Source organism: Trachypithecus francoisi, unplaced genomic scaffold, assembly GCF_009764315.1.
Source record: "Trachypithecus francoisi isolate TF-2019V2 unplaced genomic scaffold, Tfra_2.0 Lachesis_group1, whole genome shotgun sequence".
NCBI lineage: Eukaryota > Metazoa > Chordata > Mammalia > Primates > Cercopithecidae > Trachypithecus > Trachypithecus francoisi.
Window position 1 is genome coordinate 168,511,935 of NW_022681454.1, and position 144,179 is coordinate 168,656,113.

The following is a 144,179-nucleotide window of genomic DNA, read 5'->3' on the forward strand; positions in this document are numbered from 1 at the left end:
AAATAATCAAATAAATTAATTGATGAAGAAAGGAAAAAGCTTCTTTACAAATAGTGAACATAGAAGAATGGCAGAAATAAGTCAACAGGATTTTTTCAGAGCCTGAAAATATCTCCCCAAAATATTTATTAAATACTATGATGGTTGAAACATATGCCTGTAAATTCTTTGATACTCTTCTCTCCATGGTGGAGCTTGAGGGTGGACTAGACTTATCAAGAAGTTTCTAAGGAACAGTGCAGGAAAAGAGACAAAAGGCAGCTTTCTAGTGGAGAAATCAATCAGTCGCTAACTTAACCATGGTGTCAAAAAAAGCAAGCCATCTCTAATAACAAATCATGTTGATACCAAGTTTCCTTGACATATTAAAAAAAAGCTTTAAATGATATTCTTCACAAAATCCATACCTCAGTTGCATTAAGAGAAACCATAGAAACCCGTATCGAGGGTCATTCTGCAAAATGCCTTCCAAAGTGTATTGGTAATGAACAACAAGGAAAAACTGAGAAACTGTCACAAACTGGAGGAAACTAAAGGGACAAGATGACTTAGTAATGTGATTAACCTGGACTGGATCCTGGAAATGAAAAATCAAACAAAAACAATAGTGGAAAATACAGGGAGATCCTAATGAAGTCTGTAACTTAGTTAATAGTATTATACCGATGGTAATTTTTTACTTTTAATAAATGTATCACGGTTATTCAAAATGTTAACATTAGGGGAAGCTAGATAAAGCATATATGAAAATGCTACAATCTTTGCAACTATTCTTTAAAGATTTAATCATTAAAAAATTAAAAATAGATGAAAAAAACAGCTGCAACAATGGTCTATATGTTGAGAATTTCTAAAGATGCTGTTTACTTTGGGATTCCAGTAAAAACACGATCGTTGTTAAACCCTAGATTACTCTTGAAAAAGTTTTATACACTTTAAACTGAAAGAGTATAGGAAAAATAATTTCACTCTTTCAGCTAGGAAACCAAAGGGAACAAATACAAATAGGGGTAATTAATGAAGTTTCTGCAAGGGGTAATGAAGCGCTCAATGTCCCTTCATTGAATAAAGGAAACGTTCTCTAATTATTAAAGAAAAAAATGTTAACATTTTGGTTGATAGGCCCTGTGACGTCTGTCATACATCTTGACATTGTTACTCAACTTCTCCTTGGGACTGAATAACTATCAGGTGCCAGGTAACTCTAAATAACCCTCAAACACTTTGCGTGCCCCCAGCACATAACTGTCGCCCTCACACTCTTAATTGAGAAACATTCTTTCCTCCTTTGTGACATCACATCCACTAACCAAATGGGGTGGTGTGAGTATCTCCTGTAAAATAAAAGCTCTCCTGATGGCCTGTTCCTGCACATTTCCTGAGGATGCCCTCGATCACAAGCAGGTTATAGCTACTTAAACTTTGCCTTACCTGTATTCTTTACACAAATTGAAGGTCAAAGAAGTAGTCATACTTCTGGGCATAGATAAAGCTGGTTTTGTAATACTATTTAGGCTGAACCTGTCTGTTTCAGACTAAACCCTCCAAATATCTGCCCAAACTTGCACCATATCCTCTAAAACCAAGGCCTACCAAAGCACTAAAATCAATAGATGAAAACCAAATTGAGAAATGAAAATGAAACTTTGTACTATTCCTTGTAGTACTTCTCTAAGTTAAAAAAAAAAAAAAGAAAAAGAAAAAGAAAAAAAAACACAGGGCAGTGATATAAATTTGTTCAGAATCTCAGGAGTATACATGTAATAATAATCTCCCACTTCTCTGGAGTAACAAATTCAAATATTCTTTTATCTTTGGTTGATAATGAAGTTGCATATTTTACAGCTGTAAATCTGTTTTCTGTTCCTTTAGCATCTGTTTAATTTACAGTCATCTGTTTGCTTTCTCCTGAGAATATCAATAATGTATACTGGTAGTTATGACTTAGGGTTTATTGAGACATTGTCTTAATTTGTAAAAGTCTTTAACCAGGGCCTCAAGGAACTTACATTTCCTTATATTCTGCCATAATTTGTGGTATTCTGAAGTTTAGCTGAGCTCTAGAACTGATTCCATCTATCTAATTACTTGTTTTATCTCTAATAGTCTATAAACTTTCTGATGGGAACCAAATTTTTTTTCTCAAAGTAAAGTGTATCATCTACAGCATAATATATCCCAAGGAGGTAAATTTCTCTCTCCTGAAAGATCATAACCATTCAGAATTTTTCCAGTTAGTAACTAAGAAATTTTAGAGATGATTCTTTGGGTCTCATACACTATAGCCAACAATGGGTTTCCAAATGTATTCATTTTCTCTTGCTAGATATTAAATTAGCACAGAGTTAGATGCATAAACCAACATGCAGTTATCACACCACAGTTTCTGAGGATGAGGAGTTTGGGTAAGGCTTAACTAGGTCCTTTGTTCATGGTCTCACAAGCTGAAATCAAGGTATTAGCCATGTTGCAGTTCTCTTCTGGAGCTCAAATTCCTCTTCCAAGCTCATTAACGTTGTTGGTAGAATTTAGTTACTTGTGGTTGTAGCATTGAGATCATCTCCTTTTAGAGGCTCCCCATCTTTACTGGAAGCTTTCAATACAGCTCTTTCTCTTTAAGGCTAGCTAGAGAGTCTTTTGCTTTTATGGCTTTCACCTGATTAAATCAGTTCCCATTCAGAATAATGTCCCTTTTGAATCAAAGTCAACTAATCAGAGATCTCAGCTACAGCAGCAAAACCCTTTCACCTTTGCTGTGTTACATAATCCAATCACTCAAGTGACATTTATCATATTCAAAGATCCTACTTACATTCAAGGGAGGAGGATTATACAAGTACATGCACACCTGGGCATTTTAGGAGTCACTTTCTTATTCTGTCTGCCACGTTGATTTTCAGAAATTGACACAATACTGTATAACTTGACCAAATCTTTGTTAACCAAATCTCTTATCTGAGAATTTACGGATATATAGGCATTTAATGCTTTAAAAATTAGCCCTTCAACAACCTCTGCGTCATTGTGAATCATGTTACCTATTCATACATAAAAGATCAGAACAAGTCAAATATCTCTTCCAACTCAACTTCATGGAATCATCACAAACCAGTATCATGCAACTATTTTTCTACTAACCCAATGTCAAAATCCTACTTTCTTAAACTGAAAGCAGGAGTTGAAACTTGATGGAGGCTTCTACTAGCATAGTTTTATTTTCTACCTTAAAATTAATGGTTCCTTATTTTGCCAGTCTTTGCTGCCCTTTAAAAATATGAAGTATTTCCTAACAAAGTAGGCTTGCTTTCTAAAATTGTATTGTTTTCTTCTTTCCACATTTCTGTTCATCACTGTAATACCTTAAATACTATTACTCTTCTTCCATTAGAAGAGGGAAGCTCATGTCCCCCTAACCACTGCTTCCTAAATATCCAATAGATTTATTAAAATACCCTAATAAATTTATTAAAGCATGCCCAGAAATCCAGATTTAATCTTGATTTGTTTGTAAGTCATATTCTAAGAATGAAACCAGAAAATATCAGGCAGGATACACTGGAACAAATTTTAACTCACCATTTTGACCCCTTTCCAGAGATAAAAATATGCCTAGATGACAGAATTGCTTTATTCCCATAGCTTTCTGGATGAATAAAGGGAAGAAGGTTTATAGACTAACAGTAGAAATGTTTTGGGATAGCTCATGATTTTGAAAAGCTTCAGAGAAAATAAAGATGTTTAACGTAAGTAGAAACCCTAATTTAGAATGATTAGCAGATTAAAGGTATTTTCATAACTCTAATGGTTCCTATGAAGCTGATTATTATCAAGGTGGATATCAATTCAAAAAGGGACATCATCAAAGCAAAATAAAATGTCGATTGATCATTACACCAACAGGCAGTTCTCACCAAGATCCCTAACCCACAACACTCAGAGACCACATCTTTGAAGAAGTTCAAAGAGAATGTTATACTATGCCAGTCTTTGGTTCCAGAGTAAGAAAAATAGAATAATAAGCACAATGGAATTGTCACCAGAAAGTATAAACAAGATGAGTATAAACAAGATTAAGAAACAAGATGTAAACAAAACACATTTTTAAAAACCTGTATTTATGAAAACAGACAATCAACCCAAACGTTACATATAATTTTTCAACAACAGAAATAAAAGCTATAATATGAAAATCACCTCTGGTCCACTTAAAGTGGTTTCTGGTGGCCCCAAGTGAAATCTTTTTTAAAAGGTATGTGACATTACCCACACATGTAGGACAAACTGGCCTCTGTACTCAACCAACATTAGTGAGAAAATGAATTTCATTTCCTGTTGGTGGACTACTCTTGGTGCATGGTGCCAAAGAATTATAATATTATCTGATAAACCCATAAGGGCATTTTGGCTAAAACCAGATCGTTGAATGGTCCCCAACAACCAATTTCCAGATGGATGCACAAAAGCCTACTGCCTATTATCCAAAAAGTGGACAGGGATATGTTACCAGGTCAGACTGATGTACACCTTAAGGATAGTGGCTAATAATGTCAACTCGCATACATTTTGATTCATCAGTTTCCCATCTCAGTAAAAGGTTTATATGCTTTCCGTGTATATTTTACATAAATTGAATCATTTTTAAAAGCTTTACTAAATATGTAATATATGAAAGGTGTATTATTAACTGCTACAGGAAATACCTGTGGGAATAAGTTGTGTGTGTGTGCACATGTATGCACACATACATGTGTGGTTAAATTTTACAATTTCTTCCAAGCTATAGGTAAATTTTCAAGTGATTTTCATTTTTGCATGCAGTTCAAAATATGGAATGATAAGATAAAGAAATGAGACATTAGGAAGTCAGACTCATCAGGTATTATAACAATTAATTTAGTGTTCAGACTCAATTGAAATCGCTCTATTGAGTCTCCAACTACTAAATTAGTTGATGATTCTTTTTAACCTTTGAGATCTTGGTTTTATGGAAGTGAATATAAGTATCAAAATTCCTTAAACATTTCCAATATGAAGACAAATTTAAATCATATATAAAATTGAAATAAAGGTCTGTCAGCAGGAACATTAAGAAGCATAATGTAACTGTCACTATAAACTCTTAATAAACAAGTTGTAAACAAAATACATTTTTTAAAAATTGTGTCGATGAGGATATCTTATCAACTTGAATGTTATACACACTCTTTCAACAAGAGAAAAAAAAGCTGAACAAACTGAAATCAATGAATTTTCTTGGACCCATTAGAGAACTGAAGTCATAAAGCAAATCATCATCTTGAAATCTGGGGACAGGCAAATACAGAGGGTCATAACTGGAGTCTGCTTATTTGGAGCAGAAGTTTCTGAAGCCATAAACTGGTCATAACATTTATAAGGTAATTCTTCTAAACTGCTGAAGCTTTTTGATGAGGCTGAGTTTCAATAAGCACGAGCATAAGAGACTCAGAGGTGCCATTTATGGAGGCTTCCATACTTTTGTGGGTTTTTACTTCTGGGAACCCCACCAAGTTATCACTTGGTGAAGAGGTAAGAGAGAGACTCTCATGGCTGTGACAGTGGGTAGAGAAAGTTACCATTTGAAATATTTGAAACCATTTTAATTTTATTTTTATAAAATAAATATTTTTCATCTTGAAAATATTTATTCTCTTAGTTATTTTATCCCCCCCCACTATCACATTCTTGTGATAACCACATCTTTTAAATCTGTAAGCAATGTTATCTTTGAATATAATCTTTGAAATATAACCTTTGAAATCTCACAAAAATCTATATTTTATAATTCACCCTGAATAGCAAGGCCAAAAGAATAACCAACTATTTCCTCAAATATACTCAAATATGCTACAGATCAACCCAAAAGAAAAAAGAAGCAAAACCAAAACCAAAAAACCACATATACTTGGTGAGGAGCTAAAGTTACTCAAACTCCCCAAATAAAACATTCAGATTGTCAGCATTCATTAATTAATTCTTATTATTATTATTATTTTTGAGATGTAGTCTCGCTCTGTTGCCTAGGCTGGAGTGCAGTGGCGTGATCTGGGCTCACTGCAACGTCTGCCTCCCGAGTTCAAGTGATTCTCCTGGCTCAGCCACCCATTGTAACTGGGATTACAGGCCTGCGCCACCACACCCAACTAATTTTTGTATTTTTAGTACAGATAGGATTTCACCATGTTGGCCAGGTTGATCTTGAACTCTTGACCTCGTGATCCACCCACCCCGGCCTCCCAAAGTGCTGGGATTACAGGCATGAGCCACCGTGCTCGGCCTAATTTAATACAATTATAACTTAAATGGCCGCTTTGTCAATGACGATGATTGCTTGAGCACAGGGTGAGTGCCCCAAAAGCTGTTAGGAGCTGTTTCTTCAGACCAATGTCTCCTGTCTGCACTGCCAGCTCCTACCTTTGCATCACTCCCTATATACTGTGCATGAGATATATGTATCTCTCTCTCTCTCTTTAAAAAATATTTTCCAACACACATACTTCCTTTTATTAATCAGATAACAGGGAAGAACAGCAACAAAATCTGAACAAACCAATCACTCTCTCTTTGGCATATGATTTTTGTTTTCCCTTGTGCATGAAGTATTCAGCAACATAAGAAAGAGAAAAGAAGAACCATTTCTTGTGTATACTTGCTAAACACACAAGCCCAGTCCACTGGGTCGGATGCAACTGTGAATATTTATATGCCTACTTCCAGGCATGGTCATCTGATGTTTCACTACTACTGGTTTCTGTGTCTAAGTTCTCACACTCTGCTTGACAAGTGCTTCTTCAGGGGGCTAACAGGCTAGAAGAGCAGCTCTGCAAGAAGTCATTCTTCCCAAGACCACTTCTTCTCAGCTTCTCTGTCTTCATGAATTCTTTGAGCTCCATCTTCTGTGAGAAGAAGGCAATTTTCTTCATTTTCAGGATAGAAGACACCGTTAAGAGAATGAACAAAGTAGTCACAGACTGAGAGAAATATGCAACACACAAAATAAATGACTTTACTGTAAATCATACTTAACATTCGACATATAATAGTACAGACAACTCAATTAAAAAATGAGCAAAATACCTGACCGATATGTCATCAAAGAACATGTACAGATGGCAAATAAGCACAGGAAAATATTATCAAGACATTTATCATTAGGAAATTGCAAATTAAGACAAGATGCTGCTACACACTTGTTAAAGAGGTTAACATTTAAAAAATTGGACAATACCAATATCTGGTAAAGATGCAGTGCAACAGGAACTCTCATTCATCGCTAGTTTTGGAAGATAACTTAGGAGTTTCTTCCAAAGTTAGACATAGTCTTACCTCAATATCCAGAAATTATACTCTTGGATATGAATGGAACTGATATGAAACCTTATGTCTAAACAAAAACCTGCATGTTAATGTATATAGCAGCTTTATTCATAATCATCAGAAAGTGTAAGTCACAAGATGGCCTTCAGTATGCTAATGAATAAACAAACTATGACATATCAATACAATGGATCCTGTTTAGTGATAAAAAGAAATGAACCATTAAGCAATGAAAAGACATGGATGAAACTTAAGTGCATAATAGTAGGTGAAAAAAGCCAGTCTGAAAAGGCTACTTGGTATATCATTTCAATTATATGAAATTTTAGAAAGGCAGTTAAAAGACCATTGAAAGACTGTTGTATGTTAGGAGTCTGGAGAAGCATAATTCTCCACTTCTTCCATGTGGGCTATGCAAGGTAACAACCTTTCAAAGGCTACAATGTGGAAAACGGAAAGCGTAACTTTACATTAGAGAAATGGACAAATACTACCTAAGCCGGATAATGAAGGCCAACATTAATTGTGACTAGGAATGTCGATAGCAGTTGCCTTGATATGATAAAAGGCACTTTACCTTTGTGGCCTTCCAAATATGTGTAAATTATTCTAACCATAAAAAATCCCAAAAAGGCAACCTCAAACACTAATTGAGGAACATTCTACAAAACACCTTCCCAATACTCCTCAAGATTGTCAAGGTCATTAAAAACAAGGAAAGGGCAAAACTGCCGTAGCCAAAGAAACTGAAAATTCAAGACATGAATAATTGTAATGTGGTGTCCTGGATGGGACATTGGAACCACAAACAGACATTAGGAAAAAATTAAGGAAATCTGACAAGTCATGCATTTAATAACGAGTTGTGAATATTGGCTCTTTCATTGTGAAACATGTATTATATAACGTAAGATGTTTCTAATAGGAGAAACTGGGTATGGAGATATATGGAAACGCTGTGCTATCTTTGCATTTTTTTCTGTAAATTAAAACGGTTTTAGAAAACAAAGTTTATATTAAAAATATTTAAAATGTCATGACCATCTGCCTCTTTTGTCATATAGCCACGCCTCCATGGCTAAGACATAGAGGAGTAATTAAATGGTTCTTTTATTAAAGAAAGGAAGAAAGGAAATACCTTACAATATGATAGAGGAAGTCACTTTAAACTATGCAGTTTTCCCTTTCAGAACCATCCAATTCAAATGTTGTCTGACAGATTTTGTTTTACATTATTAAATCTGAGAGTCTTCATAACTCTTATACTTGTGCCAAAATTAAGATGCCAGGAGAAGGATCCATTTCAAAGGAAAAAGGAAGTGGCTACCCACGTCGTTACGTAAAGACTTGTGCTCCTGAGAAACAAAGAAGTGGACCAGACAGAAGATAAAATGCTAGATGAAAATTGATGATAATAATTGTTTGAGAAGGCTTAGAAAAATAACTAGAAAATCACAGTGGGTGCTTTCTGTTTTCCTTGCTTGCTGAAAGACAAATAGAAACAAAGTCTCAGGTACAGATGCTTCTGATATGGGATCACACAATAACAACACTGCTTCAGACACACTCTAATGAAAGACAGCTTTCCTTCAAATCATTTTTTTAAATTATATCCTTTATTTCCTATTTGTTGTAAAAAAAAGGAGTATGAATCTTTATCCAGATAGAGTGAAGTGGAGATTTGCAAAACCATTGAAGTATTTTAAAGTATTGTAAAATAATCATAATAACAATTATGTATTAAATAAGTAAAAAATGGTAGTCATTGCCCTAAGTATTTAACCTGATTTATCGTACTTAACTTCCCAAACCACCATATGAGGTAGACATTACGATTATCATTCCCATTTTACCAAAGAAGAAACCATGTCGATGATGCTTCAGACTGATGCTCAGACCACTTCCCTGCCTTCTAGTCATAAGTACACAAGTTTACTCAGCCTAAAGAAACTTCTCCTAATTGTCAATATGATTAAATTATATAAATATTATTTAATTATCTCAAGTTCTAAAAATAACATATATATCTAACCATGAAGATTTAATAAGGTAAAAGTATAAGGACAGATGAGTTATGTTTTCCATTAAAATACTAGTTTTTAAACTCAGAGTATTGACACTCTAAAACAGTATTAAAAACAACATTTGGGAGGCTGACAGGGGAGGATTGCTTGAGGCTAGGAGTTCGAGACCAGGTTGGGCAACATAGTGAGACTCCATCTTACCAAATAAATTAAAAACCATTAGCGAGTGTCATGGTGCAAGCCTATAATCCCTGCTACTCAGGAGGCTGTGGTATGATGACACCACTGCTCTCTGGCCAAGGTGACAAAGCAAGACCATGTCCAAAAAAAAAAAAAAAAAAGCAACATAACAACCAAAGATAATACTGTTTCCCCAGTTTCAATTTGTATTATGTAAAAATCCTCATTCGCAGTTTTACAATGCTATCTACATGGCTATCACCTTTTTATTAAATAGTTCTATTACCTTTATGAATTCTCTCTGACTTGTATTTGGCATATATTGAGAACTCTTAAAATTCAGTAAAAAATACAAAAAACAATACAAACTAGGCAAAATATTTCAGCAGACATTCCACCGAAGAATATACATAAATGTCAAATATGCTTATCAAAGATATTCAATATTATTAGTCATTAGTGAAAAGCAAATTAAACTCAACTAGATACCACAACAAATCTCTTAGAGTGGCTAAAAACTACTCAAAATACCAAGTGCTGGCAAGAATGCAGACAAACTGCAACATTCAAATACAGGTGTTAGGAAACAGTACAGCCCATGTGGACTATTTGGCATTTCATTATACACTCACTATCGACCCAGCCACTCTACTTTTAAGTGTTTGCACAACTAAAAACTTATGTTTATGCAAAAAACTGCATATCAATATTTATAGTAGCTTACACCTGTTGGTGCAAAAGTAATTGCGTTTTATTTTTTAATGGCATTACTTTTAATGGTAAAAACTGCAAAGACTTTTGCAACGAACTAATATAAAACAATTTGGGGAGAATTGGCACCTTTACTATGTTGAATGTTTTTATCTATCAGTATTTGATTTTTAAAAATTTATCTTATTAACATTTTGTAGTTTTCACCATGCCAATTCTGTACATGTTTTGTTATATTAGTATCTAAGTAGTAAATTTTCTTTGGAATGATTGTAAATGGTAGCTGAGTTTTAATTTCAATTTCTAAATATTCCTTGTTAGCATACAAATTGTGATTAAGTTTTGTTTGTTGATCTTGTAACCTACAGCCTTGGTGAACTTACTTACTGGTTCTAGGAGTATTTTGTAATATATTTCTTGGTCTAGTCTACATCCTGAAACCCCACCCTCACATCCAGAAATACTCAGGTAGCTGTGCACCTGTTATGGCGAGGTCCCCTTGCTGGTTGGTGCACAGCTACCTGGGTATCCCTGGATGTGGGAGTAGGGTTTCAGGATGAGCCTGGTGGGAGAGCACTTCTACTGGCCCCTCTGTTTGCTGGGTCCTGATTGATTCCTCTTGCTGGTGGATTCTTGCTTGGTATTGTCGGAGGGACTTGCATTTGATCCAAGGGAGGCTTAATCCTTTCTGAGCCACCTTCTTTTGCTAGATTATGGGCTGGGAAACACTTGGCCTGTGTGGCCTTCCTCTGTTCGGTGGGGGCATATAAGACAAACTGCCATTATAATTTGGTTATCTTCCAGTCCTAGGATTCCAGATCACTTTGTCTTCCTCTTCCCTGCTTAAAACGTTTCCCCTAAGGGTATACAAAAACTTTCATTTTCTGGATTTTACCTGTAAGGGATAATTGGAAGGAGAGCCGAGTTCAGGCAAGCTGATTTATTGTCAGTCCTGCCGGGCTACCTCCTGACAAAAGCAGAGGAGGCAGCCCAGCTTACAGACTATTGCAGGGCTTTATACGGCGAGGAACAGGGTCAGGGTGGGGGAGCTGAGTTGGGTGTGCAGGTGACTTGACCGCATCCTGGAGTTTTTTGCCAGCTTTGTTTTGCGAGGTGAACAGACATGTTAACCGCATCCTGTAACTGGACAAACAGTTACTGGAGGGGTCAATGAATGGCGGTTTGTCTTTAGCCCTGGGAGAGCGGTGTGGATGTCACAAAGGACTGCATTGTAAGACCCACGGGAAGGGAGAGGGAACAGTCTGGGTGGGGTGACCCTAACGTTACAGTCTCTACAAATTCCCTGTCATGTGCTCTAGTCATACTGCCAAAAAAAGAAAAAAAAAAAAAGACACCAGTCAGAGTTAGGCTAGCAGATGATTTGAGGAATGAGAAAAATGGGATTTATTGGGAAAAAAAAAGTAAAAAGGGGGGGAAACATAGACTCTCCACAAAGCCAGAGTCCCTGCTGGTGCAATTCCCGCCTCGCAGTTTGAATCCCAGCTTCCACACAGGAAGAGGAGGGGCCAGGCTCCTCCCTGCTGCAAAATCCACAGGAACTTGCGGAGTCTCCACCCCGGTGCGCAGGTCAGCTGGAGTTTTTCCAAGGAGTCCTTCCTACCTGCCTCATTTTCCCATAGGATTTACGTAATTTCATTGTTTATACATCTCTCCTTCACTCTCTCGCACATCTCTTTCTCTTTTTTATTTTTTATTTTGTTGTTGTTGTTGAGACAGAGTCTCACTCTGTTGCCTGGGCAACAGAAATGGAGTGCAGTGGCACGATCTCAGTTCACTGCAATCTCTGTCTCCTGGTTTCAAGCGATTCTTCTGTCTCACCCTCCCAAGGAACTGGAATTACAGGCGCATGCTACCACATCTGGCTAATTTTTTTATTTTTATAGAGATGGGGTTTCACTATATTGGCCAGGCTGGCCTCGAACTCCTGAACTCAAGTAATCGGCCCACTTCGCCCTCCCGAAGTGCTGGGATTACAGGTGTGAGCCACTGCTCCCGGCCTCTCTCATACATATCTATATATCAAACTCTATCCCCACTCATGATATAAAGCTTGAAGCTAAATAAGCACTCAAAAATACTTTAAATTGAATAATTAAAGCAATTTACACATTGTGTTAAAATTTTAATGATATATCTGTCTTCATTCTTGTCTCTGAATAATTTGAGTTCATTCATCTTGTGAAAAAGGCCCTAGCACCTTGCCTGGCAGCTGCTTACTGATAATTCAATGAACAAGTGGATGAGTAATAATATTTTATAAAGCAAAGTTATTTTTCCAGAAAAGTAGCAATTTTTAATCAAAACTTGGAATAACATATTAAAGTCTTTAAAAATTAAATTTACGTAAGAATTAAAAGCCTCAGTTTTTATGTTTAAAAGGTAACCATGTCTGTTTTCCTTCAACTATTAATTTTGGTTTTCACAAATGGCCAATTCTTTTTTTTAAATGATTCCTTTTCTCCTAGAATCAGAAAATGTACTTTAAAAATGTACTCTAGATTTAACAATTCAAGTAGCCCACTAACACACTGACAATTTTGTTGTAAAAAACCGATTTTCTTCTGGGAAATTTTATATTTATGCATTCACATTTCTCTTGACTATTTTTTCATGTTCTTCAGAAAGTGATGGATTTTTTTTTTCAGACTTCCCTTTTTGTGTGTAGTTATCAAGTGTTAGCTCTTCAAACTGCTGAATTTAAGCTTTATCTGTCTAATTTCCTCCTCCAATATTCTTCAGCAGTTCACAGTCTTCATTTCTCATTTCAGGTAGAGTACAAAACATGTTCTCCCTGCAGTCTCACGAACTGTGAACAAAAACTGAAGTGAAAACCCCCAGTGCATAACTCATCAATAGTCCTGTGATCGTATAACCATCAGTAAGAAAACAAATTTGATCAAGCCCCCATCCAGTCCTCTTTGCGTGGAATCAGACCTCTTTCACTGTGGCAAGGAGCAGGTAAAACAAGCAGAGGCACAAAATCATCACCAAACCAGATTCACTGAAATGCCAACATTGGCATGTGCGCAGACATGTTCTACTCTAGACTTACTTCTAAACGGCAATGCCAACAAGCATGAGAGGTGAAAAAGGTGGATAAATACATGTTTGGTTTATTGAACTAGGTCTTATCATATTCAAATTAAAAACAAAAGGCACATCTCAATTTAAAAATAAGGTTCTGAATTTTAATTTTCAGATTCATTGAATTTCTTTGTGATTCAAAATTCAAACTCTTATATTGAATATATCCTTTAGATAAATGTCTCCCAAACTCAGCACCAGATTCTCCCTTTTTCTTGTAGCCACATGAATCTATATATTTTCCATTCCAAAGTCTCCAAATATCTTGTTGATAGAAACATAACTTTCTATTAACAAAAATTGTTTGTGCATATCTACTAATTTCTTACACTGTATTTCCACCGACCAAACATAATCAAGATCACACACATATTCAATGTTACACTGAGAATACCTTAAAAGCTAATTTTTTAAACTTTGTAATTAATTCTGTCTCTATTTTCATTAATAAAAAAACTTTCTGGTTAGTACCTACCATAATTTATACCCAGTCTCCGTCTCTCTCTCTCTCTCTCTCTCTCTCTCTCTCTCTCTGTCACACACACACACACACACGCATACATACGCACACACACACACACACACACACACGCATACATACGCATAGTGAGAGGAAGAGTAGGAGAGACTGTTTTGAATGTTTTGGTTAATTAACTGTAATGTATTTTTCTCATTTGTATTTTATTTAAATTTTCATACTTTCATTGAAATGAAATATTTTTCCACGTTTATTTTTATTGGAATGACAATATATGAGGCTAGGCATGGTGGCTAATGCCTATAATACCAGCACTTTGGGAGGGCAAGGCTGGTAGATCATTTGAAGTCAGGAGTTCGAGACCAGCCTGATCAACATGGTGAAACCCATCTCTACTAAAAATGGAAAATTAGCTAGGTGTGCTGGTGCATACCTGTAATCCCAGCTCCTCTAGAGGCTGAGGCAGGAGAATCACTTGAACCCGGGAGGTGGAGGTTGCAGTGAGCCAAGATCATGCCATTGCACTCCAGCCTGGGTGACAAGAGTGAAACTCTGTCTTAAAAAAGAAAAAAAATAAAAGAGAAATGACAATATATGTTTTCCTGAATGGGGAGAAAGTAGAATCAGAGATTAAAGATGTAACAATCATCGGTTTATAACTTCAAATATTAAGATCTAGTGGTAAGCTACCTCAAGTCTATTTGGGCTGCTGTAACCAAGTCTGTATCCTCACATGGTAGAAAGGAAGGCCTTACAAGCTCCCTCAGGCCTCTTTTACAAAGACATTAATCCCATTCATGGGGCCACAGCCCACAGGACCCAATCACTCCCAAAGGTCACACCTCTTAATATTATCACATTGGGGTTTAAGTTTCAATATACAAATTTTGGGGGGACACATACATTCAGACCAGAGCATAAACCAAGTAAAGATTTTGAATGATCTTTTAGGAAGTGGGACTATTTTTTCCCATCCTTCTTTTCCCCTTTGTCCAAACTAAATGAAAGTTTTGCAGTGAAACATGGAGAAAGTCTGAAGAGGAAACCAAAGGGCTAGACACTAATGAGATCTGGCAAAGTAGCTCTTTCGTCTCAAAATTAGCCATAGTGTGGAGCAATGAAAAGAAAGGATGTCAGGAACCAAAGAATAGCTAAGACTTATTGTGTGTTCATACCTGATCATCTAGGAAACCTAAAAATCTCCCCAAATCTCCTAGGGCAAGGAACATAGATTTGGAACATCCTCACAGGTAGGTCAGATAAGAGGAGCACTCTCCTATTTCCTTAGCTGGCAGAGAGTGGAAGTTAAGGAACAGAAAGCAAATGGCTCTGAGGATGTTTTGTAATTGTGATTAGAAGAATCTAGAGAAGAAATTAGATTGGACCATAAAGCTCGTGACCAGAATGGGGTTTGGGATAACAAGAAGCTCTCTGCCTGAAAGTTTGGAGAACAGGATCCCAGCAGAGGACAGAGCATATCCACAGGCCAGGGGCTTTGCTCCTTCCTCCTTATACATAGAGGTCATACAACCTCTTAGAAAAGAAAATTCTATAGAGAAGTGAAAGGCAAGCTTCCTGAGCTCCCTAAGCATAAACTTGAAGTGATAAAGAATACTGAAATAATTGAGTTTAGCTTGAATTGCTTATGACTATCTAACATGAGGTGGAAAAGGAGCTTTTGTGATATGTTAAATCATAGAAAAATCAAGAGGTTACATGCCTACCAAGCTCTATTTAAAAAAAAAAAAAAACTGTCATGTTCAGGGGTACATGAGCAGGTATGCTACATAGGTAAATTCATGTCACAAGAGTTTGTTGTACAGAATATTTCATCACCCCGGTATTAAGCCTCTTCCCCAATAGTTCTCCTAATCCTCTCCCTCCTTCCTTCCTCCATCCTTAAGGAGGCCCCAATGTTTGTTGTTCCCTCTTGTGTCTGTATGTTCTCACCCTTAAGCTCCAACTTATAATTGCAAACATGCAGTATTTGGTTTTCTGTTTCTGTGTTAATTTGCTAAGGATGATGGCCTCCTGCTCCATCCGTGTTCCTGCAAAAGACATGATCTCTGTCTTTGTTATGGCTGCACAGTATTCCATGGTGCATAGCTACCATATTTTCTTTATCAAGTTCACCACTGATGGGCATCTAGGTTAATTCTGTGTCTCTACTATTGTGAATAGTGCTGCAGTGAACATAGGTGTGTATGTGTCTTTATGGGAGAATGATTTATGTTCCTCTGGGGATATACCCAGTAATGCGATCGCTAGATTGAATGGTGCTTCTGTTTTTAGCTCTTTGAGGAGTTGCCACACTGCTTTCCACAATAGTTGAACTAATTTCTATTCCCACCAACAATGTTCCTTTTTCTCCACACCATCACCAGCATCTGTTATTTTTTGGCTTTTTAATAGTAGCCATTCTCACTGGTGTGAGATGGTATCTCATTGCGGTTTTGATTTGCATTTCTCTAATGATCAGTAATTTTGAGCTTTTTTTCATATGCCAAGTCTATCTTTAAATATCATTAGTGAATTAATTATGAAGTTTATTACCTTATATTCTCTTTGATATACCAGCATTATCATGATATAATTCATATATCATAAAGTTTATAGTTTCTCATTTTCTGATAATTTCAATATCAAAACTCTCAAATAGTTTTAATTTTAATCTCTATTTCCTCCATATTTACCATTTTCTTTCTTTGTATTTTTATTTCTATTTTTTAATGTATAATCTTATAGTTCAAAACACTTACTTGGGTGTTTCTGGTGTCGATTACAATCATAATCTTACCTGATACAAATTTTAACGCTGATACTGCAGTTTAATTTTCCATAACCAAAACTCTTCTTTTTAAATTTATCTTATTATTTTTTCACTATGAACCACATGTGTGTTGTGATATTTAAAGGTAATATATCAGAGCTTCATCCCAGAGATTCTGGCTCAGGTCTGGGGTTTCCCATCTTCTGCAGGAGATGCTGATGCACAGATGGAATTGAAAACCACTGTTGTAGTTAACTTTTCAAGGTCTGTCAGTCTTTTGCCTAGTGAGTCTGTTAATCTGAAATGGGACTTTCAATTTGGCCCACAGCTACATTTTCTGATATTATAATTAGACGCAAAAAGTAGGTTAAAAGAGATATAAACAATTCTCTAGTCCCTTAGAGAGCTGTGAACTAAAGCAAAATTAATACTTTTAGTTCATGTTGTATTACCTGAATGACTAGATAGAGAGAAAGAAAAATGGATACACAGATGATAGATAGATAGATAGATAGATAGATAGATAGATAGATAATCAATAGAGATAAAGACATAGTGCATATTGTTGTAACTGTGTTCATATATTATAGGCATCATAGCTATCAGGAGCGTGAGCTGCCAGTGTTACAGATTTTTTACTGAAATACCTTAGTTTTACAATTGAGGAGTCCTTGTCTGGAAAACCAGTCAACCTCCTTAGATAACATCTCTATGTTGTCAGTTCTCAAATAAAATGAAGTTATATAACAATAGAAGGGTTTACATATAATACAGGATATGTCATTAGAATTGCATTGAATGCTTATTAAATCTCAAGATACCTTCCCATGTGGAATTCAGAATTTATTGTTAGATTAAAATATGTAAATAAGAAAAACAACATAAACTCAATAAGCCCACGTATACAGAGGACACTTTTGGGACACTATGAGGTTGGGGAACATGGAACCATTCTTGAATATCTTCATCGAGTTAAAATGTTCTATCTTAAAATAAACCTACTACCCCATTCATAGTGAACATCTAGAAAGATTTTTTTGTTTGTTTATTTTGTTTGTTTTTTTGTTTTGCCTTTTGCTGCTTTCTGATATAGTTGAGGCTTAGGTATTCAGGAAGCAATACAAAAATTATCCATATTTATGAAATAAGCAAGTTAATCTGGTTGACTTAATTTATTTAGAAGTTTTGATTCAATAGATCCACAGTGCTGCAGTCCTACCATTTACTCTTTCATTCAAATATCTAATGCAGTATTTCACCTCATTATTCATTTAGCAATTACTGAAAAGGCTGTGTGGCTCTGTAAATAGAAAGATGTAGACTTCTGAGTCAGCAATTTGGGGTTTGCTCCTGGATTCCATGAATCACTTATTGATGTGAAGGCTTAGTTTCTTCGTTTGAAAAATGGGCACTTCTTTTATAAGTTTGCTTACAAGAATTATGTTTGCACTGGTAGAAACATAAAAAGTATGCCTCAAATATTAACTAAATAGAGTGACCATATAATTTATTGTCCAATCTGGATACTTTTGAGAATAAAACGAGGTCAGTATTAATAAGTACACTGGGACAACTGGTACAAATCACAACAGCCCAGGGCAAAATTAGGATGCAGGTCAATTTAATAAATAATGACATTGCAGACCCTGAATAACAGCAGCTCAGTCTCTTTCACTGTGTTCCTCTGAGAGTAGATATTCTAAGTCCAGAAATCAGTTTGCATTGTGGAAATTCTGTCTCTACAACACTAATGTAATTTCGACTTGAATTCCCAAATAAAATTAAAAAAGTGAGAGAAAGTTTTGAGTAGTTTTTTAACATGTAGAACAAACTGCCTAAATAAGATTTTGAAATGTCCAAAGATAAATTTGTTACTTATTTGACAGTTTTCTGGTTTTTTTTGGAACAACATTTTACGAAGTTTACTACTTTAGCAGAATATACCATTTCCTAAATTTACTTAGTTTATGTTCCACTGTGAACTTCACCCTCACTCCTCCTCTGCCCTGGCAATTCATTATAACTTTAAAAAGTTATTTTATTTTATTGAGAAAACATTGCAGTTAAAAACTACCTATGTATTTATTCTAAGTTGCTCCCACTTGTATTTGAATGGCAAGGATAAAATAAAGCCTCCTAGACAGCACCATTTTTTTCATTGTTATTCCACATTGCAACTAAAATTGACCTTCTGATGAAGCATAAAGTTCATGTCATATCACCAAAAAGACACGGGCATGATATCCTTATATTTTTTTTCAATTACGCTCATATCACTAAATGCTATCCTAGGAGGAAAAAATGATTTGAAGAGTGATTTTTTTCAGTTTAAAAGAATATTTTTATGCCAATATGGAACAATGAGAATTTATCATCTATGATAATATTTTAAATATGAGTTCCTCTTATTCCAGAGAATGTGACTTTCCTGAACAACAGGAACAAGAATGATGCCAGGTTCTTTCCTCTGAAAATAATCAATCTGTTACTACAGGTAAATTAATTTCACTTCTTAGTGCAAGGGAGTCTTAATTTCTATTTTAATAAAACACACATTTTAAATAGATGTCATGCAGTACACATTGATACTTACTTGTTGCATTATGTGGAGAACCAGTAAAATCTTTACTCACAATTTGCAAGTAATTTCCATAGAGCCTTCTTCCTCAGTGAAAGAGGTCACTAATTCCTTCACTTCACATCCTAAAGCTAGAATGAATTGTGTCAAGCCATTAGCCATCATGAAGGCCACCAAAGACAGTTATGCAAATGATGATGTATTCATTTATAAACACTCCTATTTTCTCAGCTATCGTCAATTTTCCATTCTATTTTAAAAAATCGTATTACTTTGATATATTTGTAAAGATTCTTTCTGTCGAATCCTAAGTTATTTTACTCTTTTTCAGTTGTCGAAATTCAAAAACATCTGACTTTTATATTGTGAAAAATAACCTTTTATAAACCTAATCCTCTGTAGTCAGACCAGGTCATCTCTCTCATTTTATCAGGTGATTTCTCACCAGAATTTCTATACCAAAAACTGCAATATTCTTTAAGGTTCTCAAACAGATCATATTTCCTTTCCTCTTAATGTGTTCATACATGCTGCTACCTCATTTCTTTATGTACCCTATTCACATGGCTAATTCCTAAGCATTTCAAATTTCAGAGTATTTTTTTTTCTCAGAAAGCATTTTCTGAGCCTCAGATTGAAGCAGTTCCTATTCTTCATCCAAATCACATTTTATACTTTTTCACATAAGAAAGATCTCAGAATAGCAATTAATTAGTGCCTGCCACACCACTTGAATAAGGTATTAAAACATTATGACAAATTGCAATGTTAAAAGCCAGGAGTGAAAGAAGCAGGTGATACAGGTTAGGGCAAGTTTTTCAGAAATTAATGATATTTCATTGTTTGTAGTCCAACAAAAGTGTGGTAGCAGCTGCATGGTCTTGTGACGATAAAAGGTATTAGAGATGATGAAAGATTTTCATGATTGCAACTGAAGAATATGAGGAAATAGCTATATCTGAAAAGACATTGGGGACAATAGATTATTTGAAGGGTCTCTAAATATAAATGAACATTTCAGCATGTGGATGTAGCCACAAGGAAAATTCAAAGTGGAGATAACAAATAAGAAGGAAGATTTAAATATTAAAAAAACAAGAAATCTTGTGGCGGGGCAAGAAGTCTACTAGGTAGAATGAATTATGTGTAAGATATAAAACTACAGAATTTGGGAAAGTTAACTAAGGATGAAACAGAGGGAAATGGAATGGAATGTGAAAATACTGTTCTTAAGTCCAGTAATGCTAACGTAAACCAAAATATTAGAGAAGTAGATGAGCAATTAAGAAGAATTGAGAGTGAAGGGATGCATGGTGGATTTCTTAAGGTTTTATTTGTAATAATCTCATTTTTATGAAAGAGGAGGAAAAAATTCTGTATATACAACAGTGCTATATGTTTTTTCCTTTTTTAAACATTCAGACTTTGCTTAGGTTTCATAAAATAATGTTTTCATAAAATACACAGCAAAACAAAGATAAACTTATGCTACTCAGATGACCTTGTTTTAAGAGGTGTTTGTACCAAATATGAATTACAAGATGATCATGAGATCATCTGAATACCTTGACTGGGTTCAGGATAAGAAAACAGGGGATCGTTATTATAATGTTTTATTAGGACTCCCATGACAATCACCACAAATTGGTGGCTTGAAACAACAGAATTTCATCCTCCCAAAATGTTGGACTCAAAGAGTCCAAAATTCAAGTTTCGGCAGGGAAAAGCTCCCTCTGAAGAGACTCTGGGGCAGAATCCTTCTTTGAATCTTTGAGGTTTTGGTAGCTCAAGGAATTCCTTGGCTTGTGGCAGCATTACTGCAGTCTTTGTCTCCATGGTTATGTGGGTCTCCACATGGCCTTCTCTATTACGTGACTGTGTCTTCTCTCCTTCTCCTTTCTGATAAAGATGCTTGTCATTAGATTTAGGGCACACCATAATCCAAGAAGATCTCATCTCAAGTCCTTAACTTATTTATCTGCAAAGAGTCTTTCTTCTAAATAAGAGTACATTCACAAGTTCTTGGGGTTAGGACATGGGACATATCTTTTTGGGAGCCACCATCCAATCCACCACAGATATGACACTTTTTTAAATTTATTTTATTTTTTTATTTTGTATTATTATACTTTAAGTTCTAGGGTACATGTGCATAACCTGCAGGTTTGTTACATATGTATACTTGTGCCATGTTGGTGTGCTGCACCCATCAACTCATCAGCACCCATCAATTCGTCATTTATATCAGGTGTAACTCCCAATGCAATCCCTCCCCCCTCCTCCCTCCCCATGATAGACCCCAGTGTGTGATGTTCCCCTTCCCGAGTCCAAGTGATCTCATTGTTCAGTTCCCACCTATGAGTGAGAACATGTGGTGTTTGGTTTTCTGTTCTTGTGATAGTTTGCTAAGAATGATGGTTTCCAGCTGCATCCATGTCCCTACAAAGGATGCAAACTCATCCTTTTTTATGGCTGCATAGTATTCCATGGTGTATATGTCACTTCTTTTTTTGATCATAGTACTCATAAATATATGCTTCCTTTTCCATTTCCTTTTCTAAGAGCCCACCTCAAAACACCGTCCAATTCATGAAGTACTGATGTTGGCTAAGAAGAGACTTTAATTACCTACTCCAGAAATCATCTAGAATAAAGAATAGTCAAAGTTTTATTATTATGATTTTGATATTCTGAAAATAGGACAGAAAAATGAATCATCAAATGACTGGATATTTTCCCCTTTGATATTTCAAGTATAGATTTCACTCCAAGGCAACATTTGCAAATAAATGTCATTTTCATTTTTAAATAATTTATAAAATATTTTTATCACATACCTTTGAATGAAAATAATAAAATAAACGGGTTTGACAGTTGTTCATTAGAATTGAGAGATATAAAATAATTTATCATATTTCATTTTGAGTTATGTTCATCAGTTGTTTACATTTCCTAAAATCAGGACCTCATGGAAAAAATAAAGTTTACCTACAAAAGCTTGAAAGGCAGATCAAATTTCACAAGGATGGATTATCCAAATAAAAGACACAATACGCATTTAGATGGAAAGAAAAAAACAAGCCTGAGGCTACCAAGTTTATAGTTAACTAGTGGAAAAATAGCCATTTTGTCACGTGATTATCAGAAACACAAGTCTGATCACAAGTCAGTGTTGCAAATTTTATGAATACAGTCTTTCCTTTTTCTCCCTCTTTTCCTTCTTTCCTCCCTCCCTTCCTCTCTCCTTCCTTCCTTCCCTCCTTACCTCCTTACCTTTCTCCCTCCATTCTTGCTTCCTTCCCTCCTTCTTTTATTGAGGAGTCAGAAACACATATAAAGCGTAGATTTCATATGGTTAGAGAGTGTATTTCAAGGTACACTGTTTTTGCTCTTGTTTTTAATATCTCAGGGTAAGGTGGTTAGTTTTCTTCCAGGGCTGTGGGAAGTGAAGTAAGTGCATGATCACACCTCATGGTGGAAGAACAAGATATTAGTTTTGCTTTCTCAGTACCTCCTCTGGTCAAGGATTTTTCACATCAGCTTATTTAGCTACTTTTAAACTTGGTATCATTAACATGAAATTTTGCTTATTTAGAGTTTATTTACATAGATATAACATGAGATAGTAATAGACAAAGATGCAATGTTAGCATGATGACAACCATATGATATTAAAACTGGAGGGTTAACATATGCCTGTAGGGTCCATAAAGTCCCTAATGTTATAATTAAACTACTTGTGTGAGTCAGAATTTTTTTTACAGCCTTTATCTGCTTTTTTATAAAGATCAGAAAAAAAGAGCCATACAAAATATTTTTCTCAGATTTCTTTGAAGCTTCTCTGACTTTTTTTCATACTAGGATCTTCTATTTTGCCAACATTCCTTGCCTATTTAAAATTGATATTAATTAGTGACATTAATTGAATATTCTAGAAGCACTTAATAGACATCACTTCACATGTGGAGTCTTTTTGCTTAAAACAGGGCTTATAAGACCTATTTAAGTAATATTTGACTTTAAATGTGACATTTTCAGCATGGTCATGATTATACATTCCATTTATCCAAATAAAGCCAAATAAAAAAGACAAATCTATTGACCTATGAAAATGATTATGCATTCATAACTAGTAAAGGGAATCAATCAAGCCTTTTTGCATGGTGTATAACCATTGTTTTAAGTGGTATCATACTCAAGAACAATAAATATATACCATTAGTTAGAAAATCATCATTAAGTTTTTATGATTAAGTTTCTATGATTTTAATCTGTAGTACAAACTTTTATATGGTTATTATTTATAAATTCAAGGGTCAATTGAAATAAGATTCTATTTACCATGAATTAAATTTCCATTTTTACAAATACAGCCTGTTAAATTAGGGATTATAGATGGTATAAGAAAAAATAAATTTCAAATTATTTTAGTTTCATTCTGGTCTACCTAAGAATTCTTGTTTTCTTGATCTTGGGGTAAAGATAGCAATGTTTTTAAAAATTGACCTGCTTCTGGATTAAATGAATCATGGAAATCCTGATGCAATCACCTGATGTGTTTGATAAATGTCAGGTTATTGTGGTGATGTTGTCTAATACAGTGAAGCCTGTCCCTATGGGTCAGTTCCCTATGTCAAATTTAAAAATACTATATTAATCTGTTTTTACACTGCTATAAAGAATTATGTGAGACTGACTAATTTATAAAGAAACAGGTTTAATTGACTCACGGCTTCACATAGATGGGGAGGCCTCAGGAAACTTACAGTGATGGCAGAAGGGGAAGCAAGGCACGTCTCACATGGCAGCGAGGAGCAGGGAGAGTGCCACACTTTCAACCATCAGACCTCCTGCAAACTCACTCACTGTCATGGGAACACCATGGGGGAAGTTTACCCCCATGATCAAATCACCATCAGGTCCCTCTCCTGAAAAATGAGGATTGCAATTTGAGATGAGGTTGGGGGAACACAGAACCAAACCATATAACTCTACCCCTGGCCCCTCACAAATCTCATGTCCTTCTTACATGTCAAAACCAATGATACCTTCCCAATAGTCCCTCAAAGTCTTAACTCATTCCAGCATAACTCAAAAGTCCAAATTCAAAGACTCACCTGTGACCAAAAAAAGAAAGAAAAAAAAAGTCCCTCTTGGATATGAGACTGCAGAGCAAAAAAGTTAGTTAGTTTCAAGATAAAAAGGAGGTAGAGGAACTGGGTATATTCTTCCATTCTGAAAGGGAGAAATTGGCCAAAACAAAGAGGCTACAGGCCCTATGCAATTCCAAAACCCAGCAGGGTAGTCATTAAATCTTAAACGTTTGAAATGATCTCCTTTGACTTCATGTCTCACATCAAGGGCATGCTGATGCAAGAGGTGGGATCCCATGGCCTTGAGAAGCTCCACCCTTGTGGCTCTGTAGGGTACAGTCCCCATGACTGCTGTCATGAGCTGGCATTGAGTGCCTGCAGCTTTTCCAAATGCATAGTGAAAGCTATTGGTCGATCTACCATTCTGGGGTCTGGAGGATGGTGACCCTCTTCTTATTGCTTCACTAGGCATTGCTCCAGTGGGAACTCTTTGTGGGGCTCCAACCCCACATTTCCCCTCTGCATTGCCTTAGTAGAGGTTCTCCATGCAGGCTTCAGTCCTGCAGCAGACTTCTGCCTGGACATCGGGGCATTTCCATACATCATTTGAAATCTACACAGAGGCTCCCAAAGTTCAACTCTTGTCTTCTGCATACCCACAGGCCCAATACCATGTGGAAGCTGCCAAGGCTTAGGGCTTGTCCCCTCTGAAGCAATGGTCAGAGCTGTATCTTGACCCCTTTTAGCCACAACTGGAGTTGGAGTGGCTGGGGTGCAGGACACCATCTCATGAAGCTTCACAGAGCAGTTGGGCCCTGAGTCTGACCCATAGAACCATTTTTCTCTCCTAGGCTTCCAGGACTGTGATGGGAGGGACTGCTGTGAGGATCTCTGAAATGCCCTGAAGACATTTTCCTCATTGCCTTGGCTATTAACATTCAGCTTCTCTTTGCTTATGAAAATTTCTGCAGCGAGTGGCTTGAATTTCTCCCCAGAAAATGGGTTTTTATTTTCTACCACATGGTCAGGCTGCAAATTTTCCAAACTTTTATACTCTGCTTCCCTTTTAAAAAATAAGTTCCAACTTCAGACCGTCTCTTTGTGAATGCATGACTTTACACTTTTAGAAAAAGCCAGGTCACATCTTGAGTACTTTGCTACTTAGAAATTTCTTCTGTCAGATACTTTAAATCATCTCTCTGAAGTTAAAAGTTCCACAGATCTCTAGGCCAGGGAAAAATGTTGCCAGTCACTTTGCTAAAGTATAGCAAGAGTGACCTTTGCTCCATTTCCCAATAAATACCTCACCTCCATCTGAAACCACCTCAACTGGGACTTCATTGTCCATACCACTATTAACATGTTGATCAAATGCATTCAGCAAGTATTCTGGAAGTTCCAAGCTTTCCCACATCTTCCTGTCCTTTTCTAAGCCCTCCAAACTGTTCTAACCTCTCCCCATTACCCAGTTCCAAAGTCATTTTCACATTTTCAAGTATCTTTGTATCAGCACCCCACTTCCAGTACCAATTCTCTGTATTGGTCTATTTTCACATTGCTATAAAGAACTACCTGAGACTGAGTAATTTATTTTTAAAAAGAGGCTTAATTGAGTTATGGTTCCACATAGCTTTGGAGGCCTCAGGAAAATGATAACTATGGTGGAAGACAAAGGGGAAGCAAGTAATATCTTACATAGCAGCCAGAAAGAGAGAGAGCAAGGGAGGATTATCGCTCTCCATCAGCCATCAGATCTCATGAGAACCCACTATCATGAGAACAGTATGGGGAAAATCCAACCCCATGATCCAATCACCTCCCACCAGGTCCCTCCCCTGACACATGGGAATTACAATTCAAGATGAGGTTTGGGTGGGGACATAGAGTCAAACCATATCAAGGACCTTCTACAGTCCTGAATTGGTATGTTATTCTTTTGATATTTCTTCCAGAAGAGTCAACTTCTGATCTTTGACTTGTAGCATGATTCTTACCACAAATGTGCAGAAAAAAAAAGAAATCATTCAGTGATTATAAAACTGAATAGTTTTATTATAATAATACACACTCATTTTATGAGAAAGTATTCAATGGTTACATTAAAAGTAAGCATGTCAATTTATTGTCCATAATTGCCCCCATCTTTTACATCTTCGTGTAAAAGTACACGAAGGTACTTTTACTTATACTGAAAGGTATACCACTGAAACACACTTATATACTAATATTTTATTGCATACAAATAATTATAAATACAATTATAAATTACATATTGCTTAATATAAAATTATAATTGACTTAGTTATAAATAATGCTGAATCAAAAAGTAATAGCAAAACTTTGAAAGATTTTGAAATATAAGATACCACATAGAAATCATGACATACAGCTAAAGTTGAACTTAAAACAAAATGTGTATAATGGCATACAATAGAAAAAAAAAAGAAATCACCCATCTCAAGAAGTAAACACATTCATTTCAAGAAATAAAACCTAAGAACAAAAATCTGAATTGGAAGAAAGGAAAGATAGTTTAAAAAAATTAAATTGTTTTTGTAAACTAATAAAATCAGCACTCTGCCATCTCACTCCCCACGTTGTTGATGTCCTTTCATTTCTTTCCATGCATGGGTGGAATGTTATTTTTTTCTTTTTGTTTTATTTTCATTTCATATGCAAAACATGGTTAGGAAATGTCAGCATTCTAGTCTCCTTATTTCTATTTTTGTAAATTAAACTTTTCTTTAGCTTCAGGGACCCACATGTAAGTTTGTTATATATGCAAACTGTGTGTTATGGGAGTTTGATGTACCAATTATTTAGTCACTCAAGTAGTAAGCATAGTACCTGATAGGTAGTTTTTCAATCCTTATCCTTCTCCCACCCTTCATCCTCAAGTAGGCCCTCACGTCTGTTGTTCTATCCTTTGTGTCCATGTGTACTCAATGTTTAGCTCCCACTTATAAGTGAGAATATGCAGTATTTTGTTTTCTGTTTCTGTGTTAGTTTGCTAAGGATAATAGCCTCCAGCTCTGCCTATGTGTTCTCAAAGGACATAATCTCGCTCTTTTTAATGGCTGCATAGTATTCCATGGTGTATATGTACCACATTTTCTTTATCCAGTCTGTCATTAATGGGTATTTGAGTTGATTTACTAAGGATAATAGCCTCCAGCTCTGCCTATGTGTTCTCAAAGGACATAATCTCGTTCTTTTTAATGGTTGCATAGTATTCCATGGTTTATATGTACCACATTTTCTTTATCCAGTCTGTCATTGATGGGTGCTTGAGTTGATTCTTTGCTACTGTGAACAGTGCTGTGATTAACATACATGTACATGTGTTTCTATGGTGGAATAATTTATATTCCTATGAGTATGTACCCAATAGGATTGCTGGATTAAGTGGTAGTTTGGCAAAACTGCTTTCCACAATGCCAGAATTAATTTACAATCCAATGAGACATGTATAAGCATTCCCTTTTCTTCACAACCTTGACAGCATCTGTCATTATTATTGTTTTACTTTCTAATAATAGCCATTCTGAACATAGTATCTCATTGTGGTTTTGATTTGCATTTTTCTAATTAGTGTTGTTGAACTGTTTCATATGCTTGTTATCCACACGTATCGGTTTTCTTTTGAAAGGTGTCTGCTCTTGTCATTTGCACACTTTTAAATGGGTTGTTTGTTTTTACTTGCTAATTTGCTTACTTTCCATATAGATTCTGTATGTTAGACCTTTGTCAGATGCATAGTTTGCAAATATCTTCTCCCCTTCTGTAGGTTGTCTTAAAAATTTACTTTGTTGGTAGTTTCTTTCGCTGTGCAGACGTCTGTTGTTACATAGGTCCCAATTGTCAATTTTTGTTGCGATTTCTTTTGGCATCTTCATCATGAAATCTTTGTCCATTCTTATATCTGGAACTGTGTTTTCTAGGTTATCTTCCAGGGTTTTTATAGTTTTAGGTTTTACATTTAAGTATTTAGTCTATCTTGAGTTGATTTTTGTATATGGTGTAAGGAAGGGGAGCAGTTTCAATATTCTGCATATGACTAGCCAGAATTCCAGCACCATTTATTGAATAGAGAGTAATTTATCTATTGCTTGTTTTTGCCAGCTTTGTTGAAGATCAGATAGTCCTACATGTGTGGCTTTATTTCTGAGTGCTCTGTTCTAAAGTGGTTCTTTAATCTATGTGTCAGTTTTTGCACCAGTACCATGCCATTTTTGTTACTGTAGTCTTGTAGTATATTTGGAAGTCAGGTAGTATGATGCCTCAGCTTTATTCTTTTTGCTTAGAATTGCCTTTACTATTTGAGCCTTTTTTGATTCCATATGAATTTTTCAAAACCTTTTTTCTAATTATGTAAAGAATGTCATTGGTGGTTTGATTGGAATAGCATTGAATCTGAACATTGCTTTGGGTAGTATGACCATTTTAAGAATATCAATTCTTTCTCTCCATGAGCACAGAAAATTTTTCCATCTGTTTGTGTCATTTTTTACTTCTTTCAGCAGTGTTATGTAATTCTCATCGAGGAGATATTTTACCTCCCTCATTATCTGTATCACTAGGTATTTTATACTTTATACTTTTTGTGGCTATTATGAATGGGATTATGTTCTTGATTTGGCTCTCAGCTAGGACACTGTTGTTGTATAGAAATAATATTGATTTTTGTACTCCGTTTTGTATCCTGAAACTTTGCTTAAGTACTGTATTAGATCTAGGAGCTTTGGGGCAGAAACTATGGGGCTTTCTGGTTATAGAATTATATTGCCTGTAAATTGAGATAATTTCACTTCCGTTTTTGCTATTTAGATGCCCTTTATTTCTTTCCCTTGCCAGATTGCTCTAGCTAGGACTTCCAGTACCTTGTTGGAATGAAATTGGTGAGAGAGGGTATGCTTGTCTTTTTCTGATTTTCAAGGGGAATGCTTCCAGATTTTGCCCATTCACTGTGATATTGGCTATGGGTTTTTAAAGATGGCTCTTAGTATTTTGTTGAGAATTTTTGCATCCTGTGTTCATCAAGGATATTGGCCTGAAGTTTTCTTTTTTTGTGGTATATCTTCCAGGTTTTGGTATCAGGAAGATGCTGGCCTCATAGAATGAGTTAGGGTGGAGTCCCTCCTCAGTTTTTTGGAATAGTTTCATTAGAAATGGTACCAGCTCTTCATTATACATCTGGTAGCATTTGTCCATAATTCTTTCTGGTCCTGAGCTTTTTCTGGTTGGTAGGCTTTTTATTACTGATTCAATTTTGGAACTTATTATTGATTGGTTCAGGGATTCCATTTCTTCCTGGTTCAGTCTTGGGATGTTGAATGTTTTCAGCAGTTTATACATTTCTTCTGGGTTTTCTATCTTGTATGCATAGAGATGTTTTTAATGGTCTCTGAGGGTTTTATGTATTTCTTTTTTTTTTTTTTTTTTTTTTTTTTTTTTTTTTTTTGAGGCGGAGTCTCGCTCTGTCGCCCGGACTGGAGTGCAGTGGCCAGATCTCAGCTCACTGCAAGCTCCGCCTCCTGGGTTTCCGCCATTCTCCTGCCTCAGCCTCCCAAGTAGCTGGGACTACAGGCGCCCGCCACCTCGCCCGGCTAGTTTTTGTATTTTTAGTAGAGACGGGTTTCACCATATAGCCAGGATGGTCTCGATCTCCTGACCTCGTGATCCGCCCGTCTCGGCCTCCCAAAGTGCTGGGATTACAGGCTTGAGCCACCGCGCCCGGCCTTATGTATTTCTATGGGGTCAATGTAATTTCCCTTTTGTCATTTCTCATTGGGCTTATTAGGATCTCTCTCTCTCTCTCTCTCTCTCTTTTTAGTCTATCTAGCAGTTTATCAATCTTATTTATTTTTTCAAAAAGCCAACTCTTGCTGGATTTGTTGATCTTTTTATGGTTTTATGAATGTGTCAATTTCACTCAGTTCAACTCTGATTTTGATTATTTCTTGTCTTCTGCTAGCTTTGAGGTTGGTTTGCTGTTATTTTCCTAGTTCCTCTAGATAACATGTTGGTTGCTAATTTGAGATCTTTCTAACTTTTAGGTGTGGGCATGTAGCACTAAAAACTTTTCCCTTAACACTGCTTTAGCTGTGTCCAGAGATTCTGGTATGTTGTATCATAGTTTTCACTCGTTTCAAGTAATTTCTGCCTTAATTTCATTGTTTACTCAAAAGCCATTCAGAAACAGGTTGTTTAAATCGCTTGTAATTGTATGGTTTTGAGCAATCTGCTTACTATTGATTTCTATTTTTATTGTGTTGTGATTTGAGAGTATAGTTAGTATGGTATTCTTTTTAATTTTCTGAGAATTATTTTATGGCTGATTGTATGATCAATATTAGAGTGTGTGCTATATGCAGATGAGAATAATGTACACTGTATTATACTTAGGTAGAGAGTTCTCCAGATGTCTGTTAGGTCCATTTGGTCATGTACCAAGATCATATCCTGAATAACTTTGTTAGTTTTCTGCCTCTATGGTCTGTCTAATATTGTAAGTTGGGGTGTGAAGTTTCCCACTGTTATTGTGCAGTTGTCTAAGTCTCTTCGTATTTTTGTCTGATGGAGCCAATTTGGAGAACTAGTCTTTGAGCTCTGGGATTCTTTCCTCAGTTTATATATCTTGATGTTAATATATATGACCATGTTATGACATTCTTGAAGTGAGTTTTCCAGCTGTATCAGATCAGTTTAGTTAACTCTTAAGATGGACATTTCATCTTTTACTTCCTGTGTAGTTTGTTTTTATTCCTGTGGTTCCTTGTCTTGGGCTTGCACTTCCTCCTAAATCTTGATGATCCATCTACCTTCTGAATTCCATATCTGTCATTTCAGCCATTTCAGCTTGGACAAGAACCATTGCTGGGGAACTACTGCAATTAACTGAAGGTAAGAAGACACACTGGCTTTTTTAGTTCACAGGGTTCTCATGCTGGTTCTTTCTTATCTGTCTGGGCTGATGACCCTTCCATCTTTGAAGCTACTGGCCTCTGGATAGGGTATTTTGTGAAGTCAGTGGAGTTAGATTGTGGCAGAAGGTGGGTTCAGTCCACTGACTTCACTTCTGGAAGATTTTAGGAGTCCAAAGCTCAAGTTGGCACTCCTGGGATGGATGCTCTAACTCTGATCAGCTGGTATTGAGCCCTCCAGCTTGATTTTTGGCCCCTTGAGGTAATGAATCTGGTGCACTGAAGGGGCTGAAGTTTTCCCGGTACATTAGCCACAACACTCCAATTTTCAGGAGCTGCCAGCCAAAGTGCTTTGTTGGAACAGAGGCAGTGGGGTCTGTGCTTGTTCACATGTGCTAGCAGCTGCAGCAGCATGGTGGGGTGCATGCATGTTGATTGGACAAGGACATCTAGAGTGGCAGGGTTGTCAGCCTCTTTGCAGCACTTGTGCTGGTGGTGGCAGTGGTGATGGGGGCACTGACAGAGCTGAGGTTGTTGGCACCTGTGCACAGTTTGTACCAGCAGTGGTGACGGCACTGTGGGGGTGAATTTTCTGGCAACTCTGCATGAGTTCACATTGGCGACAGCAAAGCAGCATCACAAGGAGGGTGTGGCTGGGTGAGCTTGTGCTGCCAAAGTGATAAGGGGGCCATGAGTGAGTGCATGCTGGAAAATCAGCATAGGGAGTCTTCAGCGAGAGGAAACCGGGTGGGCTGGTGTGCATTGGTAAGGGTCAGTCTGCTGGAGCTTTCCAACAGTCAGGCATGGTCTTCTGGCAAAGGAGCTATAACGTGAGCCCCCAGGAACTGCCCTGGTTGGGCAACCGAGGCTGCACTGCAAGTGGATGTGGTCAGTCTGGGACCCCATGAGATGCCAGTAGATGGAGGGGCACTCAGTCATGCCCTCATCTCATGGGCATGACTGCTCTGCTGTGTCCAGGTCCTACAGTCACCCTGAGGCTAAAGTCTCCTAGAGTTCCTAGAGGAGCATGGCAAGCATTGGGGGATAAGCCTCACTAGCCATGCTCCACTGAAGCCATTCCCATGCCTATCCTCTGAACTACACAGGCTAGAGCCCTGCCCTGTCATTTCTCTAAGCCGATCTTTCTGCCAGCTCAAGTGTCTGTGGGGGTCATGAGGTCTTCTTCTGCTAGGATTCCAGAGGTCCATGATAAGTGTAGGCCACTCCTCACCTGTTCGAATTACTCCTTTCCCAGGAGTCACTGGGGGCCAGGAATGAGTCCTGGTGCTTATTCACCCCATGCATGGTTCTCAGCTTTCTCCCCATTCAGCCCAGCATTTGTGCCCCACCACCCTGTCCACTCTCAATTCCTTCCCTCTGAAGATCCGCTTGTAGGATGCCAGTCTGCCCCATATCACAGTCCCTTGGTGGGAGATGTTCCTCCTGGCTGCAACTACTCAGCCATCTTGAATCCCTTCCTATTTCTGTTTCTGAACCAACATTATCCTTGCACCTCATGTAAAAATCCATCCATCCCCATTTAAAATAATTGAATTAAAACAATTAATCCTTTCCCCCTCACTTTCCTGTCCTTTTCCCTCAATTTCCCATCTTTATTATAGTCTTTTATTATCACTCCCCATATTTGTTAAAATCCTTATCCATGGATTATTAACATTTCCTATATATAAACCCCAAATTTTTCTTGAGAGTTTAAAAAAACACAAAATAACTGTGGATGACTAAACCAATAACCTATCTTGGATATATTCAACTTCAAAACTTAAAAGCGTCAGTATCTCATTCTGTGACCATAGCCTTTAATAAGTAACAAATAAGCAAACAAATAAAATAAGTATTGATTTTACCAGGATTTTCTTCAAACTTCTTCTTTTCTTTACCTATCCTTCCATTGATTTCCCCCCTCCATGCCCATGATTTAAATATCATTTGTATGTTCATGTCTCTCAATTCCATTCTTTATAGGTAAGCACCAAAATAGAATGTTTCACAACTTAGTGGAAGTCTCCAGTATGAGAAACTCATAGGACTTCCAACTAAAACATTCAACACTAAACTCATCTTCTCCCTGGCAAGGTTCCCTTCAGACCTAGAATCCTATATATTGTTAGTGGCATAACTAACAACCTGGTCTCCAAATATAAGCCTAGGAACTTTTGAATTCTCTGACTTCTCTGTTAGACATAAGTAAATTCATTTTTACCCTAATCTTTTCCATTCTTATAACTATTGCTATATATCACTTCTAATGTGAATTTCTGAAAAAGCTTCCATACACATTGCTTACAAGTAATGATTTAAAGTGCATAACTTAAAAGACTATAAACATAGATTTCATAAGCTATAAAAAGTCCTTCTAGAATTATAAATCATACACACATGCATGTGTATATATACATACTTGATGTGGTTTATCTCTGTTCCCACCCAAATCTGATGCTGAATTGCAGTCCTCAGTGTTGAAGGAGGGGCCTAGTGGGAAGTGAGTGATCACATCATGGGGGCAGACATCCGCCTTCTGTTCCTGTGATAAGAGTTCTCATGAGATCTGATTGTTGGAAAGTGTGTAGCACTTCCGCCTTCTCTTCCCTCTTTCTCTCTTTGTCTCCCTCTCCTGCCCCACCATGGTAAGACATGCTTGCTTCCCCTTTGCCTTTCACCATGATTGTAAGTTTCCTGAGGCCGCCCAGCCATGCTTCCTGTATAGCCTGAAGAACTGTGAGTTGATTAAACTTCTTTTCTTCATAATTTACCCAGTCTCAGGTAGTTCTTTATAGTAGTGTGAAAATGGAGTAATACAATACTCCACACACAAACATACGTACCTGTGGTGGTAAATGTATTACAGATTTCCTTAGAGTTTTGAAAAATACCTGATACCCAAAATGTTTCTATCCACTGGTCAATGTCTCCACTCAGGACATTTTGTATGAAGAGATGGGCTGTCCTGACTCTAATCTATTTCCCAGACAGTATTTCCTACCATTCTTTTCTTCAAAACATATGCCAATTCTAAATAGCATTGATTATTATTCTTTAAAGATACTTCTTATTTCACACTTCTTTGCATTTGAGCATTTTATTATCTCACCTTTAGAAATAAACTTCTCTGATTATTTAACTAGGAAATTCCTATGTACATTTCAAAGCGAAGAATGAATATGTTATTTCTTAGGAAGTCTTTTGAATAATGGTTTATTTGTTTGAAATTATGTTTCACAACTTGAGGTGAGTTGTACATTATTCCTGTTTAGGCATGAAATTATATTTGCAACTATGTTTAAAATCTGTTCAATAGTATGTGTTAATGTCACTTACTTTATATATCAAGAGCACAGGTAATACCAGGCACACAATAAGCTTTGAATGAGCAGAGAAAGTGGATGATTAGCTGAGGGGTTCTGAAACAGGCAGTATCATATTGTTGAGGGGCCTTGTGCTCTCAACCATCAGCAGTGTTTCAGTGATGTTCATGCCTTTTGAGTAGCCTTTTCCCTGCTTATAGAATCCCAGAAGTCTGAAAGTCTTTCTTCATTTCATCCCACATTTGTCCCCTTTATTTCAAGGGGCTTGGAGAGATGTTGGTTAAAGGATGCAAAATTTCGGCTAGATAAGAGCAATAGGTTCAAGAAATCTATTGTGCATCATGGTGACTATAATTAATAACAACATATTGTATGCTTGAAAATTTCTAAGAGAGTAGATTTTAAGTGTTTTTACTACACAAATATGATAAATATGTGAGGTAATGCATATGCTAATTAGCTTGATTTAGCCATTCCATGGTATATACATGTATTAAAACATCATACTGTACAACAAAAATATATGCATTTTAATTTATTAATTAAAAGAAAACAACCTTGTTGACTTCTTTTGGAATGTCAAGAGAACCAACATTTGACATGAGGGCTCTCCACAGATTCTTCCTGGATAACTTTATCTCTATTCCTAGCTTCTGCGATGATGGCTGTTACGATCCACAAGTCACACATGTCTCTCCCCTCATGAAGGTCAAAATTTAGTATGACAGTGCAACAACCACACACACACACACACACACACACCTTAATTACAGCAGTTTAAAATGGATAACTGAGACCTTTCCCAAAGTAAAGGGAATATCAGTATATACTAACATGTGAGAATATATTTGAAACAGTACTCTTAGTCAGGACCAGAAGATTTCAGATATCCAGTTAATATCATTTTTAAATAACACCTTTAGGATCATATCCAACTATATCTTCCACAGGAATAGTCTAGATGGGCAATGGAAACTACACTTCATTCCGAGTTTCAGAAAATTTTAAAGAGAAAAAAAGAGTGGGAGGTGAGATGAAAATGAGAATATGTAAACTGAGTATCTGTACATGCGTTTCTGGTATCCTGTCATTCATCTCCAGTGTGAATGGGAAACAGAGGCTTCAGATTAGAACTAAGAAGCAGTGTGTAAAGACTGTCTGCAGATGGAGTCAGGACAACTACCCTGGGTATAGTACCTGGGGGTAAATATTAATATAATCTTAATATAATCTGAGTGATTAGCTGAATATTTTCTAGTTCTGTTAAACATATGATTCAAAAACTTCACTTGAATGCTATTTTAAAGAGTGAAAACTAGTTTCAGTGCTAAATTTGTAACAGTAATTGCAAATAACTGAACAATTTTATCATTAAGAATGCTAGGCTGGGCATGGTGGCTCAGGTCTGTAATCCCAGCACTTTGGGAGGCCAAGGAGGGTGGATCACAAGGTCAGGAGATTGAGACAATCCTGACTAACATGGTGAAATGCTGTTTATATTAAAAATACAAAAGATTAGCTGGGCATGGTGGCTGACGCTACTTGGAAGGCTGAGACAGGAGAATGGCATGAACCCAGGTGGAAGAGCTTGCAGTGAGCCTAGATCACACCACTGCACTCCAGCCTGGGCAACAGAGTGAGACTCTGTCTAAAAAAAAAAAAAAGCTAATATGTTAATTGATATCTTAGTGAATAGACATTTACTCTTACTTATTTTTCAATAAATTATTCTTTACTAAAGTATACTGTTTTCTTTAATACTCACTGGGTTCATTGAATGAAAGGGCCTGGAATAAAATAAGCAAAAATAGCAGATATTTGTTCAATTTTCATGTCCTACAGATTTCAAAAGATTTTCTAACAACACAAAGCATGACACTCATAGCTAAAAGTCACATAATATAAAGACACAAAACTGGCCCAGATATACAGCATTCAAAGAACAAAACTTTAGACTTATCCCCTAGTACATTATTGTTTTGGGAGATTACTTAGAATATATTTTAAAATACACAGTACAAATATTTATTTTAATAATGTTTATATGCAGGGAAAATTGGTACATTATGACCCATCCTTTTTTTTTTATTATATCTTTTTCTGAGATGAGGTCTTGCTCTGTCTCCCAGGCTGGAGTGCCGTGGCACAGTCTAGACTGACTGCAACCTCCACTCCTGGGTTCAAGCTATTCTCCTGCCTCAGCCTCCTGAGTAGCTGGGACTATAGGCATGCACCACCATGCCCCGCTAATTTTATTGTATTTTTAGTAGAGACAGGGTTGCACCATGTTTTTCAGGCCAAACTCAAGCTTCTGACCGCCAGTGATCCTCCTGCCTCGACCTCCCAAAGTGCTGGGATTACAGGCATGAGCCACCATACCTGGCCCCCATCTTTATTATATCATGTCATTTCAGCTGTCATTTCCTTTCTGCCATTATATAACTTTCCCTCATTTTCAAAATCCATCTTAAAATATAAAAGTCTCACCACGGGTTTCAAAATATGGCCTCAATATACCCTTAAACGCATTATTTGAAATACCTCTGTATTTATCTTGAGATGATCATTGCTTCTTCGTTTCATATTAGATCTTGCCATTCCCTAAAGTCTTGTCATCAATCTCTTTCCCTCTCATTTCCTGTATTGTCTCAAATCCCATTGAAGATGCCAAATGATTTTTATCTTCAAACCAGACACGTTTGAATCCATTAATTTTATTTACACTGTGATCTCTCTCCACTGAAGTTTTCCAGGTGTACTTTATTCTCATTAAGGCTAAAATTGAGGGGTTTTTTTTTCTCAATATTTCTCCAAATTTTCAATATTCTATTCCAGCAAGTGACCACCAAATCTTTCTAATTATCCATAAGACAGAAACATGGTCTTGTATATATTTATAATTCCTTTTGCCTTCATATTGAAACAGTTATTGAAATTGTAAGCATTCATGTTCCTGTTAATTTATCAAGCTTGTGCTGCCTTTCATTTAACACCTGAGTCACTGCATTAGCCTTTTACACATATCTCTGTTCCAGGCTTCAGTATCCCCAGTCTATTCTTTACTACGGCTAGAGTCATACATTGTAAAAGTATAAACCTGCTCATGTAACTCGTCTCCCCTTAATATCCCTCAACTTTTTCTCATAGGCTTTGAAATAAAATGTAAACTTTCTAACAAATAGAAGCTATATTCTGGCTTTATATTTTCCCACTTCTATACAAACGCTAACATAAACTCAATGCAGAATGTGGCACATTTTCATATATCTCTTGGATTTTCTACACCATGCTGTCCCTGCATGACTCAATCTTCTATTTCTCCCTCACTCATCAAACCAATCAACATATAATGTTGGCACTCCATGTGCCAAGCCCATTGAGGCACCATGGTTCTTGTGAGTCACTTCTGCACATACTTTAGGACACAAGTCACCTTTATATCTTTTGAAGTTCTCTATAATTCTCTTTGATAAAGTTTATTTTCATGATGGTATGTTTCCTATTTTGATGCAGAATTGTGGCTTGTTGATGGTCGGGCAGTCAGTGAATCTTAATAAATTCTCTCAGCATCCAAAAATATTCCAAAGTAAATGCAATCTACAAAAAGGTGCAGAATGACTAGGGAAATGCCACTTAAAAGGAGTCTCCTAGCTCCCCACCACCACCTCTTTCCAACCTAAGTTTCTCCTATATAGAAAATCTGGGCCAGGCTCTGCGCCTTGGTGGGAGGATTTTTGTTTAAGGCCAAGAGGTCAAGACCAGCATGGGCAACATAGTGAAACCCCATCTTTAAAAAAAAAAAAAAGAAAGAAAGAAAGAAAAAAATTAACTGGGACATGCAAGTGTAGTTCAAGCTACTCAGGAGGCTGAATCAGGAGGATCCCTTGAGCCCAGGAGACTGAGGCTGCCGTGAGTTATGACCATGCCACTGAGTGACAGAGAGAGACCTTGAATTTAAACAAATAATAATAAAGTAAAATAAAATACATAATTTAGGGAAAAAATCTGGAGGCACCACATCACTAATTACATTGCATTTTGATTGTTAGTTTACTTTTTAGCCCTATTATCACTTGTGTTCTTAAAAGAATACGGATCGTAGAGCTCTTTTCTATCTCTAGATTATAGTTCACCATCTAACCTATAGTTAATACTCTATTTTGCATTTACTAAGTTCTTCAGGCATCTGTAAGCTTCTTGACTACGGTGACTATGTATTTCTTATATATGAAAATAAATATAAAGTTGTGTGAAAACTGAAGAACATCTAGTCCATTACCCTAACTATATGAGAGAGAAGTTCTGTAACTTGTACAAAACAACAACAAAAACACCCAAAAGCCTCCACAAAAATCTCTGTGGATTTGGATTATAAAATTAAAAAATACTTCTTGGGCCAGGCGCGGTGGCTCACGCCTATAATCCCAGCACTTTGGGAGGCCGAGGTGGGCAGATCACGAGGTCAGGAGATCGAGACCATCCTGGCTAACACGGGGAAACCCCGTCTCTACTAAAAATACAAAAAATTAGCCGGGCGAGGTGGTGGGCTCCTGTAGTCCCAGCTACTCCGGAGGCTGAGGCAGGAGAATGGCGGGAACCTGGGAGGCGGAGCTTGCAGTGAACTGAGATCGCGCCACTGCACTCCAGCCTGGGCGACAGAGCGAGACTCCGTCAATAAAATAAAATAAAATAAAATAAAATACTTCTTATACACACTCTTTACATATAGAAGAGTGTTTTAATTTGGAGAACAGGCACAAAACTGCTATGAATTCATTTTTATCTGAGTAACCGCATGTAGAATAGACACTGGATTTTTAAATAATCTGTATATTAAAAAGTTTTAAAATATAATAGCAAATGTTTAAAAAATTCCAAATAAAGCATTTTCTGAACATCATACAGTAACTTATCATGAGTAAAATTAGAAGTATCCTAGACATTTTCTTGTTGGTAAACCTTATCTATGCCTGAATTTCATTTAATCAAATCAAAAGTTATTAGTACATAATATATTTAAAGCACAGTCTACTTATTCAGTTTCCTTAACATACATATGTCCTTCTAGAATACACATAGTTAATTAGACTTTTTCTTTTCCACACTCCCTGTTACACTTGTAAATTCACACTCCTGGCACTACAGGAGTGATTACTAAGTGCCAGGCACTGTGCTTCACATTTTACATATACTATTGGTCTTATTTCCATTTTTACTTGCCCGTGAAAGCACTAGGAGTACTATGGACTGACTGAATTACTGTGTCCCCCTAAATTCGTATGTTGTAGCCTAATTCCCGATATGATGGTATTGAGAGGTAGGATCTTTGGAAGGCAAATAGAGTTAAATGAAGTCACAGATGTGATACCCACACCGTGGAATTCATGCCCTTATAATGAAATGAAGAAACCAGGGGTCACTTTATCTGCCATGTGACTGGACAATGAACGGGAAACTGTCTGCAAACTAAGAAGAGGGTCCCCACAAGGAACCATATCTACTTGTGCTTTTGCTTTCTCTGTGTGTCACGTGAGGACACAGAGAGAAAGGGGCCATCTGTAAACCAACAAGAGAGACCCTGATCTTGGACTTTTCTATTTACACAGCTATGAGAAGTATGTTTTTGTTGTTTAGCCAATCCATTCAATGGTATTTTGTTATGGCAGCCCAAGATGAATAACACAGCTGTTTAAAATTACTTTGGTTGAAGATTAAAATTAATTTGGGAAGATAACACTCTAGTATCAAGAGAAACAAATTTCCCCATTTACACATAAAACTGTAAAAACTCTTACGGGAGTATAACACACATACAGATATGTTTATATATGTGTTCAACTGAATACATTTTCACAAACTGAATATATCATGGTAACCAGTACTCCCATCAAGGAACTGAACTTTACCAGAATCCTAGAAGTCTCTGCCCTTCATTCTAGTTACTGCTCAACTATGAGTAACCAGTTTCCTGACATTTAACAGCATAGATAGTTTTATCTAGTTTGTATTTTATGTAAATATAATCTTACAGTATGCACTGTTTTGTATCTGGCTTCTTTCGATATTTAATGTATTGTTCTACATAGTAGCAAATGATTAATTTTCATTATTTGTATAGTATTAATTACATTTTGTGACTATACCGCAGTTTATTGTTATTAATTCTACCACTGATGGACATTTAAGGAATTTTCTTTTGTGGAGTTATTAAGAATGGTGCAGGTCTGAGCATATTAGTACACTGGTGAACATATATACTTATTTCTGTTGGGTATAAATCTAGGAATGCAACTGATTACTCATGCTTTTACTTAGCTTTATTAGATATTGCCAGTTTTCCAAAGTGTTTGCAGCAATTAAAGAAGAATCAAGCTTTTATGAAAATTTTAAAATTATAAATTAAAAAAACTGTACTTTGTGGTTTACAGATGTCTACATGAAAATGGAGCTCATTTGAAAAATATAATGTTGAAATTTCAAATATTCTGTAACAATTAAATACATAATCATAGCATATTTCTCATTTGTGTAGGGTTAAAATAGTAAAGTTCTGCAGGTCAGAATGTCAGAACTGCTTTTTTTTTTTTTTCAGCCAGAGCCTCACTCTGTTGCCCAGGCTGGAGTGCAGTTGTGTGATCTTGGCTCACTGTAAACTCTGCCTCTTGGGTTCAAGCAATTCTCCTGCCTCAGTCTCCCAAATAGCTGGGATTACAGGCACGCACCACCGTACACTAGCTAATTTTTTTTTTTTTTTGAGACAGAGTCTCATTCTGTTGCCTAGGCTGGAGTGCAGTGGCGAGATCTCGGCTCACTGCAAGCTCCGCCTCCCGGATTCCCGCCATTCTCCCGCCTCAGCCTCCCGAGTAGCTGGGACCACAGGCGCCGCCACTACGCCCGGCTAATTTTTTTGTATTTTTAATAGAGACGGGGTTTCACCATGTTCACCAGGATGGTCTCAATCTCCTGACCTCGTGATCCACCCGCCTCGGTCTCCCAAAGTCCTGGGACTACAGGCGTGACCCACCACACCTGGCCAGAATTTACTTTAGAAACAGATGTTTATTCTTGACAATTCAATCTAAATGTCAAATATAAATATATAAATTCTCCAGTAAACCTGACACTGTTTTGTTTTGTGTTGGGACTTAGATTCTCTCTCTCTTTTTTTTTTTTTGAGACAGAGTCTCTCTCTGTCGCCCAGGCTGGAGTGCAGTGGCGCAATCTCGGCTCACTGCAAGCTCCGCCTCCCGAGTTTACGTCATTCTCCTGCTTCAGCCTCCTGAGTAGCTGGGACTACAGGCGCCCGCCATCTCGCCCAGCTAGTTTGTTGTATTTTTAGTAGACACGGGATTTCACCCTGTTAGCCAGGATGGTATCGATCTCCTGACCTCGTGATACACCCGCCTCGGCCTCCCAAAGTGCTGGGATTACAGGTATGAGCCACCGCGCCCGGCAGGGGCTTAGATTCTTATGTTTGCTCATTGTTTGACAAAGCCCCCTGTACATTTGAATAACTATTTCGTTTCACTAGGCTGTTAGAAAGTGGTCTTTAGTTCGGAGAATAGCTGTCAAGGCAAGTTGTAGACTCTGTCACTGAAGACATTTACTTAGGGCATGCTAAAAACACGTAATACTAAAACAAATACCCATTTATTGTATATCATTATGGATTTGTTACATACTTAATGTGTCCACACAAAACATTAAATAACTGGGTAGGGGGAAGATGCCATTAGTAGACCGAATTTAAATTTTAAAAAATGTCTTCAGAGAAGAAAGCTTATTGAAAACGATCAATGGTTGACAAAGAAAAGTTAAAGAACCAGTGCTCATAGCAGGTAGAAGAAAGTATTGCAATATAAAAGTGGTTATCTCTAAGAATAAAACATACATACATACGTGTATGTCCAGTTGACGCCAAACTCAGAGTCTACTAATTTGTAGAACAGGTTGAAACCTCAGGCAGTCAGAAAGGTAAGTAACTAAGATTGGATCTATAGTGGCTGTAAAAACTGAAATGATCATCCATCTCAGGTAGGTTACGTATTTATATTTATGAATGAATGAATGGGCTTGGATTGAATGTAATCATTTTGCTCCTATGTCTATTTTTAAATGCTCTATTTCTAGTATATTCTGAAATTTTCCTCTTATTTGCAAACTTAAAGTAAAAGTAAGTTATTTCTTATAATCACATAATATATGACAGTAGAGATGCATTTTCTATTTCATTCATATGTTTTAGATTACTTTCATAAAGATTTCAAATGAAAAAATAAAAGGCAGAAAATAAAACTAAGAAAATGTATGTTAGTAATAGTATTAAATACATTTTTTTTTTCAAAATGTAGTATCAGAGATATCTTAAATAATAGAACTAAGTTGTCTTGCTTATCTGGCAAACAACTGCTATTGTAAACATGAATCCAAGAACAAGGTATGAAATCATATGATATATTTTGGAGCTGAATTATCAAATATCTGGCTTATTGAATCAAGAATTGTCTGATCAGGAAAGGAGAAGAAAACAACCCCTACTCCTGACCTAAAATAATTCATATCCTGTGTTATTAGGAAGATTTTAAAAAGAAGAAGAAGACATGAATAATAATAATAAAAAAAAACTAGACTCTGATATTTGAATATGAGAGGATACTCTCACACACAGTTATTATATAGCTGGAAAGAGGATTTGGGGAGATAAATATTGTAGCTTTCATCAGCTTATTATTGCTGTCAAAAAACAATTGTTCTGCTTTATTGAGATGTTTAAGTATTCTTAAATTATTAGGCACAATAAAGACAAGCAAATGTAAAGCTAAACAGAAAAATAGATACTCAAAATTTCAACCATATAAGATCTCAAAATTTGAAATGCATTGTAAATTGTCCTATTTTGTAATTATACTTATTTTAAGATCCCAGATCAATTTTATTCTGCACGTACTTTATGAAAAGAGAAAAAATCAAATATGTATATCAAGTATAAATTTGCAAAAGCTAAAGGTTAAACTTAATTCATTATAAGCCTTTACTAGCCCTTTATTTTCTACACTTCCATATACAATTTCCTTGGAAACTGCCAAAAGGAGGAAGCTTTGACTTCAGGAATTGATTATTCTACCATCATTTTTATTGGTTTCCTTCCTTCAATTTTCAAATCAACAGTTGAAGTTAGACGTAATTGCCTAACTGAACTTCCGTAAGATACATTTTGATTATGATATCCTCTTCTTAGAAGCATTACATTCTTTCCTATTGTGCTCAGGACAGACTATATGTTTTTGACTATATGTTTTGTCTAAATGTATTAAGACACATAATAATCTAGCCTCATGCTAAATGGCCAGTTACCTCTAAAATAGCCTTAGCGTTCTCTTCATTATCCCTTTGGTAGTTGAAGTCATATCTCTTACTGAGACATTTTCTTCCATCTCCCCCCTCATCCATATTTGGTAATTCATTCCTTAAAATGTGTTCCATCTGTCAAACTTAAGCACATACCTTTCCCATTCCCTGAATGTATTTGGGATGTATTTGCAGCTACATTGTTTGATTGTCCCTTCCTCAACATCTGTACAAATTCCATTCAATAATCAATTTAATTTCATTAGTGTATATATACTTGTGTTTCTGTTTAATTTTTTAGTAAATATTTATTCAAAATTTCTAGAGATAATTTCGTTCATTGTGGCTGTGGCATATAAGCCCTAACTATGAAAAATGTTGATATCTATATCTTCAAATTCCTGTTTTAAAAAAAGGTGTGTGTGTGTGTGTGTGTGTGTGAGAGAGAGAGAGAGAGAGAGAAAAAAAAAAAAAACGTAACGAATAAGAGCTATAGAATCACTCCTCTTATACCATGGCTTTGTGCTCAGTATAGTCAGTGCTTTGCAAATAATCATTGTGGTGGTAGTATTAGTAGTTTTGGCAACAGAAAACACTTATTTATTCTGGCCATTGCACTGAGCATGCTTCATGTGTTAACTTTGAATTCTCATGCCGTCTCTGTTACACAGATGAAAACTCTGCTGCATACAGATCCTCAGTAATTAGCCTAGGATATCAGGCTATAGAGTATATACTTATCACACTATACACTCTCCATAAATAGTTGATTTTATTAATTACTTATTTAAGCTTCTATAAGCAAATTTTTCAGGAAATAACCTGTACGATTCCTAAAAGTCATTGTTCTATACATGTAACATAATGCTTTGTAAATCAACATAGTCAAATATGAAAGACTGATCCACTTTTCAGTGTTTATTTCCTAAAGTTATTTTTATCGTTCTTTGCATACATCCAAACATGCAAATAATACTTAAGCCATTTTCTTTTATAAATCAGTAACAATGAAACATAAAAGCAACAATTGCTTCATATATGACAGTTAAAATTAGCACCAGATTAATTGCATTTACACGATAGGAAAGGCAAGGACCCTCTCAACGTCTGGACAAACAGTTCAATGAAAGAACTTTCCTCACTTCAGTTCTGTGTATTCTTTTGTGTTATGAATACCTTCAAAATATAGGTTAATCAACATTTATTGAATATTCACTCTGTAATGAGCTTAATGCTAAGTATTATATTATTGCAAATGACATTGTTTTATTTCACTGCCTCCTGTTACTCTTATCTGGGTACCTTAGCTTTTACCTCTTCACCTACTGACCTGTACCCAGTTGGCTAAAATATCACACAAATTTTAATGGCCAAACTGATTCCTCCTTCTGCTTTAAGATGTGTTGTTCATCTGCCCTAAAACTTACCATTTCAGGGGCAAACTGTTAATACATTAGTTGTTGCACCAGTTTCTGTCTATCTAGGAATAAGAAATAAAGCAACCCTAACAAGTTCCTACTCTTGGTCTGCTCTCTGCTTTATCTAAACTGAAACTCAGCGAAAAGAAAATACCTACACTGAAGATTCAGGCAGCTAATTAATATTTTTAATAGGTAGAGGACTGTTTGGGTACCCACAACATTTATTTTCTTACACTTCTTATTTTTAGTCTCTCTGTATTATATGAATCTGCCTTTCTACAACTATAATTAGATCAGAATGAGTTTAAATTAACCTGAATTTAAATTGACAAGATTTAAAATGTGAGATATTTGTTTCTGTATAATATTTTGAAAAGGCATTTGGTGATGATGCCTGGATATGATTTTATGAGCTTTTGATTTTACAAGATTCACTGCTGGTGGATTACAGCTTTGCCAGTATTCTAAATATTTGAAGATTTTCTAGTTATGTTTCTGTTATAGTTTAATTCTATTGCCATCTGAGAAAATATATTGTATGATTTATATTCTTTTAAATTTGTTAAACTAGATCCAAGATGTGATCTACCTTAGTAAATATTCTATGTAAGCTTAAATATGTGTTTCGCTATTTTAAATAGAGTGTTCTATAAATGTCAATTTGATAAAATGGATCAGTACTGCTCTTTGTTTCAACCATATCCTTATTGATTTTTTGCCTGCTCAGTGTCAATTACTGATGAGGGAGGTGGGGAATTATCCAACTATAATAGCAAATTTGTCCCTTTTTTCTTTTCAGTTCTATCACGTTTTCCCTCAAATATGTTGATACTGTGTTGCTAGGTACATACAAGTTAGGGTTGTCTTCTTGGAGAATTGACCTTTTTTATCATTATGTAGTTACCCTTTTTATGTCCTCTTTCCTGACGTCTTCTTGTCTGAAATATACTTTGGCTTTCTATTAGTGATAGTATACTCTCTTCCTCCATCCCTTTAATTTGTCATAATCTTTACATTTAAAATGAATTTCTTGCTGGCAGCATATAGGTGGGGCTTGTAATTTATCTAAGCTAATAATCATTGCTATTTTACCAATGTCATTAGACATATCTAAAGTGATTACTCATATATTTGTGTTAAAATGTAATACATTTGTAACTGCTTTCTTTCATATGTTCTTTGTTACTAGTCTCTATCTCTGTTTCTACCTTTTTTGTTTTAATTACTTTATATTCCATTTTATGTGGCACAATAGTTACACTTTGTTTTTTACATATCTGTAGGTGAACTGGATTTTATAATATGTATTGTTAAATAAAGTTAGTTCAGCTTCAAATAACACACTATATTTTATTTGTAGTATAGGTACCATGTAACACAGTGTTCCACATTCTCCCATCTGTTGCTTCTGATGCTGTTGTCATTATTTTACTCACTTATATTCTTGAATTACCTAAATATATTGTTATTACTTTTGCTTTAAACAATTAACTGTTATATCAGTTAAAAATAAGACAAAATATTTTACTTTATTCCTTTTGTGATGCCCTTTTAAAAATGTAGATTCAAGATTCTGACTTATATAATGTTTTCTTCTTCCAGGAACACTTCTTTTAAGTTTTCCTGTGTGCTAGTTCTGCTGTGAATGCCATTAGTTTTGGTTTGAGAATATCACTTCTCCTTTATTTTTGAAGAATAATTTTTCTGGATATAGAATTCTAGGTTGGTAGGGATTTTTTATTCTCCCTCAATACATTAGAGATTTGATAATCTTTTTGTTTTCATAATTTTAGGGAAGAAGTCAACTGTAATTCTAAACCTAAGTCTTCTGTAAGTAAGGTGCCCCTTACTAGCTTCCTTCAAGGCCTTTTTTTTTTTTTTGCTTTACTGAAATTGAAATAAAATATTCTTATTGTGGTTTGTGTGTATGAGAAAGACTGTGTGTGTGTGTGTGTGTGTGTGTGTGTGTGTGTGTGTGTGTCTGAATGTAATATTTACCCTGCTTGCTGTTTTCTGAGCTTCTTGGTTTGTGGATTAGTGGCTGTTATTAATTTTGTAAAGTTCATGGCCATTTCAGTTCTTGTTTACTTTTTTCTCTAGTGTTTTCTTATAAATTTTCAATATTTCTCCACAGTTCCTGAATATTTGTTTTTTAAAATTTTTTTCTTCTCTTTTGTACTTCAATCAGCAAATTTCTATCTTCAAGATTCCCCCTAACTTTGTTTATTATTTTCTTAATAGTGTTGAGTTTATCGATAAGTTCATTAAATACATTCATTTCTGTTACTTTAAGAAAATTTTCTGCATTTTATTTTTTACTGTTTCTTAATGTATCCATGTCAGTGCATCCTGAAGTAGTTGGTGTAAGATTCAGTTTATATAGTTCTTATGTGATTTTATAGAATTCAGTGTGAAAACTACCTGGGGCTGAGTTTTCTTTGTAACAATGATTTTTACAATGAATCCAATAAAAGACTATTAACATTTTCTGTTTTTTATTTTGTGAGTTTGGTGATGTGTGTTTTTTTTTTAATTATCATTTCACCTAAGTATTCATAAAGGTGTTATTAAGTTGTTTATAATATTTTCTTATTAACATTCAAGTGTCTGTATGATTTATAGTGATAATCCTATCCTTGATATTGATAATTTTTTGCTCACTAAGTGTTTTCTTGAATAATATACCTAGGCTACTATCACTTTTCCTGGTGCTGGAAATAATAAACTTTGGTCTGTTAATTTTTTCATCACTTTTTAGTATGAAATAATTACTAATTTTCTTTGTGATTCTTCCAATCATTATGGATTATTTAGAAGCTGTTTAATCTCCAAATTTTAAGTCTCATAATATCTTATTTATGACAAATTTAATTTAATTATTATCAAAGTATATTCACTGTATAATTTCAGTTTAAAAAAAATACTTAGATTTGTTTGATTTTTTTATGTGGACTCTGTGTATATATCATGTGCATTGAGTTTTCTGTATTTTTTAGGTATATCGTTCCACAATTCTCAATTAAATCATTCTGGACGAGAAGGGACCTAAGCATACCTACATCTTTAGTAGTTTTTTCTCTGATTGCTCTATCAGATGCTTCGTGAGAAGTGCTAAAATCTCCACGTCTGCTGTTTTGGACTGCTTCTTTGATTCTATCAATATCTTTCTTGTGCATTTTGAAGCTCTGTTATTAAGTGTAAACATATTTGTTAAACAAGGTTTACAGGAGGGCATTGTTTTGTGCTAACTTCCTGAACTAAGTCCCAGCAAACCAGGCCGAACCAAAATGGTATAACTTATACTATGTTCAAGGAAATAGGTAGATCCCCAAATAGTCCAGTTTTCCCTGAAGACAGGAGATTCATAGCAACCAATCAAAAAGAGCCCAGTCTGCCTGAGTCAGTGTGATAAGAAATGCCTCCTTTGCTTCAACCTCACAAGAAAAGTTACCTGTAGTAACTTGATGTTAACCAATCTACTTTTTAAAATTGTTCTGCCTTCTTGCTCCTACCTTACAAAAACCAACCATTCTGGCATGCCCTGTGGAATATTCATTCTGTTTTATAAAATGAGGTGTGCCAGATTCCAGAATTAAAAGTAAAAAATAATTATATATGTATGTTAAATTAGTTGTGGTTTTGTCTTTTGACACATTTGTTATGGTTTTTTTTATAATCTTCTCATTATATTGCTAGAAAATATCCCTTTTTACATCTAGTAATACATTTTACTCTGAAGCTAATCTTATTTGATATTATCATATATTTACCTGTAATATATATTATATGTTATATAGTTGATATATTATTGATAATATTAAATACGAGAGTTCTCTCATATTTCACCTTTAGGCAATGAACCTTTATACTGCAGGTTTAGTTAATGACTCATTTTAAGGAAGTAAGAAGTAAGTCTAAAATTATAATGACCCACATTAGTTACATTTGACTATCTTGTGATTCTAATGCTTTTAGTAATCATTTCGTGCTCATTAGTATAAATGAGAAAGATTCCATACTAAGCTAAAAATTTAAGAACGAAGTTTTAGGTTAAAAGAAATATTTAAAAATCATTTTTCATTATTACTACATTAGACACATTCCAAATTTATGACAAACATACCAAAGAAAAAAAGACCTAAACCATTTCATAATAAGAAATAAAACAAGAATTAGAAAAATATTTTTTTATCACTGGTTTTCAAATAAGTTATATGCTAACAACAATTCTATCTTGTTTTAATTATCATAATGAATTTGGGATTACTGTATTACCATACAGCCTATCCAGTCAGAGCACACACTTTGCTTAAACCTTATCAACTCCATAAAGATTTCACTGGCTTCTTCATCTTTCCTTCAGACACTTTCTCTCTTTAAAAACTATTGTGACCTTCTGCAATTAAGAATTATATAGTGTTCTGTATTTTTTTCTATTAATTATTGTATTTTAGCTGGTGCCATTTTTATAGAAACATTCATAGCAAGTAGTACGTGTGTTGTAATAGAAAGACAAAGAAATAAAATAAAAATAATAATTTGATATGTAAACTTTTAAAGTAAATACTGATTAGCTTCATATGCAAAATTTTCATAAACTTTTAAAGTAAATACTGATTATTAACTTCATATGTAAAGTTTGCATCTGAAATTATCAATTCATGTTTTCTATAGCTATCATGTTAAAAAGATTTACAGTTAGAGGCCAGGCGCGGTGGCTCACGCCTGTAATCCCAGCACTTTGGGAGGCCGAGGCCGGCAGATCATGACGTCGGGAGATCCAGACCATCCTGGCTAACACGGTGAAACCCCGTCTCTACTAAAAATACCAAAAAAAAATTAGCCGGGCATGGTGACTGGCATCTGTAGTACCAACTACTCGGGAGGCTGCAGAGGGAGAATGGCATGAACCAGCAGGCGGAGTTTGCAGTGAGCCGAGGTCGCACCACTGCGCTCTAGCCTGGGAGACAGAGCAAGACTGTCTCAAAAAAAAAAAAAAAAAAAAAGAAAGAAAAAGATTTGCAGTTAGAGAGTAGGAGTACTTTCAAGATATTGTGCATCAGGGTGACGACTATAATTAATGACAATATGTTGTAATCTCGGAAAATGCTAGAGTGGATTTTAAGTGTTTTTACCACAAACATGATAACTATGTTAGTTTATACATTTGTTAAATAGCTAGATTTAACCATCCCACAATATATATGTACTTCAGAACATCATGCTGTACACAGTAAATACATACAATTGTATGTGTCAGTGAAAAAAAATGAATTTGAAAGTAAAAGAAAAACTTTGAATTACTGGATTCAACATTTGTTTGTATTAATTAATCATGATTTCCAAGTATAGTGAAAAGTAATTTAGTGTTGATACTTGAGTCAAGCATGAATTATCAATGACATAGCATGAAAAATTTTTAGAAAACTCTACAAATGAAAAAATGAAGCTGTTACCACCCGAATCCACTGAAAAACTTTAGCATCTCAAAAAGTAAGACAATTAGTGTTTTGTGCTTCCAGATGAAATTCAGTATGAAGTACATAGGACAATCTATGAGATAGTCTCATTAAAATACTTGGCCTGAATCTAATCAAAATTCTAGAATTAACTTCCATTTACATGGGAAAACACGTAACAAAGGAAAAAATATAAATGCAACTAAAAAAGTAGACAGACACGTTAGGCTATGGTGCATTCAAATGGACCGCTAACAGGGTGAGGGGGACAAATCTAGACTGCAAGAAACTTAAGAGACACGCTCGAATACAAATGCAATAGGTGGTCTTTATGGATTCTGATTCACATAAACAAGTGGTGTAATTTTTATGATATCAGACAAATTTGATTCTTGATGAGGTATAAATTTACATAAGGGAAACACTCGATAATTTTACTTGAAAAATACTGTATTTACTATTAAGTAAGACTGTGTCCTCTGTTCAGAGATTCAGTGGTAAAATGACATGTGGAATTTGCTTTAAAGGCCTTAGCAAAAAAACGATGAAGGGAGGCATATAAACCACATGTAGCAAAAGCCTGATAAGTTGGGAAATAAAGAGATTCACTGTACTTTCCTCACTGCTTTAAATACGTATTTTAAGTTTTATTAAAATTCTGTAAAGTATAATATTTTCACTGACAGAAGCAGAATGAAAAAGTTGAAGGACAAATAGTAAAGGTTGTTTATTTTTATTTTTTTTCTGAGATGGAATCTTGCTCTGTCACCCAGGCTGGAGTGCAATGGCAGAATCTCGGCTCATTGCAACTTCTGCCTCCTGGGTTCAAGCAATTCTCCTGCCTCAGCCTTCGAGTAGCTGGGATTACAGGTGCCCACCACCACGCCCAGCTAAGTTTTGCATTTTTAGTAGAGACGGGTTTTCCAGGCTGGTCTCGAACATCTGATCTCATGATCTGCCCACCTTGGCCTCCCAAAGTGCTGGGATTACAGGCATGAGCCACTGTGCCTGGTCTAGTAAATGTTAATTTAAACATAGTTTGATCTTATTTGTACTTCCTCTTAAGCTATCTTTTCCAACTCCATTAATGGATCATTTGTTGATTAAATACAGTATCATCTAGGATAATATCTTTTCTATAAATTATGTATGTTTTGAAGGCCCAACCCCCAGTACTTGAGAATGTGACTGCATTTGGAGATAGGTTCTATAAAGAGATGATTAAGATTAAATGAAGTACTTAGGGTGGGCGCAAATCCAATTTGACCAGTGTCCTTGTAAAAAGAGAAAATTAGTATACACAAGAGGCATCAAAGATTGTATGTACAGAGAGAAAAACATGTAAGGCCCCAGTCAGAAGACAGCCATCTACAAGCCAAGTGAGAAGGTTCCAAGAGAAACCAGACCTGCCAACATTTTGATCTCAGATTTCTAGATACCATAACTGAGAAAATAAATTGTTTAAGCCACTCAGTCTGTGGTAATATACTTTCGTTTTGGCAGCCCTTCTAAACTAATACAGCATTGCAGACAATACAGAATCGTAAAGATAAGAAACCCCAAAATAATTAAGAAAATATAGGCCGGGCGCGGTGGCTCACACCTATAATCCCAGCACTTTGGGAGGCCGAGGCGAGCGGATCACAAGGTCAGGAGATCGAGACCACGGTGAAACCCCGTCTCTACTAAAAACACAAAAAACTAGCCGGGCGCAGTGGCGGGCGCCTGTAGTCCCAGCTACTCGGGAGGCTGAGGCAGGAGAATGGCGTGAACCCAGGAGGCGGAGCTTGCAGTGAGCCAAGATCGCGCCACTGCACTCCAGCCAGGAGGACAGAGCGAGACTCCGTCTCAAAAAAAAAAAAAAAAAAAAAGAAAATATGAAACATGAAGGAAATTAGTACCATAATCTATGTATTTTACTAAAAATATTTTACTATGTAACTAATATTTTTTGGACTAGATCTTACTTTCTCAAGGACAAACTTTAAATGCATTAATATATTTTTTGGACTAGATCTTACATTCTCAAGGACAAACTTTAAATGCATTAATACAGTATCGTGCCTTGTTAAAATTGAGTTTATGGAATGCAGGGGGTCAGATAAATTAAGAAATTTAATTAAAAATTAAATATAAACATGTACAAGTAAAACTCTTAACATAGAAAGTTGAATTTAACCACAAGATTATGGGTACCTTATTTTTTAAAAGATGATTTATGAAATGTTTCTTGCATTTGCAAAATTATTTATGTACATGTTCATAAGTGTTTGGCCAGGTGAGTAGACAAAAAATAAAATAAAAAACACAGAAAATCAATGAACAGGAGGTGGTGGTTAATGAAAATCAAAGAGAACCAGATTCTAGAGCCAACTCCGGCAATTATTAGCTACTGACTCACACCCCCAAAATATTTAATAATCATTTTACAGAGAAAAAGAGGACTATATATATATTAGTCCATTTAGTGTTGCTATAACAGAATACTTGAGGCTGGATAATCTATAAAGAAAAAGGTTTATTTGGCTCATGATTCTAGGTCTTGTGAGGGACTCCCTCATGCTGCTTCCTCTCGTGGCAGAAAACAAAAGGGTGCCAAAAGATCAGAGGGTAAGGGAGGAAGCAACAGAGAGAGAAACCAAGGAAGCCAGACTCTTTTTGAGCAACCAGCTCTCATGAGAAATAACCCATTCTCTCAAGAGTGAGAACTCACTCCCCCAAATAAGTGCATGAATATATTCATAAGAGGTCTACCCCCATGACCTAAACATCACATACCAGGCCTCACTTTCCAATACTACTACATCGGGGATCAAATTTTAATATGAGTTTTCATGGGGAGAAACCACATCAAGCTCCATCTATCTATCTATCCATCTATCTATCTACCTACCTACCTACCTACCTACCTACCTACCTATATATGATTATAAGAAGCATGAGGTTAATTATAAGAAACTGGCTCATGTGATTATGGAGCCTTGAAATACCAAGATAGAGGCAGCAGCAGATTTGATGTCTATTGAGAGCCCTCTTTGGCTCTTAAAAAAATGGTTTGCCTACCACTGCCTTCTTTCTGTGTCCATATTTCAGAGGAAGAGAGAGGTGGTGTCTTCATACTCTTATAAAGGCGTGAATCTCATCGTGGAGGCCTTGCTCTCATGACTTCATTTAAACCTGATTAACATCCACAGACTCCACTTCCAAATAATGTTACACTGAAGATTAGGGCTTCAACATATGAATGGGTGGATACACAATTCGGTCCACAGCATTGGGCCCTAGTACAACAAATTCATGTCTTACTCAAAAGCAAAATACGGTCATCCCTTGATATCCAAGGAGGTCCCAGGACCTCTTGCAGATACTAAAATCCAGATGTTCAAGTTTCTAAAATGGTGTAATATTTGCATATAACTTATGCAGGTCCTTTCATATCATCTCTAGATTACTTATAATACCTAATGCAATGTAACTACTGTGTAAATATTTGCTGTCCTGTATTGTTTAGGGAGTAAATGACAAGAAAACCGAATCTGCCCATGTTCAGTACAGACGCAATTTTTTTTCCAAATGTGTTTGATTCACAGTTGGTTGAATCTATGGATGTGGAACTCACAGATAGGGAAGGCTGACTGTATATTCATTCCATTTTAACAGCCCCAAGAGCCTTATTTCATTTCATCATCAACTCTGAAGTCTAAAATTCAAAGCCTCTTCTAAGCATTTTTTTCAATCAGATATGAGTGAGACTCCAAGTAAAAATCCACCCTGAAACTAAATATCCCTCCAGCTATGAAACTGTGAAGCTAGATAAGGTATGCAATTTCAAAATACAGATATGGGACAGGAGTAGGATACACATCCTATTCCAAAGGTAAAAATCTGAAGAAAGGAATGGATAATTTATCTCAAGATAGTCCAAAACTTAGCAAGGCAAATATCATTAAATATTAACATGTTAATCCTGTCTGGTTTGATGCTCTGCCTTTCAGAAGCACTGGGGCAGCACTTCTGCCTCCACGGCTCTGCTGGTCATGGGCCATACCCTCAAGGATTTATGGGGCCTAGTACCTGGTCTGGGTTAGTCAAGGTCATGTCCCTCACTCTTTGAGACCAAAGAGGCATCCCCAATGATCTTTGAATCGCCTTTGGGATAATTCTTCCATTCTCTTGAAGAGCAGCATATATTTGTAGCAGAATAGCAAAATAATTCAGTCCTAAAAAAGAGAAATCCAAGAGCCTTCCTTCATTTCATGCAATCACTTTATCTTTCAGTTCAAACTGGCAGTGTGCCTGCTCATGTAATCCTGTGTGTATGTTTTCCAGTATATATTGCCCATCTAAACACTTTGTGTATATATTTGCATAGAAAATTTAATTGTTCTAGCTTTCATTTGTATGAGTTTGCTAGTGCCTCCGTTATTAAAACATATTGCAGCTTCACCTCTTTCTAAGATAATTCAATAAAGCCATAGAACTTCTAACACTTTTGAGTTTGTTTTCAATCAGAAACACATATCTGAAGTTTTGAAATAGTGAATCAAAGGGGCTTCAAACTGTTAATTTATTTTTCTTATTTTATTCTCTCAACATTCTAATTAAATGTATATGTAAATTTGTTCATCTCAATCATTGTGGTAACAAGATTTTTCTTTTATTATCTCTTCTTTTCATTTTATTATTATTATTACTTTAATAATAATAAGTAATGCCTGAATTAGCTTTGGTACTTGGTGGTTACCTGAATTAGCTTTAGTACTTGGAGTTTCTAAGAAGCATATCTGAATACTTCATTTATATCCTGTCTATCCTCTTTTGCTATTTTTCAAAATTTGTTAAGTTGTTCACAAAGAGGCTGTCATATATTGCTTCATTTAATTCACATCCTTTAAAAATCTGTAATATTTCAAAATGTGCTAATTTCCTTCAAAAGCTTTTGACTCGCCTTAATGGATTTGATGATGAAAAGGGAAACATTGCATACAGCAAGAAATGGTATGAAAGGAAAAGCACTGGATATTTCCTGAGTTTGGTAGCAACTAGTGCAATTTATATGCAATCCCTATGTATTAAAACAGTTTGGCTCATCCAAGAAGGTAATGCAGTTCTCTAGAATTAAGTCCTATCATGAAACTGCTTGGACTCATTTAATGCTTATTGATTTTCATAAACCAGCATTGAATTGTTGGGTGGTTAAGATGAAACAATCACGTAAACTGATATGCTTTCTCCAGTACAGATATGGTTTCTCCAGTACAGGCACCCACTACTTGGAATGTCTTCATTTCATGGCCTTTCCTTCTGATTTAATACTCACAAGTTATTTCTTCCTAGAAGAATTTTGCTATCAAATACCTAAAATCTTAACAGAAACTGAAATATTTTGTTTATTATACTTGCTTTATTGTCAATTCCTCTATAAAACCATGATTTTTTCTTTCGTGTTTCTTTCTAAGTACATTGCAGATGTCAGTACACTTGCCTTTAGATACTTCATCATGAACACCATGAGCTAGATCTGAATTTTGTTTAGCTTTTTCTTTTGAGTTAAAATATACATACAATGAATTACACTAGACAAAGTATGCATTCACTGTCATTTGACCAATTGCACACACCTGTATCATCTAAAGACCTATCAAGCAGGAGGGCTTAAGCAAGTGCATCAGTGGCCCTCTGGAACAGCTCTAACTTCCTGTGTTTCAGTCTACATCGGGGAAGGATTAAGGCTCTTGCAGTGCAGCAGGAAGTTAAATGTCTGCAGTCACATTGCCCATGCCAACTGTGGATCAGATCCTCTGGCTGTGGCGACCAATGCACTGGAAAGGACTAGATCTTGTACACAGTGTCTTTCTCCACTTTTTGTACTTAAGCACTTTACACGTGAATTTAGTGTGCATGTTGTTTGTTTTCAGTAATCTTGAATCAAGTGCTGATTTCTTCTCTGGGTGGCAATTACCTGCCTTTTAACTTTGGCCACATCATGTCATGTTCTATTCTGCAGCACATTCTGACTCTCCAGTGAACAGGAAAATAGGTAGTGTAAATAATCAACTTTTTACTTCTTTATCAATACTCTTGTGGATATTCCTAGGTACTTTGAACATTCATATAAACTTTAAAATCAGTTTGCCACTTTCCACACACACACACACACGCAGCTTAATGTAATTTAAATTATGTTTGTCTTAAATCTGTAAGTCAATTAGGAAAACAAAATTGCCACTCTCATAGATTGTCTTCAAGTATTAGTACCTTGAATTTTATGAAATTAATTTCCCACATTTACACTCACATAAATCCTCTCTACATCATTGTTGCTACTCGTATTTTTGCATAAGGGGATTAGTTCTAGAAAAAAAAGATGAGAGCACCTTCACCCTGGAAAAGTCAATGTTCCAACAGTCTTTCCATCATGTAGTCAGATCTGTCATTAGAAAACTTCGTCTCTTATTTTCCACTAGTTGGAAAAATAACATCATCATCCTCTTCATTTTTTTCTTTTCTTTAATTATTTATTTTTTAAAACTTTTTTATTATTATACTCTAATTCTAGGGTACATGTGCACATTGTGGAAGACAGTGTGGCAATTCATCTTCTTCATTTTTCTTCATCATCATCATTATCATTGTCTTCTTTATATCTTAGTATATTTTAAATAAAATTATGGAACCAAAAACAAAGTAAAAATTTAAAAAAAAATTATACATAGGATGTCAGAATCCTATCTACTAAAACGAATTAAAATTGAACCTATTTTCTAGGAACACTTTTACACTGTTGGTGGGATTGTAAACTAGTTCAACCATTATGGAAAACAGTATGGCAATTCCTCAAGGATCTAGAACTAGATGTACCATATGACCCAGCCATCCCACTACTGGGTATATACCCAAAGGATTATAAATTATTCTACTACAAAGACACATGCACATGTATGTTTATTGCGGCACTATTCACAATAGCAAAGACTTGGAATCAACCCAAATGTCCATCTGTGACAGACTGGATTAAGAAAATGTGGCACATATACACCATGGAATACTATGCAGCCATAAAAAAGGATGAGTTTGCATCCTTTGTAGGGACATGGATGCAGCTGGAAACCATCATTCTTAGCAAACTATCACAAGAAGAGAAAACCAAACACCACATGTTCTCACTCATAGGTGGGAACTGAACAATGAGATCACTTGGACTCGGGAAGGGGAACATCACACACCAGGGCCTATCATGGGGAGGGGGGAGGGGGGAGGGGGGAGGGATTGCATTGGGAGTTATACATGATATAAATGATGAATTGATGGGTGCTGATGAGTTGATGGGTGCAGCACACCAACATGGCACAAGTATACATATGTAACAAACCTGCACGTTATGCACATGTACCCTAGAACTTAAAGTATAAAAAAAAATAAAAATAAAATAAAAACACTTTTTAATTGAAAAAAAAATAAAAATAAATAAATAAATAAAATTGAACCTATTTTCAATGTCTTCACTTTAAAAATATCTTTTTTTCTGATTATAAATTGAATTTATATGTATTTGAAAAAAATGTGTAGAGAAAGGCCTTACAAAGAAAATACAAGTAACAAACTCACAATTCCAGGGAAAACCAGTGTTAATATTTATGTGTACTTCACAATAAACTATACTAAATAAATGGATAAAAGTATAGAAATATTTATAGTAATGTGCATACATAAAACAATGCTATGCAAACATTATTGTTTAAAGTTAAAAGTGGGTTAGTTATTTTATCATGCTTTTACATTTCAAAATAAACACCAAGTATTTTGATGTATCAGTTAATATCCTTTGAAAATATAATTTATACTAATTACTCTTCCATGTAAAAATGAAATATGATTAATTTATTTAACCAAAGTTGAGAATTGTTCACATATTTTTACTATTATAAGTAATGCTATGATATTTTTTCCCATAAATGTTTGATTAAATTACTTAGTATTACTCTTGATTAATTTCTTAAAAGGAAACTCTGGATCTTGACCATTTTGCCACATTTTCTCTGCAGCCGGGGGCTTGATTTATCATTCTATATTCTATGTTAGAAGGCACCTGTCTCCTCACATCCTCACTGACTATAAATGATACCATGTTTATATTACAACACTTTGATAGGTACAAGAGAAAAATACATGGACTCTACATTCCTGGAAGAAAACTTCACAAAAAAAGAATATACACAGATTAAAAGACAATAGGATTAGTTATTAGGAAGATGAATACAATAAAGAGGATGAAGTGGGTGGAATAACTGTCTCCCAGAAATGTTCCTGTCGTAATCCCTGAAACCAACAAGAATTCCAATTTACATGGTAAAGGTAATCAAGGTTGCAGATGGAATCAAGGTTGCTAATCAGATGACCTTAACATAGGGAGATTTCCCTGTATTATACTGTGAGTCCAATGCAATTCCAAGGGTTCTTATAAGTGAAGGAGGGAAGCAGAAGAGGCAGAGTCAAAATGAAGTGATATGAGTATGATTTGACCTGCTACCTCTAAACACCCTTGAAAATTGAAGGAGTAAGTCTATGAGCCATTAATGTGGGTGGCTTCTAGAAGATGGAAGGGAATGAGAAACAGATTTTTCCCTTTTAACCTCCAAAAAGAAACTCAGTCCTGCTGACACTTTCGTTTTGGCCAATGAAACTCATTTTAGCCTTCAGAACTGCAGAACTACAAGGTAATACATTTGTGTTGCTTTAAGACACTGAGATTGTGGTAATTTGTTACAGCAGCCATAGGAAACTAACAGAAAAGCTAAAATAAAAATAAGCATGCTATGGTAGTATTAAAATCTATATTGTTGCCAAAACATTCCATGAAAATCCCTTCCATAGTGTTATCTTATGATCCATTTTATTTCTGTGGCATCTGTATTGATGTTGCCTCTTTCATTTCTGATATTCAGTCTTCTCTTTTTCTTTGTCTAGCTAACATTTATTAATTTTGCTTCTCTTTATTTTAAAAACTACTTAATAGTCTATTTTAAGCTGATAAGTTCAATAGCACACAGAAACTCTAGAATAATCTCTGCAGTCACACACACAGGAGCTCTAACACCCTACCCCACACTTTGTTTTATTGTTGCTGCAATTTACATCTATTCATATTGTGTATCTTTTAACATATTTTATTTAGTTTTTTAATATTTTTGTCTTTTGACTTTTATACTAGAATTAAAAGTCATTATTACTGTAGTAATCACTTCATTATGTATATGTATATGAAAACATCATGTTGTATATCTTAAATATATACAATAACATATTTGTAATGAATAAAAAATAATAGTCATTTATACATCACTTTTGCAGTAATACAATATCTGTATCTGTCCCTATGCTTACTTTTATTATCAAGTTTCATACTTTCTTATGCTATGATGTTGCTATTTAGTATCCTATCATTTCAACTTGAAGAACTCCTTTTAACATTTTTTCTAAGGCAGGTAATATACTATTGGTGATGATCTCTCTCAGCTTTTGTTTATTTTAAACAGTCTTTATCTCTTCTCCACTATTAAAGGCTAGGTATAGTGTTCTTGGTTGACAGTTTCTTTTCTTTTAGAACTTTGAATGTATCATCCCACTCCCTGTGGCCTGCAAAGTTTATGCTGAAAAATTCACAAATAGTTTCATGGACATTTTCTTTTATGTGACAAGTCACTTTTCTCTTTATCTCAAAATACACTTTGTTTTTGACTTTTTACAATTTGATTACAATGTGTCTCAATGTTGATTTATTTGAGTTCATCTTATTTGGGAACCTTTGGGCTTCATGGATCTGAAAGTCTATTGCCTTCCTCAGATTTGGGAAGTGTTCAGCCATTATTTCTTTAAATAGGCTTTCTGGCCCCTTCTTTTTTCTCCTCTGACACTTCCTTAATGCTTATATTGGTGTCCTTGAAGAGGTCCTATCAGTTTCTTAAGTTTTCTCCTCTCTTTTTTGTTCTTTCTACTCTACTGACTGAATCCTTTCCAATGATATGTTTTCAAGTTCACTGATTGTTTCTTCTGCTTCTCCTAGTCCATTGTTGAAGCTCTCTATTAAATAATTTAATTCAGTTATTGCATTCCTCAGCTTCAAGATTTCTGTTTTGGTACTTTAAAAATATTTTCTATTGCTTTGTTGAAATTCTAACTTTGTTTCTGTGTTGTTCTCTTGACCTCCATAAGCATCTGTGTATCATATTTTGCATTCTAAATCAGGTAAATCGTATAATGATGCTTCATTAGGGTTGGTTTCTGAAGATTTATCTCTTCTTTGTTTGGAACATCTTTGCCTGCTTCTACATTTTCCTTAGTTATCTGTGTTGATATTTGCACATTAGACGCAGAAAGCCCTCTCTCAGTCTTTACATACTAGCCTTGTATAGGAGGAGACCTCCACCAACCAGCAAAGCCAGAGATTCTAGACCTTCTAATAACTCTCTCTCTCTCTCCATGAAAAGAAACAGGTGTGATTTTTGTCTACTCCTCTGTGCTGACCTGGGCTGGGAAACTATTGTATCAACCAGTTCAAACTACCATTTCTATTAATATTTTATCCCAGGTGTCTAGACTGTACCAGACTCATCAGAAATCCAAGAGTGGCAAGTCTCATACCAGTTCTTTCTGTAGTCCTGGAGAGGTTGGATGCTGGGCACATGATCAATTCTTTTCTTCTCTAGAAGAAAGCTGACACTTGGGATGTTCTTTCTGCTTGCTCTGTGCTGAGTAGGAGGGAGGATCTATGGTGTCCACCAGCACTAGCCTCCATCTATTTTCCTCCCTGGGGGCTAGACTGTGATAGGCCTCTCAGAGCCCTAAGACTAGTTAGTAAGATGCCAGTTCTTTGGAGAGTCCTGGAGAAATTTGGGCATTGGATGCACTAATCAAGTCTTCCACACCCTCCCCAGTCCCAGGAGAAAGTTGAAAGCTGGAATTTTTTGCCTGCTCTCTATGTACTGAGGAGTAGGGAGGATCTATGCTGTCTACTGGCTCAAGCTGCATCTCCATTCTCCACAGGTGTCTAGACTGTGCCAGACCCATTTGAGCTCTAAAACTAGTTAGATAGCTGTAGATCTTTAGGCAGCCATTAAAAAGTTGTAGTGCCAGATACAAAGATCAGTGCTCTTCCTCCATAGCAGGAAGCTGAAAGCTGGGATTTCTTATTTGCTTACTCAATGCCAAGAAATTGGGTTGGGGGCAGGGGTCTGTGGCATCCACCAGATGAAACCATCATCTCCATCCTCTGCAGAAAGCTAGATTGTAGTAGACCAGTCAGAGCTCCAACTGACATAAGTAATTCGTGTATAAAGGCTCTTCAAAAAGTTTGGAGTACTGGACACAAATCAATCTTTTCCAATGACTGGGTGAAGCTGGGAACTAGGGGTTCTCTTTCTGATTGTATGGCAGTACATTGAGGACAGGGACTCCACTGAGAGGGTTTTCTGAATCTGCCTGCCAACTTTGGTAACTCTGATTTTTCATTTTCCCAGGGTGTGGTAGTCATTCAATTAGCTTCAGAATTTCTTACAAAGATAATGTGTTCAAAAATTGTTGTTGAAATATATTCTGGGGAGTAGGACGGTGCAGAACTTCCCACTCTGCCATTTTGCTGATGTCACTCTGTAGGAGATGCTTGATCTATTTAAATTTTCTATTTTAGAAGATAGTTGCCTTTCTATGTTTAGAGTGTATATTCTGGTGTGCTTTTGTGGGCTGAGTTCCAGAAATGTTTGATTTTGATAGCTCTCTCAATATTATTACACTTTACTTTGCTTTTTTGGTTCTGAAGGAGTTTCAGCTCAATCATTGCTGGTGCTATCTGGGACAAAAGGCCCTTTCTAGGCCATTCATGTCACTGGGCCACTTTCACTCCTGAAGATGGAAGGAGCAGAAACAACCAGGCTTTGGTCTTCCTATGTCATTTGATAGAGGGCTAGGAAATATCAGGCTTTATGGATAATACTTTTGTGGCTCATTCAGGCTCCATTTCACTGGCCTAATTCTACAGCAGTGTTATATCAGCTAGGTAGGGCTTCACTGATGCTTCTGAAGGCAGATCAGTTAGCTAGTTACCTGGTTACTGAATGAGGGTTAAGTTAGTCATCCAGTGCTGTGATGTTGCCAATATGGGTGGAATGGACACCCCACCAGTGCACTGAATGTGGAGTATGTTTTTGCTGGGTCTGCCAAGTCTGAAACAGCCACTGTGGGTGAATCAACACACACATGTGTCCCGACTCCCTGACTCTAACGAAGGGGCTGGAGCACCTCACCATGTCTTTACTGAGCTTTTCCATTCTTAGTCATTTGGCCAGAAAGGGAAACCTCTTATTGATTGATTGATTGATTGATTGATTGATTGTCTATGCCTGTTGGAGGTTTGGAGTTAAAGATCTGTCCAGAATCCAGTTTGGGATATACATGAAAGATAAGAAGAAACTCAGATAACTGACCTTCCTCAAGTCCAAAGGTCACTAGTCAGAGTTTTTCTTTTTATTAACCATCCTTCTATTCTCTATATCCATGAGTTTTCAGAATCTTTTTGTTGTTTTCCATTGACTTGTTTCAGAGTATTAAATTGTATTTAGAAGGAAAGATCAGGAAAAACTGAAACTATACAACTTTGTTCCAGAGCATGCATTTACCATAGATGTTGAATAATGTTCTTCTTTAAAAAACATAATAAAGTGTAAACATATTTTGGGTAATATTTATTTCACTCCAAGAATAATCAGCTTCAAGTCAACCATTATTTATTACCTAAAGAATTAAGCCAGGCATTATATGAGATACTAATATTTGTGAAAGACTCAAATGATGCTGTTGAGGATCTTTCTGCTGACTAGTCTAGTGAGAAGAGGAAGTTAGGGAAGAAACAGAAAATTAAATAAATATCGTGCCACAGAAAGGTATCCAGTAAGTACAAAAAAATTTAAAATAACATAAGAATGGTTTTTTAAAAATGTCTCTTAGATAACGTTTTCAACTAATTTATCATCTGAAATCTAATAGAAAAGCTATTAATGTTTATGACAATTTAACATATGTAAATTGAAACTGTCTCAGAAATTTAACATATAAGTTCAACTTACTCTTAAAACTTTTTGTTTTAATTGTTGTGGAAATATTTGCAAATAATTACATATTTAAAGAAATGTATAGTGGATCAATTTCCCATCACTGATATTCAATAACTATCTGTGTATGGCCAAGTTTTATTTTCTGTACACTCCCTATTCCCTTTTCCCTGTCAGTATTTAAGAGGAAATTCTAGGCAATTTCTTGAGTCATTCCTTGATCAAAGCACTAATCACTTTTATCTCATGTTTTTTTCTGTTTCTCCTCTTCCCCACTGGATTCTCTTATAAGAAAAATTTCTGTACACTCATCCACATGCTGCTTTTCATTTTATTTATAGTGCTGCAGCTCTGATGGTTCAGTTCTCCCAGAAGATGGATCTTTAATGATTAGCACTACACACTGACCAACTCGGAAGAAGGAGCCACACCAACTGTGACTCCAGCCCTGACTTCTGCTCTGGACCAGTGTTTCCATAACAGTGACTTCAAAATCACTGTGATTTGAAACCTTGTTGAACATGAAGGTGTTACTCCTGCTGCATTGGCTTGGGGTGTTTCTGTCCTGTTCTGGACACATCCAGGTTGAGCACCCCCAATATCACAGCCCTCCGGATGTGGTGATTCCTGTGAGGGTAACTGGCACTGCCAGAGGCATGAAACCTCCAGGCTGGCTCTCCTATATCCTTCCTGTTGGAGGTCAGAAACACATTATCCACATAAAGGTCAAGAAGTTTTTGTTCTCCAAACACCTCCCTGTGTTCACTTACACAGACCAGGGTGCTATCCTTGAGGACCAGCCTTTTGTCCAGAATAACTGCTACTATCATGGTTATGTGGAAGGGGACCCAGAATCCCTGGTTTCCCTCAGTACCTGTTTTGGGGGCTTTCAAGGAATATTACAGATAAATGACATTGCTTATGAAATCAAGCCCCTAGCATTTTCTACCACATTTGAACATCTGGTATATAAGATGGACAGTAAGGAGAAACAATTTTCAACCATGAGATCCGGATTTATGCAAAATGAAATAACATGCCGAATGGAATTTGAAGAAATTGATAATTCCACTCTGAAGCAAAGTTCTTATGTGGGCTGGTGGATTCATTTTAGAATTATTGAAATGGTAGTTGTCATTGATAATTATCTTTACATTCATTATAAAAGGAATGACTCAAAGTTGCTGGAGGATCTATATGTTATTTTTAATATAGTGGATTCCATTTTTGATGTAATTGGTGTTAAGGTGTTATTATTTGGTTTGGAGATCTGGACTAATAAAAACTTCATTGTAATAGATGACGTAAGGAAGTCTTTGCACCTATATTGCCAGTGGAAGTTGGACAACATTACTCCCCGGTTACGACATGACACCTCACATATTTTCACAAGTCTAGGATTAAGAGGGTTAAGTGGCATAGGAGCTGTTAATGGAATGTGTACACTAGACCGCAGTTGTGCAATTGTTACTTTCATGAACAAAACTTTGGGCACTTTTTCAATTGCAGTGGCTCATCATCTAGGTCATAATTTGGGCATGAACCATGATTATGGTACATGTCGTTGTTCACAATATCTATGCATAATGCATGAAGGTAACCCACCAATAACTAAATTTAGCAATTGTAGTTATGGTGATTTTTGGGCATACACTGTAGAGAAGACAAAGTGTTTGCTTGAAAATCTACACACAAAGGACATCTTTAATAGGAAGCGCTGTGGGAATGGTGTTGTTGAGGAAGGAGAGGAGTGTGACTGTGGGCCTTTAAAGCGTTGTGCAAAAGATCCCTGCTGTCTGTCAAACTGCACTCTGACCGATGGTTCTACTTGTGCTTTTGGGCTTTGTTGCAAAGACTGCAAGTTCCTACCATCAGGGGAAGTGTGTAGAAAAGAGGCCAACGAATGTGATCTTCCAGAGTGGTGCAATGGTACTTCCCATAAGTGCCCAGATGACGTTTATGTGGAAGATGGAATTCCCTGTAAGGAGAGGTCCTACTGCTATGAAAAGAACTGTCATGACCGCAATGAACAGTGTAGGAGGATTTTTGGTGCAGGGGCAAATACCGCGAGTCACACTTGCTACAAACAATTGAACACCTTAGGTGAACGTGTTGGTCACTGTGGTATCAAAAATGCTTCATATATCAAATGTAATATCTCAGATGTCCAGTGTGGAAGAATTCAGTGTGAGAATGTGACAGAGATTCCCAGTTTGAGTGATCATACTACTGTTCATTGGGCTCGCTTCAATGACATAATGTGCTGGGGTACTGATTACCATTTGGGGATGAAGGGACCTGATATTGGTGAAGTGAAAGATGGAACAGAGTGTGGGATAGATCATATATGCATCCACAGGCACTGTGTCCATATTACCATCTTGAATAGTAATTGCTCACCTGCATTTTGTAACAAGAGGGGCATCTGCAACAATAAACATCATTGCCATTGCAATTATTTGTGGGACCCTCCCAACTGCCTGATACAAGGCTATGGAGGTAGTGTTGACAGTGGCCCACCTCCTAAGAGGAAGAAGAAAAAGAAGTTTTGTTATCTGTGTTTATTGTTGCTTATTGTTTTGTTTATTTTATTATGTTGTCTTTATCGACTTTGTAAAAAAAATAAGCCAATAAAAAAGCAGCAAGATGTTCAAACTCCATCTGCAAAAGAAGAGGAAAAAATTCAGCATCAGCCTCATGAGTTACCTTCCCAGAGTCAACCTCGGGTGATGCCTTCCCAGAGTCAACCTCCTGTGACGCCTTCCCAGAGTCAACCTCGGGTGATGCCTTCCCAGAGTCAACCTCCTGTAACACCCTCCCAGAGTCAACCTCGGGTGATGCCTTCTCAGAGTCAACCTCCTGTGATACCCTCCCAGAGGCAACCTCAGTTGACACCTTCCCAGAGTCAGCGTCCTGTGACACCCTCCCGGAGCCAACCTTGGATGACACCCTCCCAGAGTCAACCTCATGTGACACCTTCCCGGAGTCAAAGTGGGAAACCAAAGCAATCAGTACCATTTCCAAAACCTGTATCTGGAAAAGGTACATTAAAAAAATAATTCCTAGTATGTTTCCACTTACTCTTCATTGTTTTAAATAATTTGAAAGTTTATTTTTCTGAAAACCTTGCCACTTTATATTTCCTAAAAAAGCCATGGCATATGTGTGGCATACCAATTTTTAACTTGTTGTTTTTCAGCTTCCAAATCCTTTCTTCTTTTTCGTTCTACTTTGCAGGAACCATATTTCTGCTAAACCAGCCCTCATCCTATAGGGATTTGCAACAGGGAGAAAGAATAGGAAATTAGAAATCTGGGAGATCTATTTTCTTCCTGTTTATCAGTGTTTCCTGAATAATAGATTTTACACTGGTAACAATACCTTGTTTTAATATTCTCCTACTTTTTAAAACACACTCCAGAAAAACTTCATTGTCTGCTGTCTGGTGTGTTACACTCAGGGTTCTGGATTCCAGTTCTTTGAGCTCTATACAAATGTCCCAAACTTCTAGCACCAGCTGAGAAATACCTATTGTTAGAATTCTGAGTGTGAGATCCACTGGGCCAGTCCTACCATCTTCTAGGTTCAACTAACCCCAGTCTTTTCCATTTGCTACTTAGCTTCATGAATGTAACCATTTTTTTGCAATTAGTAGTTCGTATTTAATAGCCAATTAGTAGAGTGGTGTCTACCTTAACTTGCTCTGTTCTTCAACTGCTGTTTACCCAATTACTTATATTTAATTATATCCCTCCAAAATCACTCATATGGTTTCCCTTTTTCTTACTGAGCTCTGTTATAGTACTAATCTTGATGTAATGGATGAAGCAGAAGTGAGGAGGCATCATATGCTTTATTTTTTTAATTTACTTTTAATTTTCAGGGGGTTTGTTTGTTTTTTACCATTGCGTTTCACTGTCTCTGGAAAATTACTTAAACTTATGGACAGTTTACTTCAGAATAAGGTGGGATAATAATAATAGTTCTCTTTCAACATCTGGGTTCCTCTGGTCATAAAATGAGATGAAGCACAGCACTATTCACAGCAGCAAAGACATGGAATCAACCTAGGTGCCCATCAATGGTGAAATGGTGCATTAGGATTCTCTAGAGGGACAGAACTAATGGAATACACACACACACACACACACGCATACACACACACACACACACACACCACAGAGAGAGAGCGAAAGGGGAGTTTATTAAGTATTAACTTACACAATCACAAGGTTCCACAATAGGCCATCTACAGGTTGTGGAGCAAAGAAAGCCATTCCGAGTTCCAAAACTGAAGAACTTGGAGTCTGTTGTTTGAAGGCAGGAAGCATCCAGCATAGGAGAAAGATGTAGACTGGGAGGCTAGGCCCGTCTCTTTTTTCACATTTTTCTGCCTGCATATATTCTAGCTATGCTGGCAGCTGATTAGATTGTGGCAACCCAGTTTAAGGGTGGGTGTACCTTTCCCAGCCCACTGACTCAAATGTTAATCTCCTTTGGCAACACCCACACAGACACACCCAGAATCAATACTTTGTATCCTTCAATCCAATCAAGCTGACACTCAATATTAACCATCGCAAGTCCACCCCCTGTCAACTTGAACCCATACGCCTCTCTTGAGATCATACATAATCTAAAATAAAGACAATAATACGGTCATGATTATGCTTAAAATAATACAACTGTCCTTCGTACAACTGGAAACTCACCAATCTCCAACCCAAATACTATTACATAAAATTAACAATACTTAAATGCTGATGTGAAGTCAATAAATCTAGTTACATGATAAATGAGAAAGGAGATAAAATGAAGATATTTTCTTAGTGCAAGTGTATACATGCACAAAAATGTTTTTATCAAAAGAAGGAGGAAATACTGATGACAATTTCAGTCCTCGTTTCTGCAGCTGGTCACGTGGTCATGGCTGGTATTGATGACTACCTGCTACTACCCATTCTGTATTCCCTTTGTCTTCAGCAAGCACCTCGGCAGGTCCTTTTTTTTTTTTTTTTTCCTCCTGGTGGAGTGACCCAAAGCTTCATTCCTGAAGGGTCTGGATCATTTGTAGTCTCGCCTGGATTGGGCTATTGTAGTTTCCCATTTACCTTAATCACAGGGCATGGCAATACTAAGAGATGCCCTGTATTCCATGCATACTCTTCCTTACCTCGATTGTGGAGTAATAGACTGATTTCATCTTAATAGTCTGGGTAAATCACCCCAGCAAATGCTGTAACTCCCTTCTTAGCCTGTTGACTTAAAGGTATGAGGAGCACAAAGTGCTCAGGTGGCAATCTTAACTTCCAGTTTCATGGAATCATTGTTGTGTACCCTGGTGCCAGCATTCCTCCCTCTGGAACTAAGACCTCTAGGCCAGCAGAACATAATGTCATGTGAGTCCACAGATGGTAGTCTGGCAGAAGCATTGCATGCAGGATAGGCAAACCCATATCCAGATTAAGTGTCTATTCCAGTGAGGGCAAACCTCTACTATTCCCATGATGGAATTGGTCCAATATAATCAACATGCCACCAGGTCACTGACTGATTACCCTGAAGAATGGTGCCAAATCAAGGGCTCAGTTTTGGTCTCTGCTGCTGGCAAACTGGGCACCCAGCAGTGGCCTTAGCCAAATCAGCCTTGGTGAATGGAAGTCCATGTTGCTGAGCCCATGCATAACCTCTGTCCCTGCCACCATGGCCATTTATTCATAGGCCCATTGGGTGATGATGGGGTGGCTGGGGAAAGAGGCTGAGTGGTATCCACAGAAAAGATCATCTTATCCACTTGATTATTAAAATCTTCCTCTGCTGAGGTCACCTATTGGTGAGCACTCACATGGAATACAAATATCTTCACAATTTTTGACCACTCAGTGAGTTCCATCCACATACCTCTTCCCCAAAATTCTTTGTCACTGATTTTTCAATCATACTTCTACCAAGTCCCAGACCATCTAGCCAAACCATTGGCTACAGCTGTGAATTAGTATATAATTGCACATCTGGCCATTTCTCCGTCTATGCAAAGTGCACAACCAGGTGCATTGCTCAAAGTTCTGTGCACTGGGAATGAAAATTTCCCTTCACGCCTGTCCTTCAGTGATGTCCTAGAAAGGGTTTGTAGTGCTGCAGCTGTCCACTTTCTGGTGATGCCTGCATATCGTAAAGAGCCATCTGTGAATCAGGCCCTAGTCTTCTCTTCCTCTGTCAACTGATCATAGATAACTCCCCATGAGGCCATTGGTTCAGGCTGGTTAAGAGAAGGCAGAGTTGCAGGAGTGGAGACCATGGGCATTTTAGCCACTTCCTCTTGCAACTTACTTGCACCTTCAGGACCTGCTTGAGCCTGATCACGTAAATACCACTTTCATTTGACAATGGAGTGCTGCTGTGCATGACCTAATTTATGGCTAAATGGGTCAGGAAACACCCAGTTCATGAAAGGCAGTTCAGGTCACATGGTGACTTGATGACCCATAGTCAAACATTCAATTTCCACCAAAGCCCAGTAACAGGCCAAGAGCTGTCTCTCAAAAGAAGAGTAGTTAAGGCCGGGCACGGTGGCTCAAGCCTGTAATCCCAGCACTTTGGGAGGCCGAGATGGGTGGATCACGAGGTCAGGAGATTGAGACCATCCTGGCTAACACGGTGAAACCCCGTCTCTACTAAAAATACAAAAAAACTAGCCAGGCTAGGTGGCGGGCGCCTGTAGTCCCAGCTACTCGGGAGGCTGAGGCGAGAGGATGGCGTAAACCCGGGAGGCGGAGCTTGCAGTGAGCTGAGATCCGGCCACTGCACTCTAGCCCGGGCAACAGAGCAAGACTCCGTCTCAAAAAAAAAAAAAAAAAAAAAAAAAAGAAGAGTAGTTATCTGTAGAAGATGGCAGGGCCTTGTTCCAAAATCCTAGGGGCCTCTGCTCTGATTCACCCATGGGCGCCTGCCAAAGGCTGCGAACAGCATCCCGATCAGCCACTGACACCTCAAGCACCATTGGATCTCTGGGGTCATATGGCCCAAGTGGCAGAGCAGCTTTCATCATTTTTCAAGGATCTCTTGCAGAACCTTCTCCTGTTCTGGAACCCACTTAAAACATGCAGCTTTTCGGGTCACTTGATAAATGCGCTGGAGTAACACACCCAAATGAGGAATGCGATGCCTCCAAAATTCAAATAGGCCCACTAGGTGTGGTGCCTCTTTTTTGATAGCAGGAGGGGCCAAATACAGCAACCTATCCTTCACCTTGGAAGGATTATCTCGACAGTTCCAACACCACAGGACCACTAGAAATTTTACTGAGGTAGAAAGTCCCTGAATTTTAGTTAGATTAATTTCCCATTCTCTGGCATGCAAATGTCTCAGTAATAAGTCCAGTGTGTTTGCTGCTTCCTGCTCACTGGCTCCAATCAGCATAATGTCACCAATGTAATTTTCCAGTGCAATATCTTGTGGAAGTGAAAAGTGATCAAGGTCTCTCCGAATAAGATTATGACATAAAGCTGTAGAGTTGATATACCCCTCAGGTATAATAGTAAGGGTATATTGTGAGCCTTACCAACTGAAGTCAAATTGCTTCTCGTGGGGCTTTGGACAGGAATGGAGAAAACAATTTTGCCAATTCAATGGCTGCATATCAGGTACCAGGAGACACCAAGACCAGCTCAGCCATGGAGACCCCAACCCAGCAATGCTAGAGGAATTGAAGACAAAAACACAGATATAGAGTCCAAAGTGGGAATCGGAGGCTAATGGCCTTCAGAGCTGAGAGCCACGAACAGACTTTGACCCACATATTTATTGACAGCAAGACAGTGATAAGCATTGCTTCTGTAGATTATAGATTAACTGAAAGCATTCCTTATGGGAAACAAAGCATTCTCAGTGAGGAGCAGAGAAACAAGCCCTGGCAGATTATCTACAGCAAAAATATATTGTTAAGGTGCAGGCCACTCCTGCTATTGTTTGTGATTTGAGCAGTTTTCAACTCCTGGCAGGCCAGATGTTCCTTGTCCTGCTCCAGTAAACCAACAACTTCTAGTAGTGTGCATGATAGCCACCATGAGCATGTCACATTGCTGCAGAAATCCTGTTTATGGCCAGTTTCTTTAAGACCTGTTTATGGCAGGCTTAGGGATTGTTCCCTGCATGTCTCCCATTCTGTTTTTGCAAAGCAATAAAGGCAAAGGCAGCTCTTTTACAGTGGGCTACTTCTCACAGAATTCGGGATGTGCATCTGCAGACTACACAAAGACAACACCGATTAAAAGCACAATCATCATTGAAATCACAGAGCCTCCAAGTGTCTTGATCCATTTTAAAAGGAGGTGATCCATCTGAAGCTTCTTCAAGCACTTCAGTTCCTGGCATTAGTGTCAGATGTGCCTGAGAGGCTTGCAATACTTGTTCCTTCAGTTTTGCAATATCCAAAGATAAACTTCCAGTATGACCCTTTAAATGTCTCAACTCTGTCTCACTCATGCTCTGTTTCATTATACAAATGAGGAGTAATGCAAAAATCAGAAGTATTCCAGTCACATTGTAACAGCATTCTAAATTCTAAACTAGTTACTTGATCTCCTAGCCACATTACAATTTGTCGGAGATCATTGATTTGATTAGCTAATTTCTGGTCTATATTAGTTTGGGAATTCCACAGCAGAGTAGAATTTTTCTGCCAATTATTTACATAGTCTGCTGTTTGTACTGTAGAATGCAAAGAAACTCCAGCTACCGTGGCAGTAGCTGTGACAGCAATCAATCACATAATGATTAAAATTAAAGTAGCAATGAAACACCGAGAGTGCCTCAAAATCTTTTGAAGAATTTCAGTAATAATATGCACAGAAGGAGAGGCTTCCCAAGCATGGGAAAGCTTTACAGGTATCCATACTCCTTCTAGGGCTCTTACCACTAAAATAGAATGATCAGTATTATACAAGGAAGAATTCAAACAAGAAGATAATATACATTATTGACAAGTAACATGATGATTAGGGAGATCAAGTTTTGCATTACCCACTACAAGCAGGAAAGGGGACTTATTGTCAGTCTCGACACTGCTGCAACCGGGGAGTCTTCGGGTGCCTCCCAAAATCTCTTCCTCAGCATCTGGCTCATGATAAAGTTTCAGGTGTCTTGATGGTATCCAAATTGGCCGCTGGTTTTGGCCTGGAGAAACACAAGCATAGCCTCTACCTCATGTTATTATTTTACCTATTTCCCAAGTTTTAGTTATTGGATCTCTCCACCAAACCAGTTGTTCTGCTTCTGTCTTTGCACTGGTTTCTGTAGATGCCGTTCAGCATCTTGCCTATAGGCAGGCTCAAAAAATTTAAAGTCAATAATGCTAGATTCAATTGCATATGTGGAATCCCATAGTCACTGTTTCCCCCTTTTTGTTTTTGTAACTGCTGTTTTAGGGAGAGATTCATTCTTTCCACAATGGCTTATCCTTGTGAATTATATGGGATGCCAGTAATGTGTCTAATATTCCATACAGAGAAAAATGTAGCTAGAGCTTGGCTACTATAGCCTGGGGCATTGTCCATTCTAACTGAATCTGGAATGGCCATGACTGTGAAGCATTGCAGAAGATGCCGTGTAACATAGGCAGAAGATTCCCATTTGACAGGAGCCCAAAGTGAGAAAATGTATGTATACATATATGTACATAAGCCAATTTACCAAAAGAAGGAACATGAGTGACATCCATTTGCCAAAGAGAATTAGGTTCCAATCCTCGAGGATTAATTCCTCCTGTAAAAGATGAGGAATGCACCATTTGGCAAGTTGGGCATCATTAGATAATAGCTTTAGCTTATTTCCAGGTTATACTGTATCTGCATTTGAGACCAGAGATGTTAACATGAGTTAAATTGTGAAAGTATTTAGCATTAGATAATGCAATAGTAACTAAGTGGTCAGCTACTTGATTCCCTGCAGTCAAAGTTCCTGGAAGGCGTGTATGAGCCCTAATGTGAGTGATGTAAAAAGGGTGCATTCTTCTCCTAACTGCTGTTTGAAATTGGGTAAATAAAATCATCAGTTGCTCGTCTGTGTCGAATTGTGGCTGAGCATTTTCAACTAACTTGTAGAATGAACCACATATGAAGAATCAGAAATTACATTGACAGACATCTCAAAAGCAGTCAGCACCTCAATTACAACTACAAGCTCTGCTTTTTGAGCTGAAGTTTAGAGTGTCTGGAAAACTTTACTTTTTGACCCAGAATAACAAGCTTTACCATTACTAGACCCATCTGTAAAAACATTTTCAGCACCTTCAATTGGTTTAAATGTAATTATTCTAGGGAGAATCCAATTAGTTAATTTCAAAAATTGAAATAATTTTGTTTTCGGAAAGTGATTATCAAGAACACCTAAGAAATCAGCTAGATGGGTTTGCCAAGTAAGACTATTTATAAAGGCCTGTTGTAGATGTGTGCCTTCATAAGAGGGACATAATTTTTCCATGGTCATATTCATGTAATTTAACAATTCGAGTACTCCCATTTCCTACCAGAGTAGCAAATTGATCCAAATAAGGAGTTAGAGTCTGTGAATTAGTATGTGGAAGAAAAAGCCATTCTACCAAGTCCTGCTCTTGGACAATAACACCAGTAGGTGAATGCTGAGTTGGAAAAATCAATAAGTCTGAAGTCTTTTCTGGATCTATTCTGTTTATTTGAGCTTTATGCACTCACATCTCAATCAGCTGTAACTCTGCCTGAGCCTCCTTTAATTGCCAAGGGCTAGTGAGATGAAGATCTCCTCTAAGGACAGAAAATAGATTACTTATGGCCTAGGTAGGAATGCCTAGAGCAGATTGTATCCAATTAATGTCCCCTAGTAATTTTTGAAAGTCATTTAATGTTTTCAATTGATCCCTATGTATGGTTACTTTCTGTGGCACAATGGTAGTGCCATTTACTAAGGTCCCCAAGTAGGAGTAAGGGGTAGTAGTCTGAATTTTGTCAACAGCTATAATTAAACCATCATGGGAAATAGAGTTTTGCAAGTGGTTTTAATATTGGAGTAATACTTCCCGAGTGGAGGCAGCACAAAGAATATTGTCTATATAATGAATAATGTAACACTGAAAATTTTTTATGAGTAGGTTCAATTGCTTGTCCTACATAAGTCTGACAAATTGTTGGACTGTTTAACAAGCCTTGTGGCAACACTTTCCAATGAAAATGCTTATCAGACTGCAAGTTGTTTACTGCAGGAATTGTAAATGCAAACCATTCACAGTTTTGCTCAGCTAAGGGATAGTAAGGAAACAGTCTTTTAAATCTATAACCATTAAAGGCCAATTTTTTGGAATAATAGCAGGAGAAGGCAATCCTGGCTGCAATGCGCCTGTAGGTTGTATCATTAAATTAATGGCGCTAAGATTTGTCAACATTCTCCATTTACCTGATTTTTTTTTTTTTTAATAACAAAGACTGGAGAATTCCAGGGGCAGAATGTTGGAGCTATGTGTCCTTTTTTTAACTGTTCAGTAACTAAGTCCTCTAAAGCCTCCAGTTTCTCTTTACTCAGTGGCCATTGTTTCATTCAAATTGACTTATCTGTTAACCATTTTAAAGGTATAGGTTCTGGAGGCTTAACAATGGCTGCCATCAAAAATGATATCCTAAACCTTGATGAGAATTCTGCCCTTCTGCTTGAAGTGGTTTCTTTAACCCTTGTAAATTTTTTCCTAATCGCCTACTGGGGACATACCCCATTTCATGCATCATATGTTGACTTTGAGGGCTATATAGTTGTTCTGGAATTAACACTTGTGCTCCCCATTGCTGTAATAAATCTCTTCCCCATTCATTTATAGGTACAGAAATTACAATTGGTTGTATAGTCCCAGATTGTCCATTGGGTCCTTTACAATGCAAAGTATAACTGCTTTGATATACTCCAGGGACTTTACCAACTCCAACTATGTTAAATCAAGTGGATTGAATTGGCCACGCGGACGGCCAGTGCTGTAGAGAAATGACTGAAATGTCTGCTCTTGTATCTACCAATCCTTTAATTTTTTTCCCTGAATAGTTATTTCACAGGTAGGATGTTTATCAGTAATTTGATTTACCCAATAAGCTGCTTTGCCTTGTTTATTAGTGCTTCCAAATCCTCCTGTTCATTTAGTTTCCCTTTTCCCCATTTCAACATATGGCACAATCTGGAGCTGTGTTATATGCTCTCCTGGCTCTGCTTTCCAGGGAACAGAAGTAGATATAACAATCTAAATTTCCCCATTGTAATCTGAATCAGTGACTCCTGTTTGTACTTGTACCCCTTTTAAATTTAAACTAGACCTGCCTAGAAGTAATCCTACTGTCCCTGCTGGCAAGGGTCCGCAGACTCCTGTTGGCACATTTTGATGAGATTCCCCAGGCAGAAGGCTCACAGTTTTTGCACAGCATAACGCTACTGCAGCACTACTGGTAGTGACGGGGGACAGGCATCGTACCGGGTGAGGGAATGGCCTGAGTTGGGAATCCCCGGGTTTGAAACGGGGCCCAGATGGGCCCCTCATGGCGTTTCCTGAAATTGGGTTCCCTTCTTTATCAAACTTAGAGTGACACTGATTAGTCTAGTGTTTTCCTTTTCTACATTTTGGACATATTTCAGACTCAGCAGTTTTCTTTTTTCCCCCAGTTGGCGGCCTCACTTGCTGATTTTTTTCTACTTTCATTTTTAGTATGACCATGCTTCCCACAGTTAAAACAAGCTTCAGGAAACAGAGTATTTCCTTTACCCATTGTCAGTCCTTCCATTGCCTAGGCTAGCAGAGTAGCCTTAATGCAAATTACCTCCAATATCATCACAAACTTTAATGCAGTGAACTAAATGTAGCTTTTCCTCTAATAGGTTGCAGAGTGGCTTGGCACTCAGGATTGGCATTGTCGAAAGCTAATAACCGCAACACTATATCCTGAGCAGCTGAATCTGGAATCACCTTTTTAAGAGACTCCTGTAACCTGGCTATAAAATCTGCATATGGTTATTTTGGTCTCTGTTTGACAGCACTAAAGGAAGGGTATTGTTCTCCTCCTGAAGTGATTTTTTCCAAGCTCTAATGCACACTATTCTAAGCTGCTCTGTGGCATCATCCTGCATGACCACTTGTGCATCTAAACCAGCCCAACTACCGACCCCCAAAAGTTGGTCTGCAGTTACATTAATCTGAGGTTGGGCCTGTGCATTGTGAGCAGCCTGAGTGGAATCTTCATCTGCCAACCAAGTTTTAAATTGTAAGAACTGAGCAGGACTTAGACAAGCTCGAGTAAGAGCACCCCAGTGTGTAGGAATCATCTGACTGGAGACAGCAGCGTTCTTCAACAGTCTCATTACAAAAGGAGAACCTGGTCCATATAGATTAATAGCTTGTTTAAATTGTTTAAGTATCTTAAAAGGAAAAGGCTTAAACGTAGCTATAATATTCCCCTGTTGATCAGGTCTGTGTATTCTAACAGGGAACTGTCAAACATCCATATAACCCTCTTGTCTAACTTGCTGGATTCCTACCTGAATAGAATTGAGAGCGGTCACTCAAGGCACTGCTCAAACAGTCACTAGGACAATTACTTGTTGTCCAGTGTCCTCTGGAACAGAAAGATCTGGAGGGTCAGACCACTCCTTTTCTTCAAAATAACGAGGGTGTGCAGAGGGGTAGGGACAAACCTCTCCCTCCTTTGCCGCTTTGGCTGGCAAGCAAACCTGCTCTCGTACTTCGTTATACTCTCCTTCTTCCTCTGATTCCTTCCTTGTCATCTGTGTGGAAAGGCTCCAAGGTGGAATGAACCAGAGCCCACACTGACCAGACAGTTATAGGAATATCCTCAGCACCATCCTTACATGCCTTTTTCAGTGTGCTACCTACATTTTCCCAGACCTCTACATTCATAGTTCCTCAGTTTGGGAAACCAGGGGCAATATTTCTCTACTGCACTAAAAAGCTGCATAAGTCAGCTAGTGCTAACCTTCACTTCCCCTTTTCTGAGGAGCTGCTGAAGCAGACTCAAGTAAGCCTTGTGTCTGCTCAACCCTTGTCCCATTGTTACCCTGATGCTTCCAAGCTCCCCTTCTTACTCACCATGGGGATTGCTTAAGAGTACTTGGGTGTCCTCCAGAATAGTTCCACGTTCTCCAACCATTGCTCTAGCGATGCTTCAACCCAGGTTCAAGCCCCCACGTTGGATGCCACTTACCGAGACCAGTTCAGTTGTGGAGACCCCAAACCAGTGGTGCTAAAGGAATTAAAGACAAAGATGCAGAAATAGAGTGCAAAGTGGAATCGGGGCTGACAGCCTTCAGAGCTGAGAGCCATGAACAGAGTTTGACCCACAGATTTATTGACAGCAAGGCAGTGATAAGCATTGCTTGTATAGATTATAGATTAACTAAAAGCATTCTTTACTGGAAACAAAGCATTCTTAGCGAGGAGTAGAGAAACGGGCTCTGGCTGATCATCTGCAGCAAAAATACATTTTTAAGGCACAGGCTGCTCCTGCTATTGTTTGTAATTTGAGCAGTTTTCTGTTTTGGGCGGGCCGGGTGTTCCTTGCCCTGCTCCAGTAAACCAACCACTTGTAGCAGTGTGCGTGGTAGCCACCATGAGCATGTCACATTGCTGCAGAAATCCTGTTTTTGGCCAGTTTCTTTAAGGCCTGTTTATGACAGACTTAGGGCTTGTTTCCAGCAAGGAGATGTTTTTAATTTTCTCAAGCAATGAAACCACATCTGGCACAGCAGCTGCAGTTGGAATCACGACTTGGTTAAGCTTACCATAATCCACTCTCATTCTCCAACATCCATCTGTCTTCTGCACGGGCCAAATAGGAGAGTTGAATGGGGATGTGTTGAGAATCACCACCCCTGCAACTTTCAAGTCCTTGATGGTGGCGCTAATCTCCACAATCCCTACAGGGATGCGTTATTGTTTTTGATTTACTATTTTTCTAGGTAGAAACTCTAATGGCCTTTCCAACTATAATAGAATTTACTTTACCATTCAGGGAGTCAATGTGGGGGTTCTGCCAGCTGCTAAGTATATCTATGCCAGTTATGCATTCTGGCACTCGGGAAATGACCACAGGATGAGTCTGGGGACCCACTGGACCCACTGTAAGTTGGACCTGAGCTAAAACTCCATTAATTACCTGACTTCCATGAGCCCTTACTTTAACTAGAGGACCACAATGACGTTTGCGGACCCCTCAGAATCAACATCAACTCAGAGCCAGTGTCCAGTAGTCCTCAAAATGTCTGAACACTTCCCATTCTCCAGTGCACAGTTACCCTGGTAAATGGTTGAAGGTCTCCTTGGGAAATGATTGGAGAAAGATTCACTGCAATAATTGTCAGTAATGTAGTGGGATCTTTTCTCAAGGGGACCCAGCCTCCCCTTCATTCAAGGGGTTCTGGGTCTGTAAACAGGAACCCCGAGTCTGGAAATTGATTGGGGCCGTGATTCTCTGTTTTTATAAATCAAATTGCTCTTTCATCCTTCTACCTAGAAATTTTCTGCTTATATAAATTAACTAGGAATGCAGTAAGTTTCCTATCAATTTCACTTCTAGGAATACCATGATTAATTAGCCAAAGCTAGAGCTCTACACAAGTCAGACTATTCTGATTGCTGTTTTGTCTCTGCTGTCCATTATGGTAGCTATGCCCACCTTGCCTATGATGGTTGAGTGCCACATTTTGGCCCCTGGCACCTCGGGATCCATTTATTCCCATTGTATTTAAATTCTGTGGTTGAGTGACTGCAGTTCCCACTGTTAGATCTGACATACAGAAAAGAGCAATTACAGAGCACTTCAAAGATGCAGGTGCTGTCCTTACAAATCTATATCACAAGGCATCAGTTAAGGGTATGTCTCCTGGATCCTCCCAGCTGGGATGAGTAGATCTAAAGTGACTAATCCGCTCCACCATTTCAATCTCCATAAGTCTTTGGATCCTTTCCTCCACATTAAACCAAGGGAGATCAGGCATTTCCAGCTTGCTCACAGTGGGCCATCTTTTAATCCCTATTTCAGCTCACCAAGCAAATAAGCTATTAGAATTTTTTTAACTCCCCAAGCTGCAGCATTGAATGCAGAGTCCCAGCTTAGTGGGTCCAAATTAATAAATAAATTCAGCCTAATCCAACTCTATGTTCCTTCCACCATTATTTCACACCCTTGATATCCATTCCCATGCCCGTTCTCCAGGTTTCTGTTTATATAAATTAGAGAACTCAAGTGGGTCTTTTCAAGTATAGCACACCTCCTCATGGGTCACACTCTAACCTCACCTCTAGGGGTCTTTCAGGAATTTAGTCTAGTTATAGGTCTAGAAGCAAACAGGAGTGTTGGGAGTGGCTCCTGAGGAGAATCAACATTATCTTGCCTGGCAACTGCCTCAGAGGAGGCCACCACTGTTGCCTCAGGCAGCACAGAGTTTATCTCCTCAGACAAAGGTGTAAAAGCTGATGCCAGCACAGGTTGGAGAGGGGATGTTGCCACTACTGAGGATGGGGAAGCTGTTTCTTATGACAAAAAGTGTTCATCAGAGTTTACACTCAGTGTTCCCAGCTTCCACGTGGTCCTCCTACACATTCTTATTCCAAGTTGCAGGGTCCCATTCTTTTCTAATAAATTATCTCACTTTAACAGTAGACACCTGGTGAGGCTGTGCATGCACCTTTCATTGCAGGTCAGTCACATACATGATAAGAACTTGTGTTCTTTCCCTACTGAAGCTGGGAGATAGAATCTCTGAGTTCATCATTTTCTTTCATCAGTTTGTCCACTGAACTTAGGAGCAACCAGCCAACATCATTATGTTCCTTGGTGCTCCACATATGGTCAAAGTTATTGTGTCACTAATTCCTCGCCTCTCACAATTGATGAATCAAGAGTGCCACATCATTTATTTTCCATAATTCTCTAAACAGTTCATGCCAAGGACTACCAGTGTTCTCCCTACTATTACAAGTAGAGTCCTTAGCATTTTTGGATCTAATCATATTAAGCGGTGAAGTCCAGAAACCCCTAAACCAATGAAAGAACTCCATCCATAATATTATGTTCTTCTAGAACCCCTTCCTCTCTTTAGGTCTTTCAAGAATCGCCACACTGCCTTCCACAATAGCTGAACTAACTTACACTCCCACCAACAGTGTATAAGCATTCCTTTTTCTCCATAACCTTGTCAGTATCTGTTATTTTCTGACCTTTCAAATAGTAACCACTCTGACTGGCATGAGATGGTAATTTATTGTGTGTGTGTGTGTGTGTGTGTTTTTTTTTTTTTTTTTTTTTTTTTTTTGAGTCTCTCTCTGTCGCCCAGGCTGGAGTGCAGTGGCTGGATCTCAGCTCACTGCAAGCTCCGTCTCCCGGGTTTACGCCATTCTCCTGTGTAGCTGGTACTACAGGCGCCCGCCACCTCACCCGACTAGTTTTTTTTGTATTTTTTAGTAGAGACGGAGTTTCACCGTGTTAGCCAGGATGATTTCGATCTCCTGACCTCGTGATCTGGCCGTCTCGGCCTCCCAAAGTGCTGGGATTACATTTCTGTAATGATCGGTGACATTGAGCTTTTTTTCATATGCTTATCAGCCACATATATGTCATCTTTTGAAGTATCTGTTCATGTCCTTTGCCCACTTTTTTATTGTTTTTTTTTCTTGTAAATTTATTTCAGTTCCTTATAGGTGCTGTATAGCAGACCTTCATTGGGTGCATAGTTTGCAAAACATTTCTCCCATTCTGTCGGGTGTCTGTTTGTTCTGTTGATAGTTTATTTTGCTGTGCAGAAGCTCTTTAGTTTAATTAGATCCCATTTGTCAATTTTTACTTTTGTTGCAATTGCTATTGGCATCTTTGTCATGAAATCTTTGCCTGTGCCTATGTGCTGAATGGTATTGATTAAGTTGTCTTCTGAGGTTTTTATAGTTTTGGGTCTTACATTCAAGTACTTAATCCATCTTGAGTTAATTTTTGTATATGGTGTAAAGAAGGGATCCAGTTTCAATCTTCTGCATATGGCTAGCCAGTTCTCCCAGCACCATTTATTGAATAGGGAATCCTGTCAAAGATCAAATAGTTGTAGGTGTGTGGTCGTATTACTGAGTTCTCTATTCTGTTCCATCAGTCTATGTGTCTGTTTTTGTACAAGTTCTATGCTGTTTTGGTTACTGTAGTATAGCTTGCGGTCAGGTAGTGTGATGCCTCTAGTTTTGTTCTTTTTGCTTAAGATTACCTTGACTATTTGGACTCTTTTTTTCTTTTTTATTTTATATGAATAGAATAGTTTTCTCTAGTTCTGTGAAGACTGTCAATAGTAGTTTAATAGGAATAATGTTGAATCTATAAATTCCTTTGGGCAGTATGGCTATTTTCATGATATTGATTCTTGCTATCCATGAGCATGAATTTTTTGTTTTCATTTGTTTGTGTCATCTGTGATTTCTTTGAGCAGTAGTTTGTAGTTCACCTTGTAGAGATCTTTCACCTACCTAGTTAGCTGTGTTCCTAGGTATTTTATTCTCTTCCTGGAAATTGTGAATAGGAGTTCATTCCTAATTCGACTCTCACCTTGACTGTTGTTGGGGTATAGGAATGGTAGTTGATCATGCACACTGATTTTGTATCCTGAGACTTTGCTGAAGTTGTTTATCAGCTTAAGAAGCTTTTGTGCTAAGACTGTGGGGTTTTCTATATGTAGGATCATGTCATTTTCAAATAGGGATAGTTTGACCTCCTCTCTTCCGATTTGAATGTCATTTATTTATTCTCTTGCCTGATTGGTCTGGCCAGAACTTCCAATGCTATGTTAAATAGGAGTGGTGAGAGAGGGCACCCTTCTCTTGTGCCAGTTTTCAGGGGAATGCTTTCAGCTTTTCCCATTCAGTATGATGTTGGCCATGTGGTTGTTATATTTAGCTCTCATTAGTTTGAGATGTGTTCCCTTCAATATCTAGTTTATTGAGTGTTTTTAGCATGAATGAATGGTGAATTTTATCAAAAGCCTTTTCTGTTTCTATTGAGACAGTTATGTGGTTTTTGCCTTCAGTTCTGTTTATGTGATAAATCACATTTATTGATTTGAGTATGTTAACCAACCTTGCATCCCAGGAATGAAGCCTACTTGTTGATGGTGATTAGCATTTTGATGTGCTACTGAATTTGGTTTGCCAGTATTTGGCAAGGATTTTTGCATCAATGTTCATCAAAGATATTGGCCTGGAGTTTTCTTCTTTGTTGTTTGTCAGGTTGTGGTATCAGGATGATGCTGGCCTCATACAATGCATTAGAGAGGAATTCCTCCTCAGTTTTTTGGAATAGCTTCAGTAGGAATGGTTCCAGCTCTTCCTTCTACATCTGGTAGAATTCATCTGTAAATTGGTCTGGTCCAGGGATTTTTTTTCATTGGTAGGCTATTCATTACTGCCTCCATTTCAAAACTCATCATTGGTCTGTTCAATTTTTTTCCTGATTCAGCTTCAGAAGGGAGTATATGTCCAGTAATTTATCCATTTCTTCTAGATTTTCTAGTTTGCATGCATAGAGGTGTTCATAATATTCTCTGATAGTTGTTTATATTTCTGTGGGGTCAGAGGTAATATCCCCTTTTTAATTTCTAATTGTGTTTATTTGAATCTCCTCTCTTTTTTTCTTTATTAGTCTAGCTATCTATTTTTACTATTTTTTTTTTCAAAAATAGCTCCTGGATTTGTTGATCTTTTGAATTTTTTTTTTTTTTTGTCTGTATATTCTTCAAGTCTACCCTGATTTTATTTATTTATTATCTTTTGCTGGCTTTGGGATTTCTTTGCTCTTGGTTCTCTAGTCTTTTGGTTGTGATGGTAGGCTTTAAACTTGAGATCTTTCTAAGATTTTGTGTGGGCATTTAGTGCTCTAAATTTTCCTCCTAACACTGTCTTAGCTGTGTCCCAGAGATTCTGGTATATCTTTTTTCTCATTAGTTTCAAAGAACTTGATTTCTGCCTTCATTTCATTATTTATCCAAAAGTCAGTCAGGAGCACGTTATTCAATTTCCATGTAGTTGCATAATTTTGAGTGAATTTCTTAGTCTTGATTTTGAATTTGATTATACTGTAGTCTGAGAGACTGTTTGCTATTATTTCACTTCTTTTGCATATGCGACAAGTTTTACTTCTGAATATGTGACCAATTTTAGAGTAAGTGCCATGTGGCAATGAGAAGAATGTATATTCTGTTATTTTGGTGTGGGGAGTTATGTAAATATCTATGAGGTGCATTTGATCCAATGCCTAGTTCAGGACCTGAATATCTTTGTTAACTTTCTGTCTCAATGATGTGTCTAATATTTTCAGTGGGGTGTTAAAGTCTCCCACTATTATTGTATGAGAGTCTAAGTTAATTTTTAAGTTCTCTAAGAACTTGCTTTATGAATGTGGGTGCTCCTACTTTCAGTGGATGTATATTTATGATAGTTAGATCTTCTTGTTGAGTTGGACCCTTTACCATTAGGTAATTCTTTTCTTTGTCTTTTTTAAATCTGTTTGTTTAAATTCTGTTTTGTCAGAAATTAGGATTGAAATCCCCCCCCTTTTTTTTTCTGTTTACCATTTCCTTGGTAGATTTTACTCCATCCCTTTATATTGAGCCTATGTGTGTCACTTCATGTGAGATGGGTCTTGGTTCTTTATCCAGCTTACTAATCTGTGTCTTTTAATTGGGACATTTAGCCCATTTACATTTAATGTTAGTATTGATACGTGTACATTTGATCCTGTCATCATAATGTTAGGCGGTTATCTTGCAGACTTATTTATGTGGTTGCTTTATAGTGTCACTGGTCTGTGTGCTTCAGTGTGCTTTTGTAGTGACTGGTAATGGTCTTTTCTTTCAATGTTTAGTGCTTCCTTCAGGAAACATTTCCTTTATCATAAGGTAGGTCTGGTGGTAACGAACTCCCTCACCATTTGCTTGTGTGAAAAAGATCTTATTTCTCCTTGCTTAGGAAGTTTACTTTGGGAAAATATTAAATTCTGGATTGGATTTATTTATTCTTAAAAATGTTGAATATTGGCTTCTGATTTCTTCTGCCTTGTAAGGTTTCAGCTGAGAGATCCACTGTTAGTCTGATGGTCTTCCAGTTGTACAGGTGACCTGTCCTTTCTCGCTGGCTGCCTTTAACATTTTTTTGCTCCATTTCAACTTTTGAGAATCTGATGGTTATGTGTCTTGGTGAGGATTTTCTCATGGAGTATCTTACTGGGTGTATTAGTTCATTTTCACACTCCTGATAAAGACATACCTGAGTCTGGGCAATTTACAAAAGAAAGGTTTATTGGGCTTACAGTTCCAGGTGGCAAGGGAGGCCTCACAATCATGGCAGAAAGCAAGGAGGAGCAAATTACATCCTACATGGATGGCAGCAAGCAAGGAGAAAGAACTTGTACAGGGAAACTCCCCTTTATAATATGATCAGATCTCATGAGCGGTATTCACTATCATGAGAACAGTATGGGAAAGATGTGCCCCAATGATTCAATTATCTCCCACAGGGTCCCTCCCACAACACTTGGGAATTCAAGATGAGATTTGGGTGGGGACACAGCCAAACCATATCACTGGGGTTCCCTGTACTTCCTGAATTTGAATGTTGGCCTCTCTAGCTAGGTTGAGGGAGTTCTCATGAATGATATCCTGAAATTTGTTTTCAATGTTGGTTCCACTCTCCCCACATCTTTTAGGTACACCAAACACCCATAGATTTGGACTCTTTACATAATCCCATATTTCTTGGATGTTCTGTTCATTCTTTTTAAATCTTTTCTCTATATTCTTATCTATCTTATTTCAGAAAGGTCATCTTCAAGCTCTGAGATTCTTTCCTGTGTTTAGTCTATTCTGCTATTATAGTTGTGATTGCATTATAAAATTCTTGTACTGTGTTTTTCAGCTCTACCAGGTTGGTTACATTTTTCTCTGTACTGGCTATTTTGTCTGTCAGCTCCTGCAATATTTTATTACAATTTTTACCTTCCTTGCATTTGGTCACAACATATTCCTTTAGCTCAGTGAACTTCATTCCTATCCATATTTTGAATTCTACTTCTGTTATTTCAGTCCTCTCAGCCTCAACCCAGTTCTAAACCCTTGCTGAAGTGGTGGTGCAGTCATTTGTAGGAAAAAAGGCACTCAGACATTGAGAGTTTTCAGTGTTCTCGTGCTGATTCTTTCTTAACTTAGTGGACTTACCTACCTTTGGATGGTATTTGTTTATTTATTTTAACAGTCTGGCCACTTTTCCACAGGGCTGCTGCGGTATGCTGGGCATCTTACCCATATCTAATAATCTTGGATTTTCCAGTACCTGGTGGTATCACCAGTGAAGGTATCACCCGCAAAACAGCAAAGAGGGCAGCCTGCTCCTTCTTATGGGAGCTCCCTCCAAGGAAGGTATCGACCTGTTGTTGGCCAAAATACACCTGCTGTAGGTGGCTGGAGACTCTAGATGAGAGGTCTTGCTCCGTCAGGAGAAATGGGATCAAGTACTCAGTTAGAAAAGTAATCTGACCATATCTTCGTGAGCAGTTGTGCTGTGCCATGGGTTCACTTCAGCCCCTCGTCATCTCAGACACTCTGAAGTGCAAAAGCTGGAATGGCTAAGTCGCTCAAACAGCCAATATGACAGCCTGAACTTCCTCTTGGGAGCTCCATCCCAGGGAGGCCTGAAACCTCTATCAGCTGGATAACACTGGTGGGGGTAGCCAGAGATTCTGGTTGGGAGACTCCACCTGATCACCTGATGATGAGGAATGGGTTTAGGGACCTGCTTTAAAAAGCAGTCTGGCCATGTTTGTGTGGGGTCACTGTGCTGTGCTGTGCTGGGGTACTGCTTTCACCCCAGTTGGCTTGGGCTTTCCAAAGCCTAAGGGCTGCAACTGTTAAGCTGCACAAACACCAAAGATAGAAGCCTACCCATCCCTCTGGGAGTTCTGACCTAGGGAATTTTCAAATGTCTGTAGGCCAAAGAACACTGTTGAGGGTGGGTAGAGACCCCAGTTAGGAGTTCCCACCTAGTGAGGAGGAAAAGAATTGGGGACCCACTTAAAGAAGCAGTGTGGCCACACTTTCATAGAACAACTGTGTTGTGCTAGGTACCACTTCTGCCCTGGCTGACGGGCTTTCAAAAGCCTGCAGACTGGAACTGCTAAGTCACCCAAACAACAAAGATGGTGGCCTGTTCCTTCTTCTAGGAGCTCTGTCCGAGGGAGTTTTCAAATCTCTATGTGCCAGAGAATACCGGTGGGGGAGGCTGGAGGTCCTGGTTGGGAGGTCCTGCCCATTGAGAAGGAATAGACAGGGGACTTGTTTAAAGGAGCAGTTTGGCCGTATTTTGGTGGAGCAGCTGTGCTGTACAAGGAGATTTCTTCCACCCCTGTTCGGTTTGCACTTTCCAAAGCCTGCATGCTGGAATGACTATCTTGCCTAAACAGCAAAGATAACAGCCCATCCCTCTCCCTGGGAGCTCTGTCACAGGCAGGTAGACATCACTACTTGTGGTTGGCAAGAATTCAAAACCAGTGGTTCTTATCCTGTGAGGTGCCATGGATATGGGCCCTACACACCATTGCTGCTGAGTCCCCTGAACTCAGCCTCTTTCCTAGGGGTACGTATGGATGTTTAACCTCCCACTTTGCTGGAGTTACACATACTTTTTGTTCTTTCTTTTCTTTTCTTTCTTTCCTTTCTTTCTTCTTTCTTTCCTTCTTTCTTTTCTTTCTTTCTTTTTTCTTTCTTTCTTTCTTTCTTTCTTTCTTTCTTTCTTTTCTTTCTTTCTCTTTCTTTCTTTCTTCTTTCTTTTTTTTTTTTTGCCTTTCCTTCCTTCTTTCTTTCTCTCTTTCTTTCTTTTTTGACAGAGTCTTTCTCTGTCTCCCAGGCTGTAGTACAGTGGCGTGATCTTGACTCACTGCAACCTCCACCTCCTGGGTTCAGGGGATTCTCCTGTCTTAGCCTCCCGAGTAGCTGGGATTACAGGTGTGTGCCACCATACCTGGCTAATTTTTTTGTGTTTTTAGTGGAGTTTTTGGGTTTTGCCATGTTGGCCAAGCTGGTCTCGAACTCCTGACCTCAGGTGATCTGCCCACCTCTGCCTCCCAAAGTGCTGGGATTACAGGCGTGAGCCACTGCACCCGGCTGAGTTACAGTTACTTTTTCCAGGAAGCCTGGAGCTGGATTATCTAAAGCTCTTGGGTTTCCTCATGTGCCTCAGCAGCTGCTCTGCCAAGACTCCACATAGCTCTGTGTATCAGACTGAAGGCCCTGGTGGAGCGGGTTCACTGGGGCATCTCCTGACCCAAGGGTTTCAAAGATCCATGGGAGAAACATGGATTTTTGGGGTTGCACATTCACTCAACACTTCCCTGGACAGGGGAGGTTCCTTTGGCTCTGTGTCACCCCTGGTGGGCTGTCATCGTACCTTACTTTTCTCTGTTCTCCATGGGTTGAGTTGTTTCCTTTATTAGTCCCAATGTGAGTATCTGGATATTTGAGTTGAAGATGCTGTATTTATTTGCCTCTTTCTGTTCCTCTGCACGAGAGTCATACACCCTAGCTGTTTCTAGTCAACTTTCTTGGCTGTTCCCCCAAAATGTACATCATTAATGTGGTATGAACTTTAACTGAGAAAAGAAAAGAAGGGATAGTTCTATTGGGAGAACCCCACCTCTGATACTCAACTTGAGTTCTTTTCTATTTCCCTAAGTGTCGGCTGGTATGATAAATAAAGGGAAAGAGTACAAAAGAGAGAAATTTTAAAGCTGAGTGTCCAGGGGAGACATCACATGTCGACAGGTTCCGTGATGCTCCCTGAGCCATAAAACCAGCAAGTTTTTATTAGCAGTTTTCAAAACAGAGAGAGTGCACGAATAGGGTGTGTGTCACAGAGATTACATGCTTTAAGGGCAACAAAAGATCACAAGGCAGGAGGTCAGGGCAAAATCACAAGGTCAGGGTGAAACTAGAATCACTGATGAACTTCCATGTCCAGCTGTGCATGCATTGTCATTGATAAACAAGGTTTAAGAGCAGAGAACCAGTCTGACTATAATTTGCTAGTCTGGAATTTCCTGATCCTAGCAAGTCTGGGGGCGCTGCAGGAGACTAGGGTGTGTTTCATCCCTACCCACATCTGTATAAAGGCAGACACTCCCAGAGTGGCCATTCAGAGGCCTCCTTTTCCCAGGGCTGCATTCTTTTCCCAGGGCTGTTACTTATTAATATTCCTTACTGGGGAAAGAATTCAGCAATATTTATCTTACCCGTTTTTGGTAATAAGAGAAATATGGCTCTGTCCTGCCCAATCCACAGACAGTCAGACTTTAAAGTTATCTCCCTTGCTCCCTGAAAATCGCTGTTATCCTGTTCTTAAGGTGCCCAGATTTCATATTGTTCAAATACACATGCTCTACAAACAATTTGTGCAGTTAATGCAGTCATCACAGGGTCCTGAGGTGACATTCATCCTCAGCTTACAAAGATGATGGGATTAAGAGATTAAAGTAAAGACAGGCACAGGAAATCACAAGAGTATTGATTAGGGAAGGGATAAATGTCCATGAAATCTTCACAATTTATGTTCTTCTGCCGCAGCTTCAGCTGATCCCTCCATTCAGGGCCCCTGACTTCCTGCAGCGTAGTTCAAAAATTTTTAATGAGTCAAGCTATCTTAATTCCAAACCTGAGGTTCATTTACACATCAAAAAAATTGCCGACCCAATTCTTTCTTTCATGAGTAGATATTTTCTTAAAATATTGATATAGTAAATTCAGTTCAATATTTTAAATAAATAATAATGCATCATCATGGTCAAATGGTTTATTCTTTAGGTATGTCAAAATCTTAGAAGAAGAATTCCCATTATACACATTAACAGAGTACATTAAAATCATATTTCAATAGATACAAAAATTATTTCATCAAAGTGAACACCCAATTATAAAATCTCTTAGTTATAATTAATAGAGGATAATTCTATTTATATAATAAAGTCTATCTTTAAAAATCACAAAAAAGCACCTATGGCAAATATCATATCTAATTGTTAATCATGTGATGCTTTTCAGGAAATATGAAGAGACAGGGATGGTACCCTCTCACCACTTTTTCTGAATATGATACTAGATGTGGTAGGCAGAATAATAATAAAATAAATAAAAAATTGTCAGGGAAAAATACAGCTGTTGTTAATTCATAAGTGGCATCATATTATACCTAGAAAAGACAAATATTCAAATATAAAAACGAATAAGATCCCGTCATTTGTGGCAACAGGGGTGGAACTAGAGAGAGGACATTAGGCTAAGTGAATTAAACCAGGAAAGAAAGTTAAACATCACACTCACTCATAAGTGAAAGTTTAAAAGTTGATCTCACAGAAGAAAAAAGAGAAACAAAAGATAGAAGAGCCTGGGAATGGTGTTGGTGGAGGGGCAGAATAGGCAATGATTTTGTTAAAATATACAAAATTGGAGTAAGATCTTGTGTTCTGTAGCACTACTGTAGGATGACTATGGTTAATAATAATATATAGTTTCAGATAGCTAGAAGGAGGATATTGAATGTACCCAACACAGAGAAATAATAAATGCTGAGATGATGGTTATGCTAATTACTCTGATCTGATCACTGCACATATGTACCAAAACACCACTATGTACCCCATAAATATGTACAAATATTATTTGTCAATTTAAAAATTTAAAATACTTAAAGGAATACAAATGCAGGCCACAGATGTAGAGATACTTTTTTACAATGCATGTATGAAAAAGGACTCATATCCAGAACAGACATATTTTCAAATCAATAAGAAAAAACAGCCAATAAAGGATTGTGAAAAAAGCTTTAGTGATATCTCAAAATAGACTATTTAATGGCCATTAAACCAATGAAATAATGCTCAAATTTATGAGTCGGAGGAAAATGCAAATTTCCTTACCATCTGAACTATTTTCTCTTCAGAAAAAAAAAAAAAATCTGTGACTTATACATCTCATCTTGAAGGGTAGACATCCTCAGAATTCTACTCTGAGAACATTACCTGGCTTAAGACTACCTGGCCCATGGCTTACAAAATAATATATACATTATTAATATGCCATTTAATAATTCTCAATAATCCTCTCTCTGCTTTCATTTGTAGCATTGCACTCCTCTATTCAGAAATAATTCAATATATTTGAATAGTGCCTCAATTTGTTTTTACATATATTCTGTTTTCCAAATTTTTAAACTTTTTTCCTCACAATATTTGGTTCACTTAGAATGCCTTTCCTTTTGTCTTGAAACCTCTCTCATCCTCAAAACTCATCCTCAAAAACTGTAGGTAATCCTCAAAATTACCCTAATCCCACAGCATCTTTCTTTGATGTTTCAATAATACGTTTAATAACACAGTTTGTACCTGCCATATAATATTGGTACAATATTCTTCATATTTAAATTGTATAAATTGGCTATATATTTCCTAGAGACCAGGAACCAAGTATTAGTTCCATTTAGATATTGAAAATGTAGTATTTTCCCAAATGTAGTATTGAAAAGAAAGGTACTGTGTGGTTTAAAAATTAAATTTCAGTCATAAGCTTGCCTCTAGTAAATTGCAAAAGAATTTTTTCTGCCATGTTGCTGATCTCTTGACAGTTTCATTATGAGTCACATTTTATTTCTGGTTTCTTAATTGTGATTACTCAGCGTTGTGCCAGCAGTGAATATTAAGAAAGCAGAACCAAACTTTTATAAGCAACAGATGACTGGGAAAGCTCTGCAGTAAATGACAATGAGTGATACAAAAACATTGATGAGAGACATGAGAGCGTGGACAGAGAAAAGTGGATCCGGACTATGCAACAAATGAGTATTAACGTCTTGTTTTTGTAAAACAGCCAATACCTGGGTACTTTTCCATACTCTCCTTTGGATACTTAGGATGATAACAGAAGTCGGAATAATTTAAGTTCCCTGGGCCTGACTAGAAAATCTCTTAATATATACTGCCTCAGAAGTATAAGTAGCTGGGCAATATACACCCTAAATTAAATGGTTATTCAGCATGAAGATCATTTTTACTATGGCTTAAGATCAAGAAGAGAGAAAAAATGTAAGGTTTGAAAACAGGCAAAGAGTAGATTAAGTAAGGAGTTGTAGACCATGATAAGACAAATTAATTTTATAAGAAATATTGAAAGATTATATGCCATTGTTCCTAGGAAGGAATGTGAACTTATTTGATTTACATTTTTATTGTGAGTACATAATGTTTTACTTTGAATATTTTTTAAGTTTTACTGTGTTGTAATGATTTAGAAAATATTGTACATTTTCATGAGTTTGGATATATACATACATCCATGGATATACCATCCCCACTATCAAAGTAGTTAACATATAGTCACCTCCAAAAATGCCCATACATATTTCTTTTGTGTATGCAGCACATACGCTTACCATGATACCTTTCCTTTTGACAAATTTTAACATAATACAGGCACTGTATTATTAACTATAGGTACTACACTGTACAAAAGATCTCTAAAAGTCATTTTCTTGTATTTTGTCCCCACTGATTCCCTTCCCAAACCCTAGAAACTATCATTTTATTATTTGCTTCTGTGAGTTTGACTACCTTAAATATCTCATGTAAGTACAATCATGAAGTATTTTTTAAGTTCTCTGTGATCACTCTGGAAAGACCAATAACCCTGTTATGTGGAAGTGGGAAGATCATTTAAAAGGCTATTGCAATATTATAGGTAAAAAATCATGGTAGGCCAAGGTGGTTTAGGTAAAAAAGACGAGCAGTGATCAGATTTGGAATATACATTAAGAGGAAAACCACTTGAATTGGGCTAGGGGCTTCATGTTGGGGTCAAGGAAAGACATTCAGGAATGACTCCTAAGTGTTAGACCTCAGCAACTGGGTGCTGAGTGAATGATAGTGCCTTTATCTCTAAAGAGAAGTTCTGGAGAAGTAGCAGTTTGTGAGAGATGAGGTTAGATATCGCGAATTGTTTCCTGTTCTTTAAAAAATATACATAACATACGATTTATCATTTTAGCCATTATTAGATATACAATTCAGTGGCATTTAGTATATTTACATTTTGTACAATCATTGTCACTATCCATCTGGAGAATTTTTAATCATCCCAAACTGAAACTCTGTTGCCATTAAAGAACAGGTTCTCATTTCCTTTTCTGCAGACAATGGAAATAACCGTTTTCTTTTTTGTTTCTATGAATTTGAGTATTCTAAGAAACTCATGTCAATAGTCATACAATATTTGTCCTGTTGTGTTTGGCTTATTTAACTTATCATAATGTTTTCAACTTCACTTATGTTGTAGCATATGTCAGATTTCCATTCCTTTTACAGTCTGAATAATTTTCCATTGTATGCATTTTGTTCATTTTGTTTATCTGCTCACATTTTGATGGACATTTGTGTTGTCTCCACCTTATTAGATTTTAAAAATATATATAAATGCCTAAGAGAAGATGCGAAGTAGTCAGCCTAATATGACCCCAAAGGTTGAGAGGTAAGGCACGAAAACGTAAATTTCAAAGTCTTGGGCAGACACATGATGAATCACACAGAGATAGAATGTGGTGAGTAGAGCCCTGGGGAACTCCAGCATGAATAAGTCAAACAGAGGAGGAGCATCCAGCAAAAGATCAAGAAAGAGCCACAAGTAAGGCCGAAGGGAAATCAGTTGAATGTTCTATTACTAGAGTTCAAGATGACAGAGCTGTGGAGTGTTGCAAATCCTGTTGAAGGGGTTAAGTAATAGAAAAACATTGCTGTTTCCATGTATGAGACTGACAAGAATGAAAGCCCATTACAAACAGAAGAGAAGAGATTGAGAGGCTAACAATTTGAAGTGAAACATCTTTTCTTCTCTTTGCATATATTTCATGAGTTTTCCTACATTCATTTATACTCCTCTCAGAAGCCACTCATTTAATAAAACAAATAAATAAAATGGATGTTGATCTATTTTTATAAAATACTTCCCATGTTTCTTTCTTTGGATTTATTTTCCCACTGTCACTATATCTGCTTATGATCTGCTATTGGAGTTAAACTTACGACTCCAGGTTGAGGCTTAGTTTTTTAATACAAGAAGAGCTTAAATTCTCTGACGCAGAGCAGGTTTGATGACACTTTTGGTTAACGAACCCACTCAGACCTGCTTCTTTAGGATGTAATGTACAATTATATTTAAATCCTCTGTTGGGTCAAATTATATAGTTCAGACTCATTCCATTATCATATAACATTTTAAAATGATTTTCTCTAAATGCAATGTTCTGTATTTGACTTACTAAAATTCATGTCACTATTCACTCCATTCACACACTTTGTATTTTTTTCCCCATTGAACTGGCATTTCACTGCTGGAGAAGCTTCCTGTTCACTGACAACTTTTAAAGACCAATGTTTATTCCCAATATATCTTTTATTGAGTCTCAAGTGATTCTCTTGCAACTACCACAAAAAACAACAATTCATATGTCAATATATTTTAAAATAAAAGTTAAAAATGCATGAGTAAAGAACATAGGAATACCCAGAGGGGTAAAACAATGTGGTTTGTTCCAGTTTACTCAGTGAAACTAAAGACAATTTATGGTTTACAATTTCCTGTTTTTAAATTGGTTAACAGTAAATTTTGTTGTTATAAAGTATTGTGTTAACTAAAGATTATTATCCTCATCTCTCATATATAAGTTTGCCACCTGCAAGAGATTTATGTGTTAACTTTTTCATAAAGTCCAGATAGCCTTCAGGCTGTTCATATTTTCAATATAATATAATAAGTGCTTTTCTTTTCTAATCTCATTAAACACCTACTATAAATTTTAAAATGATCAAATATCTACTTATAAGAGATAAAATAATAGTTTAAAAATAAGATATTTAGAGTTAAGTTTATAATCAAGGAAGTGCTTGATCTACTATACAAAAAGGTCATCAGTGGCTGTAACACAATTAATAGTATGCTGTTCACTCTGATTTCTGAATGGGAAGGATCTACTAAAGACAGCAAACTGTCTTCACAAAACAAAAACATTTTAACTATCTCAAACTGCCTCACAGTGTTTGATGCTGCCCCATATAACTTTCTGTAATATTTATGAAAAGAATAACCCAAGTAACAGTATTAATTGGTTCAAACATTATAAATATATGGTTGGAAAAAATGTTCCTCAGTATCTTGGGTTCCATTATCATGTTTTAGTTCTAATTGTCATAATCCAAGTGGAGCCAAGTAGGGCAAGTCTCTATGCTCACACTTCAAGGACTATTTAAATATTTACAAATGAAGTTTATGTTGTTGCTTTCATGCTTTATAATGTTATACTTTTTTGTTTTTACATTTTTAATTGCAATAAGACTTATCCTCACATAATAATGCATAACCCCCTTGCATTTAAAACTTACCCTTGTGTAATAATAATGTTAAAGTGTAGCAAACAAAATTAATCAAATATAATAAAACCATATACATTGTGATTTTTCTCCTGAATAAAAATTTTAATAATCCTAGAGCTTCCAATTTTATAGGTAAAATGCCTCAGATAAGTGTACAAAATTTGTTTTAAATGATGCTTCAAGTCTATATGGTCTCTCCTAGCTGGGGTAGAATAAAATGAGTAAATGGTGTTTAATATCAAAACTAAGTTTTCAAAAGCGCTCAGTCATTCTTACAGTTACACTCTTAGCCCTCTGATGAAATGGATAACATTTCAAAATCAACATAAACCATCACCCTATTAAATTATTACAAAACACACAAAAACTTGGTTTGATACCTTTTTTACATACAGCATCTTAGTGTGTGTTTTAGTCCATTAGTTCTCTTATAACAAAACACCTAAGATTGGGTAATTCATTAAAAAAAATAGAAAATCATTCCTCACAGTTCTGGAGGTGGGAAGTCCAAGATTAAGGAGTAAGTAGGCTGACTCCCTGTGAACACCCAGTCTCCACTTCCAAGATGGTGCCTTGCAGCATCCTCTGGGAAGAAGGAATGCTGTGTCCTCAGATGGCAGAAGGGAAGGAAGGCACAAAAAAAGGATGAATTCCCTCTTTCAAGCCCCTTTTAATGGTACATATTTTCATATGTACAGTATTGGAGCCATACATACGTCCAGTATTGATCACCTCCTAAAGGTCGTACCTCTTAATACTGTTGCATTGGTGATTAAGTTTCAACATGAATTTTGGAGGGAACAAAACATTCAAACCACAGCAGTGCATCTCATGTGGTCAGACACTATTAGAAAACCAAGGCTTTGTCCAAAGTAACCTACTCAAGGCTTCAATTCCAAATGTGGATGTCTCTAAATTCAGCTCTATATTATACATAGAATAGAAGAAGGAATAAAAGTAGTGACAGTGATGCTGACAAGAGTCAGATTTAGAACTAGGCTGGAAATATTGCTTCAGATATTCTTAATCATAAATACTCTAACTAACTCTAGGACATACACCCATGTGCCATGCTTCTTCTTGTACTTGTGCTCTCAATCTGATAACAGGAACATCCAGTTCCACTGTGAACTGATTCTGAGGCACATTAAAATGTATGCAAAATGACTTAGTGAACTAGACAGCTAATTTTCAGAACTCTGGTTCAAAGGGATAATACTTTGCTCCCAAGATTTTGGGATCAAGGTCTATGATCTGAGCCACAGATTTTCATTTTGAGATTATAGTTTATGTTTATTTTCCTTTTATTTTGTCTTTTCCTTTTGTTGACTGCTTTCTTTTTTGGAAACTTCTGTGAGTTCCTAATTTGCGTGCTAAACAATTAGGAATTCCTAAATTTCCCATTTTTTGTAAATGTTTGACTTGTTATATGTCCATAAAACCTCTGCCATATTAACATTGAAACATCTGAATGCTTTAAGTAGACAGTATTTCCTTAAAAATTGGCTTATTTGTAGTATTTGCAAGAGCCTCAATGAAACCCAAAACATCAGAAAAAAAGGGACATGATTATTCTGGTTCATTGATTTTTTATTAAATTCTACATACACACAAAAAAATGTTTTATATATGTACCAGTTGTCTTCTAAATACTTAAAATAGAACCTCATTTATTAAGATTTTATTAATACACGAATGTGCTAACTTAGGAATGTTCCAGAATATAAGATTTCACTGATGTGTACAAATAATTTTTACTCTGTCCCAGATTTCTTGACTAGAATATGTGAGAAAATAATTATGTTCAGATAACTGAAACAACTTAAAATTTGGAGGTCAAGTGGGTAACTGTGAACTCAATAACTAAGATATTAGTAATAGAAATATTATCAACTTTTTTCTGGTTAACAAGGACAAAATCTATACAATAACAAATACATCCTTTTATACCTCGATAAAGGCTTGGGAAAAATATGACATTAAAAATAATCAATTAGGGAAAACAATGCTATTTACTTAATTCATATTGACTAAACTGATCCTTTAGAGTCATTCTCCAAACTAGACCTACCACATAAAGAAACTTGAATAGATCCAAGTTTATGCTTATAATATTTAGGGATGATTTCCTACATTTTTCTCTGATCTGATATCCAGATAATGAAATACGGTTACAGAAGCATTCAATTAGCCCAAAGAAAACAAAACACTCATAGTCAGATGTACTCTCCTAGGAGCTAGTATTATGGAATTCAGGAAGAAAATAAAAAATTTCAATGAGGAAAATACTGCAGATGTAGACATATTCATATAGAATGTTTAGTGAGAAAATATAAATAGATATTAAACATTCCCATAGAAAAGCTCCTCTTTGTTTCACAGTTAACCTCTCAAAGTGAGATGAGTTATAAGTAACTAATTTTATTTCTATGCATTTCCTCAAGCAGTCCAGGACACTTGGTTAAATGGCAGATAGCTAATATAGCTGTTACATTTTCCCACATTGGTTTTTATTTTCTATTACCATCTTTTCTCTTCTTAATGCTATTTTTATCTTTATTTGCTAACAATGGTTCTAAGACTCTTTTCCCTCTATTAGGAAACAAATTTGTGGGCAGATAATAAATGATTTTAGTTATTCTTTGGCAAAGAATTGCAGATAGTCATAGTTGGTTGGATCCTATAGGAGCAATTTAATAATAGGAGCAAACTTTTTTCTAGATCTTAAAATACTAGAAGAGTTCTACAATAAGTCTGAATGATGAGGAAATAACCTGAAAGCAGGGGAACAGCATGAGCAGAAGTACTAAAATTGAAGTGAAATTAGAGTTTACAGGGAGCCTCTAGGATGAAAACAAGAAAGCTTCTTTGATTTATTCATGTTGAAGATAACTCAGAAACAAAATTTTATGAAATGGCGTCAGACTAGAATGAAATGTGGAAGCTGATGTGTCATCGTCATTCGTAGAATTCAGTGATTCTTGTTGCTATGTAACTAAACCTAGAACTTAAGAAATTGAGAGACAAAGTGGAAGAGATTTATATTTCCCTTTCCCATGTGAGGGCTCACGTAAAAACCTTGGCTAATAAAAATGGGCAGTAAAAACCATCTATTTCTAAGGTCATATGTAGAAAAGATAATGGAAATCACTAATTCGTCAGCTGGTAAATCATCCAAGTGTTTGACTGTGAAGGAGAGAAGCACTAAATAGTTATGCATGCATAAATACAGAGACACACACAGACACATACACCAGAAATTTCTGTTGCCAAGTGTTCAGATTCTGTTTAAAATATAAGCCCCTTAACTTTTTTTATATTTTAGATTTTGATTTGTTAATACATCCTAAATTGTTAATAGGTTGTGCCTCACAAATTACAAAAACAATTGGGCTAAGAATTGAAGGAAAAGAGGTATTGGAAATTTGGACACAGACGTTTATGTATTTGAAGGAGGTTTGGGAAATAGAAAAAAGAATTGAGGAAAGAAAAGGAAGTGGTCTCTCAGGATATTTTAAGCCTGCATTATTTAAAAAACATGGATTTTTACTAACACTCGACCACATTTTCCATGACAATGTACTGCTGCTTCAATAATGTGATATCTGAGTCCCTAAAATAATATAATGTGTGCAAATCAGTCTAGCTCTCATATTTTTGGTCTGTTCTCTTCTTATTACCTTCTCACAAGCTGAGTTAAGGAATAAATTCTGACAAAGATACAAATGATTTAAGTCATTCTTAATAGTACAATATGTTTCATTATCCCTTCACGGAAAACCACATTCCATAATAATTAGCAAGAAAATGCATATCAGAGAGAACCACAGGAAGGAAATCAAGATATTGGAAAATCAAGATATTACTCATAAGTTGAAAGAGTTTACCTCAGAAATATCATACAGTGATGTTTATTTTTCATGTGAGTTTCTGGCATTTTGGAAAATAAGTTATCTTCCTACTAGCACTGGGAAGGTTCCAAAATAATTCAAGTTTTCTTGTCATTTTAATAAACAGGATAACATTTAGCCTGAATGTATTTCTCCATATCAATATGTAATAAAATAGTAATTATTAGGATAAATATAAAATTATTTATTAAAGAGGTAAAAAATAATGAATCCGTGGTTTACTGACAATATACACTAACTTGATTAAAAGTCAAAGATGTTACCAGGAATGAAGATCTTTATCCATTAGCATGATGAGGAAATAAAATCATAGTTATAAGCGTATTGTGCAAAAAGCAAAATAATTGCATTAAAAGGATAGCAGAGATTGAAGTAATTATCTGTTAATGAATTCATTATTTCAGGTCCAAATATCTAACTTCAACTCCAGGTATGTCTTATCCTTTTAAGCATCCCTTAACTATATAGTCTTGAGTTTTGTTGTTATTGTTTTTATAGCAGTGGTGGTCATTTTGTTGCAGAAGAGGAGAAAGCAGGTGACAACACGAATCCAATTTGGGGTAACAGATTGGAAAAGAGTAAATGAATTGATAGAAGATTTAGGTTACCTAGGGATGGAGAGAAAATTCAGAAAAACAGAAAAAAAATAAAACATAAAACTTCTTGAGATTCTATGAATTTGAGAAATAAGTTTATATGAAGAAAACAAGTTGAGGTTTACACTGGATTAATTTGGGAAGACTGATGGAAGAATAAGAAAGAAACTCAGAAGTTCCTGGGTTAGTGGTTTGTGATTTTCTTTGAGAAATGAAGCAGTGTGACTCCAGACCTTATTGCATATAGGCATGATGAGAATGGAATGCTTCCAGGACACAGGGCTTGAGTCATGTTTTAATAAAATTTGAAGGTTAGGAATGTCACCATGAAAAAGCATGAGTAGAAACTTGACTATTGTTGTTTTTCAGGAAAGGAAGATTCCAGAAATTACAGAAAAATGTTCCAGGAAAAAATATATTATTTAGTGATTGTAACAGGTCAATATTGACATCTCATGTTGGCTTGAATTCACATTTCCCTACTGGGTAATAATGTTGATGAATTTTTCATGCTTTTATTAGCCATCTGTGTATCCTCTTTGGTGACATGTGCATTGATGTATTTTGACCATATTCTAATTGGATTTCTTGCTTTATTGTTGGTGACTTTTGAGAGTTATTTATTTATTATAGACAGAAATTATTTATGAGATATGTGATATGAAGATATTTTCTCCCAGTATGTAATTTGTCTTTTTAGCCTCTTAACTGAATCTTTTACAAAGGGAAAATTTGAATTTTTTTTAATTTTTAATTTTTGTGGGTACTTAATAAGTAGATTTATGGGGTATATGAGATATTTTGATATGCAATTCTAATGCATATCAAATGTAATTTCTAATAGTCACCTCAGAGAAAATGGGGTACCCATTCCCTCAAACATTTATCCTTTGTTTTTTACAGTCAAATTACACTCTTTTAGTTATTTTAAAATGTACAATGAAATTATTTTGACTATAGTCATCCTATTGTGCTAGCAAATTCTGGGTATTATTTATTCTTTCTATTGTTTTGTACCCATTAAACATTCCCATCTCCCCATCATCCCCCTATAGCTCTTCCCAGTCTCTGGCAATCATCCTTCTGTTCTCTATCTTCATGAGTTCAGTTGCTTTGATTTTTAGATCCTATAATGGCAACATGTAACATTTGTCTTTCTGTGCCTGGCATATTTCATTTAACATGATGGCCTTCAGTTCCATCCATGTTGTTGCAAATAATATGATCTCATTCTTTATTATGACTGAATAGTGCTCCATTGTGAATTAGTACCACATTTCCTTTATCCAGCCATCTGTTGATGGACACTTAGGTTGCTCCCAAATCTTGGCTATTGTGAATAGTGCTACAACAAACTTGGGAGTGCAGATCTCTCTTCGATATACTGATTGCCTTTCTTTGGGGTGTATATCCAGCAGTGAGATTTCTGGATCATATGGAAGCTCTACTTTCAGTTTTTGAGAAACTTTCAAACTGTTCTCCATCGTGGTTGTACTAATTTACATTCCCACCAACAGTGTATAGGGATTCCCTTTAACCTCTCCAGCATTTGCCTGTCTTTTGGATAAAAGCCAAATTAACTAGAGTGAGATGACATGTCATTGCAGTTTTGATTTGCATTTCTTTGATGATCAAATCAAAGCATCTTTTCATATGCCTGTTTGCCATTTGAATGTCTTGTTTTGAGAAATGTCTATTCAGATATTTGGCCATTTTTAAATTGGGTTATTAGATATTTTTTCCTCCAGCATTGTCTGAACTCATTACAAAGTTTGGTTATTAATCCCTTGTCATATGGGTGATTTGCAAATATTTAATATTTCCCGTCCTGTGGATTGTTCCTTCACCCTTCACTTTGTTGATTGTTACCTTTGCTGTGCAGAAGACTTTTTTATTTTTTATTTTTATTTTTTGAGACGGAGTCTCACTCTGTTGCCCAGGCTGGAGTGCAGTGCTGTGCTCTCAGCTCAGTGCAACTTCCGCCTCCCAGGTTCAAGCAAGTCTCCTGTCTTAGCCTATTGAGTAGCTGGGATTACAGGTGCATGCCACCACACTCAGCTAATTCTTGTATTTTTAGTAGAGACAGGATTTCACCATGTTGGCCAGGCTGCTCTCAAACTACTGACCTCAAGTGATCCACCTGCCTTGGCTTCCCAAAGTGCTGGAATTATAGGCATGAGCCACTGCACTCAGACTGTGCAGAAGATTTTTTACCTGGATGTGATCCCATTTGTCCATTTTTGCTTTAGTTGTTTGTGTTTAGGGAGTTTACTCAAGAAATTTTTGCACAGACCAATGTCCTGGAGTGTTTCCCCAATGTTTTCCTGTAGTACTTTAATCGTTTGAAGTCTTAAATTTAAGTCATTAATCCATTTTGATTTAATTTTCATACATGGTGAGAGACAAGGATCTGGTTTCATTCTTCTGCATGTGGATATCCAGTTTTCTCTGCACAATTTATTGAAGAAACTGTCTTTTCCCCAGTGTATATTCTTGGCGTCTTTGTCAAAAATAAGTTAACTGTAGGTGTGTGGATTTCTTTCTGGATTCCTAATTCAGTTCCATTAGTCTATGTGTCTGTTTTTATGTCAGTACCACACTGTTTTGCTTACTATATCTCTGTAGTATAATCTGAAGTCAAGTAATGTGATTCCCCCAGTTTTGTTCTTTTTTTCTCAGAATAGTTTGGGCTATTCTGGGTCTTTCCATATAATTTTTAGGATTGGTTTTCTATTTCTCTGAGGAATGTAATTGGTATTTTGATACCAATTGCTTTGAATATGTAGATTGCTTTGGGTAGTATAGACATTTTAACAATATTGATTCTTCAAATTCATGAACATGGAATATCTTTCCATTTTGGGGGGGTCTTCTTCAATTTCTTTTATCAGAGTTTTATAGTTTTCATGATAGGATGCTTTCTTCAGTCAATTCCTAGATATTTCATTTTATTTGTGGCTATTGTAAATGGGATTACTATTTTTATTTCTTTTTCCGATTGCTCAGTGTTGGCATATAGAAATGCTACTAATTTTAGTATGTTGATCTTGTATCATGTAACTTTACTGATCTTTTTTCAACTTTTATTTTAAGTTCCATGTACAGGGGAATGCATTCAGGATGTATAGGTTTGTTACATAGGTACACATATTCCACGGTGTTTTGCTGCACAGATCATCCTATCACCTGGGAATTAAGCTCAGCATTCATTAGCTATTCTTGTCGATGCTCTCCCTCCCCGACCCACAACAGACCCTGGAGTGTCTTGTTCCCCTACCCAACCCCAATGTGCCCGTGTGTTCTTATGGTTCAATTCCCACTTATAAGTGAGAACATGTGCAGTTTAGTTTTCTCTTTAATTTGCTGAGGATAGTGATTTCATACACGTCCCTGCAAATTACATGAACTCTGCATAGTATTGTGTGGTGTATATGTATAACATTTTCTTCATCTGGCCTATCATTGATGGGCAATTAGGTTGATTCCATGTCTTTGCTATTGTGAATAGTGCTGCAGTGAACACATGCATGCATGTATTAATATGTTTATAATATAATGATTTATATATCTTTGGGTATATACTCAGTAATGGGATTGCTGAGTCAAATGGTATTTTTGCCTCTAGATCTTTGAGGAATCACCACACTGTCTTCCACAATGGTCGAACCCAGCAACAGTGCCTTTTTCTCTGCAACCTCACCAGCATATGTTGTTTTGTGCCTTTTTAAAAATAATGCCCATTTTTACTGATGTGAGGTGGTATGCCATTGTGGTTTTGATATGCATTTCTCTAAGGATTAGTGATGTTGAGCTTTGTTTCATTATTATTGGCTGCATGAATGTCTTCTTTTGAGAAGTGTCTGTTCATATCCTTTGCCCATTTTTAATGGGGTTCTTCTTTCTCATAAATTTAAGTTCATTGTAGACTCTGAATATTAGACCTCTATCAGATCGATAAATTGCAAAAATCTACCATTCTGTAGGTTGTCTCTTCACTCTGATGATAGTTTATTTTGCTGTGTAGAAGCTCTTTAGTTTAACTAGATCCAATTTGTCATTTTTTGCTTTTGCTGCAATTGTTTTTGGTGTTTTCATCATGAAATCATTTGTCTATGTTCTGAATGATATTGCTTAGATTTTTGTTCAGGGCTTCTTTTATGCTTTTGGGTTTTCCATTTATGTTCTTAATGCATCTTGAATTAATTTTTGTATAAAGTGTGAAGAAGGGATCAGTTTCAATTTTTTGTATATGGTTCTGCCAGCACCATTTATTGCATAAGGAATCCTTTCCCCATTGTTCGTTTTTGTCAGGTATGTCTAAAATCAGATGGTTGTAGGTGTGTGGTCTAATTTCTGTGTTCTCTATTTTGTTCCATTGGTCTATGTGCCTGATTCTTTTTTCCAGTACCATGCTATTTTGGTTACTGTAGCCTCGTAGCATAGTTTGATGTCAGGTAGCATGATCCCTCCAGCTTTGTACTTTTTGCTTAAAGACTGTCTTGGCTATTCAGGCTACATTTGGTTCTGTATGAATTTTAAAATAGTTTCTTCTAATTCTGTGAAGAATGTAATATTAGTTTAATGGGAATAGCATTGAATCTATAAATTACTTTGGACAGTATGGACATTTTCACGATATTGATTCTGCCTATCCATGACCATGGAATATTTTTCCATTTGTTTGTGTCCTCTCTGATTTCGTTGAGCAGTGGTTCATATTTTTTTGGAGAGGTCCTTCACTTTCCATGTTAGTTATATTTCTAGGTACTTTATTGTTTTTGTAGCAATTGTGAATGGGAGTTCATTCATGTTTTGGCTCTCTGTTTGTCTGTTGTTGGTATATAGGAATGCTACTGATTTTTGCATACTGATTTTTTTTAATCCTGAGATTTTGCTGAAGTTATTTATTAGTTTAAGAAGATTTTGGGCTGACAATTGGGTTTTTCTAGATATAGCAACATCTCGTCTGCAAACAAAGATAATTTGACTTCCTCTCTCCCTATTTGAATACCCTGTATTTATTTCTCTTGCCTGAATGCCCTGATCAGAAATTCCAAAACTACATTGAATAGGAAAGGAGAGAGATGACATCCTCGTCTTGTGCTAGTTTACAAGGGGAATGCTTCCAGGTTTTACATTTTCCGTATGACATTGGCAGTGGGTTTGTCATATATGGCTCTTACTATTTTGAGGTATGTTCCTTCAATACCTAGATTATTGAGAGTTTTTAAATGACAAGATGCTGTATTGCATTAAAATCATTTTCTACATCTATTGAGATAATCATGTGGTGTTTGTCTTTGGTTCTGTTTATGCAATGAATTACATTTATTGATTTATGTATGTTGAACCATGTTGTACATGAATATTGATGTATTCCTGTAGGTTTGGTGAGTTTCTCTGGTATTATCCATTTGAAAAAACTTTCTACCCCTGTCTCTTTTTCTGCCCTTATTTAAGGCCAATAACACTTAGATTTGCTCTTTTGAGGCTATTTTCTAGATCTTGTAGACATGGGTCATTCTCTTTTATTCTTTTTTGCTTTATGTCTCTTCTGTGTATTTTCAAATAGCCTATCCTCAAGATCACAAATTGTTTCTACTGCTATATTAATTCTATCAAGAGACTCTGATCCTTTCTTCAGTATGTCAGTTGCATTTTCAACTCTAGAATTTCTGCTTGATTCTTTTCAATTATTGCAATCTCTGTTAAATGTATCTGATAGAATCCTGAATTTCTTCTCTTTGCTTTCTTGAATTTGAGTTTCCTCAAAACAGCTATTTTGAATCCTCTGAATGATCACCGATGTCTCTTTCTCTATGACTGGTTTCTGGTATCTCATTTAGTTCATTTGGAGAGGTCCTGTATTCCTGGATGATCTTAATGCCTATAGATATTCATCAGTGTCTGAGCATTGAAACGGTAAGTATATATTGTAGTCTTCACAATCTATGCATGCTCATGCCTGTTCTTCATGAGACGGCTTTCCAGGTATTCAAACCTCAAGTCCAGTAACACTGTGTTTTTTTGCAGACCACTTGTCGGTGGTCTTGGACAAGATCCAGAAGAATTCTCTCGATTACCAGGGAGATACTCTTTTCCCCCCTACTTTCTCCCAAACAGTCTCTCTGTGCTGAGCTTCCTGGAACTGCGAGTGTGTTGATCCAAGGATCCCCGTGGCCATCACCACTTGTACTGCCCTGGGTCAAACCTGAAGCTAGCACAGCACTGTTTCTTACCCAAGGCCCACTGTAACCACTATCTGGCTACCACCTATGTCCACTCAAGGCCCTAGGGCTTTGTGAACATCAGGAGGCAAAGCCAGACAAGTTTGTGTCCTTCCCTTCAGGGCAGCAAGTTCCCCCAGGCCCTGGGAAGTTCCAGAGATACTGTCTGGGAGCCAGGGATTAGAGTCAAAAACCTTAGTAATTTGCCTGAGGTTCTATTCTATGGTGTCTAAGCTGTCACTCAAACAACAATACAACGTCATTCCTGCTCTTCCCTCTGCTTTCCATAGGCAGATGAGCCTCTCCCTGTAGCCACCACTATCATTGGCCCATGGGGGTTTCTGCCAGGCCACTTCTGATGTTCACTTAAAGTCCAAAGGCTCTTTAGTCAGCTTGTGGTAAATGCTTCCTGTCCTGGGACTCACCCTTCAAGGCAGTGGGATCATATCTGGCATAGAGCACGTCCAGAAATGCTATCCATGAGTGTAGACTTGGACTTGGGAACCCTGAGAGCCTGCTTATTGCTTTACTCTACTATGGCTGAGCTAGTACCTAAGGCACAAGACAAAGTCTCCTTTACTTTTTCCAGACAGAAGGAATATTTCGCCATAGCCATCACATCTAGGAATATGCTGGGTCACACCTGTAGTCAGCACATCCCAGAGCCCAAGACCCATCATGTACTACCTGAGTATCACTTCTGCTTATTCAGGGACCATGAGATCTTTAGTCAGCAAGTAATAAATCCTGCCAAGACCGGGTCCTTCCCTCCAAACATGTGGATTTCCTTTTGGATCAGGTGTGCCTAAAAATGTTATCTGTGAGCTAGTGCCTTCAACGTGGGCCTCATGATTCTGCCTGCTGCCCTTTCCTACTGTGGCTGAGCTGGTATCCAAGATTGAAGACAAGGTCCTCTTTACTCTTAGCTCTCTTCTCTTTAAGCAGAAGGAAGGAGTCACTTTCATTGCTGTGAGCTGCACTGCCTGGGTTTGGAAAAGGGGTGGCAGATGCACTCTTTTAGCTGCTCCAACTGCTGTCTCCCTAGATTATATGTCACACTAGTTTCCTGGCCTTGAGTCCAGCCCAGCACTAGGAGTTGCCAGGCATTGCAGCCCTGGTGCCCTAGAGTGCCTTTCAAGTGTATCTTGGACCCCATAACACTGTGTCCCATGGTGGTGAGGCTTGCCAAGAAACTCAAGCTCCAACTACAGAGTCCCCTCTGACTAGGTCTTGTCCAAATGCTCCCTCTGTGCATGGGTGCTGGCTGAGGCCAGCATGTTTTTTCTCTGCTATAACAGGCAACACTACGTTTAATGTAAAGTTCCCCACTTGCTGCACTATCCCTCCCACAAGTGCACAGACTCTCTGCACTCCATAGCCACAGCCAGGGGACCAGGAAGGAGAGGGATCCACAATCCAAGACTGTCTGTCTAATTCTCTTTAATGCCTCTTTCAGTCATATGAAATTAACACCAGGTATTGTAATTGCTCACCTGATTTGGGTTCTTGTAATGGTAGTTTTCTGTGTGCAGACAGTTGTTAAAATTTGTTGTTGCTGCATGGCAGATAAATGGTGTAGGCTTCTATTCTGCCAGCCATCTTGCTCTTCCCTGCAAAGGGAAATTTTTAAGTTTATATTTTTTCAGGTGTTATTATAAACTTTTAAGAGTGGATTATGCTTTTATTGTTGTCTAATAACTACATAGTCTAAATTCTATACTCTCCCACTTCTTTCCTAAATGTTTTATAGTATTGAATTTAATGTTTGATCAACTTTGACATAATTTTATTTAAGATGTGAGGTATAGGTTGAGTTTTATTTACTCAAGAATGTTTAGTTATATCAGCACCATTTGTTGAAAAGTCTATCCCTCTTATGTTGGCCTGATTTTGCTACTTGGTAATAATTTAATTGGAAATAACTGTGACCGTGTATTTCTGGGTTTTCTGATATTTACTCATTTGTCTATGTTTTTGTACCTATATTAGTACTACAGTCTTTTATTACTCCAAACATATGCAGTTTTTAACAGGAGGAAGAGTTATTCCTCCTCCACTGCATTCTTTTTCCAAGGATTTTTGGCCACTCAAGGGTGTTTTCCATTCCATTTAAATGTTAAAATAAGCTTGTCTATATTTACAAAAATTAGTCATTATAAAAGAAATTATGTGAAACCCATAGATAAATTTATAGACAACTGACACATTCAATATGTTGAGCCTTCCAACTCATGACCATGCTATGTCTCTACATTTATTAGGTCTTTGACTTTGTGATGGTTAATATTATCAACTTGATTGAATTGAAGCAAAAAAGTATTGATCCTGGGTGTGTATGTGAGGGTGTTGCCAAAAGAGATTAACATTTGAGTCCGTGGGCTGAAGAAGGCAGATCCACCCTTAAACTAGTGGGCACAATCTAATCAGCCACCAGCGAATATAAACCAGGCAGACAAATGTGAAAAGGAGAGACTGGCATAGCCTCCCAGCTGACATCTTTCTCCCATGTTGGATGCCTCCTGCCCTCAAAGAGCATCGAACTCCAAGTTCTTCAGTTTTGAGATTTGGATTGGCTCTCCTTGCTCCTTAAGCCTGCAGACAGACTATTGTGGGACGTTATCGCGTAAGTTAATACTTAATAAACTCCTCTATCTATCTATCTATCTATCTATCTATCTATCCTTTTAGTTCTGTCCCTTTTGGAAGCCCTGACTACTACATATTTCATTCAGTATCATTTTGTAATTAGGAACCTACAGACCTAGGATATACACTTAGTTAAATTTATTTTCTTTGAAGACATTATTAATGGTATCATGTTTTAATTCTAATTCTGTATTTTCATTGTAATTGCACAGAAATGTGATTCATTTTGTGTGTTGATACTTTGTCCTACAATTTTTTGTACTCTCTTTTAATTTACAGGTGTTTTAATTGTATAGTCATGTAACTTAAGGCTTTATTTGTAGACTAACTTAACATTTACAAATAGACAAAGTTTTGTATCTTCAATTCCAATACGTAAGCTTTTCAATTCTTTTTCTTTTTCTTATTTTTGGGAAAAGTTTCCAGTAAAACATTCAATAAGAGTCCTAGAATGAACATCCTGCCTTTTTCCTAAGTTTACAGGGAAAATGTACAGCTTCTGATTAATATGCTGTTTGCTATGGGTCTTATTTTACATTATCTTTATGTGGTTGAAGAACTTCCCATCTGTATCTCATTTATTGAAAGTTGCTGTAAATAGATGTTGAATTTTGACAAAGGTTTATTTCTGCATCAGCTGATATGATCAAACAGCTCCTTTGTCAAAGTTTACTTGGCTATATTGATGTGGGTCTATTTCTGGACTCTATCTTGTGTCCCTCTGATATGTGTATCTGTTCTTTCACCAATACCACACTGCCTTGATTACTGTGGCATTATAGTAAGTAGGTTGATTTTTAATTCTGTTGACTGTTTTCTTCATTGTGTAGAAGATTTTGGTTGTATCTAGTCCTGTTTCACTATTTTTGCTTTTATTATCTATACTTTTGGTGTCATAAAGTTTTCCCTGTTTTCTTCTAAAAGTTTTACAGTTTCAAGACATCTTTAACCTATTTTGAGTTTTATTTTACTATAGTGTAAATATAGTAAAATACGAGTCCACTTTTATTCTTTTTTATGTAGATATGTAGTTTTCCAAACACCGTTGTTTGTTGAAGAGATTATTATTACATATTGTATATTCTTGGCAATCATGCTAAGAGTTGACTATATATGAAAATATGTATTTCTAGGCTCTCCTCTATTATGTTCCACCAGTCTATAAGTGCATCTATGCTATTAATAATACTGTTTTAATTACTGAATCTTTGTAATATATTTTGAAATTGGAAAATGTGATGCCTCCAGCTTTGTTCTTCTTTCTCAAGATTGACTTGTATATTCAGGGTCTTTTTTGATTTCACACAAATTTTAGACATTTTTTTATTTTTGTAAAAAGTACAATTGGTATTGTGATGGGGGCTGTAAATCACTTTACAGATTTTTCTTCATGTCTTTGCTTTCAGCTTATATGTGTCCTTAAGTGTAAGTAAGTCTCTTGTAGATAGTATATAGCTGACTTACTTTTTTACTCTATTCACCCACTCTGTATTTTTACTGGTGAGTTTAACTGACTTACTTTTAAAGTAATTTTGATAGGAAAGGATTTATTATTGACTTTTTTTTCTTAGTCATGTGTTTTTTTGGGTCAGTTTTTTCTTCTCTTGTTCTTTTATGTTTCGTTGATTTTTTGATGTTGATATGCTTTGATTATTTTCTTTTTCTTGTCTGCAACTTCTATGTATATATTCTTTTTGTTACTGTAAGGCTTACACAAAGTATCTTACAGTTGTAACAATGTCTTTTAAGCTGATAACAACTTAGATTCAATTGCATATAAAAACATCAATATTTTTATCTATCCTCTTCAACACTTTATGCCATCATTTTCAAAATTTACTTGTATTCATATTGTGCATTTATTAACATATTTTTAGTAATAGTTATTTTTAATACCTGTGTCTTTTACAAAAGCATTTTTATGGTAGAATTGAAAAACATTTACCACCATCATTAAAGTGTTATGCTGTTCTTCATTTGTTTATGTACTTACCTTTACCAATTAGTTTTAGAGTTTTAATGCTGCTACATTGCTCTTTAGTGTTCTATCATTTCAACTTGAAGAACTCGCTTTAGCATTTCTTGTAATGCATGTCTAGTAGTAAAGAACTCCCTCAGCTGTTGTTTGTGTGGGAAAGGCTATATCTTTCATTATTGAATAACTGTTTTCTGGGTTTAGTATTCTTGGGTTTGTTTGTTTGTTTGTTTGTTTTTTCCTTGAGGACTTAGAATATATCATTTAACTCCCTTCTGACCTCCAATATTTCTGCTGAAACATCTACTGATAGTCTTATAGGAGTAGATATTCTTGTATGTGATAAGTTGATTTTCTCTTGATGCTTTCAACATTATCTCTTTGACTTTTGATTATTTGTCTTGATTTGAATTTCTTTACATTTGCTGTATTTAGGATCCTTTGGGTTTCATGAACCTGGATGTTCATTTCCTTCCTCAGATTTGAAAAATGTTCAGTCAACATTTCTTTGAATAATATTTCTTGTACTTTCTTCCTTTCTCCTTATTCTGGAACTCTCATAATGCACATATTGTTAGACTTAATGGTTCCTCTAAGTCCCTTATGCTTTCTTCACTCTTTTTGTTTTTTCTTCTTTTTTCTCTTAATCATTTCCAAACTCAATCATTTGAGTTTGCTGATATTTTCTTCTGCTCAATCTAGACTGCTATTGGACCCTCCTAGTAAATTTTTCAATGAGTGTTCTTCAGTTCATAATTTCTTTTTGGTACATTTTAATATTAACTTTTTGTGGAAATTCTTACTTTTTTCTTGAATTGTTCTCCAGATCTCTGTGAGCATCTTCATAACCATTCTTTTCAATTCTCTGTCTGGTAATGTTATACCTCAATTTCATTAGGACTGATTTCTAGGGATTTATATTTTTCCTTTGCTGGGAACACCTTTGCTTTTTTCTTCATTTTACTCAACTTTCTGTGTTGGTATCTTACAATAACAAAGTAAGCAGTCGGCAGGGCGTGGTGGCTCACGCCTGTAATCCCAGCACTTTGGGAGGCCGAGGCAGGAGGATCATGAGGTCAGAAGACTGAGACCATCCTGCTAACATGGTGAAACCACGTCTCTACTAAAAATACAAAAAATTAACTGGGCGTGGTTGTGGGCGCCTGTAGTCCCAGCTACTTGAGAGGCTGAGGCAGGAGAATGGCGTGAACCTGGGAGGTGGAGCTTGCAGTGGGCCGAGATTGCGCCACTGCACTCCAGCCTGGGTGACAGAGCGAGTCTCCATCCAAAAAAAAAATAAAAGTAAGCAGTCATTTCTCCAAGTCTTCAAAGACTAACCTTGTACATTAAATGACCAGTCAGACTGGCCAGACATTCTTTGGGTCTCTTTAACATTCATATTTATCCAACAAACTTTCTTAGTTCTTTGTAGCTTCCAGATATGATCTGTCAGGTCCCATGAGTGACCAGGACAAGCAAGATGGTAACCATTTCTGTGGGCAGCCCCAAGAAATGTTGGCCATTGCATGGTCTTTTCCTCCCCAAGGAAAAGCTAGGAGCTGGAGTTTTACATACTTTCACTGTGTGTTGAGTTGAGAGGAAGAAGGGTGATAGTAACTGTCAGCCAAAATTACCATCTCAATTTTTACTAGACCCAGTGACTAGATTTTTCCTGGTTCCATCTGCAATCTGAGATAAGCAAGTCAGAAGTCAGTTCTTTGGGCAGCCCTCATAAATATGTGATCACTGGATATGTTGATCCACTCGTTCCTTCCCTAGGTAGAAGGTGGAAGCTGAAGATATTTTTCTGAACACTTTGCTAGCCCAGAGAGAGGGTTTATACAACTACGACCCAAACCTATGTCTTTTTGTCTCTCTCTTTTTGTCATGATGTCAGACTCATCCATACTCAGAGACAGGCAAGATAGAAGCTACACAAGACTTTACTGGGAATACAAGATTTCATGGAAAAGCGCCAGGGAATTTGAATGCCACTTTCCCTTCTCAGGGGATGCTAGAACTAATAGGCATTTTTTATCCCCTCACTGTGCTAGGCTGGGGAGCAGATCTATCATGACTGCCAGCACAAATTTCTATCTCTGTTTTCTCCAGAAATGGCTAGATTGTGGCAGTCTCATGAGCATACTGACTGGTAATCAGAAGCCAGTCCTCTGGGGAGCACACACTGTAAAGCTGAAGTGCTGGGTACATAGAGCAACTCTTTCCCTCTTCCAGGAGAAGCCTGAAGCTGGGGGGACCTCTTCTTCATCATATGGTGCTGTGCTGTTCCACAGGTAGGATTTCTGGTGAGATGATGTTCCCAGCCTCCCTCAGGTTTGATGAGCCTGTTTTTGTGTTCTCAGTGTAGTCACCTTTCAATTAGTTTCTGAATTTCTCAAAGGAATTTACCTTTCAACTGTTGTTGAATTGGTACGTTGTGTTTGGGGGTGGAAACGAGGAGAGTCCAGGGCTTCTTCCTTCACAATCTTGTTGATCTCATATCTATATTTAGGTTACTTTGTTTAGATCCCAGTCTGACTCAACACTGCCTGGGAGATTCTTAATCATCTTTATATCTTCCAATTTGAGAGGAAGTTGCCTTTTTAATAGAGTGTGCATCAGTCCATTCTAATGCTGCTAATAAAGACATACTCAAAACCTGATATTTTATAAAGAAAATAGGTTTAATTGACTCAAAGTTCAGCATGGTTGGGGACGCCTCAGGAAACTTACAGTCCTAGCAGGAGGGGAAGCAAAATGTCCTTCTTCACATGGTGACAGGAAGGAGAAGAATGAGTGCCCAGCAAAAGTGGATGCCCCTTATAAAACCATCAGATCTCGTGAGAACTAATTCATTATCACAAGAACAGGATAGGGAAAACCACTCCCATTATTCAATTATCTCCACCTGGTCCCTCTCACTAGACATGGGGATTGTGGGAACTACAGTTCAAGATGAGATTTAGGTGGAGACACAGCCAAACCATATTAGAATGTACACCTGGCCTGCTTTTATTGGCTGAGTTCCAATATATGTTAAATTTTCAATGTTATTCTGGGCTACTTTGTTCTTCTGCCTCTGAGGAGGTTCAAGCCCAGTCAATGATGGAGCCACCTGGGAGTTGAAGGTCCTTCTTGAGCCAACTAGTATCACTGGGCCATTTTCAGGCATGGAGACAGGAGGCACAGAAGCCATACAACTTGTGTCTCTTTATGTAATTTGGTGGAGTGTTTAAAAATGTCAGATTTTACTGATGGCTTTGCTGTGGCTAATTCAGACTCCCCTTCATTGCATTAGTTATCGAATATGGGATGGGTCAGCTAGCTAGATCTTTGATTCTGCCTTATAATGACCAGTGATTAGCATTAAATTTGATTTAATGTTGCACTTTACCTGGTTATTGATGAGGATTAAGTCTACCTTCCTGGACTTTGATGTTGCCAATTGTACTGCCCAGCACTTCACTGGTTATATCTTGTGTTTTAGGTGGTCTCACTAATTCTTCGAAGCTGCCACTGTGAATGAATCACCACATATGTTTTCTGGCTTTAGAGCAGATGCTGGTGCACTTCACAGGGTATTTGTTAAGAATTTATTTTCCATTCTCAATCATCTGGCCAGAAAAAGCAAACCTTTCTTAGCTTTTTTGTTGTCGTTATTGTCAATGACTACTGGAAACGCTAGGATAAAGGCCTCTCTGACTCTCAGTTTGGGATATAATAGAGAGATTAAAGCAGAACTCAGGGAACTTGTCCTGTTGCCAACTTTCAAATACAGAGTTTTCTAGTCAGCCTGTATTTTTTCTTTTCTTTTCAGCTTTCAGGGTCTTTTTTGGTTGTCTGTTGAATTACTTCCATGATATATAGCTGCATATAGAGGGAAGGACCAGGGAATTCTGGGTCTATATCAACCTGTTTCAGAACCCAAATTAATCATAACTGTTGAATAATTTTCTGCTTTAAAATGTATTAAGTGTAAATGCTTTTTGAGTAGCATCCCAAATAAAGGTCACCATTAAGTCAACCTTTATATTATACATACTTTACATTATACACAAATTTTATATTTTTTATATTTTACACAAAATTAAGCCAGGCATTATGGAAGATGCTAACATTTGTGAAGAAATAAATGATGCTCTTAAGTATAGTCCAGTCTGACAAGACTAGTGAGGAGAGGAATGCAAGAAAGAGAAAATAAAATGAAATAAATATTGTATTATAGTTAGTTATATGGTAAGCATCTTCTGTGAACTGAATGGTTGCATCTCTCCAAAACACACACGTGTAAATTTTAACTCCCAAACTTATGGTAGAATGTCAGGTCTTGGGAGCTAATTAAGTCATAAAGAAGGAATCTTCATGAATGGAATTATTGCCCTTAAGAGACATGAGAGGTTGTTTCTTTTATCTCTACTTTTCACCATGTGAAGATACACTGAGAAGATGGTCATGTAAAAACAAGGAAGTGGACCCTTACCAGATGCTGAATCTGTAAGCACCATGATGTCGATTTCCCAGCCTTCAGAACTGTGAGAAATAAATTTCTGTTGTCTAAGCACATTATCTATGGTATCTATTACTGTAGTACAAATTGAGTAAGATAAGTTGGTGCCAGGAGTGGGGGGATATTCTAATAAATGCCCAACAATATGGAAATGTATTTACAACATAGTAATGAGCAGTTGCGGAAAAACTTTGATTTGCGCACTAGAAATAGATGATATTGCCGTAAAGGTGATTCTGATGAGGGTTAGAAAGAAAAGAGATGGTTGGAGAGAAAGCCTTCTTTTTACATCAGTAGTCACGAAGAGAACATTGTTAGATATTTGGATGGTAGAGAACACTTTAATGATGTTTCAGACAGAAATGAGGAAAATGTATTGAGAACCAGAAGAAAGTGCATTTTTGATATAAATTGGTAAATAATATGGCAGAATTATTTTGTGTTCTAATGTTTTATGGAAGGTAGAACTGGCAGATCAGAAGAAAACACCAAGGTCCAACATATCAATAATTCGATAAGGAGAATTAGTGTGGGTGTGAACCACACACTTAACCAGCTACCTTAACAGAATCCATGGTTAGACATGAGATTACACCATCAGAAACACTGCCAGCTGAGACTCAAGGAAACATAAGTGAAGAAACAGAATGAAGTATAACCAAAAAAGTGTGCTATCCTTAAATAAAAGGGAAAAGGATTCAGAAATCACCAAGACCATAGCCCCTGGATTTCAGCAGGGCAGACTCCCTCCAACAGAAGATGTGGGAACAAGGATACCTGGAAGAACGCTAAGGGTGTGACCCCTACCAGGCAGAGAGCTGCAGCATGGGTGGGTCCACTACAGAATCCCAGAGAGGGCAGTACTCTGATATGCTGTAGAAGAAAACAACAAAGCCAGTAATGACTCAATCCAATTCCCAAAACTTTAAAATTAGGGAAGCCAACAGCGCAGTCTGCACGCTGTGGCAGAAGGGCCAAGAGCCCCTGGCAAACCACTGGTTAAGTACAAACGTTCAAAAGCCAAAGAAATTGGAGTCAGGGTTTCGAGGACAGGAAGCATCCAGCATAGGAGATAAATGAAGGACTGAAGACTCAGCAAGTTTGCTCCTTCAGCCTTCTTCTTCCACCTTTTCCTGGCCACATGGGCAGCCAATTTGATGATGCCCATCTGGATTGAGGGTGGGTTTTCCTCCCCCAGTTCACTGACTCAAATATTAAACTCCAGTGGCAACACCCTCACAGATACACCCAGAAACAATACTTTGCATTGTTAAATCCAATCAAGTTGACACTTCATATTAACCATCACAAGTACCTATTTCTTCCTCTAATGTACTGCCATTGAGTCATTGCCACAAGAATGAAAACAAATCAGAAAAATATGACATTACTAAAGGAACAAAAAAATGCCAGCGACTGACCTTAAAGAAACACAGATATATAAACTGCCTGACAAGGTATTCAAAATAACTTGTTTTAGGAAAGTTCAGCAAACTTCTAGAAAACTTAGAGAAACAATACAAAAAATGAGAAAACAAGTGACTAGAATGAGAAATTTATTAAAAAGATAACAAATAATAATAATAATAAATCAAACAGAAATCCTGGAGCTGAAAAGAAGAATTAATGGAATAAAAAATGCAACAAAGAGTATTAACAGAAGAAGTGATCAAGAAAAAAGAAAGAATCTGTAAAACTGAAGATAATGATATGAAAATATACAGTCAGAGGAGAATAAAGAAAAAGATAATACAAAGGAAAGAAAGTTAAAACGTTTTACGGGACAGTATCAAAAGAGTAAATGTACTAATCACAGGAACTCAAGAAAGTGGAGAAAAGAAACAGGAGCAGAAAGCTTATTTTAAAAAAATAATAGTAGAAACATTCCAAACCTGGAAAAAGATGTAACTATCCAGGTAAAGAAAGGTAAAAAATCTTTAATCACATTCAGTTCAAACAAAACTACCTGAAGACAAATTATAATCAAACTACATGTACACTACATGTAAAATACAGTGTTATTTGAAGGTGGACAATATTATTTTACAATGTCTGTTGAAAGGCCTAGTTTAATCATTAAAAGCATGAATATCAAAATATAACTGATATGCCACATTAAATGCAATCATATAAACTACTCAGTTCAATTGAAACAAAGGTAGAGAGATGGAAACAAGTAAGAATGACCAAATGAAATGAATAGAAAATGAATAGAAAACAATTATAAATATATACATTTTAATTCAAATATATACATAATCAATTAAACGTAAGTAGTTTAGTAATAGCAATAAAAATACAATATTTATCAGCCTGGAAAAAGTATGAACCTCAATAACATACCATTTGCAAGAAAGCCACTTTAAGTATAAAGTTTTCAATAAGTTAAAATCAAAGGAATAGGGCATTAGTTTGTTCTTGTATTGCTATAAAGGATTACTTGAGACCAGGTAAAACAAGTTAAATTAGATCATGGTTTCACAGGCTATACTAGAAGCATGGCTGGGGAGGTCTTACAATTATGCTGGAAGGCAAAGAGGAAGAAGGCACATGTTACATAGCAGGGGCAGGAGGAAGAATTAGAAGGGGGAGGTGCTACACACTTTTAAACAACCAGATCTCGTAAGAACTCACTTGTTATCATGAAAACATCAAGGGGGAAATCTGCCCCCATGATCCAATTGCCTCCCACCAGGCCCCTCTTCCAACAGTGGGGATTGCAATTTGACACTGGATTTGTGTAGGGACACAAATCCAAACCATATCAGATGGAGAAAAATACCATGTTAATGATAATTAAAACAAAGCTGGAGTATTAATATTTCAGATAAGAAAAAGGAAAATTATCAGAGATAAAATGAGGTACCACATAATTATAAAGATGTCAATTAACCAAAATTACAATCCTAACTTGTATGCAGCTAACCACAGAGTCAAAATATTTGAGGCAAAAACTGACAGAACTGAAAGGAGAAATGTACTATTATAGTTGGAGAATTCAACACTTTCTTTGTCAGTAATTGACAGATTCCTCCAGCAGAAAATCAACAAGGTTAAAGTCAACCAGAAAAACAGTAAAAAAATTTTATCTAACTTATATTTATGGAATGCTCCATCCAAAAACAACAAAACATACTTCTCAAGCTCACATAGAACATTCCCCACAATAGACCACATTCTGAATGATAAAATACATCTTAACAAACTTAAAATAGAATGATACAATATACTTAGAGTGCAATAGCATTAAACTAAAACTCAATACCAAAAAATAAAAGATCTGTAAATATTTGGAAATTAAGAAGTACACTTCCAAATAACACATTGGTCAAATAGGAAGAGAAATTTAAAATTATTTCACCTGAATTAACATGGAAATATAATATCAAAATTTTAAGGATCCAACAAGAGTATTATGTATAGATAAATTTGTATCATTGACTGTATAAGTAAAAACAAAAGCTTCCGTCTTAGAAAACTAGATAAAGAATAGGTTCTTAAACGTCATTAATCAGAAGAGAGGGGAGCCAAGACAGCCAACTGGATGCAGTCAGGAAGAACATCTTCTACTGAGAGATCAGACCATGAAGAAGATTGGCACACTCCTCAGAAGGAAGGCATTGAGAGTGTACACACAGAGGATGCATTTGTTAGGCTAAAGGGAATGGAAGGTGAGAACCCTGCATGTGGCTGCTAAGCACCAGGACTTACTATTAGCCCCCAATGGCTCCTAGGGAAGGGATAACTTAAATAGGCCAGGAGTGGTACATTCTCACCATGGATCTTTAAAATCCTGGCTATAGGAGACTCCATGAACCCCACCACAAAGATGGCAGGGAGGGCTGCCAGGAGAAGTGCCTGGGGCAGAACTGCTACCTGTGCAGAACCTAGAGAGTCTGGCACAGGAACAGCTGCCAGGGATGCCTATATCCCAAAGCCTGCCATACTCTTTTAGGTGGATTTGGTCTTTGCTGACTGTCAGACCTGAACGGCTAGGTTGTCTTGCCCATGGTTTGGGACCAATCTGATCTGAGCACCCCTACCTGCTGGCCTCTTCCAGGGTTACATAATGGCCATGTACCCTTGCAGCACAGCTGCAGAAGACCAACTGGAGAGCTTCTCGGCAGCTGCCACCATAGGTTCTTCACAAGAAGAGCTCATCTAGTCATGGAAGAACTTCAGCAGATGGGCCCCCACCAACGCAGCCAACACCCATGGCTTTTCTTGTGTGTGCTTGCCCACTATCTCCCCCCAGTGCTTTGATGGCATAGATGTGTGTGCAGACCTCACAACCCCACTGCCACTGGAAAAACATATGACACCCTGCAACTGCTATCACAAGCATGAATGCACAAAACCCACTGCACCACCACCACCATCGCATATTCATGTGGACTCCATTGCTCTGCTGTCTAGCCAACACTGGCATAAGTGCATAAGTGTGGACACCACTGCCCCTGCCATGATGAAGCTCTTTAGCTCCCACATTGTAGTGCTGTTCCCAGGAAACCAGAAACACCTTGGCCCCTCTAGCACAGAAGCTGCTTAATTTTGAGGGGCCAGAGAAAAAAGATGTGTGGTCTGAGCCCCTTAGAGTTAAAGCATGCAGCCCAGGAGTGCTGCACTGAGCTTGGACTCCATGAAACTGTCCATAAATGAAGCAAGTTGACTGAACTTAAATTGCACTACAGTAAAGCCCTTAAGGGCATCAAAAATACAAAAGCAAAAATCCCCATCCAGAGGACAGAAATATCAAAGTTAAAAGAAACATGAGCCCACACAAATGAGAAAGAAAGAGTCCAAGAACACTAGCAATGCAAAAAGTCACAGTGTCTTCTTACCAACAAGCAATAACATTAGCTCCATAGTAATAGTTCTTAACCAGGCTGACATGGCTGAAATGACAGACTTAAAATTCCAAATATGATGCAAAGATCAACAAGATTCAGGAGAAAGTTGAAAGTCAATCCAAGGAACCTAAGGAATCCAATCAAGTAATACAAGAGAAGAAAGACAAAATAGCAATTATAAGAACCAAGGTGAGCCAACAGAGTTTAAAAACTCGCTACAAGAATTTTTAAATACAATTGGAAATATTAACAGCAGAATAGATCCAGGTGAGGAAAGAATCTCAGAACTTGAAAACCAGTTTGTCAAATCACCTCAGTCAGACAACAGTAAAGAAAAGGAAATTTAAAAATGAAACAAAACTTCAGAGAAATATAGGATTATGTAAAGAGACTAAACTTACAAATCATTGAAGTTGCTAAAAGAGAGAGAAATGAGAAAGCAATCTGCAAAACGTATTTGAGAATGTTTTCCATACAAATTTCCCCAACCTTGCTGAAGAGGTCAATATTCAAATTCTGGAAATTCAGAGAACCCCTGGGAGATACTATGCAAGACAACCATCCCCAAGGCACACAATCATCGTATTCTCCAGGGTCAACATGAAAAAAAAAAAAAAAAAATTAAAGGCAGATAGAAAGAAGGTGAAGTTCACCTACAAAGACAGTGCGATGAGGCTAACAACAGACCCTTCAGCAGAAACCTACAAGCTGGAAGATACTGAGGACCTATATTCAGAATTTTTAAAGAAGAGAAATCCAAACACTAAGGTCGTATCCAGCCAAACAAAGCTTCGTAAGTGAGAAAGAAAGAAAATCCTTTTTCAGACAAGCAGATACTAGAAGAATTTGTTACCAACAGATCTGCCTTACAAGAGGTCCTTAAGAGAGTGTTAAACATGGAGGAAAAAAAGAGACCATTACCACAAAAACACACAAACTCACAGACCATTGATACCATAAAGCAACATATAGCTCAAAATAATAAGAACCATCTATGGCAAACCCATATCCCACATCATACTGAATGGGCAAAGCTGGAAGTGTTCCCCTTGAGAGCTGGAATAAGATAAGGATGCCCACTCTCACCACTCCAATTCAATATGGTACTGGAAGTCTTAGCCAGATCAATCAGACAGAGAAAGAAACAAACATCATGAATTGGAAGAGAGAAAGTCAAACTAATTCTTGTCATATATTATGTGATTTTATGTTTAGAAAATCCCATGGTCTCTGCCCAAGGATTCCTGGATCAGATAAACAACTTCAGCAAAGTTACAGGATACAAAATCAATGTGAAAAAATCAGTAGCATTTCTGTAAATCAATAATGTCCATGCTTAGAGCCAAATCTAGAATGCAATCCCATTCACAACAGCCACACAAAAAATAACATACCAAGGAATAAAGCTAACCAGGGTGGTCAAAGATCTCGGCAATGAGAATTTAAAAAAACACTGCTGAAATAAATCTGATATGATACAAAGGGACAAACATTCCATTCCCAAGAATAAGAAGAATCAATATTTTTGAAATGGCCATATTACCCAAAGTAACGTACAGATTCAATCCTATTACTATAGACCAACAATGACATTTTTTTCACTGAAATAGAAAAGGCTATTCTAAATTTATAAAAAACAAAAAGTAGCCGGGCGCGGTGGCTCAAGCCTGTAATCCCAGCACTTTGGGAGGCCGAGACGGGCGGATCACGAGGTCAGGAGTTCGAGACCATCCTGGCTAACACGGTGAAACCCCGTCGCTACTAAAAATACAAAAAACTAGCCGGGCGAGGTGGCGGGCACCTGTAGTCCCAGCTACTCCGGAGGCTGAGGCAGGAGAATGGTGTAAACCCGGGAGGCGGAGCTTGCAGTGAGCTGAGATCCGGCCACTGTACTCCAGCCTGGGAGACAGAGCCAGACTCTGTCTCAAAAAAAAAAAAAAAAAAAAAAAACAAAAAGAGCCCAATAAACAAAGTATTTCTGAGCAATGAAAATAAAGCTGGAGGAATAACATTACCCAATTTCAAACTAAAGTACAAGGCTACAGTAACTAAAACAGCATGCTACTGGTACAAAAAAGACACATAGACCAGTGGAACAGAAGAAGTCCAGAAATAAAGCCACACACGCATAACCATCTTCAAAAAGGCTAAGAAAAACAAGAAGTACAGAAATAATTCCCTGTTCAATAAATATTGCTGAGGTAACTGGCTGACCATATGCAGAATATTGAAACTGGACATCTCCTTTCACCATATACAACAAACAACTGAAGATGAATTAAGGATTTAAATGTTGGACCTAAACATATAAAAATGCTGAAAGAAAATCTAGGAAATACCATTCTGTACATAGCCCTGGCAAAGGTTTCATGATGAAGACACCAACAGCAATTTCAGCAACAAAAAATTGGCAAGTGGGACCTAGTTAAACTAAAGAGCTTCTGCATAGCATAGAAAACTATCAGCAGATAAAACTGACAACTTAGAAAAGAAGAAAAAATATTTGCAAATTATGCACTTGAGAAAGATCTAATAGTCTATAAGAAACTAAAACTAACAAGGAAAAAACAACCTTATTTTAAAAATGGGCACAGGACATGAATGGGTAATTTTTTTTAAAAAAAGACATACATATGACCAACAAGTGTATTAAAAAATGCTCAACATCACCAATCATTAGAGACAGGCAAATCAAAACCACAGTGAATTACCATCTCATACCAGCCAGAATAGTTATTATTAAAAAGTTTAAAAAAAGAAGAGATGTTGATGAGACTGCAGAGAAAACAGAACATTTATATGCTGCTTGTAGGAATGTAAATTAGTCCAGTGAAAGCAGTTTAGAGATAGCTCCAAGAACTTAAACTACCATTTAACCCAGCAACACCATTACTGGACATATAACCAAAAGAATACAAATTATTTGAACATAAAGACACATGGACATGTAAGCTCATTGCAGCACTATTCACAACAACAAGACACAAAATTAACCCAGATGTCCATCAACAGTGGATTGGATAAAGAAAAAATGTGGCACATATAGATCAGGGAATACCATGCAGCCATTAAAAAAAACTATATCCTTTGCAGCATCATGCATGGAACTGGAGGTCATTATCGCAAATCAATTAATGCAGGAACAGAAAATACAATACTCATATTCCCACTCGTAAGTGTGAGCTAAACATTGAGTACTCATGGACACAAAGAAGTAAACAATAGACACCAGGGCACTCTTGAGGGTGGAGGGTGGGAGGAGTGTGAGGATCAAATAACTACCTATTGGGTACTATGCTCATTACGTGGGTAACAAAATAATCTGTACACCAAATCCCCTTGACATGAAATTTATCCATGTAACACACTTGCACATATATCCTCGATCCTAAAAGTTGGAAAGAAAAAAAAATTAAGGAGAATAGAGGAAATAGTACAAATTAAAATTAGACATAGAATTCAAACCAGGTACAAATAGAGAAAATTAATAAAACTAAAAGTTTATGCTTTTTAAAAAAGTCATTAAAATGTATAAATCTATTATCAGGCTAACTAGGAAATAAGGTGAGAATACACAAATTAACAATATCAGTCATTAAGAAGGTTTCATTAGTATTGACCTCCCTGACACTTAAAAAATGATAAAGGAAGAGTGTTTACAACTCATGAATTTGATGATTTTGGTGTAACTAATTTCTTAAAAGATAAAACCTACCAAATTTAGTCAAGGACCAATAATAAATAACTTAAACAGTCCTGTATCTACAAAAGCAATTCAACTAGTAGATAAGTACCTTCCAAGAAATATAATAAAATCAACAGTTAGTTTTACTGTTTAATCATAGCAAATATTAAATAAATATAATACTGGTTAACATAATCTTTTCTCAGAATATATAAGAAGAGGAAACACTTCTCAATTCATCTTATGATGCCAAAATTAATTTATATAAAAGTGGACAAACATATTATAAGATATGGAAAACTGCAAGTCAGTGTATCTCAAGCAAAAATCCTTAACAAAATGTTAGGAAATTTAATTCAGAAATATATAAAACACACAATATAGTTTTACTAAGTGTGATTCTTTCTAAGAATGTAGAGTTAAATCAGTTTCCATAATTCATCATATTGTCTAATGACCTGAAGAAGAAAAAAAAAAAAAGCACCACATGGCCTGGCCAACATGGTGAAACCTTTTCTCCACTAAAAATACAAAAATTATCTGCGTGCAGTGGCAGGTGCCTATAATCCAGCTACTTGGGAGGCTGAGACAGGAGAATCACTTGAACCCAGGAGGCAGAGTTTGCAGTGAGCTGAGATCATACCATTCCACTCCACCTTGGGCAACAAGAGCGAAACTCAGTCTCAAAAAAAGAAAAAAAAAAAAGCACCATATGGTTATTTCAATGAATGCAGATAAAATAATTGGAAAGTGTTCAACATTCCTTTATGGTAAAAATTTCTCAAAAATTAAAAATAGGATAAAAGAAGGAAAATTTCTTAAGCTAATAATGTATATATGAAAAATCTATAGCTACCATTATGCCCAATTTTTAGAGGTAGAATAGTTTTCCCCCAAGCTCAGTAGTATCCTCTCTTGACATTCATATTCAATATTATATTGGAAATAATGGCTTGTGCAATAAGACAAGAAAATTAAAGGTGCCAATCTTGAAAATAAAGAAATAAAACCCTGGTTTTGGAGATGAAAAACAGATCTATGTAGAAAATAAGATGGCATCTACAAAGAAAATCCTGAACCTGCTAAGCAAGCACAACAAGATCACATGAAAGAAGATCAATACACAAAAGTCAAATTTTGCCTTTATACAAGCAATGTACATGTGGAGTTTTAAAAAATACTATTTTTAAAAGCACCCCAAACCCAAAGTACTTAGGTAGAAATCTAAAAAATATAAATATATTCAGAAACTATATGCCAAAATAAACCAAATGCTGATTACTGAAATCAAATATCTAAGCATATAGAGATATAGTTCATATTCATGGATCATAAGGTTCAGTATTGTTAAAATATCAGTTCTTCCCAACATGATCTACCGATTCATCATTTTCTCAGCCAAAAATCACATCAAGGTTTCTAGAGATACAAACTGATCCTGAGAAGTACTCAGAAAATAAAAAACCTAAACAGCCACCCAACATACTTGTATTACTGAAGTCAGAATTACTTATTTTAATATTTTATATCCATTAACAAATTTTTTGTTATATTTATTAATATTTTTGGGTAACTTTTATATTAGAGTTAACATTAATTTATGCACCAGCATTAGTGTCACTACTGTGTGTGTATATATTACATTTACTAGTAAAATACCCATTTATATGCAAAATCATTAGCATAATTTTGTTCCCATTTTAAAAACTCTCAAGTTTTTATCATAAGGAAGGTCTTGTAGTGATTCTGGCAGTGTTTGTTTGACAGAAGATTTTACCTCTCCTTCATTTTGAAAGATAATTTTGCTGGGTATAGTATTTATGATTGGCAGTTTGTTTCTTTTCATTAAGCACTTTGTATACATTATCCCACTCTCTCTTGAACTGCAAGGTTTCTCCTGAGAAATCAACTGATAATCTTATAGAGGTTTGTATATTACAAATTGCTTTTCTTTTGCTACTTTCAAAGTAGTCTGCTTTTGAATTTTGCCAACTTAATTGTAATGTGCCTTGGTGTAAACATTTTTATGTTCAACATATGTGGAATCATTTGAGCTTCTTAGATCTTTGACCTTTTTGGATGTCCATTTTCTTCTCCAGATTAGGTAAGTTTTCAGTCATTATTTATTTTAATAAACTTCCTGCCCCTTTCTATTCTCTGGGTAAATTTCTATTATACATATATTGCTTCACTTGATAATGGCACATAACTCCACTTCCTGCCCCTTTCTATTCTCTGCGGAAGTTCTATTATGCATATATTGCTTCACTTGATAATGGCACAAAATTCCCATAGGCTTTCTTCACTATTTTTCATTCTTTTCTTCTCTTTTCTCTTCTGACTATATAATGTCAAATGACCTTGCTTTTAGTTCACTATTTTTTTTTTCTTCTGCTTGACTGAGTCTGCTGTTGAAACTCTTCATTGCACTTTCTATTACAGTACGTGTGTGTGTGTGTATGTGTGTGTGTGTGTGTGTTGAGAAAGGGTCCTGCTCTGTTACCCTGGCTGGAATGCAGTGGTATAATCATGACTCATTGCAGCCATGACCTCCCGGACTCAAGCAATTCTCCAAACTCAGCCTCCTGAGTAGCTGGAAACACAGGTATGCACCACCATGCCCAGCTAATTTTTTTAAAAAATTGGTAGAGACAGGGTCTCACTACGTTTCCCAGGCTATTAATTGTATTGACTCCAAAAACTGCCTCTTTTATGATTTTTAACTCTTTTTTAAACCTCTAATTTTGTTTATGTGTTGTTGTGTTGAAATTGTTATTTGTCTTTTTGTGTTATAGCTTGCTGAGCTTCTTTAAAGCAGTAATTTTGAATTATTTTTGGCAACTCAGATCTCCATTTCTTTATAGTTTATTAGCAGAAATTTGTGTTCCTTTAGTATTGTATGAATAATTTTTTGTGTTCCTTGTAGCCTTGTCTTAGTGTTGGATCATCTGAAGAAAGTGGCTCCTCTTCCACACTTTACAGACTAGCTTTAGTAGAAAAAATTCTTAACCTGTAGAAAGACTTGAGGGCAACAACTTTATGGGTTTTGTGATAGTTCCAGGTGCAGGGGGGCATGACAATGCTGGTTCTGTGGGTGAACATGGGAGCTATTTCGAGGGCTTGCACAGAGATGTCAGTTGGCAGGGTTGGGGTAAGGCCCAGGGTTATGAAAATAGAGAGGTATTGTGGCATAGGTTTCACATGGTTCCAGCAGAATCTAGTCAGAGATGGACCCTTGTTATGTTTTAGCAAAGAGACTGGTGGCACTTTGTTCCTACCCTTCAGAATTGTGGAACTTTGAACTTGGGAGAGATCATTTAGGGTATCCAGCAGAAGAAATTTCTTAGCAGCAAAGTGTTCAAGAGCTGCCTTGGTGCTGTTAAAGGCATTCAGTTTCAAAAGGGAAGCAGAGCATGAAAATTTGGAGAGTTTGCAGCCTGATAATGTGATAAAAAAGGAAATTCCATTTTCTGGGGAAAGATTCAAGCTGACTGCAAAAATTTACATAACAAGGAGCTGAATCTTAATCACCAAAGCAAGAAAAATGTCTCCAGGGCATGTTAGAGACCTACGCAGCAGCCACTCCCATCACAGGCCCAGAGGACTAGGAGAAAAAAATTGGCTTCACGAGTTGGGCCTAGAGTCCCTCTGCTGTTTGCAGTCTAAGGATTTGGTGCTCTGCTTCACACACACACCAGTGATGGCTGAAAGGGGCTAACGTAGAGCTCAGGCTATGGCTTACAGGCAACAAAATGAAGAAAAGGCAGCCTTTCCAACAAATGGTGCTGAAAAAAATATATATACATTCCAAAACTGAATCTAGATGTAGACCATATGCTTTTCACAGAAATAAACTCAAAATTGATCATATATCTAAATGTAAAATAAAAAATTATACAACTAATACATAAGGTAGGAGAAAATCTAGATACATTTGAGCTTGATTATAACTTTTTAGATACGACACCAAGGACACAATTATTGAAAGAAAGAATTGATAGCCGGACTTCATCGTATGTTTATTGCGGCACTATTCACAATAGCAAAGACTTGGAATCAACCCAAATGTCCATCAGTGACAGACTGGATTAAGAAAATGTGGCACATATACACCATGGAATACTATGCAGCCATAAAAAAGGATGAGTTCATGTCCTTTGTAGGGACATGGATGCAGCTGGAAACCATCATTCTCAGAAAACTATCGTAAGAACAGAAAACCAAACACCGCATGTTCTCACTCATAGGTGGGAACTGAACAATGAGATCACTTGGACTTGGGAAGGGGAACATCACACACTGGGACCTATCATGGGGAGGTGGGAGGGGGGAGGAATTGCATTGGGAGTTATACGTGATGTAAATGATGAGTTGATGGGTGCTGACGAGTTGATGGGTGCAGCACACCAACATGGCACAAGTATACATATATAACAAACCTGCACATTATGCACATGTACCCTAGAACTTAAAGTATAATAATAATAATAAAAAGAATTGTAAAACATTAGTATGAAAAATTAAGTTTAATTTTCTTCAAAATGTTTACTTGTTTAATTTTAAAAAATAGGTTTTTACAATTTAGCTAGTCCAGGTTTGTTCTAAATTATTGACTAAGAAATGTTAGATTTTTTAATCTAAAGATTTGATATTCAAAATTATGTTGTCAAGAAAGCAATGCTCTATTTTATTAAAATGTTAATTGGAAAAGAAAAAAAGTAAAAATTTCTGCTTTTATAAATGCACTGTCAAGAGAATGAAAAGGGAAGACAGAATGGGAGAAAATATGTTCAAAAGATGTTTCTAACAAAGTATTGTTATTAAAAAATAGAGAAATAACCCTTAAAACTCAGAAATAAGAAAACAATTGATTAAAATATGCCAAAGACTTTAATAGACACCTGAAGAAGATATACAGATGACAAGTAAACACGTATGAAAAGATGTTCCACATACTATATCATCAGTGTAATGTAAATTAATACAACAGTAACAGACCATATTACATATTAAGATGGCCAAAATCTGAAATGCTAATGACATCAGATGTTAGTGATGGTGTAGGGCATGATAAACTCTCATTGATTTTCGGTCAAATTCATAATATTAAAAAACTGTTACAATACATTTATCAGTTTCTTAAAAAAAGCAAGCTTATTCTTCCATATGATCAGAAAGTGTTCTCCTTAGAATTTATTCAAAGGAGGTGAAAATGTATGTCCAAATAAACATTTGCATGCAGATATTATATCAGTTTTATTCATAATTGCCAAAACTTAGAAGAGGTCCCTAGGTAGGTGAACAGATAAATAAGGTGTCGTCTATCCACACAGTGGAGTATTATTCAGCTATTAAAAGAATGAAATACCATGCTACGCAAAAAGACATGAAGGAAATTTAAATGCATAAGTTTTTTATGAAATTTGAATGCATAATCCTTTGCTGAGTAAAGGAACCAATTTTGAAAAGACCACATACTGTGTTAATGCAAATACAACACTAAAGTTGAAAAAAGCTATGGAGACATTGAAAAGATCAGTGGTTTTAAGGTGTTAGTGGGGAAGGAGGAATAAACAGAACAGCACAGAGGATTTTTAGAGTTGAGAAAGGACTCTCTGTAATACTACAGTGTTGTATGTATGCCATTATATATTTGTCCAAACCCATAGAATGTACATCAAGAGTGAATCCTAATATAAATGATGATTTGGGAGTGATAATGTGTCAATATAGATTCATTAATTGTAACAAATATACCACTTTGGAGGGAAATGTTGATAAGGTGTGTGCATGTATGTGAGAAGGAGCTATTTGGGTTATCTCTCTACCTTCCTCTCAGTTGTGCTTAGAACCTAAAACTGCTCTAAATATTATAATCTATTAAAAAAATTCAACACCAAATTTGAATTATTGAAGCCAGAGTATGGACTTCAGGAGCTTGTGTTTATGACATATGTCATCTATATATTCCTTACACAAACATACATGCCACTTTCTCATGTGAAATAGTGTATCTTCCTCCTCTTCATCACCTTCTCAACCACATTTGGATCTGACCTGGTTTTCCTCCTTGCTTGAGTAATATAACATGGCAAATTTGACATTTTGAAGCTAAATCCTAAGAAGACTTTCAAGTGTCTGGCTAGACCAACCAGAATGTTTGCCCCTGGAACACTGTAATGTGAGGAGAAACTGTGCTACAGAGGTATTATGTAGGCTCTCTAATACACAAACCCAACCAAACCCAGACTTCTAGCCATCTTGCTCAAGTCAAAGGCTGAATAAAAGTACCTCAGACCCTCAATATCATCCAAACTACCAGCTGAATACCACCAGAAGAACATTGGTTGACATCACATATGAAAAACTTGCCCAAACTCTGCCTGAATTCCTGGCCTATAAATTTGTGAGAAATCATAATATACATTTTGTTATAAGTCGCTATGTTCGACTTATTTTTTATAGGAAAATAAGTAACCTGTAACATTGTGTTCAGGAATCTTTCCTCTGGGCAAACTTCTCTTTGTTTACCTATCCAGAGACAGAGCAGCCTCCAGTTCTAGCTTAATATATAAACATTTCAAGAAAGGGAGCCTCTGTGGCATATCTTGGAGGTAATCAATATGAATTTTGTCTGAGTGTTAACAAAAAAATGGAAAGAGCTTTGTTGAAAATGCTTCTGCTTGATAGTGATGTCTTAGGGACTGGCACCTTCCTGTTGCAAAAATAAACAAAAAAACCCAACACTGTCAGCTCTTTTGTGTCTAAGCAAGGAGGTATAATCCCTTGATTTTTGGCCAAAATATCCCTGATATTTGCTCCACCAAAATATACTCTCAGTTTCTGAATAGACACTTATATATGTCTTTGAGTTACTTTTGACATGTGTCAGGAGGTTTCACTGAGATACTGAAAATAAAAGGTGCTGTTGGAATATGTACATGGCACTCCTAGAACATTTAAGCATCTAGCTCATTATCCCTAATTCCTTCTAAAAGTGATAAATATTTCTTATAAAATAATATTTTTGGTCTGATTTTGATTTACACACTGACAATTATGTCTTCCTTGATCAGTATGTGTTCTGGTTTTTAATTTCGTGGTATATTCATTTAAAGATTTCTATTTGGTGACAGACAGTCTATTCTCTTTCAAGTGGCAGATGACTACAAATTTGGATTTTTCTTATTTATTTTATTAGTTGGATTCCAACGTTTAATGATATCCAAAGTTTTAGAATTGATTAGTTTATTCGCTTTCCAATTATAGAGCCATCTGTCTGTGTTTGGTGTTACATGAAAATATGATTTTTTTAAATCCCCAAAATGGTTGTTTTCTTTGTACCTCTTACATCCACCCATTTTTTCTTTAATAATTATGGTTCCAGATAGTTAACAACATCCACAAAATGGGAATTCTTATGCCAAAGATGATGTTTGTATAAAAATGGCCCCATATGTGAAATTTTGAATCTCTTATAATGATATTCTTTTGAATTGTGAATCAAAGGAAACAAAATTCCAGCAGAAGGTGGTCAGCATTTTTTTAAATTAACATGCAAAGTAACTATTGGGCAGCACTAATATCTCTTCAAACCTTTTAAAATAATACTACAGAAAGCAGAGAAAGGGAACCTACCTTCTAAAATGGACAACAGTTATTGATACATAAAAAAATTACCGGCCGGGCGCGGTGGCTCAAGCCTGTAATCCCAGCACTTTGGGAGGCCGAGACGGACGGATCACGAGGTCAGGAGATCGAGACCATCCTGGCTAACACGGTGAAACCCCGTCTCTACTAAAAAATACAAAAAACTAGCCGGGCGAGGTGGCGGGCGCCTGTAGCCCCAGCTACTCGGGAGGCTGAGGCAGGAGAATGGCGTGAACCCGGGAGGCGGAGCTTGCAGTGAGCTGAGATCCGGCCACTGCACTCCAGCCTGGGTGACAGAGCAAGACTCCGTCTCAAAAAAAAAAAAAAAAAATTACCCCAAAACTAGTGACTTAAAATAACACACATTTACCTCAGAATTTCAGTGAATCAGGCATCTGAACACAGCTTAGCTAGATCTTTTACTCAGGGATCTCACAAGTCTGTAATGAAGAGGTTGGCCAATCTGGAGACTCAACTGAGATTGAATCCATTTCCAAGCTCATTCAGTCTCAGCACAATTCATTTTCTTACAACTTTATGTCTGACAGTCCTGGTTTATTACCGTCTGTTGGCTGGGAGCCTCTCACTGTTCTCTGCCAACTGGAAAAATAACTATCCTGCTGGATTCATAAGGACATTTATAGAACTTTCATATTTTACCAGTAACACTCCTCTGAAGGATCCAGTAGTGTTAATTACATTGTTATTTTGTTCTTTAGTTCAACATTCTTAATAAAAAACAGCATTTTTATTTCTACTTTTAAGGCTTGCTACTTTATAACAACTTGTCCAAGGTTAATTAAAAATTTTGTTTGGGGAATACAAGCTAATTTTTTGAAAAATGTATTTACATAACTTTTCTATTTCTAGGGTAAATTAATACATATAACTATATGATTTCCTGTAATTTCAGGAAGATAACTATTTTGCCTGACTTATAGAAACTATAAGCCCTATATTTATAGATTTAAATAAAGGAAACTCAAGGATTTCTAGGAAAAATCTTCCAGTTATATTTTATGCTACTCCTATAACTCCAGCAGAGAAAGCTGCTTAAGCTTTCATAATGCTACTGGTCTTTGTTACTGAATCATAACATAAGAAGCAAATAAATTAATGGGAAGTTTACTTATTATAAGTAACATAAAATATAATATTTCATAGGTAATTTTACTTTAAAAGTTAATGCAATCTTCCTGATCAATATAATAAATGGAAAAATTGTACCTGTTAAACAGCCAGATTATAAAACTATATTCACTCTCTCTCATTTTATCTACATATAGAAATAAAATTAACATGATATTCTAGCTAATTCAAATTTTGTTTTTCTCTTCACTTTAACATTTAATAAATTTAGTTATCTTATTCACGTAAGGATTTTCTTTTTCATTTTTTCCTTATTGCAATAATGCTTAATCTGAGATCAACCTATCCTCTTCATGAGTTAAGGGCACAATACAATATTTACTATAGGCATAATGTTATATACCTAATCTCTGGAACTTATTCACCTTGCATAACCAAAACTATGCATGCAATGAACAACAAGTCTCCATTTCCTTCTCCCCCTGCCTCCTAACAACCACCAATCTACCCTCTGTGTCTGAGTTTGACTAATTTAAATAACTCAAGTATCATGCAATATTTGTCATTCTGAGACCAGCTAATTTTGCTTAGCATAATGTTCACATGTTTTGTCCATGTTGTTACATATTATGGAATGCACAATTTAAGGCTGTATAGTATTCCATTGTAGGTACATGACACATTTTATTTATTCATTCATCTATTAATGGACATTTAGCTTGTTGATTCCCCTTCTTGGTTATTGTGAATAGTGCTGCAGTGAACATGTGAGTACTAACATCTTTTTGAGACCCTGATTTCAATTCTTTTGAACAAATACCCAGAAGTGAGATTGCTGGATCATGTGATAGTTGCATGTTTAATGTTTTGAATAACCTCCATACTGTTTTCCATAGTTGTTGCACCGTTTTACATTTGCAACAACACTGTAGAAGCATTCCAGTTTCTCCACACCCTTGGCAACATTTATATCATTATATTTTGTTTTCTAATAGCCATCCTAGCACACGTGAAGTGATACTTCATTATGGTTTTGATTTGCTTTTCCCTGATGACTTGTGATGTTTAAAATCTTTTCATGTATCTGCTGACCTTCCGTGAGTCTTTTTTGAAGAAATGTCTATGGAAGTCCTTTGTGCATTTTTTAATTGAGTTGCTTTTCTATTGAGTTTTGTGATTTCTTTGTATAGTTTAAATATTAACCCTTTATCAGGTCTGTGGCTTGCAAATATTTATTCCCATTCCTTAGGCTGCCTTTAAACTCTGTTGATTGTTTTCTTTGCTGTGCAGAAGCTTTTAGGTTGATGTAGTCTCTCTTCCTATTTTTGTTTTTGTTTCCTGTGCTTTGGTGTCATATCCAAGAAATCATTGCAACAAGCACTTTCAAGAAACTTTCCCTCTGTTTTGTTCTGAAAGTTTTACAGTTTCTGGTCATATGCATTTGTCTTTCATCTATGCTGAGTTGATTTTGTGTATAGTGTAAGAAAAGGATCCAAATTCAACTTTTTGCATATAAATAGAGTTTTTGTCACACTGTTTGTTGAGAAACACCAATGCTTTCCTCACTGTGTAGTCTTGGTGGCCTTGTGAAAGATCGGTTGACTGTACATGTGTGGGCTTTTTTCTGGACTCTCCACTCTATTTCATTGGTGAATATGTCTATCTTATGCCACTATCAAATTGACATAATTGCTCTAATTTGTGTTATATTTTGAAATCAGAAAATGTAATGCCTCAGGCTTTGTTGTTCTTGCTCAAGATTACTTTGGCTATTTGGAATCTTTTGTAGGTCCCTATGATTTCTTGGATTTTTTTTCTATTTCTGTAAAAATGCCACTTGGATTTTGATGAACATCACATGAAATCACCAGATTGTTTTGGGTATTATGGGCATTTTAACAACATTAAATCTTCTAATACATGAACACAAGATGTCTTTCCATTTATGTGTCTTCTTTAATATCTTTAATCAATGTTTTCTATTAGCAGTACAGAAGACTTTCATCTCCTTCATTAAGTTTATTCCCTAAGTACTTTACTCATTTTCATACTATCGTCAATGGGATGTTTCTTAATTATTTTCAGATAGTTATTTGTTAATATAGAGAAATATCAGTTATATGTGAATGTTAATTTTCCATCTTGTAACATTACTGAATTTATTTGTTAGTTTTAAAAGTGTTTGGTTGCTTTGAGTCTTCAGATTTTCTACATATATGATCATGCCATCTACAAAAAGAGATAATTATTCCTTTCTGATATAGATGCCTTTTATTTATTTTGTTTATCTGCTCTGACTAGAACTTATACTACTATGTGGAATGAAATTGACAAGAGTGAACATCCTTCTCTGGTTCCTGTTCTTAAAGGAAAAGGTTCAGATTTTCTGAACCATTCTTACATTCCAGAGGTAATTCCTGCTGGTTCATGATGTATGATCCTTTTAATGTGCTATTGAGCTTGGTTTGATAGTATTTTGTCTTTTTTTCCCTTTCATGAAGTTTGGGATCTCACTGTGTTGTCCAGGCAGGACTTGAACTCCTGGGCTCATGCTATCCTTCTTCGTCCGCCTCCCAAAATGCTGGGATTAGAGGCATGAGCCACTGCACCCAGGGGTTTACTAATATTTTGTTGAGGATTTTGTATCTAGGTTCATCAGGGATATTGACCTATAGTTATTTTTTTTGTAGTGTCTTCATTAGCTTTGGTATAAGATTAATGTTGGCCTTATTAAATGAGTTAGAAAGTATTTTCTTCAATTTTTTGAAAGAGCTAGAGAATGACTCGTGTTAATTCTTTAAATGTTTGATAGAATTCACTAGTAAAGCGATCTAGTCCTAGGTATTTCTTTGGTGTGAAGATTGTGATTACTTATTAAATCTCGTTATCTGTTTTAGTATGTTCAAAAACCTATTTTCTGCTTTATGATTCAGCTATCGTGGATAGGTGATATGTGTCTAGGAATTTATGTATTCCTTCTAGTGTTGTCCACTTTGTTGGCATCTAATTGTTCATATTAGTGCCCTTTTATTCTTATGATGTCAGTTATAGTGTTTTTTCTTTCACTTCTGGTTTTATTTATTTGAGTTTTTCCTTTATTTGTTAGTTTCATTAAGGGACTATCATTTTTGTTATCTCTAAAAAATGTCAAACTCTAGTAATTATTTTCTTGTTGATTTTTTCTTCTATTTATTACTGCTCTAATTTTTGTCATTTTGTTCCTAGTTGTTTTTTCTTTTTCTAGTTCCTTAAGTTGTTTTGGGGGGATTTTTCTTCTGTTTTATAGTAGGTATTTGTCACTATAAACTTTTCTCTTGGTAATGCTTTTGATGCAATTTGAAGTTGTGAGATGTTCTGTTTTCCCTTTTGTCTCAAAATATTTTTAAATTTTCCTTTTAATTTCTTTTTTTGGCCCATTTGTTGTTTACTTTATTGTTTAATTTGCACATATTTATACATTGTTCCAGTTTTCTTTTGTTATTGATTTCTAGTTTCCTTCTTTTAACATTGAAAAAGACATTAGGCATGACTTCAATCTTTTTAAATTAAAAATTTATTTTTTGATGTAACATATGATCTATCCTCAAAGATGTTCTGTGTGTGCTTGAGAAGAAGATATACTATATTGCTGTTGGGTGGCTTGTTCTTTGTATATCTGTTGAATCCACTTGTTCTACAGTGTTATTCAAATCTGTTTATTACTGATTTTCTATCTGGATTTATTTCCATCATTGAAAGTGAGGTATGGAAGCCTCCTACTAGTAACGTACTGCTGCGTATTGTCCCCGTAAGTGATGCCAATGTTTGTTTCACATATTTAGGTGCTCTGAGGATGGGTGCATATACATTTATCATTGTTATACATCTTCCTGATGAACTGACCTCTGTATCATTACACAATGATCTTCTTTGTCTCCTGTAACAGTATTTGGCTTAACGTTTTCATTGTCTGATGTAAGTATGTGTTCCTGTAGAAGAGGAAAATTATAGACACAGGGAAATCAGCAGATGAATTTGGAGTTATGCTGCCAGAAACCAAGAAACTAACAGAAGGTACGAGAAAAGCCCAAAAGAGTTCTTTCCCTAGCATCTTCTGAGGCAGTATGACCTTAACAATGCTGTGATATTGTGATTCTAGTCTTCAGAATTGTCAGACAATTGATAACTATTGTTTAAGCCATGCATTTTATATTATATTGTTACGGAAGCCTTAGCAAACTAACACAGACATTAAAATCATCATGTGTAAATGTGGTCCTTTAAAAAATAACTGCAATAAAAAAATAGAGTAAAAGTAAAAAGTTCAGTAAAGGAATAGGTATAGAGCTTAACTTACTAAGATGAAGGGGCAATGGAAACGCACCAGCAGATATCAAACTTGTAGATATTACCAACCTCTCTGCCATACAAGTAAACTCTCAAGGATAATAGAAACTCAACTTGTTTCCATGGTTCCCCTAAGCCAACATGCAGAATGCAGTCTTTTCAGACTGGTACTTAAAATCCACCAGCTAGCTAGCCAACTTACCAAATGAAATATATTCCCACACTATTACTTTATTCATCTCTCTCTTCTTCAAATTTTGTTTTGTCCTTTCTTACTGACAACGGCTGTCCGTAAGAAATGAAGCATATCTATGGACAGATGTGAAATGTCTCTGCGCTATTCAATGACCTTAGACAAAAAGATATAGATGATTACTGATATCCGAATTCCTTAAAAATTGTTTTAAATGAGGTTGAATTTTTTCTAGAATTTAAAATACTTGAAGTATTCCATTATATGGTTCAATTTTGAGGAAATAATCTGTGACCAGGGTAATAGTATGACCTAAAGTACAGAAAGTAAAAAGATTATATATCAGGTATATACATGGAGGAAGGAAATCAGATTTCTTAGTACTGAAGAGTTATTGGAGCACACAGAACGAGGACAAAGAAACTATATTTATTAATGTTAAAAAGTAATTATAAAATTTGGTACAGATGATGCAGCTAGAGTAGGGATAAATCTTACCCAATTGGTATATTCTATAGAACTGAGAGACTCTTGTTGCTAGGCAGTTAATCTAAAACTTAAATGAGAGACAATTGAAGGAGATAATTTATTATTCTCTTCATCATGTGAGGTCTCAAATAAAAATATTCACAAAAATGAGTGTATAAACAATCCCAATCCACGAATGGGGCTACATCTAGATAAGACCATAGGAGATGTCAATTCGTTTGTTGATAAGTCATTCAAAAGTTTAACTCTAGAAGAGAGAAGCACCAGTACATACACATGCATGAATACACACAGATGTACATACACAAAAAATGTAATTCTTTACCAAGTGTTCAGATATTCAGGAGGATTTACACTCAATTATTTCCTAGTCTACTTACTTCCTTCAGAACCTTTAACATGTTGTTAAGGATTTTTTTTTTTTATTTTACTCATAGTTTATAAACAGTGAATTAGGCTATAAATGAGAGTGAGAAGGATGTGGTAATTAGGATACAGAGAATGATGAATTCAATGAGTGTGGAGAGAAAAAAACCTAAAATTTGTAAAGGGTAATGTATGACCAACTACTTTGAAGTCTCTACTATTATAGCACTATACCACATTATTAATGACAATGTTATATTTTCTCAGGAGGTGTAGTCTCTGGAGTCATTGTATAAGATAATGTAGTAAGTGCAAAGGCAGTCTGGCTCAAATATTCTTTTCAGTTTGTTTCCTACTGTTTGCAAGATAAGTTCTTATAAACAAATTCTGAACAATGTATATTGGTTAAGTTCACTCTCAACGGGGCTACATTAATGAAAAATAATCCTTTTCCATCACAACAAAAATCCACACTCCATAATAATTAACAAATATATATCAAGGGAGACATGGAGAAAAAAAGGCATAACATAATTTTACTCACAATGTATAGATGTTGTCTTCAAAGATTTCTTCTACTGATGTGGCTTTCTTCTTGTGGTCTCTTAGCATTTTGTGAAGTAAACCTCCCTTTCATATCACTTGATTACTTTACCCAAGCAATCAAGCCACTCTTGTCACTTTAGTGAGAAGAATAACATATTCAGCCTGCAAAAAGTCCACTGCTACATATGTGCACTGACAAACCAAATACTAAATATATAATCCTATATTAAGCAAACATGAAATGAAAAATTTGGGCTTTTATAACTTCAAACAAAATCACTGATATGCAATAACAATAGCAACTTGTAAAAATGAAGACAAGGTTGATTTTCACTTAGGGTCCTATGCATTAATGAGGAAACTTAGAAAAACAGCTAGTTAGAAAAACTGTGAACAAAATAAAAAGTATTAAGAGCATAGGAGTGTTTAAAATCTCTCTCCATGATTTCATCATTTAAGGGTGAAATGTCAGACTATTTGATCTTAATTTTATGTTTCCCCTTTTTAAGCATCCCTTAAATATAGTCTGTGATTTATTATCCCAGAAGTGTTGGCAGTGAGTTGTAGGAGTGGCCAAAGCAAACAAAGGATAAATCTAGATTCACTTGAGGATTGTAGTCAACAGTGGTTGAACTGAAAAAGTCCAGAGCTAGGCTATGGGCATGAAAAACACAAGGAGGGGAATTTGGAAAGAGGGAAAAAAGAAAAGAAAGTTATTTTAATCCTCTATGAATTTGATGTGTAAGTTTCAGTTAAGAATGAAAGTTGTGGTTAACTAACATATCCGAATTAGGATGGCCAAGGATGGTAATATCGTAGAGGTGAGGGCCATAGGTCAATGGCGAAAGCTTATTGAAGATGAGATGTAAACGTAACAACAAACAAACAAACAAAAAATTAGGTGCTGTATGGGTTGTCCATGCTTCCAAACACAGTGAATATTATTGGCATAATTGGATAAGCTGATTGTCAGAGATGAAAGTAGTATCAGACACCCATTTATTTGTGGTTTGTGCAGGACTGATTTGGGAAGTTGGTGCAATAGTAAGGAAGGAAAGTAGATAATAATATAATGAGATGGCTGCCAGTTAAGTGGTTTGTAAAGGCCTTTGGCAATCAAAGCGAATTATGGCCAAACATCTGGTTCACAGGGAGTATGAGAATGCTGAGAATGGAAAACTCCCTCTCTGCTGGGCTTCACATCGTTGAGATACAAGTTTTGTAAACTTCAGTAGCAATAAGGAGCTCTCCATAAAGAGATATGAGTAGAGAAGAAATTATTGTGGCTTTCATGAAAGAAAGGTTCTGTAAGTGACAGGAAAATGATTCTAGAGAAAAGAAGTCAAAGATCAAGATAAAAAAATAATTAAGGAGAAAAAATCCAGGTATGGAAGATGACAGGTGCTGAAACTAGCATTTTTACTTTTTGTATTACCTACCATTGAAAGCGGTATTTAATCAGTGTATTTTAGATTCCTCATAGCGGATTTCACTTTCTCCTTTTTTTGTTGTTGCTGTTTGTTTTTTGGGTTTTTTTTAAACTAAGCTAGTAGTTCATAATCTCATTACTTTGATGATCTTGTCATTAATGGCCTGATAATCACTGTGAATACTCTCACTAGCTAAATAAAATGAGGCATTTTCTATGTAAAATATGGAATGGAATTTTACAAATTCCTAAAGTGTATCTTTGTCCCAAATACTCTGCCTGAATTTATGCTCCATATCATTAACTTATTTTTGGCCTGTACCATTCATTTATGTTTCTAACTATGCAGCTTAGTGTCTACATATTACATGGTTTAATTAATGTATTATTCAAGAGCAAAGCAACAAATCAGTGTTGCCAGCCAGACATGGTGCTATACCAGATTTCTCATTTGCACAAATATCTGATAATAAACTCGTACTATTTAGATTAACATTTTTATTTTTATTTTTTATAAGCTATGTAAATGTGTTTTCATATATGACATAAATATTTTTAGAGGTCAATCTCAGGAGCTGGTGACTTTATAACCGCAAAACTACAAGGGACATTGATGCCTTTGTCCCAGATAATATCGCCTTCCCCAAAGCTTTCCTCTCCCTTTTTGGGGTTCATTGATTTCCTTTTCATTTCTGAAGGCAATTTGTTTTATCTTCAGCATTTTGACATCTCTGACTGTTACTTCCCTGGCTTGTTTTATTTCTTTTTCATTTTGCATAGCCAAAGACTTTGAAAACCATTATTTTAATTAAGAGTATAACTAAATATATACATCTTTGAGTAATATCTATCTATGGACACATGGTACTCCCTCATTCAATTCCACCAATTTTTATTGTGTTATTCCACAAAGGTATCCACTACAGTAAATACTACTATTTTTGAAGAACAACTGATACTTTGTAATTTTACAGAAAGAGGTGAAGATAGGACAAGTAATGATTTGTTGCATGGAAGTATATGTTAAGAAGGATGAAAAAAAAAGATATGAAAGTATTTCATAAACATATATACACACACTCACACACACACACACAGATAAATATATACAGAGTAATGTAACTAAATAATGTATCAATTGAAACTGAAAGGAAGAATATTGATATTTATTCCAATTAAATACATATAAATCAAGATTCCTTCACTAAAACAAGATATAGGTTCATCTTTCGATTAAGAGTCTTTCCTTTTAAATATTTGTGAAAATGTTCACACATATACATATATTTTGATAACAGCCTAATGAATCCATGTGTTCGTTATCTGGGTTCAGGATTTATCAACTGGCAGTCAATTGTCATTCTTTAGTATACAGTCTGAGTTTTTCTCACCAAGGTTTAAGAACCAATCCAATGTAGTACTATATATTGAGTCACATGTTGAGTCAAACACGAATCAATTTTCACTCATACATTCCTGTTTCTCCTTCACTTTGGCCTATTCATAACACCATCTGTGTATCTGCTCTTCTTTCTAGTTTATATTTTAATTTGGCTGCTCTGATAGATCGACTGCCAGAAAACAGACCATTAAGGGTCAGCTTTGCATGAGAAAGACGGACAAAACTTGCCTCCTGCTTTCCCCTCTTTTGCTCTCACTCATAGCTCCATCATGGTGGCTCCATAATGGCTGCAGGTGAGGCCTTGTTGCATATGAGGATCACACTCCTGCTGCTGTCACTGAGGGTATTTCTGTTCCTTTTTTGATGAGCCCATATTGGGCACAAGACCACAGGCCCCCAGAAGTGGTGATAACCCTGAGTGTAACTTGCACTGGTAGTGGTATGAATCCTCCAAGCTGGCTCTCCTGTAGCTTGTAATTTGGGGGAAAAAAAAGAGACATATTGTTCACATCAGAAGCTTTTGATTTCCAAACACCTCCAAGTGTTCACCTGCACAGACCAAAGTGCTCTCCTTGAAGATCACCCTATTATCTGGAATGACTGCTGCTATCATGGTTTTGTGGAAAGAGATCCAGAATCCCTGGTTGCTGTTAGCAACTGTTTTTGGGGTTTTCAAGGAATGCTACAGATAAATTACATTGCTTGTGAAGTAACACCCAAAAGGCCTTCTGCCACATTTGAGCATCGGTATAAAAAGACGGATAGTGAGAAGACACAATTCCCAGCCATGAAATGTGGATTAACAGAAGATATGGTAAGAGAATTAGAGTTTCAAGAGTGTGATAATTCCACTCTGATGCAAAGTGGCTATGAGGGCTGGAGGACCAAACATTTTTTCTTGAACTGGCAATAGTGGGGGACTACATTCGTTATTTGAAACGTAATACCTCTCTTGGGCAGGAGGAAATAATAGTTGTTGCCAACAAATTAAATGTTGTTTAATATTGCAACAGGAATTAATGTGGTTTTAACTGTACTTGAGATCTGGAATGAAGAAAACCAAGTTATAGCAGGGGACCTATGTATTCTTTTATAACTTTTGCAAATGGAAATAAATAGCTATAATTTCTACATATCTGATGGTGGTGTAGAACTTGCAGTAAAGGATAAATATGATAGATTATTATCCTATACCATTATTGGTTCAACCTGTAATACTGGTTTTGATTATGGAGTTATACAGTTCCAGGGTACCGAATTTATATCATTTGCATTGCTGTTGGTACACGAGTTAGGTCACAGGTTTTATATGCAGAATGATGGTAAAGATTGTTCCTGTGGTCATGAAACATGCATCACATCTTCAAGAATATAAAGGGCAACATGGTGAAACAACGTCTCTACAAAAAATTCAAAAATTATCCAGATGCGGTAGTCCCAGCAACTCAGGAGGGCAGATCCATTGAGCTGAGATGGGCAGATCCATTGAGCCAATGAGCCTGGAAAATTGAGGCTGGCAGTGAGCCGTGATTGTGCCACTGCATTCCAGCCTGAGACAGATAACAAAACCCTGTCTTAAAAAAAAAAAAAAAAGAATATCAAAGACAAGTCCTCTATTCAGACATAGAAATTATTCTATATTGGTCAGCCTTTTATCTAAGCACTATTTGTGCACTAAAATCCAGAGAACATCATCACAGAGAAGTGCTGTGGGAATGGTGTGGTTGAAGAGGGAGAGAAGCGCGATTGTGGATCCTTACAATTGTGTGCAAAATATCCATGTTGTTTGGCAAACTACACTCTGAAATCTGGGGCTGTCTGTGCTTTTGGGCTTTGATACAAAGCCTGCTAATTCATGCTATTAGGCAATATGTACAGAGAAGAGAACAACGAATGCGTTAATGCGTTATCTCATAGTGTTTCAATAGAAATTCACACAATTGTCCAGGAGATATGAATGTGCACAATAGGATCCACTGCATGGGCAGTGTCTACTGCTATGAAAAGAGATGTATTAACTATGTACAGTGTAGATAAATTTTTGGCAAAGAAGCAAATGGTGCAAATTGCTACAGATAAATTAATACCTGTGGTTACCATTTTGGTCACTGTGGTATCTGAGGCTGGATATGTAAGATATAATATCTCAGATATCTTGTGTGGGAGAGTTCAATGTGAGAATATGAAAGAAATTCCCCATTTGAGAGATCACTCTACTGTGCACTGAACTCACATGAGTGGTGTCACCTGCTGCAGTACTGACTGTCATCTGGGGATGACAGTAACTGATATTGGTGAAGTGAAAAACAGCACAGAGTATGGTTCAGAACAAGTGTACATTGATAGGAAGTATGTTCACATCATTTTGGAAAAGTACTTGTTCTTCTAAGACCTACAATATGAGAGGAATCTGCAACCATAAACATTAGTGCCACTGCAAACAAAGGTGAAAATACTCATTGCCTGATATAGGGCACTGGAGGTAGCATAGATAGTGGCCCATATCCTGTCCACACCAAAAAGATGAAAGAGTTGTGCAAAAGGATTTTCTTGATGGTAATTTTTAATTCCTTTTTCTCTTTTGTTTTAGTATTTGTTAATTTGACTTTCAATGATACACACAAGAAAGAAAAGAACAATGTGAAAAACATCATCTAAGAAAGAAGTGCAAACCGTTCAAACTTCACCTAAGCTAGAAAAGCAAACTGTTCAAACTTCATCTAATAAAAAAATGAAAAATGTTCAACTTTCAATTATGAGCAAAGAGCAAAATGTTTAAACTTTATTTCAGAAAAAAATAGTAAAAATTTACTATTTCAGAAAATAAACCCAATTCTTAATGAAAATTTTCATCTGTTAATTTTTAATGACCTGGCAGTAGAAATGTTATTGTGTATGTCAGAGATCATTGAAAGAAAATCCCAGAGATTCATTATATTTAA

At 36.6% G+C, this 144,179-nt stretch overlaps 1 protein-coding gene across 3 annotated transcripts; it reads left to right on the forward strand.

Moving 5' to 3' along the window:
• Positions 1-1,298: 1,298 nt before the first annotated feature.
• On the forward strand, positions 1,299-66,913 carry ADAM29 (ADAM metallopeptidase domain 29). 3 transcript variants are annotated; one of them, XM_033215728.1, is made up of 3 exons: positions 1,312-1,404; positions 19,018-19,097; positions 64,196-66,913. In XM_033215728.1, the coding sequence occupies exon 3, from the start codon at positions 64,376-64,378 to the stop codon at positions 66,911-66,913; it is 2,538 nt and encodes an 845-aa protein (XP_033071619.1). In that variant the 5' UTR covers positions 1,312-1,404; positions 19,018-19,097; positions 64,196-64,375. The 3 variants fall into 3 exon arrangements, with proteins under 3 accessions (XP_033071617.1, XP_033071619.1, XP_033071620.1); XM_033215729.1 differs by lacking the exon at positions 19,018-19,097 and adding an exon at positions 13,040-13,229 and having other exon boundaries at positions 1,317-1,404; XM_033215726.1 differs by lacking the exon at positions 19,018-19,097 and having other exon boundaries at positions 1,299-1,404.
• The last annotated feature ends 77,266 nt before the right edge of the window (positions 66,914-144,179 follow it).

Bases quoted from the DNA above. Each gene is read 5' to 3' on its own strand.
- ADAM29 (XM_033215726.1), top strand. From the start codon at position 64,376: ATGAAGGTGTTACTCCTGCTGCATTGGCTTGGGGTGTTTCTGTCCTGT.